General features: G+C 47.5%; 4 protein-coding genes, 1 long non-coding RNA gene and 1 pseudogene across 19 annotated transcripts; 3 read left to right on the top strand and 3 right to left on the bottom strand.

Annotated features, from left to right (window-relative positions):
• The first annotated feature begins 4,731 nt into the window (after positions 1-4,731).
• On the top strand, positions 4,732-10,524 carry PLA2G3 (phospholipase A2 group III). Its single transcript, XM_016165362.2, has 7 exons — positions 4,732-5,735; positions 6,670-6,802; positions 7,054-7,188; positions 7,458-7,765; positions 8,481-8,610; positions 8,705-8,821; positions 9,457-10,524. Exons 1-7 carry the CDS (start codon positions 5,222-5,224, stop codon positions 9,668-9,670), a joined length of 1,551 nt encoding a protein of 516 aa, XP_016020848.2. The 5' UTR covers positions 4,732-5,221; the 3' UTR covers positions 9,671-10,524.
• A 107-nt stretch (positions 10,525-10,631) lies between these two features.
• Positions 10,632-19,797, bottom strand: INPP5J (inositol polyphosphate-5-phosphatase J). Of its 7 annotated transcripts, none has more exons than XM_016165336.2 (13): positions 19,638-19,788; positions 16,878-17,506; positions 16,395-16,511; positions 16,168-16,276; positions 15,865-15,981; positions 15,372-15,547; positions 14,803-14,914; positions 14,553-14,662; positions 14,226-14,409; positions 12,055-12,192; positions 11,816-11,893; positions 11,586-11,690; positions 10,632-11,400 (listed from the first exon to the last, which is right to left on the bottom strand). In XM_016165336.2, the coding sequence occupies exons 1-13, from the start codon at positions 19,740-19,742 to the stop codon at positions 10,894-10,896; spliced, it is 2,487 nt and encodes an 828-aa protein (XP_016020822.2). In that variant the 5' UTR covers positions 19,743-19,788; the 3' UTR covers positions 10,632-10,893. The 7 variants fall into 7 exon arrangements, with proteins under 7 accessions (XP_016020822.2, XP_016020793.2, XP_016020831.1 ...); XM_016165307.2 differs by having other exon boundaries at positions 16,878-18,046; XM_016165345.2 differs by having other exon boundaries at positions 16,878-16,911; positions 19,638-19,714.
• A 6,826-nt stretch (positions 19,798-26,623) lies between these two features.
• On the top strand, positions 26,624-29,183 carry SELENOM (selenoprotein M). The gene is made up of 5 exons (XM_016165274.2): positions 26,624-26,840; positions 28,056-28,091; positions 28,297-28,331; positions 28,682-28,760; positions 28,841-29,183. The coding sequence occupies exons 1-5, from the start codon at positions 26,721-26,723 to the stop codon at positions 28,997-28,999; spliced, it is 429 nt and encodes a 142-aa protein (XP_016020760.1). The 5' UTR covers positions 26,624-26,720; the 3' UTR covers positions 29,000-29,183.
• Positions 29,184-29,345: 162 nt separating this feature from the next.
• Positions 29,346-51,627, bottom strand: SMTN (smoothelin). 6 transcript variants are annotated; one of them, XM_016165236.2, is made up of 21 exons: positions 51,216-51,359; positions 49,376-49,506; positions 44,725-44,873; positions 44,233-44,326; positions 44,062-44,140; positions 43,876-43,973; positions 42,640-42,960; positions 42,479-42,551; positions 41,810-41,881; positions 41,208-41,729; positions 40,855-41,024; positions 37,637-37,789; positions 37,477-37,552; positions 36,229-36,393; positions 36,077-36,139; positions 35,793-35,859; positions 34,717-34,890; positions 34,441-34,558; positions 33,722-33,873; positions 32,599-32,763; positions 29,346-29,634 (listed from the first exon to the last, which is right to left on the bottom strand). In XM_016165236.2, the coding sequence occupies exons 2-20, from the start codon at positions 49,424-49,426 to the stop codon at positions 32,619-32,621; spliced, it is 2,742 nt and encodes a 913-aa protein (XP_016020722.2). In that variant the 5' UTR covers positions 49,427-49,506; positions 51,216-51,359; the 3' UTR covers positions 29,346-29,634; positions 32,599-32,618. The 6 variants fall into 6 exon arrangements, with proteins under 6 accessions (XP_016020722.2, XP_016020747.2, XP_036076542.1 ...); XM_036220649.1 differs by lacking the exon at positions 51,216-51,359 and adding an exon at positions 51,489-51,627 and having other exon boundaries at positions 29,349-29,634; XM_036220650.1 differs by having other exon boundaries at positions 29,349-29,634; positions 34,441-34,555; positions 51,216-51,352.
• Positions 51,495-83,672, top strand: LOC107520979. 4 transcript variants are annotated; one of them, XR_004950835.1, is made up of 5 exons: positions 51,495-51,606; positions 52,653-52,841; positions 53,512-53,645; positions 81,619-81,736; positions 82,581-83,672. It is a non-coding gene; the product is annotated as an uncharacterized LOC107520979 (long non-coding RNA). The 4 variants fall into 4 exon arrangements; XR_004950834.1 differs by having other exon boundaries at positions 81,619-83,672; XR_004950833.1 differs by lacking the exons at positions 81,619-81,736; positions 82,581-83,672 and adding an exon at positions 58,516-70,187 and having other exon boundaries at positions 53,512-55,628.
• Positions 83,673-90,105: 6,433 nt separating this feature from the next.
• On the bottom strand, positions 90,106-90,224 carry LOC118603181 (annotated as a pseudogene).
• Positions 90,225-114,152: the final 23,928 nt, after the last annotated feature.

Raw genomic sequence — 114,152 nt, forward strand, 5'->3', positions numbered from 1 at the left:
TTCTTCCTTTCAAAATCTGACAATTTGTTTTTCTTGTTTTTGTATTATTGCGTTGGCTGGGGCTTTTAATAGCATTAATAGTAGGAACTCATGAGGTGTTTCTGAATGTTTCTGTGTTATGTAGTCCTGTGTAATAAATATTTCAAAACTTAATGTCAAAACAAACATTATCTCATAACTTCTGAAGGTTAGGAATTCAAGAGTAGTTTAGTTGAGTGGTTCTGGCTCAGGGTCTCACGAGGTTACAGTAAAGATGTCTGCCAGATTTCTTCAAAAAATATGCAGATGGACAATAAGTACATGAAAAGATGCTCAACATCATTAGCCAACAGAGAAATGCAAACAAAAACCACTTCAGACACACTAGGATGGCTGTGAGACAGACAATAACATGTTGGCAAGGATGTGGAGAAATCAGAATTCTCATGCACTGCTAGTGACAATATATAAACTGAGGCAGCCACTTTGGAAACAGTCTGGCAGTTCCTCAAATGGTTAAAGATAGAGGTACCACATGACCCAGCAATGCCACAACTAGGTATATGCCCAAGAGAAATAAAAAAATTTGTCTACACAAAAACTTTTACATGAATGTTCATAGAAGAATTATTCATAACAGCCCCAAAGTGAAAACAATCCAAATATCTAGTAGCTGATGAATGGATAAGCAAAATGTGGTGTATCCACACAATGGGATATTATCCAGTCCTAAAAAGGAATGAAGTACTGATACATGCTACAACACAGATGAACTTTGAAAACATTATGCTGAGTGAAAGAAGCTAGTCACAAAAGGCATATATTGCATGACTTCATTTATATGAAATGTGCACAATAACCAATGCTATGTAGACAAAAAATAGATTAGTGGCTTCTCAGAGTTAGGAGGAGAGAGGAAGGCAGAATGACTGTTACCGATTACAGAATTTCTTTTAGGAATGGTGAAAATGTTCTGGTGAAAGTAATGGTAATGGTTTTACAACTGTGAACATACTTAAAATTACTAAAGTGTGCACACTAAATGGGTGAATTTTGTGGCATATGAATTATATCTCAATAAAACTATCCCCCCAAAAAAGGTCAGGTGGTGCTGAAGGCTTGATTGGGCCTTAAAGCTCTGCTTCCAAGTGGCTAACTCATATGGCTGTTGACAGAAGGCCTCAGTCTCCTACCTGGAAATCTTCTGGGCATGGTCCTGTAGCCACAGATTTCTACTTCTTAGCCTTGGCATCTTCTGGAAAACGACGGCCTTCTGGGCTTCCTCCCCCAGTGGCAGACTACATTTGCCCCATCAGGTATCCTTCGTGGTCTGCAGTGCGGGCTGCCCCAGCCAAATGGGTGGCTAAGTTTCCAGGTGTCACAGCCATCAGCATCTGCAGCAGCCCTGAAACAGGTGCCACTCTCTTCCTGGGCAGCTCCCAACCAGTGACTAGGCTAAGCTGGGGCACTAGGGCCTGGTCACTTCTGCCCACTGGGGCTCTTCTGTGGGCAGTGTTTGTACCAGTGCTCCCTGTGGGCTGGCAGAGACTTCTTAGAGTGGCACTGCAGTCTCCCCATCCCTCCTTCCCTTCTCTCCCCCCATAGATGTCAGACCTGCAACACAGTCTGAAGGCTTTCTCTACCCACTCCTACTTCCTCCCTCTTTACCTTTCACAGACATTTTCTCCAATAAATCTCTTTCTTGTACTTCTAACTCAGTCTTGATGGTGGCTTCCTCGGGGACCCGACTGATACCCAGGCCCTGGCTCCTCTGTGCTGCCAGAACCCTTACCCCTAGGAGTTGTGTTCTTTCCCCGTTTCCTGTCTTGAGCATGCTCTGTCCCCCATCCCCTCCTCTCTCTGTCTAGGCCCTCGCCCTGTGCCTGGTACGTAGAAGACACTCAGTAACTATTTGTTTTCGAATGAACGCAGAATGTTCTGGAGCTAGGCACTGCTGGCACCAGTATCCTGGCACAGAGAGTTGTAGAGAGCCTTCCGAATGGGCCGAGAGGGCCAGTTCCAAGGGGCAGAGGGAGGGCACCCTCTATGCAGTGAGGTGGAAGGCCCTGGCGTAGGGAATCTGTGAGGAAGCCGAGAATCTCCCAGGGCCAAGGAAGGCCCCTGCCACATGCCAGAGCAAGTCCAATTCGGTTTCTCTCCTGATTCACTCTGTGACCCTTGGCAAGTCACTTTTCTTCTAGGGCCTTGCTATATCCATCTGGACCGTGGGATGAGAAGCCTTGCCCTGTCTGTCTCCCCAGGGAGAGGCAGGAGTTGTGAGAATCAAATGAGATCAAGGCTGGGAAAATGTGAACAGGAAGGGCGGAGCCAACTGGGTCCTGGGCCTTGGGTCAGGGTGTGGAAGGGTAGAAGAGAGGAGAATTAGATGAGGCAGACACACACGCACAACAGAAAAACAGGAGAGCTAGAGAGGAAATGAATAAGAGAGAGAGAGAGAGAGAGAGAGAGAGAGAGAGACCAAACACCAGAAAGAAATAGAGGAAACAATGAGAGAGAAGATGAGGGACAGAAGGAAAGAAGGAGGGAGGAAGAAAAATTAAGAAAGAAATGGGAAAAAGGGAAAGAGAGAGTGAGGAGAGCATAATGAGATACTCTTAAAGACAGGGGCAGAAAAAAATGGAGAGAAATAGTGGGGAGGGCAGAGAATAAAACACTAGGAGGGCCAGTGAAAAACTAAAGAGACAGGAGAGTTAAAGAGAATGATAAAGAAATGGAGGAGAAAATAGGATGGAGAGGTAGAGTCAAAGAGAGAAAGTTGGAGAGAGACAGAGGGATAGAAGAGATAGAAATAAATTATGAGAATCAGATTCAGAGAGGCAAAGAGACAAGGAGACAGAGAGGGATGAGAGAGAAGCCAAAAGGAGACAAAGAATTAGAAGAGAGATGGGGAGTAATGAAGGGAGATAGAGGTAAACAATCAGGCAGGGAGGGAGGAGGGACTGCCTTGTCCCTCAGGCCCCCACACCTCCCTCCCTACTGGCAACCACTGTGTACCCTGCCCCACCCAAGATGTGGGGACCCGGAGTAAAGCTTTGCCCCCTTTCTGTCTGCAGAGCCCAGCCTGCCCTGTCCTGTCTGGCTGGTTTGGCTCCTGTCACCCTCTGCTCCGAGGCCTCTGAGGGGCATCCTGGTGGAAGGCAGAGCCTGTCCTGTAGGCTGACTGACAAGGCTGCTGGGTGGAATCTGAAGGGAAAACCCAGTGACACCCTCCCTCGAGGCCTGCCTCCCTTTGATACTTAGATAGGAAGAGACCTCAAAGGTCAACTTCACTATACCCCTCACTGAACAGAGAAAGAAACAGGCCCAGAGAGGAGCAGGGACAAACCGGAAGTCACAGAGTCTAGCAAGACTAGCTATCATGGAGGCTGTGGCCTGAACACTTTGGGACTTGCTTTCTCCAGGATAAATTGCTTTCAGGCTGGGGGATCCTGAGGCTTTAATGACAGTGTTTTGGATCAAAGTCACTGTGTAGAGAGTCTTCTCCAACACCCCATGAAGTGGCTACTATGATTATGTCCATCGTACAAATGAGGAAACTGAAGCTCAGAGCAGTTAAGACTTGTAAGCCTAAGGTCACACAGTGTCGGGACCCAAGCTAGGTCTGTCTGACCTTGAAAGTTAGGTTCCTGCCATGGCACCTCCCAGCCTCCCTGAGTGATGGGCAGGGAAGGGCTCTACAACATGGAAAAGCGGGGCAGGCAGGCGGGGGGGCAGTTCCTACGACTGAGGAAAGTTACCGAACGATGGTTTCCAAACCTTGGCCTGCCTGTGCCTGCCTTTGGGAACTCCAGGTCTCCCTGCCCTTCCCAGCATCACTCGCTCTACTCTCTATCCTCTTTCCCAACCTCTGGAGAGAAGGAGCTTGGCTCTTGGACTACCTCCATCCTTCCTTCTCGTCATTGTCCCTAGCTGTGACCTTTTGGGCCAGAGGTCCGGGCTGGTTCTGAAGCCACAGAGATGGGCCTGCATACTCTGCAGCCTTCTTCTCCCTCCTCTGCATGGTGAATTCCCTTTCTCTAGCTCTGCCCCTGGCTCTGCCTCACCAGGGCTCATCCTCCTGGGAGAGACTTGGATGAAGGTTGTGGGGTATGTTGGTGTCTATACCAGCTGGCCCTGATCTCCCAGCAAAGTCCCTCGAGAGCGGCACTCTCCAGCTGGGGCCTGACTGTCACCTAAGGTTTCCACACGCTCACCAAGCTTCAGTTTCTTCATGTGCACTATGGGTAGAAGCACCGCCCCCGGTTTTGGGACATGGGAACATGTACGGGGTAAGCCCCTTCCTGATGGATAGGCCACCTCCGTCTCTTGGGGGACATGATGCCTGCCGTGTCCCCTGGGTGGCTGTAGTCCAGGGATGGTGGTAGCTGCAGATCTAGCCTCCTGGGCCGCAGTCTGCTCCTCTGGGGACCATAGTCCCTTCAAGTCCAGAGCATCAGCCCTGCTCCATGTTGCTCTCAAGCCCTGCTCCGGCCGTGTCTCCACCTATCATCTATCTATCAGAGCAGGAGGAGGGCTGCTGAACGGTCTGTGCTTGGAGTCCCAGGAAGTAGGGAGCTCTGAGGCAGTCTCCTGGGTATGCCAAGAGCCTTTCTAAGAACCAGGACTTGAGGGGAGCATTGTAGGTGGCCCAGGGATAGCCGCCCCCTTCCCAGAAGCCTTCCTTTCCTAGAAGCTCCTGGGGGGTGGAGTGGCTACACAGCCCCAGCCCCTGCCCTCACATCCTTTGCTCAGTCCTGGAGGAGGCCCACGGCCCCCTGCCAGCTTCATAGAGGGATATGTGGCAGTCACCACTGGAGCGGGAAGATAAGGACAAGTTCTGGGAGCCTCTCTGAGCCCCCAAACCCTCTTCCTTCACCAGGGAAATACAGACCCTCTTGGCCCCACTCCCAGGGCCCAGGGTTTTGGCTCTCATAGTCCCCAACCAGGCAGGACTGGCAGCAGGTGACTGGATGAGAAAGGCAGGGTGAGTGGGGGCGTGGGCCCCGGCAAGTGCACTCCTCAGCCAATCAGCAGCCTGCCCAGCCGGTGGATTGAGTTACAAGCCTGAGATCACCCCACCCTCCAGCCTCCTTCCTACTCCTCCTAAAGCTCCATTCATTGGCCCCAACGCTCACTGGGTCTACTGGATGCCGTTTCCACTCAGCCTCTGAGCTGCTGCCTCGTGGGCCACTAGGGGTAGGCAACCTGGGGGCTTTATCTGATTAGGTTGGGTCAGGAAGGAATGGGGGTTCTGGGAGTGCTGTTGGGGGTGCTGAGCCTCCTGGGAATGGTTCTGGGGGGTTCTCCTGCCTTCCCCTGGGACAGCACCTTTTGCCACTTGGCCAGGCCCATCCCTGGCAGCCCCTTGGGGTCCCTGAGCTTCTTGGGCAAGGACACCCAGAGACTGGCCTTGTTCCATGCCCACTGGGATGGGCACGGGAGGCTGCAAGCATGTAGCCAGCAGGATGAGCCAGAGCTCACTGCAGCCTTCAGTGCCCTCTGTGCTGGTGAGATCACCCGGGGCTCCTTCATCCACACCCCTGGGCCTGAGCTGCAGAGAGCCCTGGCCACCCTTCGGAGTCAGTGGGAGGCCTGCCAAGGGCCTGATGGGAATCCAGCAGGGGCAAGGAAGAAGCGAGCAGCAGGACAGAGTGGAGTACCTGGTGTAGGGCACAAGCGGGGGAAGAGAGGCTGGACCATGCCTGGCACGCTGTGGTGTGGAGTCGGGGACTCTGCTGGAAATTCCTCAGAGCTGGGTGAGCCATGTGGGTGTGGGCTTGGGGGCTGGGGTCTGGTCAGTGCAGGCTTTCCAGGCTTTGTGTCCTTGGCGGAGTGACTTAGCCACTCTGAACTTCGATACCCTTATATGTAAAATGTGGGTTACTGGAAGTCTCATCATAGGATGCTTAAATTAGGTCATAGATGGGAAAGGTCCTACCCACACCTGAGAGTCCTCATTAATCACCATCTGAGGAAGGGGCCAGGCTGGGGTAGATCCGGGGTTGGCTGAGCCAAAAAGCTATTACCCAAATGAAGTGGATGCTGAGACCCAAAGGCCTGGATTCGAATTCTAGTGTAGCACTGTTCACCTGGACAAGGGAAACGACACCTGCCTTGCAGGGCCACTGTGAGCTTGGGTGTGGAAAATGCCGAGCACTTAGAAAATGCTCAGTAAAAGGCTCTATTGCTCAAATGGTGACAAACGCGAATGGCTTTTTTTGCACTCTCAGCACAGCTGTCTGTGCATATGCGTGTAGGGTTGGGGAGGACTTGGCACCTGTGTTGGAGCAGGTTGGCATCCTAACAAGGCCTCATCATGTCAGAGAGAAAGGTTGCACCCTGCCCGTTTTGCCTTTCCATTCCACACACGTTCACGACCTCATGAATTTGGGTGTGAGCTTGGGTCCGCCTCCAGAGCTCCTCCCAGCCAAGCCTTTCTCTGGGCAAGGGCTCCTGGGTCAGCTGCACGGTACTTGCATTTGCCCAAAAGGGGTCATGCCTAGGTGCTCTCTTTAAGGTTTGAAACTGTGAGAGTCCCACGGAAGGAGAGCGACTGGCCTCAGGCCGCCCAGAGCATTTGTGTCAGGGCTTGGGCGAGAATCCGGTCTCTGCTCCCGACACCAGGTGGGCACAGCCAGTGCGTGGTGCTCAGGACCCTGATGAGCTGGTGCCCCCCTTTGCTCCCTGCAGGGCTCTTCCAGGGCCCGGATCTCTGCTGCCGGGAACATGATCTCTGCCCACAGAACATCTCGCCTTTCCAGTACAACTATGGCATCCGAAACTACCGGTTCCACACCATCTCCCACTGCGACTGTGATGCCAGGTTGGCAGGGCAGGGGGGCTGCAGGTGCAGGGGTGGGGTATTGTTACCCAGTTCCTAGGGGCAGAGACTAAGATTCCAGAGAATCCTAAAAAATCAGACAGCTTGGACCCCACTGTGCATGCATGAAAGCTGAGGCCTGAGAGAAGAAGGGACTTTTAGACCCCAAACCACCTGGCTAGTTGTGACTGGGTGGGTTGGGGAGGAGCCAGGTGGCCCTCTATGGTTCACCTCTGGTGCGGCCTCTGGGGCAGGTTCCAGCAATGCCTGCAGAACCAGCAGGACTCCATCTCCGACATCATTGGCATGGCTTTCTTCAATGTGCTGGAGATCCCCTGCTTTGTGCTGGAGGAGCAGGAGGCGTGTGTGGCATGGTACTGGTGGGGCGGGTATGTAGCTGCCTTCTTGGAGCCCATATCCAGCCAGAGGGGGAGCCCAGGCTCTAAGCCCAGAAAAGGAGGCCAGTCTGTGTGTCTTGTCCTCCCTGTCCTCCCCTCAGGGCGGGGACCAGGATGCAGAACCCCGCTGGGTGTCCCACACAACCCAGTGGAATAAGGGATGGGACTAACAGAGCCTTGGTCTCCATGGACCCAGGGGGCTTCTGGGTGGGGGTGGGGGGTTTATGGGTTACTAATTACTACCAATTGCCACCTCCCAGGTGTAGAATGTATGGCTTCATACCCCTCGCCCGCCTGCAGCCTAAGACCCTCTACAATGCCTCCTGGAGCTCCCCAGCCACTACCCTGACTCCTAGCCCCCAGAGCCCAGCCCCCAGCAAGCTGAGACAGAAGCAGCACCCTTGGAAGTGGCCACCACAGAGGGAAGCATCCCAGCACCCAAACAAAGCCAACGCCACAGCCCTTCAGGCCCCCATGGCCTCCCTCAGGTCTGATATGGACCCCACAGTCCATCTGGAGGTCACCCATCCAGGCCTCCAGGGGCCACGGGGTGGCCTAAACTACCAGGGTGAGATCAGAACCTAACCTTGGGGGGTTCCTGATGTGAGGAAATTTCCCTACCTCTGTGCATGCGGAAGGCTTGGGGGACTTGCATTGCTTCCTTTCCTACTCCAAACTCCTCCTGGGGTCTTTCAACCTTTTCCATCAAATCATGCTACAGCCGGAAGGATTTTTGTAAACCCCAAACTTGACCATGTCACTCCCCTCTGAGCCCCCACCATGGCCCCTCTTACCTCAGCTGATAATATCCCAACACCCAGGAACCCTTAGACACTGGCCCCACAGACCCTACTCCCCAGTCAAAACTCCAGTTTCACAAACATCATTTGGTTCCTCAGAGGCAACTTGTTCTCTCTTACCTCTGGGCCTTTGCACATTCTTTTCCTTTTGCCTGGAGCACTCCCTCTTCCTCTTCCTCTTCCTCTCAGCCTCAGTTTATCAGCCTGTGTCTCCAGGAAGCCTTTCCTGACCAGCCTTAGCACTCTGAGCCTCCACTACTGTAGCACTGCTGTGTGTGTGTTTGTGTTTGTGTATATGTGTGTGTGTGGGAGAGAGGGGGTGGGGGGAGAGAGAGATTGACTCTGTGAGCACAAAGGCATGAGATGGAAGGAGTCTGTGTGTATGTGTGACTGAGCACATGTGCCAGTGTTTCTTCTGGATGGCAGTGAGCATCAGGGCCTCCTGGGGGACTGAGCTCTGCTCACCACCAGCCCCACCCCCAGGCGTCCGCCAGGCCTGCCGCAGCTTCCGCCATCTAGACCAGTGTGAGCATCAGATCGGGCCCCAGGAGACCAAGTTCCAGCTACTCAATAGTGCCCCAGAGCCACTCTTCCATTGCGACTGCACACGCCGGTGAGGCCTGCTTGGACCCTTAGGGGTGGGCTGCGTGATGCCAGACACCTGGCTGTGAGGCTCTGTCCCAGCCTAAGCCTGCCTCTGCCCTCAGACTGGCACGCTTCCTGAGGCTCCACAGCCCACCTGTGGGCAGCAACATGCTTTGGCAGCTGCTGGGCACAACCTGCTTCAAGCTGGTTCCTCCATTGGGCTGTGCTGAGCACAAAGGGTAAGTAACCAGAGCCAGGAGGATTGGGGGATTTTCCCAAGGGGTAGACTTCCTATACCTGCCTCCACCTTTGTGCACCTGGGCCAAAGGGATGGGTGCAGGGGATGGGGGACCTTTCAGCTCCATTGTTATCATCTCCCTACCCCTGGTGCCCTGGGTTCAGCTCTGCAGTTGGCCCATGTGTATTGCATCTTGACACTGTCATTTGCTCCCTATGTGACCTTGCAATTTGAGTCACTTCTCCACACCTGTTTCCTTATCTGTAAAATGGTTGTATACACCAAGGAAATGGCATGTGTGGCACACATTGCCCAAGGCCTATGGACATGTAGTAAACTGCTTAACTCACAATCTCATTTCCATTTTGATTCTCAAAACCAGCTCCTTGTCCCTTATTACTTTTCCTATTTCACAGGTGAGGAAACAAGTCAGGCTGGCCCAGGTTTCTGCAGGCAGTCAGTGGCAGAATCCAGGCCTCTGGATGTCAGGACAGGTTTATTTTGCCTTCTTACAGGTGTAACCACCCTTCCCTGGCCCCAGCCCCTGCTCCTCATTAGGCCTCCATTCCCCTGTCTGCAGAGTGGTGTGGGATCATTGGCATCATGACTGCCTGCCCCACTTTTCTTTCCCCACAGCTGTTCCAGGGGCCCTAAGGCCATCAAGGTGTCAGCTAGGCACTTGTGGCGACTTCAGCAGAGGAGACTCCAGATCTGGGGTACAGGCACAGATGAGGAGCAGGCACGGCCTTCAGCGCACCCAAGGGCCCCCACGTCATTCTATGATTGGTGCCTGCAGCTGACCCAGGCAGCCCGAGAACCCAAAGAGCAGCAGAAATTCTGGAAACAGTGACTTCAGTTCCAGCTTTCTTAGGCACCAGATGACCTTGCCCCTGGCTTTTGCGGACAGCCAGAAGGCTGGATTGGGGAGAGGAGAGCCAAGGCCCAAATGCTGGAAAATATCTCCTGCTGTGCTGGGTGATCTCGGGCTGGCGATACAAACCCTCTGAGCTTGAACATGGTGCTCAGAAGGCTCATTCTGATGCCCTAGGCTTGTGCCTTGCCAGGGAACTTTATTCCAGATGGGAATAGGGAGGGGGTAACTAATTGTAGCGGGCCTAGGAAGTACCAGGAGAAGGTGTATTTTAAGTCCATGTTGCAAAGTGAATACATGTGTCAAGGTCATGCCCAGAGAAGGTCGAGTACCTGGGGCGGCAGGTAAGATAGGGAATGAGGGATGCCACAGAAGTGCCTGTGTCTAAATCCAGGATGGGGGGCACTAGAGAGGGACTTCACAATTCTCTTCCTCCCAGGGGGGATCCCTTCTCTTCTAACAGCTGCTGTGTCTTTCCTGGCCCAGCCTTGGCCTACTCTTTCTACCCTAAACCTAAATGTACAGCTCCCCCGTACCCCTGAGCAAGGACCATCCCTCCCCAACTCTAAGCCTTTTTTTTTTTCTCCTTACAAAAGGGAAATATAAACAGGACCTACCTCATAGGGTCCTTGAAGATTAAGTGAACCAATGCATGGATAGCTCTTAGGACCTAGTAAATATTCCCTCCCTCCAGCACACAGCCAAACTGTACTTAGGTGTCTGATTTTGAGAGGCTTATACAACCCTTTGGAGGCCTCAGTTTGCTTACCTGTGAGATGGAGCTAAGAACTACACTGAACTCAATACAGATTAAAGATGGCATGTGTAATGTATACAGTTGATGTCTGGTAAATTGTCAGATCTGTTGTCGTCTCTTTTAGTCCTTTACTCTGACTATCCCACCCCCTAGACTGCTAACAAGTTAAGAAAGAGTCAGGAGTGAGGCTGGAGAATTTAATTCCTAATCGATGACCTCCAGGATTGCCCCTCCCCCTATCCCAGATGGGGGTCTGGATAGGCCTTTGCTGATTGTCACAGTTGAGGTGCTAGGATGGAGTTTGGGGGACCCTAACTGGCCACCCCTGGCCAAGGCAGGATGGCAGGTGCAGATAAAGCTGGAGCAGCTGCAGGAGGGAGGCAGGTGGGCTTACAGAAGATTGGGGCAGAGTGAGAGCCACCAGGGCCCACCTGCCCACCCGCCTTCAGGGCCCCAGGCCCCCTTCTTCCAGCTTCTTCTGGCCCTGAGGGCTGGGAGACAGGCTGTCAGGGGTTGGGGCTTCCTGATCAGGTCCCCAGGAGCTGCCACCTCCAGGGTCTACGGTCTCCAGGCGCAAGGCAGGCAGCAAGCCCAGGCTTCGAGGCACAGATGGTGGGAAGACCCAGGGGTCAGGCAGCCCAGAGGGCCCCTCCTCACTACTGCCCCAGCTGCCACTATCACTGCCCCTGTAAGGGGCCATATGGGGTAGGCGGTGGCTCTGGGGTGAGGGGCTGCGGCTGGTGCCTCGGCGTTCTCGGGAGGAGGGCCGCAGAGCAAGGCCCGGGAAGCGGGCTAGGCCTGGGCTGCGGCTACGGTGACGCTTGGACTTGCCAGGGCTGGGACTGCGGGACTTGGGTGCGAGCAGCTCCAGAGTGCTGTCATCCTCGTCCTCTGAGCTGGCACCTGAGCTGTCTGTGCTGCTACTGGCCACCTCCGAGGTAGGCAGCGAGATCTGGAGGGAAAGTTGGTCTCTCAAGCACTCCGTTCCCCTGCTGGCCTCTTGGAACCACTCCAACACTCCCGGGTAGAGCCAGGAAGGTCAAATTACTTGCAGGAGGTCACAGAGAAGAATATGGAAGCTGTGGCATTTGAACAGGATCTTTTGGCACCCCTGACCTTGCAGTCTGGTCTACTCACCTGGAAAGGCTCAGTGACTCCAATGAGGATGCTATGGGTGTGGCTGTAATAGCCCAGGATGAAGTCTCCATGGCCTTTGGGTAGTGACTCCTCACTGAACGTCACCTGGTGGGCCCAGGGGTCTAGGCTCAGGTTGGGGTGAGGGAGGCAGCCACGGAACCCCCCAAGTTGAATCCTGAGCCCCCAAGGGTAATGGGCCTTTTCCCCCTTCCTCTCTTCCCCTTGAGTACCTGGTAGATATTCCTGTCCACATCCTCGTGTTTGGCCCAGACATAAGCCACGTAGTCCTTGCAGTGGCGGAAACCCACCTGGTGCAAGAGAAATCAGGGCTGTTACCCCTATGGCCTGATCTCAGCAGCCTCCTAATGTGGCATCAAACTCTTGAGAAGCCTGTGATCCCACCTGGGTACCTGGCTGTTCCTCCAGGCCCTTGTTTCCCCAAATCACTGATCACCCCTGCCCTTCTCACCCGGTACAAGCCGATCCAGTCCCAGGAGCTACGGGCGAACACTGTTTCCATGCGGTATCTCACCACAGCCTGCTCTGGCCGCACCCACTCATCTGCCACCTCCAGTCGCACCAGCGGCACGTCGTCCCTGAAGGCAAACTGCCCAGGGCAGGGGGCAATATCAGGGGAAACGCTCCAGTATTCCATGCACCTAGGGCCCTTGGGCCTCAGTCAGCACAAATAGGTTGAGATGAGGGCCTTTGAAGCCACTGCAGAGATAGGGAAACTGAGGCAGAACAGGTCTAGGATAAATGCCAGGCTTCTTGCCTCCCAGCCCAGGGTTCTTTCTGCCCATAGCCTTCTTAGATTTTGAGTGAGAACACAACTTTGAAGGTAGGAGACCATGGATTTGGCCTTGGCTCTGCCCCTGACAGGCTGTTTGATCTTGAATGAGCTTCTCAACCTTTCTGAATGCCAGGGCATTTGTCTGTAAATGTGGATCATCTTAGTTAACTCCTGGGATTGTGCTGCAGATTCAGTGAGATTCCATTTGTAAAGCATATTGTCTACTTTCAAGTACATAGTAGGTGCTTAGTAAATGATTTGCTTATTATGCTAGCAAGGGAAACATGAGGTACTGGATAATCTAGGGCAAGCTGAACAACCCTGAGTGGCAAGAAGAGCCCCGGGTAAAAGGCTGGAGACCTCAGTTCAATTCTAGGCTCTACTACTAACTTGCTTGTGTGACCTCAGGTAAGCCCCTAGCCAATTCAACATTCAGTTTCCCTACCCGTATTAAGGGGTGACTGTGACCTTGTCATCAGTTCCTGAAGACAAATAGCCAGGAGTACCTTCCTCCCAGGGTCATCCACGTGAGTGGGTTGCTAGGGTGACAGGTGGCCAGGTTATTAGCTCCACCTCTGTCCCTTAGGGAAGGACTCACGTGGTGCCAGCCTCAGGCTTTTGCCTTTTCCCTGTTTACCTGGTTTCAGGTTTCCTTCCTCAGATTCTGGGCCAAGCTGCTCTAGAAGAAACCAGCACATCTGCTACCTGCCCCTGGCTCCTAACAGTAGGTCTGGCCAGGGTGGGCTCTTGGAAATACCTTCCAGGGTCTTGCAGGGTCAAAACTCCCACTGAGCCCTATTCTGAATGTGTTGCTTTGGGTAAGAGGTTTAAGTTTTCTGAGTCATTCAAGGGGATGACATGTAAAGTGTACCATATAGGGCGTGGTATGTAGAGGTGCTCAACAGATAACTTTTTACAAAGGACAGAGTCCTGGATGAGGAAGGAAGGTCAGGGTAGGGTGCCCAAAAGGAGTGGTTCTCAACTTCATGCCCAAGACTTTTACCAAAGGTTATGGGAGGCCAGACATAGGCAGATATCCTTTCCCAGCTGAGGATGTTGGCCAATGTCCCACTGACTGACCAGGTGACAAAGCTACCAAGGAAAACATTCTCTGGCCTGCTGGGCTCCCTCTTATCAGATCAAGAGAAAGGAGAGTCCAGAGTTGAGTTTCCCAGGTGAAAAGATGGAATCTACACCACTCTGCTGCTGAGCCTGTGTGAGGCTTGGGGCACCTGCCTACTCCCCTGGAGGCCTCAGTTTTCCGATAGAAAACAGAGTTGGACTAAATAGTCTCTCAGGTCCGGTTCTGATGTTCTGACATTCTTGCAATCCCCTCACCCCCTTTTGGCAACTAGGGACCTCAATCCTAAACATGATGCTAAATTGCAACTAGAGTTTAGCTTTGTATTTTTTATATCTCTAGTCTCCCTTCCCATCATTACCTTGCTCTTACAGTGCTTGGCAAATGGTAAATAATAAACGAATATGAATGAATGCTGCATGGGGTTTAAGTAAACATTTTTTGTTTCCTGGCCTTATTATACATGCAAATTTTACCATAAGTTGCCCTAAACCTTTCATAGAAGAAGGGAGTTAGAGAGTAGTGGAAAAGACATGGGCTCTGAAATCAGGCCAGCTTGGGTTCAATTCCTAATTCTTCCCTTTACTCTGGGCAAGTGATGCTGTGTCTCTGAGCCTCAATTTCCTAATCCAAAAGTGGACATTATAACTCACTCCTACTCTGCTATGACAAATGGGTGCTGCTGAAGGCAGGTGCAAGGGGTAGGCTGTGGAATGCTGAGTTGGGCTTGGGGATGTCATTAGGGGAGGATTAGACCAGGACTCACTTGCAGGATGAACTGGGCAGCCACAGGCTTGTGGTCACTGACTGTGTATTCCATGTGGCTGCGGTAGCTGTGTTGGGTCACCTGGAGCCGGTGGCTCTCCTGTCCTGAGGGGCTGCGACCCCCACGTGGAGGCTTGACCTTCCACAAGATACGGTCTGTCCAGGCTGGCTTCCGCTTCTTGGCACTGTAGTGGGCGAAAGTAACCAGAGTTTCAGGGGCAGTGGATCAAGGCACAGCCCCTAGTCTTGCCTCCTGACCCTCTTCCCTCTCTCTATTGTCTAAAAAGCTTCAGCCCACATGCCCACTTCATCCCAGTGCTGAGCTCACCTGGTATCATATTTGTTAGTACCCACGTCAAACTTGAAGGTGGGCGCAAAGTTGAGGGGCCCCTCTTGGAAGCCCTTCAGGATGGGCCAGGTGTTCTTGGCCATGTTGAGCTGTGAGGGTCCACAAGGGCAGAATTGGACAACAGCTTGGGTAGGACGGATGAGGGCAAGGACCATAGCCTAGGGTACAGGTGTGTCCTGAGGCACGCTCTGTGGCTTGGGGGTTTGGGACGCAGACTGGGATTCCGCACCTGGTCCTTCTCCCAGAGCTGATGGAGCTGGTCGTTGTCAATGGCAAACTTGACGAAGTGCAGGTCATAGCTCTCGATGCGAAAGTTTAGGTCCCCGAACCAGAACACGAGGCTGTTCGAGGGTTGAGATCAGCGGGGTCCATGGGGTGGAAGAGCCCAACCCAGATCCTTCTCCACCCCCATCCAACCAGACAACACTGGCTGCCCCTAGCGATGATGCAGTGGGTCGGTGAGTGGCTGGTGAGTGGCGGCAGAGCCTCCAGCCCGCAAAGGAGCGGCAGTGGGGTGCGGATCTAGAGGAAAGTTAGGTTCAGACCCTCAGTAAGGCCCTGCCCCTCAGCAAAGTACCACTCTTCAGGCTCCGCCCCCCATCAAACTTACCCAGCATTCGTGTTCCTAGATGTAATTTGGGTGGTGACCCACTTCCATAGACCCCGCCTCTCCCCACAAGGTCCGCCCAGGCAGGTACTCAGGTTTCTTTTTGCAAGTTAGTGGACGCTCACCTCTGAGACTCACCCCTCCTTCACTAGCCCCGCCCAAGCTCCATTTGGCCCCTCCCTGGCCCGTACTCATGATCCAGGATGCCTTGTGCCCCGGGCCCCTGGAACTGCTGGAGGCTGAGGATGGTCTGGAAGTTGTCCTTGCGCTGCTCTGCCTTGTCCATGTGCGCTGGCAGGTGGCAGTTCAGAAAGCAGAGCATGTGCCCGAAGGCCGCCAGCCGCACGCTCACTCCTCCCTTGTTGCCCTTGAGAGGCAAGATTGGGTGGGTTGTGGGCGGGGCCGGGTGAAGCAGTGAGAGGGGTGTATGGAGGGGCGGGGCCAGCCAGCCCGTGGAGAAGACTTGGAGAGGAGGAATGGGTTCTAGAGAAAGAGACAGAACACTGGGACCCAGCCAGGACAAAAAGGGCTGGTGTCTAGAAAACGGAATGGGGTAGTGGGCGATTGGGGAGAGGCAGGTCTCAGAGTAAGGGGAAGAGCGTGGGGAGGGGACTTGCTGCCAGTGCAGGGGGTCTGGGGACTAATCTACAGTCTCCTTAGGTCCCTGGCCACTCCCGTGCTCACCCAATAGCCACCCAGGCCAGTGCGCGTGCAGTCGGTTTGCACGTCTCTCAGGAAGGGCAGGTGGTAGTACTTAGCGAACAGCAGCAGGATGACGCCCTGCATCCGCACAGTACTCACCTATGGCGGGAGACGACTTGGCAGAGGACAGGACATAACCCCAACTTCCCGGCCCTCACCTTTTCCTGTCCTTCAGATCTGCTGCTCCATCCTCCCATTTCACAGACCCAGCAACAGAGGCCCAGGCAGATCTAAAGCCAGGAATGCAGGGGTTTCCGCTCATCCAGGAGCTGAGGGAGGCGTTACCAGCACGAAGTTGAAGGGGGCCAGCGCATCCATGAAGAGCTCACTCCATTGGTCTGTGAAGAGTGCGTCCTTGAGCCTCTTGTTGATCATGGAGTTTACTTCCTGCAGCCTGGGAGATGGGGTGCGGCGATTGTGGGGATGGGGGCACTCTAGGAATCCCTCCCATGGGCAAGGGTCCCAGAGGCACAAGAGTTTGGGGAGGGGGTCCACGTGCCCTGCCCCCTCACCCTATGGCGATCATGTCTGCCCTGTCACTGTCATCGCCGCCACTGCCCAGGTGGAGGAGGGACATGACGTCATCAGGGGGCATGGCGGTGCCCACGTTCCATGTGACCACAGTGATCCTGGGGGTGCCAGTATAGGAGGGGTTACTGCTGGGCACCCCTCCCTCATCCTCAATCTCCCTCCCACAGGTCTCTTTCTAGGGAAATAAACTGAGGCAGGTGTGGGCGTAAGCCCTCAGAAGGACCCACAGTGAGCCTAGTAACCCTCCTACCAGACTCTCCCAGGGGAGATCAATTGAGGCAGGGGCGGGCATGTCCCTTAGGAAGGGATGCTGTCTGTCTTCTGGGGGTCCCAGAGTGGGCTCAGCACTCCCAAGGACTTCCTTAGGGAGGTAAACTAAAATAGTGTAGGGCAAGCTACCCAGAAGGATGGCTAGTCTCAGAGCTCAAACCCCAACAATCTTGCTTGAGAGAGGGGCCCCTCACCAGAAGCCGGGGTCGCTCTTGCAGGTAGGTTGAGCTGACCAAGAAGAGGATGATGACGAGGTGGATGTAGAAAGGGAGGTGGTGACTGGGGCTGGGATTTCTTGGGGCCGAAGGCTGGGGCTTAGGCGCCCACCAGGCTCTGCACCCTTGGTGCCAGGCCTGGGGGGGGCCATCTCAGGGGCTGGAGGGACACAGGGGGAGCGGTTGGGAGAGCGACTGGGGGAGCGGCTGGGAGACCGGGGTGGCTTGGGCAGAGGTGGCACGGCCTGGGTTGAGGGGACCCCTGGCCTAAAGGTGGGGGACAGAAGTCCTGGGGAACGAGTGCCAGGCTCTGGAGGGCCCTGGCCCATATCCAAGGGCAGGGTCTGGGGTGGCCGGGGCAGGACAGGATCCTCAGGGCTGCTTCTGGGGGCCTCAGGCCGGGCTCTGAAGGAGGGAGAGATCCGGGGGTCTGGGGGAGCTTGGATCAAGGATGGGGTGCCTGCAGGACTGGGTGCCTGAACCAGAGGCTGGAAATGCCCTTCAGAAGAGGGGAGAGGTCTAGGGGCTGGGGCATCCCTCTCTTTAGCTGGTGTTCGTCCCACAGAGGCCGGGGCTGATGCCATGGATGCTGGAGCCAGGGTCTGTTCCTGAGAGGGCGACAGAACCGGACTGGGCACTGGAGAAGAGTTGGAGGGAGGCTGTGGGGGCTTCTCCTCAGAAACCAGGGCCAGGTTCAGGCCTGAAGTGGCCAGTACTGGCTTGGGTCCCACGGAGGCAGGTGGCACCTGCTTCTGGTCCCTGGATGTTGGAGCTGGCCTGGGCCCCAGGGTCGCTGGGGGCAGCCTTGGCCTGGCTGAGGCTGGCATCACCAGCTGCTCCAGAGATGTCAGAGCCAGGACTGAACCTGAAGTTGTTGGAGGAGGCTTCGGCCCAGCAGAGGCAGACATCACCAACTGGCCCACAGAAGTTGGAGCCAGGCTGGAGCTGCAGCAGGCGGGAGCTGTTTTCTGCCCTCCAGGGGTAGACAGTGAAGCCCGGATGGATTGAGGAGACTCCAGAGCCAGCCTTGGCCCTTTTGAGGAAGGTGGCATAATGGCTCGTGGCCCCAAAGGTACCGGAGCCAGCCTTGATTCCAAGGGTACTGGGGATGCATTCTCCTTGGCTGGGAGCTGAAAACTTGGGTCCACCTTGTAGAGGACAAGTTAAAGACACAGGGTAACCCTAACCAGGGGCTTGGGCCCCAACTTCCATGTAGACCCCAGCAGACTCCATCTAGCTAAGAAACGTACATCTTTCCAAAGAAGTCCTTCCTAATTTCTCACCTAGATCCATTCTGCTGCAAATCAGCTTCTCTTTTGGGGGAAACAGGACCCAGAACCCTATCCCCTTTCTCAAGTCTGATACCTCCTTTAGAGGCAGGGAATCTAAAGTCCCCGACCCAACTGAGGCAGAGTGTGAGCCTGAACCTTGCTGGCTGGCAACCTCACTTTGGCCACCCTGGAGTGTTGGGTGGCTGGAGTCAGCTTCCCTGGGCAAACTCCCTGCAGTCTTTGCTGCTCCCTTGGTCAAGGGATACTGACCCGACACCCCACATCTGCCCACTCTGAACACCCTAGGTCCAGCCTGTTCAATACCCCTCCCTTTCTCCACTGTTTCCAAGCCCTCTCTGTCCTCATCCATTCCCAGAGCTCCATGAGGGAGCAAGAACCTGGGGATAAGAATGGCCACAGCTATTCTAAATCTAGCTCTGTGTGACCTTAGGCAAGCACTTCTCTGTCCAGGGCCTCAGTTTCCCTGTCTGTAAAACAAAGGATCCTGATGAAGGGTCCCTGGCCACACCCAGTTCCTGGGAAACTTTGGTTTCATATTTTCTGCAATTTATGAGTGTAACATTTGCTGGGATTTAATTTGAGCCTTATGGAATAGTCTGTCCTCACCAAGTATGATTCTAACATTCAGAGCAATTCCAGATTCTGTGGATTCTGGCGTCACACCTCTCTGTGCCTAGATTATACCCTTTTACCCTCTTCGCCCTCTCCCCAACATATAAGAACAGATAAGCAGGAATCCTTTTTGTCTAGTAGATGGACTTGGGGGCATAGGACCTCCTCACCCTTTCCCATCTGTCCCTTGTTTCTGATACCCCTGTCTCCAGAAGACAAGATAAAGTGTCCTTTGCCAAGAAGGGCAGAAGAAGGTTTACACTTGCCCTGGGGCGGCCCCATCCCTGCCTCCAGAGATGCAGTCTGTCTGCATCCCGTGTCCTTCTCGCTTCAGAGAACCTGAAACTGCCTCCATTTCTCTCCCCAAACTCAGCTCTTTAAGGCTTCATTTTGGGCATCTTCCTTGGTTCCAAGTGTCCCACTCTGCATCCCCCCACACCAACCACCATACCGCCTCCAGCACTGACAACTTAGACATCCAAGATGTCACAGTTTTAGTCTTCAGGGACAAGCCTCCCCATTTTGCATTGGCTCAGAGAAGACAAGCAACTTGCCCAAGGTCACACAGCAAAGCTGGAGCCCAGCTGGGTCCCCTAACACCCAGTTCAGTCCTCTCCTGGGGTCTCTTGGAGATAGCTAACTCCATTTCTCTCTGAGAGTCCCATCACTGCCCCCTCAGGCCTCAGGGTGCCCTGTTCTCCCAGCCCTGCTTGATGATGAGTTCCAGCCCCTCAGGCAGGGGCACCAAGGTGCCTGTAGTTTGGTGGTGGTGGTGGGGGGGGGGGGGTTGGGACCAACGATCAGAAATGGGGATGCTAGGTTTTAGGGCTCTTACCTTGGAGGGTACTCCAGCTTGGGAAACCCTGTGGGGCATAGGCAGGGGGCCCAGGCCAGCCCGGGTCCCTGGCCTTTTGCTGCTACTGCTGCTGTGGCTCTCCATGTCTGCAGCCCCCAGCAGCCAGGGCTCCCTCGGGCTCTGGCTCCAGCTCCTCCGCTCCCGGGAACCAGTGATGTCATCAGCCGTTTCAACCTGCTGAGAATTTAAAGGCACAGGCACCCATGTTCCAACCTAGAGGTGGCCAGGGCAAGGTGGCCTACCCCTAGGAACACTTCAAGCTGGGTTCTGAGGCTGAAATAGCCATGGAAGTGTGGGGAAGTGTGCCTATCAGCTTGTCCTGGGTCCCGACTGGCAGCGTGGAAAGCTGTCTGTCTGCACTGCCCCCCAACCCAGCAGGCCTGGCTGGCCCTTGCTCAAGGGTGGGGCATTGACACACCTGAGGGTAAGGTAGAGACAAGCAGCTCAGAGGTCAACACCCTCTTTAGGGCCTCAGGGACACCTGAGTCCCTGTCCTGATCCTGTGACCTTCCTGATGCCTTGCCAGCTCAGGACTTGCCTTGGCCCCCACCCTTGCCCCATTTTCAGGCCTTGGTGCCCTCCTGCTGCCTGGCTCTATACTTCCCAAACAGGAGCCAGACACTCAGGTTCCAGATACTGGAGTCCTTTCCCATCTCGTCCCCAGCACTGGCCCCTCCTCTTCTGCAAGACACTTCCCTGCCTGCCCTAGGATGTCCCCACAACCAGACCCATCCCAGCCCAAGTCTTCTCAGCTTTCCTTTCTCCTGTACTCAGTGGGTGCAGTTTGGGTGGGGGACATGTTCAAGGTCACCTGGTAAGCTGGGGAGGTCCCTGAGTTTCCATGAAGAGATAGAGTGCCCTTAGTGACCAAAGACTAGTAGGAGCTAATCGAGGTATTTGGAAGAAGGGAACTGGGGTGGAGAAGGACCAACAGTTGGAGAACAGACTAGCAGGAAGGTCAAAAACAGGCCTGGGAGCTCCTTTGGCCAAGACCCAGCACCAGACCTGATCTCTAGTAGGCAGGCCTAAGGCAGTGTTTGTTGAATGAATGAATGAATGAGAAGAGTAAATGAGTGAAAAGTTTCAGGGATGGCAATAGATCCAGACTTGCTGGATTGCTTAGAGTAATCTTACTTAGTTTAGGTAGAAAATATTGTGAGTTTTGTGCCCAGAGATACCTGTTGGTCAACAGTCACCTTGTAGTCCCGTGTGGTCTGCAACATGTAAGTCATGTAGACAGATGCCTCGTTCACCTCCTCTGGATGGACTTCTCATCTCTGCTTGATTCTCTCTGGGTCTCGTCTGTGTTTCTGGGCCATTAACTCTGTGAGGCTGGCATATGCAGAAGGGGAGACCCATATCATACTAGGGTCCTGAGATAGAAAGGGTTTTGGATGGTGATGATGGAGGTGATGACAGTGGTGATGGGGGAGGTGATCGTAGTGGTGGAGATAATGATGTATGTAATTATGATGATGGGAGTTCAGGGCTGACGGCAATGGAGGAGGTAGTAGAGGTGAAGGTGATGGCAACAGAAGAGGTGATAACAAAAGTGCAGATGTCGGTGGTGGTAGAGGTAGTAGAACGAAGTAATAGTGATGAGGGTGATAGTAAAAGTGGAGGAGAGATGAGGCAGAAGAGATGGTGAGGTGTAATGTTGGTGGAAGAAGAGGTGGTGGTGGAGTTGGTGGTGAAGGTCGGGATGACAGTGAAGGAGGAGGCGAGAGATGTGGTAGCGGCGTGCATACCACCAGAGAGGAAAGAAAAATCTGAACTTACCCTGTCCAGTCCCATGAGTCCTTTTTCACAGATGAGAAAACCGAGACACCTCCCCGCCCCGCCAGAGTACCTGGCTTCTGGTGCAATCCTGGAAGAGGTGCGGGGCAGATCCAGGTCCCTGGGACCAGTCCATCGGAGCTGGGACAAGGGAATCAATACCCTTTGGAAGCCAGGCAAATGTCATGCAAATGAGTGTGCAGAGGGCCCTGGTGCCCCAGTGGGCAGCCCAGGATCTCTAATCATCTCCTCTTGCTGAGCTCAAACCCTGCAGGGAACTTTGTTTTGGGGCCTGCCACTGAGTTCCTGATTTGTATAAGGGAGATAAAAACAGTAGATACCTCTTAAGGTTGCTGTGAAGATTCAACAAGATAATACACATGGAGTGTTCAGCACAGAGTCTGGTACAAGTAAGTTCTCAGTAATGGTAGCTGCTCTAGAGTTCTCATAATTAATATCATCATCATCACCATCATCGTTATCTCCAGCCTGCCCATTTGGTGGATACTGAAACTGAGGCCCAGTGTAGTTGTATTCCTGAGGGGGAGGGGAAGGGGCTATGAGCCCTAGACATGGCCTTACCAGGGGAAGGGGGTGGGGGGCGGACTCTAGCTGAGAAAGGAGTGGGTTAAGAGCTATATTTGAGCTCCTGGTGTGATGACTAAGGAGGTTGATAACAGGCTCTGGGGCTCAGGGCGGCAGGCCGGGGGCAGCTGCCAGGGAGAACCGCCCCCCTGCTGGCTCCCTCCCTTCCCTCACCCCAGGGGTTGGGACAGATACTAAGGCACAGGATACAGCTTATCCAGCCCCCTTCTGGAAACTCAATGCTACCCTTCAAGCTGTTTGGGTCAGGAATAGGAAAGGACGGAGCTGGGGGTTGGCAGGTTCTCTGTTACTCTCCATAGTAACCCTGGAAGGTTGGTAGTAAGATCCCCATTTGGCAGAGGAAGACACTGAGGCCTAGAGATTACACAGCCAGGAGGGGACAGAATGGGGTTCCCAGGGAGATAGTGGATAATTTTTCTACACAGAGGTGACCCCTGAACCTTTCCTTTGAAGGAGAGTCTGTTGCCAAATTGAAAAGAGGATAAATGCCTTGAGAAGCAGAGAGAGCAGCAGGTGCAAAGGTATGGAGTGTGGAAGGTTCCAGCTGTGAAAGGATAAACAACTTGCACATACGCCCTCATGGGCCTTTGACTCAGAGTAATACAACATGAGCTGGTATATATACCTTCCTCTTTCCTCACCTTCTTCTTCGATCTGCCTCCCGGGGGCTCCTGCAAATGGTAATGGTAAAGAAGGGTCTGTCCTTTCTTTTGCTCCCCAGTCACCCTGACCCAGGTCCACCATGAGGGAAGTCACACTGTGGCCACTATCTGAGAAATGTCTCGAGATGTAGATGCCACAGGTATTGGGGAAAGAGGAAAAGGTAAGCATTAGGGAAGGCTTCCCAGAGGAGAAAATATACAGGGCATGCAGGAGCATTTCTCCTCCCAAGATTTCACCTCATGGTTCCTTATGGGTACCATGTTATATCACCGTCCTTTTGTTCTCATCCTCTGGGGCATGAATCATCTTTACTTTCCATTTTGTCCCTCAGGAAATGGGCTCAAGGAGGAGGAGTGACTTTCTCAAGGTCACACAGCTGGGGCTGTGCTCAGGCATACCCCCTCCCTCTCCTCAGCTCCCCCTCCTCCCAGGCATCCTGGCACCCGCTGTCAGCTGCTCTGAAGTGAGTGGCTATTTTTATTCTGGTGCGAGGGGATCTCGGGCAGCAGAGCCATGTAGGTTAGAAGGCTCTAGGACACATGGCTTCAGCAGGCAAGGAGAGGCTTACTGCAGGGACCTAAGCTTGCCTGGGGGCTTTCGTTTCTTCCAGGTCGACCTGCCCTGGGCTCCCATGTCTTAAGAAATTTTTTTTTGGAGCTCAGAACAGAGCATAGAGCCAGACTAAACCCTGGCCCTGATCCCAGATACAATTTAAGCCTAAATCTTGGTGTTAACTGAGCCCTGATCCCATGCCAAAACAGCCTCTACCCCAGCTATAGATTGGACCTGACCATGACCTTAGATTGAGCCCTGACGCTAGTTACCAATGAGCCTGATCCAAGCCTTCCTAAGGCTGATCCCAATTTGAGGCCTCAATTCTGGACCTAGATTGAGCCCCAATAGTAGCCTAATACTGAGTCATAGTCACAGACTGAACTCTAATCCTAGTTTAGACAAACCTTTGATTTTATATTGAGCCCCAACTCCAAGTTTAGACTGAGCTCCAAGTCTAGTCATTAACTAAACCTTGAATCTGGTGACAGACTGAGCCCTGAGCCTAATCCATTGACTGAAACCTGACTTCAAACTGAGCTCTGACCCTGGGTCACACAGCTCTGGTCAAACACTGACCCCTCACTTCAGACTACATTAAACCTGGTCGAAGGCTGAGCCCTGAGCAGTCATCTACTGAGCCTTGATCCTGAGTCCTGAGCCCAATCATTGACTGAGCCCCGACTCCAGCCCAAGACTCAGTTCTAACATTGACCTTAAGCTAATGGCTAATCCTGACCCTGTCTGAGCCTGACCCCGTCATGGACTAAACTCCAAACTCAGCCCCACCTGAAGAAACCTGCTGGCCTAGATTACAAACTGCCACATAAGAGAATGGATTATGAGCAAAGATTGTTCTGGGAGGTCCTGGGCCTCCCATGGCTGCTGATGCCAGAATGTTCCCGGTAGTGTTGTGGCTAGTGTCTCTACTGCTGGTTCCACTGGCTGGCTAGTCAACCCTCAGCAGCCCAGGTTGTGGCCCCTCCAGGCCGCAGCGTCCAGGTTAATGCAATGAGAGTGGTTTGGTGGCATCTATCCAGTGAACAACGTGGGCCCATAGGGCTCTGAGGTTTTGTTCTGTCAGCAGAAAAACCACAAGCTCCATGGGGCCTCTGGCTTCAGCCACTCTGAGGCCCTCGCTGTGTGGGGGGTAGGGTAGAGGGAGCCCATGGCATATGTCCAGTTGTTTATGTAAACAAAGTTTACTATCTGTGTTTAAGTAATAGACGTTTATTACAGAAAATACAGAAAAAGCATAAAAAAGAAAAACATTCACCTATAATTTTATCTACCAAGAAATTAACATTTTGACTTCTTTGGTTATTTCCTTCTAGATTTGGTTTTTGGTCTAGGCATATATATTTACATATACATATTTTATAAAATCAGTTGCAGCCCATATCCTTGACAGGCTTCAGGAATGAGTCCCAATTAGTTAAGCCAATAAATAATTCCCATTCTTCTAGCCACATGACTGGACAAGTGAGATATAAGGAGGGTTTTGCTGAGAGCTTTTGGGAAACAAAGCTTTTTTTTCTCTCATGAGGAGGTTACCAATAAAGATGATTTCCCCTTGATTAAATGTGAATGAAGAAGTCTGCGGTCCTGGTTAATGCTGGCAGCTGTCTTGACACCAAGTAGGTAACCAACCTAATGATAAGCTGACACTATGGAAAAAAAATGGAGAGATCAGGTAACTTTGTCACCTGGATCAAACCTCACCTAAAGCCCTCCCTGCCATTGGACTTTTTGTTATTTGAGCCAACAGATTCCCTTTATTGTTTAAGTCAGTTTAACTTGGGGTTTCTGTGACTCGAAGCCCAGAGCATCACAACTCCCAATTGATATTACTGTTTCATAGCATTTTGTTTTTGTATTTTATACCACAACGATGAACATTCTCCACGTCATTCAACACTATGCTACATCATTTTAAATAATTGCATGGTTTTTTATCCTATGAAGGTATCATTTATTTGATTCACCCCCCCCCCCCCGGACATATTTAGGTTGTATCTTCAGTTTTTCACCATGATAAACAAGCTTGACCTAACAACTGGTTGGTCCCCTCTCTAATAATGATTAGTTTGGGTCAAGTTCTGAAAAGCAGAATGACTGGATCAAATAAATGTTTTTAGGATTTTGATGTATCGAGTCAAAATTGCCCTTTAGAAAGCTTGGATGAATTCACACTCCCACAGCAGTAAAGAGAGTGTTAGACTTAGCCTACTGTGTCAATAGTCTGGACAGGAACAATTATATTTACAGTGTCCTCCTGTATTTGTAAAGAATGGATATTAAATAACAGCTCTAAGCCTATTATTACTCTATCTTTATGATCAAGTCAGTGAATGGAAGGTAGCAGGGTATGAGCAAGGGCTCAGTGCAGATCTAATATTCATTAGGCTCAGTGTCTAGGGCCCATAATACTTTTAAGGGTTCACAAAAATGTTTTAATTTTAATTTATTTTGAAATCAGAAGAAAAAATAAATACATAATAATGAATTCAACTTGGATTACACGTTTTTTTTTTTTTAAATCGAAGTAGTTGTAAAATCCAACTTTTAATACATTTCCTTAAGGGAGGAAGGGGCCTAGAAAGGCAAAAAACGCCTAGAGTCCATGAAAGTCACAATGCAACCTTGGTTTGATATTGAGAAGAATTCTGAGCTCCAGTCCAGATTTAGTGGTAAAGAACACCGTGTACCATGATTAATTTACTTAGTCTGTTTGGGCTTGAACAGGGAAGATGGCATCCTTACCTTGTCATCTTTGGTTTCATGAGAGACCTTTCAAATTCCAGATTCACAACTTAAATATTTTTTACCTTTCTGGCCTGTTTCCTAACCTGAAAAATGGAGTTCATAGGGCCCTTATGAAGTAAGGAATGAAATAATGAAAACTTAATACTATGTATGCCAGATACTGTGCTAAGACACTTTATGGGTATTAACCCTTTTATCCTCCCAGCTCCTATGGAGTACGTAATATTCCTATTGCCACAATGTGTGCTCCAAGGAATTAAAACCCAAATCGAAATTTCATCCAGAGAGATTAAGAAACATAAATAAGAATTCCCCAGGTCTGTTTCTCCATCTTGCAGTGGAGTGTCTGGCCCAGAAACTCCCGTGTCCGTCTGCATCCCTCCAGCGCCCCCTGCAGGAGTGAGGTGGCACTGTCTGGCCTCGTAGTGTCGGAGCGTTCACGCTCTTAGTAGAGGAAGAGTGTACCCTCACGGGACTGGGAAAGTAAGGGCCTGAGGTCCAGAAAAGGTCCCGAATCCCGCTGGAAGCTAGCGGATGGCATCTCCTCTGCAAGCCCTTGGGCGGAGACAAGGAGCTGGGGGCGTGGTCCCAGGCCGGGTGGGGCCTCGCACGGGGGCGGGGCCAGCCTGCGGGCCCAGACGTGGCGCAGAGGCCGGGTGCTTCAGTTCTAGCTTGCGGATCTTTCGCGTCCCGGTTCCGATGCGCCTGTCGCTGCCTCCACCACTCCTGCTGCTGCTTTTCGCGGCACTCGCGGCCACTACCACCACCTTCCGGCCCGACTGGAACCGTCTGCACCGCCTGGCCCGAGGCCGGGTAGAGGTGAGTGCGCTGGCCCTTTAGCCCGGGGACCACCGTCCCCGAGCCCTGCGGCCCCTTAGCTGGAACCAGAGCCCGCTCTGGCCCCAAGACGCTCCTGACTTCCAAGTCTCCATCGGCTTCGGGACCATCCTTCCTACGCCTCAGCCACAGGAAGCACCCACCATAGAAGTTCGAGACGCTTGATCTTGCGGCCTAGAAATCCGAACTCCTCTCCAGCTCCCATCTGATCCTACAGCCCCCAGACACATTGACCCTGTTCCCTAAATCTCCTGGCCTATGACTCTCCCAAACCTACCCTCTGGAGCCCAGCTTCCCATCCCCCCATTGCTTCACTTCTTCCTGGAATTCCTCCCCAACCCCAGTTCCAAATGGTCTCTCTCCCTTTACCTGGGGGATGACTTTCTGGGTGCCACCCCCACCATACAGGAGCCAGGGGGGAAGGGGACTGGGAACTGCATTACCAATACTTAATCCACAGCAGCCCACAACCCATTCTCACTCCCCTCCTGGAGGAATTTCCTGCCAGAGTCCCTGTCTTGCTGTGTAATTTGGATCATCACAGCCGGTCCCTGGGCCTTAGTTGGCTGTCTGACAAAAGGGAAGCAGGAGGAGAAGGGAGGACTAGAATGAGTGGTTCCAGGGTCTGGATTCCTGCTGGGAGGTGCCTCTCTCTCCTCAGGGAGTGCAAGGAGGGCCCTTCCATCCTCCTATATCCGGGAAGCAACCAGATGGTCTGTAGGGCTGGGCCACTGGTGGCAAGGAGGGCCAGCTCCGCGTGGGGCAGGATAGGGACCAGATGGCAAATGGGTAGTTCTGAGCTGTTTTCTTATGTTCTGCTCCACTCTGAGGCTCTAGGGGCCAAAGGCGAGGTCCAAGTCTCTACTGCCTGAGAGAAGGGTGATCATTTTTCTTGGACATTGGAAGTGAGTCAACAGTTAGTAAAGTTTGCAGGCAAGAGCCCTAAGGTCAGTGAGTGCCCTTTGAGTCTCTGGCCTTGCTCTTCTTTTCACTTGGTATCCCTAGGCCTGTTTTCCCATCTGTACAGAGTTCCCCCTTCTGCCTACAAGGGGCCTCCATCTTCACACCTTGGGAACAGCTGTTCTAGGGATAATCCACAGCCTGACCCAACTAGGTGATGAGGGTGTGAAATGGCCTTGGGGTGTGTTTGGGGCAGGTGTGAGGGACTTCTGACCTATCCCATTTTTGTCCTACCAGACCTGTGGGGGATGACAGCTGAACCGCCTGAAAGAGGTGAGTTTGAAGGAAGGGGTCCCCAGCTCTGTCTCCCTTGAGCCTCTTAGGGGATGGGCAACATGGTTCAAATGATTCAGTGAGGGAGAATCTTTGGGCTGGGGGTCAGGAGCTTGCACCTGACTTGCTGTGTGACCTCATTGGGCTTCAATTTTCCATCAGTACCTGGAGGGGTTTGGGGTCTGATGCTCTGGTTCCTCCCCAGGTGAAGGCCTTTGTCACCCAGGACATCCCATTGTAGTATCCTTCTTCTGTGTTCTGGGGGAGGGAGAATGGGGAGGGAATCTGAGAGAATCTTCCACTTAACTTCACGAAGAGATAGGATGACAAATGGAAATGATTGGTAGTGGCTGCTCAGAGAATTACGAGGTGGTCTCTAAGTTGAGTAGGCAATGAAATTGACTCATGAGGACTGCCACAGACATAGGAATGGAGAAGGCCCTTTACTTCTTTGGACCCTAATTTCCTTATGTGTAAATGGGCATCTCTGCCCTACCTCGGCAAACGAGGCTGTACTGTTCATATCAGCAAGGTCCCGAGAGCTCCCACCTGCCTCTGCCCACCACTACCCTCCTTAACACCTTCTCCAGCCACAATCTGGTAATGAAACATCTCCCGGGGGCCGACCCAGAGCTCGTGCTGCTGGGGCACCGCTACGAGGAGTTGGAGGTGAGGCCTTGGGAAGTGGACAGGGGGCCGTGGCTAGAGACAGCGCCTGGCGGGCTGACCCCGATCTTTCTTCCCTTCAGCGAATCCCACTCAGCGAAATGACCCGCAAGGAGATCAACGCACTGGTGCAGGAGCTCGGCTTCTACCGCAAGGCGGCGCCCGACGAGCCTGTGCCCCCCGAATACCTGCGGGCACCCGCTAGGCCCGCCGAGGGCGCTCCGGACCACGCTGACCTGTAGGTCCGGGAGCGCGGCATCCCCCTGCCTAAGCCCCGGGGACAGAATGAAGCGCTCAGCGTCCCGGGAACACCTCCCTCGCTGAGGGCCGACGCACCGTCTCTGAGCCGGCAGGGTTGGAGTTGGGAGTTTCTCTCAACCCCCCTTATTTCCTCCCCACCAACACTAAATCATTTTTCGTCTTAAATGAGACTCGCCTCCTTCCTTGCTGCGGGCAGGTGGAGAATAGGAGCCCCCCTCTCCAGTACCACCGGATACCCAACTTCCTGGCTTTCGGAGGGGAGACCCGGGCATACATTGCAGAATTGCTTTCCATTCAATCCCCCGAAGAGAGGCAGAGGAGTCAGAGTCATTGAAAACCAATAATTTATCAAAACGCTGTGTGTTTGCGAGGCAGGGTGTCGCGACAGACAGGGCAGCGGTGGGCGGGGAGCGTGCCTAGATGGTGGGAGCAGCTTGCGGCGAGCAGGCGGTGCGGGCGGGGAGTCTAGACATTCTTGCCGCGCAGGCGCAGCTCGTGGCGCCGCAGGTGGTTGTAGAGCGACTGCACATAGGTGAAGACGCACTTGGGGTCGGGCTTCTTGCCCATGATCATCATGTCCTCCACCTCCACCAGGGGCACGCAGTCCACCAGCATCCTGCGGGGAGGGGGCATGGGGGTGGTTGTCAGCGCCGGCCCCGCCTCTCACGGTGACCCTCTACCTGGAGGTCTTTTCACTGACGAAGCCTGCTGGTCTTCCATAAATTCCACACTCTGGATGGACTAAAGGTGGTGGCGATGGGCAGTCTTCCAGAAAGGCAGGAAGCCCCAAGCTCCATCCATCCAAGCCCGGAGGCACAATTGTGACGAGCAAGGCCAGGCAGGTGGAGGTGGAGATGGAGGGAGAGCTGCCAGGGCAGGGTACTGGTCTCTATCCCTAGCCCTGGGCAGGTCCCAACTCCAGACTCCACCCACTTCTCTGGAGGGCCATCATCTGCTCACCCTTAATGGCACACTCCAGCTGGCACAAGTCTCTCAGTTGGGCCACTGCACCTCAGGGCTGGGTCTTACCTCCAGCAAATCTTCTCTGCAGCCAGGACCTGCCCCAGTGAACCTCTGGACCCCAGATTGTCTGCTAACTCTCTAGCCTGGTGCCTTCTGTTGAGAGCATCCTCCCTCCCCCCCCCCCCCATCACACACACACAGAATCTGTCCTTGTCCAGGGGACAACCCTGCTTTGTCAAATGGCCAGGGAGGTGTGCGGCTGTGTGGGGGTGGGGGAAAGGGGCAGCTCTTTAACCCTTATTTTCCCTCTTGGGTGGAGCAGGGGAGGCAGATGAGGGTCCCAGTCAATACAGATGGGACCATCGACATCATGCTCAGCAGGACTACCCTTCTGTCTATCTTCCAGAGGGCTAGATGTACTTTACAGATAGGGAAACTGAGTCACAAAGCAGAGGGATCATTTGTTTCAAGCCTCACAGCTTATTATGTCCAGGGCTGAGCCTGATGGGCCCCAGGCCTCCAGCCCTGGGTGTTGGCACCTGCCTGGAGCCCCCTCTTTCCTACTATAGGAACTCTTTCCCCACTCTGGGGTGAGTGAGCTACTAAGCAACTGACAATTCCAGAGCTCTCAAGCTTGATTTCGCTCCCTGGTTCCATTTCCCCTGCTTTCCCAGAGCAAGAACTCTTCTGCCTTGTTCCCTCTCATCTTCCACACCTGGCATATAGTAAACACTCAGTGTTGTATGGTGTGTTTCCTTTGGAAGGGAAGGCATAAAGGGCAGGAATTGCTCCTGTTCCTAAGACACCTAATGACCCAGAACTACCTCCCATATTGACCTGCCTTCAAGGTCAAACCTGGGACCATGGTAGGGCTGGGGCATACTCCCAGCTCATTGGACTCCTTCAGGAAAGAAGCCTGAGAGAAAGGAGACCTCTGTTTCAGTCCAGGATCTATCCCTGACCAGCTGTCAATGCTAGATACATTCCTTCCCTGTTCTGTGACTCAGTTCCCCATCTTTATGACAATGGTATAGTTATTCTTTGCCTCATTTGAGACCTTGGAAGCTCTTAAGATGGCCGAGGGGTTCCTGACTCTGTTGCTGATGTGCTATGTGCCCTTGGGGTCATCCCTGCCTGCCTGGGCTTGTTTTCCCAGCTGTACTATGGTGGTGAGGCAGCCTCTCTCTGCAGCTTCTTCCAGCTGTGGATAACTCCCCAGGGATCCCAGCCTCCCTCCCCCAATGTGGAACTCCCTCCCAACCCTGGTGTCTTCCCTGGAAACCTTATAAAGCCATTGTTTACTCTGGGGCTCACGGCTCAGGGATCCAGCTGTCCCAGTGACAGGCCAAACAACCATGCAATTCGAGCAACAGCACAGCTGAGTCACACTTTCCAACTGGATCAGGGCCGGGTTGGGCCCTCTCCCTCCAGGCCAGCCTGCTGGGCAGCAGCTCCTAAGTCCATATATGACCTGGAGATAGCACTAAGCCCATCCTCCCCTCACCTGCACAGCTTCTCTGAGTATATGTGTGCACATGTGGGCTGCTCCCTACAATGGCTCCAGGCCCTGAGGGGCATCTGAGTGCATCTCTAGCTTTGTCTCTGACTCACGTTACTTAGATCAATCCCCTTGCTCCCTCTGGGACTCTGTTTTTTCTTCTCTACAAAATCGGTGGGAAAAGTAATAGGGCAATGAAAAGAGTCACTAAGTGTGGGAGTCTAGAGTTCCAATTTCTAGCCCTAGCTCTGACCTAACCCCTCTAGGACACGGAGCCTACCTCTCCTCCTCTGAGCTGCTTGTCTGGAATGGGCAGTTAGCTCAAGATCTGAATTCTATACTGTGGCCCTGAGGTGAGGTGACTAGACAGGAAACACTACAGCTGGCTTGAGGATCCAGGACCCCAACCAGAAACATCTTCCTGTTAAACTAGCCTTGCTCCTGAGCTTCCATGCTCCATTACGGAGCAAGGCACCACCAATTTCTCAGTGCCTGAACTTGAGGCCTGGGAGGTTTCCTTGACCCTCTTTCTCTCTCCTCAACTGGATTCATCAGGAAGCCTCTCCTTTTACTTCTTATTAAGCTTCTCAAGCTATCTAGTCCACCCCCTTGCTTCCCATCCCTCATCCAAAGATTGTTCTAGAATGCTAACCAGACTAAGTACATCCCTCCTCTGTTTGGAAACCTTTCATGATTCTTGTTATCCTCAGGAGGAAGTTCAAACCCCTGACTGAGGCCCTTGCCTCCTCCTCACACACAGATTAAACTTCTTTCCATTCCTGGGGGTGCCAAGCTCTCCATATCTCAACCCCCAGCCCTGGGCACAAGCTCATCCCTCTGCCTGGGACTCCCTCTCCCTCCTTTAGCCTGAACTTTGTCATTCAGTTGCAAGCTTAGTTTGCACTTTTGTCCTGGACCTAAAGGCTGGGTCAGGTGCCTTCCTTAAGGTCCCCCCTGGGCTTCCTTCATCTCAGTCCTGCTCACCTGGGTCATCATTTAAGAGAATGGCCTTGCCAATTAGGCTCCTTCTGGCTCTCCTCCTGCTTCCCCCACCCACCTCCCAGGCCTCTTTCTGTGTCCCGCTGAGCAGATTCTGACAAGTGAGGCATCATTTCTCACCGTGGGGCCCCAAGCAGGGGTTAGGACTTTTTGGTTTTTACCAGCCCCTTCTGGACCAGACAGCGGTAGAACTCCTGGATGTACGTGTACACGCACTTCCAGTCAGGCTCTCGAAGCCGCACCATGTCCTCTGTATCCAGGAGCTGCGGGCAGTCCGCATGGGTCCTGGGGAGGGTAGGGGACCGGGAAGGGGCAGGGAGGTGGGGCCCGGGCGGGGAAGAGGAGGGGAAGAGGCAGAGAAGAGAGAGGGGAGGAGAACAGAGAGACACACACATACACACACACAGAGACATGAGTTCAGTTACGTTCTCAGTGCTGCAGTCTGCCAGCCTCCCGCATGCCCCCTCCCCATTGTGGACGTGCCGCTCACTACCCATCACTAATGGTGTGCAATGCAGACAAGGGTGGGGGGCCAGACCAGTCACAGGTGCAGAGAACTCTTGGGGCAAGCGGGAACGCGGGGTGGGGGGCAATGGCATTGGCGCCCAGGTTGGAAAGGAGGGCTGTGCCCCAGGGAGGGGAGGTGAGGGAGGCGTGAGAGGAGGTGGAGGGAGGAAGGAGAGGAAGAAATCTGGGAGGACCAGGAAGAGAATGACAGAAAAGAAAGACAGATGAAGAGGGTGCTGAGGGTGAGGTGAGCAGACGGGGCAATGATTCCAAAGTGGAGGGCTTGCTGATGTCCTATATAAGCCTCTGGCGACACCTATATAGGCTGGGCGGGCACGGTGCCCGGGCCAGGAGCCTCCTTTTGGAATCTCCAGCCGGGATCCCGTGGGAGCAGGAAGCTCTGGTGATAGTGGGAGGAGAGCAGGACAGAGAAAGGGAGAGAGAGAGGGAGAGGGGTACAGAGAGAGGATGGAGGGGATATGGACAGGGCCACCTGGTGGGCCTTGGCCTGGGCTGTAGGCGGGCCTGTGGCTCCTTCGTTCCGGCAGGCACCTGGCACACTCAGCATCAGGTGGGTAGGATGGAGGAGGACAGGGGCTTTCTGGGGAAGGGGGTTTCAGCCACTGTCTGACAGTGCAGCTGGCCAGCTCCAGGGGGCCTCGGGCAGCTGGGCCTGACCCAGATGCCCAGCCCCAGATGTCCAGCTGACACCAGCAGGGCTGGGGACCTCACTTACTCGGCAGATGAGAAGGCCACCTCGAAATTCTGTCGTCGGTTCTGTGGGCTAAGCTGCCCATAGTCAAAGGCCTCGGGGAAGAAGTTGTGCACCAGGGCACAGAAGGCCATCCCATCACTCCAACTCGAGGAGAAGTTCTGGATGTCCACGTGCTATTGGTGGTGGGAAGACTGGTCAGTTCCTCTATGCCTTCTGCCCTCCAGCATTTTGACATTTCAGGGCAACTGGGCTAAGAGAAGCCCGGTAGCTCGCCCAGGGTTGCACGGCAGGTGAGCAATAGGAACATGAGCCTCCTGCAACTTAGTCTGTCAACTCCTAAGTCTGCTACTTACAGGGATGGAACAACCAAGAGGCCCAGCACCACCTAGCTAAGGCCATGGCCATACCCCCATCGCTCCTTCCCTTACTTATGGAAATTTACTCAGTGTCCCCCAGATCAGTGAAGAGGGGACACCAAGGGTGGGGTCTGGCTGTGAACTATGCCCACCATCCAAGGGGCCCTCATTAGGCCCTGCCACATAATCACTTATTCTGGAATCTAGGGCATGTTATGTCCTCTTTGAGCCTGTTTCCTCATCCCATTAGAGGGCTTCCCATCTTTCCTGCCATGCATAGTGGCTGTGAAGGGTGCATGGGGATGAGAAAGAGTTCTGCCAAGAGGGAGGTGTGGAGTTGCAGTCTGGGGGGACCACCGGCTGTCTGGCCTCATAAGAGCTCACCTCGTAGCCACGCGTCTTGGCTCGGCACCAATCTAGTAACATTTGCTTTATGCTGTTGGCATTGGGGACTCCAAAGCTGGTGGAGCGCTGCACAGTTTGGCGGGGTCCGCCAGGGCTGCTGTAGGGAGTGTTATGGGAAGCCAAGTCACAACACTATAGGTTGGCCCACCCAGTGAACCTCTCCCCAGCTTTCCCTGACCTTCAGGTGCCGCTACCCACCACAGCTCCAGCTGTGCCCTTTCTATTTCTGGCCCTGCTCCGCCTGCTGCAGCTTACCCCACAGTGCCCTCCTTTTCTAGCTTCTCAATCATGGCCTTGCGTGCTTGAGAGGCTGAGGTCTTGGGCAGGCTCTGTGACTTCATCAGCTCTTTCTTCTTCTCTGCCTGGCATTTCTCCAGTGCTGCCAGGCTGCCAGCTCGCGGGCTGGCCTCGTCCTCACGGTCGAAGATACTGGAGGATGGGGAGGCAACTGTTAGACTGTTCCTGAAGCTCAAACCCCGCTCACCAAGGGAGGGGTCTTGTCATACTCCGCGGCCTTGCGGTATCTCCTCTAGCAATGCCAGCCAGCAAGGGAGGCTTCCTCGTCATACCCATTTTACAGAGGAGTACAGTGAGGCTTAAATGAAAAGAAGATGGGAGCCAAGCTCTTTTCAACAGACTTGACTCCTGAGAAGTTCTCTGAGAAAGCTCATTGTATTATCAAGTTATAGGTGAGTTCATCTTTTGGATACTATGAACTAATAATGATCAGCATAATAATAGCAATGGTAATAAAAATATTAGCTCATGTCTATTCTTTTCCTCTGTGCCATTTAAAACTTCACGAGAGGATGAAGAGATCCTTATCCACACTAACAATGGGGAAACTGAGGCCTCTGTCTCAGATTTCAGATGGCACAGGGAGAGCACAGGAACTTTATTGCAGGTCTCTCTCAGAGTCCTTGGACCCCTCTGGTTCCCAGCCTGAATTCTGATCCTATCCCTGCTTTCTACTAGCCCTGACATCTCTGTAACATAGAGGGGTGTACCCCTCCCTCATGGGTCCAAGGTATAAAGGTGCTCTGTGAAGTGGGATGTGGTCTGCAGACATTGGGAAGTGGTAGTGCCACCAGGCAGCTCAGTGTGGCAGATAAGCCTCTTTAAGTGTTCGATACGACCGTTGCCACTCGGAGCTGTGAGACCCAGAATCTCTGGCCTTCCTCATGGTATGGTTGAGGATTAGGTGAGAACTCTGGCTGTATGCCGATTACCTCCCAGCACCTCAGTCTAAACCTCTCTGTAGAATGGGTGTGCAGTGAGGTCCCCTGTGGCACTGATTACTCTGTGGTCTGGGGGTGGGTACCTGTGCTCACCTGCCCATCTTCTTGGACGATGAGGAGGAGAAGGTCTTGGTTTGCACCATGGTGCTGCCACCACCATCTGCAAGAAAGGGGAAGAGGAGCAGGGTGAAGGCCTGGGCTGGACATCAGGAAAGAGGGTGGAGGCTATGGGAGGGATGGTGGTAGCCACACGCAGAGAACAGAATGTGACAACTGGACAGAGAGATATACAGATGAAAGTATGGAGAGAGAGTTCGAGGAAGAGCCTGAGGAGGCAGGCAGGCAGGTAGGCACAGGGCGACGCCAGGCAGCCTTACTCTCGGAGCGCCTCACGAAACTCGATTCCACAGTAGTGGTGCGGGCCGTCCGTGTGCCATCATCTGGAGGAGCAGATGAGAGGAAGGGCGTGAGAGGCATGAGGGCCAGTGTGGTGGACGTGTCCCCACCCTGAGCCTGCTTAGTTCCTTACTGGAGTGGACGAGCCGCTCAGTCTTGGTGACAGTGCTGACAGCTGAGCCGTCGGCTGCCCGCTGGCTGTGCCTTGTGGTGGTCTCGGTGGCCATGTTGCCACGGCCCTCTCCTGGCCGGGCCCGTGCCTCTTGAAGCCGCCGTTCCCGTTCCTTGTCCCGCTGGTCTGGGCAGGGGATGCCCCATGCATGCCCGGAAGGGCCACCCATTACCCACACAGCACATATGCATGGGCGCACAGGGCACACAAGATGGGGTTGAGGGCAACTTGTTAGACATACTCAAGACACAGGGTAGAAGGGCCTCTAGGAGTAGCTGGGGATGAGGTGATAACCATAACTTGGCAGGGAGTCAGGGGTGGTGGTGATGGGCTCAAGAAGAAACTAGAGAATCTGGAATAGCTGAACTCAAAGTGGGAGTATTTGGATTCAAAAAGGGAGTTTCTAAGGAAATGGGTAGCCGAGTGGAGGGGGTATTTAGACGTAGGGAGAGAGTAGTCAAGTCTAGGGAAAGAGAAGCTGGGTGAGGGTAGTGGTTGAGTCGGCCTTAGAGGGGAGAAGAGCAGCTAGAAGAAATATCTAGATCTGGGGAGAGATAAATTGGAAGTACCTGAAAAGCAGTTTGATCCAGGGAAAGAGTAGTTGGGAAAGAAGATAGCAAAAGGGATAGCTGAGCCTAAAGGAGGTGGGTGGAGACAGAGGCTGGGCGCCCATCTGTGGGCTCTGGAGGAAGCAGCTAGATTTAGATAGGGAGTAACTGTGAGTATCTGGAGGAGCAAATGAATCTAGAATCTGTAAGAGAGAATAGCTAGGTTCACAGAGGAAGTAGCTATGTCCAGGGAAGGAGAAGCTGGGTGGGGCAGAGACTAAGGTGATCATCAATGGACCTCAAAGACAGAGAAGCAGCTGGAAGAATGAGTATCTGAATTCAGGAAAGGAGTAGTCGACAGGACTTGGAGAAGCAATTGGATCCAAGGAGGAGTAGCTGGGAGAGAGAGTAACTCGGTCTAGGAAGGAGAAGAGAAGCTGGTTGGGAAACAGTAACTTGGGTGGCTAGGGGAGAGAAGCAGCTAGGGAAGGGAACAGCTGGATCCAGGGAGAAGGAGGCAAGGGAATAGCTGAGTCTAGAGAAGGAGAAGCTGGCTAGGGCAGTAGCTGAGCTGGTAAGTCCGTACATGGACCCCAGAGTGAGGGGAGCAGCGGTGGGATGGAGCAGCTAGATTTAGGGTGGTGCAACTGGCTCTCTCTACCTCTCTTCCTTTGTCTGAGCTCACGTAGTGCAGCCCGAATGAGCTTCCGCTCCTCGAAGTCTGTAGTCTGATCCAGCTGCAGATAGAGCACCTGTTATTGCCTACCTGGTGTCTGCTCATCCGACCCTGACAACCCCCTGCACACTAGATCCAGCTATACCATCTTGTCCAGGATGCCCTCATCTTCAATGGCCATCAGCTCCTCGGCACTCAGCGGGCTCCGCCTCTCTGGTGCTTTGTCCACCCGGGTCTGCTCAGCACCATTGGCCACTTCCACTGTTGCAGATGGGGGCTCTGCTAGCTCTGGTTCCATCTGTGGGACGAGAAGAAGGCATGGACTTTAAGCAGGGATCTAAACGAAACCAATCATGCCCCCAGTGGGCAGGGTACCAGATCCTAGGGGTGCTGGCACAGCCTTAAAAATAACCACTAACTAGCCAGACTGACTGCCGAAGGATGGCCATGCGGTGTCAGGCTCAGGGAAGAGGGACTGAGAGCCTTGTTGGTTTCCCATGTACCCAGGATTGTGTTAACACAACGAATAGTGGCAATAATGGTAATTGCTATTCATTAGTAAGCTCTGTATAAACACTGAGGATTTTACTGTTCCTACATAAGAGAATGGAAAACTGAGGCTTAGGGAAGCTGAATAATTTGCCTACAGTCCTATAAGTATGATGCAGCCCTGACTCTGAGCTGAAGCTACCATAACTCCTGAACGTGAGTTTTTTCTATTGCTTCATTTCCAGCCTCCTCCCAGGCAGGCTGTGCTCTGTCCTGCCAGCTCCTAAGGCCTGGGCCTTCCTGGACCACTGCCCAGGCAGCACAAGGCCCTCCTCCAATACACACACCCAGGAGGCTGGGTAAGGACCCATAGGCTCCTGACCAGGTGTCTGACTGGGGCTGCCCAGAGCCAAGTCCTCTCTGAAACTCACTCCTATCCCCTGCATTCCACTGGGAATTACCCTCTAAGGGGCCTCCCCCCCAAGGTTATCTCCTCAGCCACTTGTGGACAAGCCCCCCGCCCAATTATCATGGCCCCTCCCCTCCTGGCAGGGCCTCTCTGTCTGCTGTAAGGGTAAGGAGAGCCGAGGTGGCAGCTGCTTCAGGGAGGCTCAGCCTGGCTGAGGCAGGGGATGGGGGTAGGGATGGGGGCTGGGCCCCAGCCAGGAGCTGCCAGGGCAGCCGCCACGCGTGCCTCAGGGCCAGGAGCCTGGCACCCTCTGGCCTCAGTCTTGGAGTATTAGCACCCCAGTCCCTGTACAGATAGGTAAATTGAGTCTCAGAGATGGTGGTGGCACACCTAAGGTTACTCAGCAGAGGCAGAGCCTGACTCAGAACAAACTCCTCCCCCCAGCCCATAGGGACTTACGAGACTGCTGCTGTGGGCAAGGCCAGCAGAGGAGCGGCGGCGGGTGCTGAAGGCAGGTGGGTGGGCTACGGGGGTCCCAGCATCCTCGGCTGCCTGGAAGAGGGCCTCGGGGTCGGCAGCTGCCAGGAGCAACTCACTAGGCTCCAGCTCAGGCTCAAGGTCGGACACAAGTGGGACCCCCAGCCGCAGGCTCAGCATCTCCACCTGCCTGCCTAGTGCATCCAGCCGCCGGCTCAGTGCTGCTGTCTCCGCCCGCAGCTCTTCAGTTGCCCGGGCCACTGGCTCCATGGTCAAGGCAGCTGCCTCGGCTGCCTGGGTCACTGCTGCTCGGCCTGCCTCAGCCACTGCCCGCAACTCCTCCAGTGCCCGGCCCAGTCGCTCCTCAAGGGCTGCAGCTAGCTCAGACTCAGGCCCCGGTACCCCCGGCATGGTGCTGGTGGGGGCTCTATGGTGGGGTGACGATGGGGACAGTGGTAGGGACTGCTGCCTCTAGCTGGTAGTGTCAGAGTCTTTGCAGCTGGCCTGAGGGCGAAGGCAAGGGCAGTGGGGCTGCCCCTCCCCTGCTGGCCTCCCTGTCAGCCATCCGCCAGCTGGGGCTGCAGCCCAAATAGAAACCTATTCTGGGATCCTTGTGGAGGGGGCTGTGGGGGAGGGGAAGCTTGCCTAAGCAGGCGGACCGCCAGGCCTGGCCCTGGTCCTGCAGAGATCACAGACCCTGCAGCACAGCAAGGTTTGGGAGGATTACTGAGTCCAGGGCCCCATGCCTCATGGGTGGGGAAACTGAGGCAGGGAGCAAGGACTGGGCCTGCCTGGGCCACCATGTGCATTAGCTGTGAAGAGCCAGTCTGCCAGACTCTAGGGCCTGTACTCCTTTGTCCTCATGCCATGTTATTTTATAAAGCCTTGGGGGAAATTGAGGCACAGGGAGGTGGGACATTGAGCAATCTACTGTGATAAGTGTCTCATCCCTGAGATAAATGTCTTCTGGCCTGTCTAGGGTGCCTGGATCCAACCACTGACTTTGAACGAATGCATCATAGGCATGTTATCTGCTTCCTCTTGGTTCTAGATGGGGAAACTGAGGTGAACTGATGCTTTCGGACCAAAAACTCACTGTAACACTTTCTGCTCACCTCAAGGGCCTTAACTACCCCTCCTCACTCTCCTGGCAGAGAGCAGTTAGGTCTTGCTCTGTAGGGGGAAGGGTGCTTTCTTGCCCCCATCCTCTCCCTGTCACCCCTGAGAAGGCCTTAAGCTGGCTTTGGCCATCTCACCTTGGCCAAAGTCCCATTCAGTCCCTGGTGCAGCACAGAGGGCATCACCTGGGCAGCCGGGCAGCCTGCTGGGGATCCCTTCCCTGGCTGAGCTCCCAGCCAGACGATCCCAGACTCGGGAATGAATAATGGAAGGATGCAGTGTATTCAGTTCCCGTGCCACCTGTTAGACTACTGCCTCAGCCCGACTGGTGCCCTGCTGCCTGCTGTCCCCCATCAGTGCTTCTGCCCGGCATACCCTCCCCCACAAGATGTTGACACAGATGCTAATCTCCAATTTTCTAATAGGCCAGGCTGATCTTGGATGAACAGATGATCAGCTCTATACCTCAGGGCTGAGGTCCAGTGTGGGGTAGGAGCAGGGGAGCTGGGGCTACCACAGGAAGAGGGGTACAAGCCCTTACCACTCTCTCTGAGCCTCAGTTTTCCTATCTGTTCATTAGGAATGAGCCAACCACTTTTGGAGGAAAGATCAGAGATCAGCAGGTGGAAAGCTTAAGGCCAACACAGAGTAAGTTTCTGATATGTCTAGTGGCTGATGAGCTAGGGTTTGGCCTTAGGCTCTTCCACCAACTTACTGGCTGAGGACCGTGGGCAGCCACCTCCTCTCTTTGGACCTCAGTTTCCCCATGTATGCAGTGGGGAAGGAGTGGAGGAACCCGGCCAGCTCTACACCCTGGAGCAGTCTATAAGAGGTGGATGGTAAGGTTGGTGGGGTGAGAAGGGGCTCACCTTAATGCTGCAGCCTCCTCGGCCACCAGGGGAGGCATGGCTGAAGCTGGTGATATGAGTGACACTGCCCAGCCGGGCTGGTGTCCCAGGGCCGCTGATATGGGTGATGCTGCTCTTGGCCCCACTGCTGGTGCTAAGGGTTGGGGGTGCCCGCAGCCCCAGCATCAGTTCTGGAAGTGGAGAGAAGCTACTGTCAAGATCAGGTGGGGTGAGGACAGTGCCAGCCAAAGCTGATGATGCCCCTCGCTCCCAACACACCCTTCGGAGACACCCTGAGCTCTGGCCGCAGCACCTGTCTTATGTGCAGAGCTGGGTAGCTACAGGTACTCATCTCCAGAAGTGGGGAGGCCTACCTGCCCTCTGGTTGCCTGTGGGCAGCAGCACCCGGCCTGTGGGGGCCTGGCCACGGCCATCCTTGATCTCGATGGTAAATGTGGTCTTCATATTGGCCCCAGGCTCGGCAGTGCCGACAGCCACGGGCAGCAGGGCACTGGGCTCCTCTGAGCCGGCTTCGCGCCCCCCTGCTCCGTTTTCAAGGGGCCTGGCAGCCAAGCCCCGCCCCCTGGGGCCCTCCTCCCGGGGGCAGCTCTGAAGCTGGGCCAGGGGCCGGGCTGTTCTTTGCTGCTCCTTGCTGAACTGGGAGGAGGTATTACTGGGGCCCCGTGAGGAGGAGCGGCTGGAGGAGGAGGCAGGGGTGGTGCTGACTTGAGAGGGGCCCAAGAGCCTTGCAGGGGTCGAGGGACCAAGGGCTGCCCGGGGTGGGCCATCCTGGAGCCCAGCAGCCATAGGAGAATCAGATGTGAACTTGCGCATGCGGTCCCGGACGGAGCAGGCCCGCTGGAAAGGGGAAGGTCCACTGGCAAGGGGGTTGGGCTCTAGAAGGGACAGGAAGGCTGTCAGTGGCTAGGTGGGAAAGGGACTGCCCAGAGCCTGGGGTAGTGGAAATAGGCAATACCTTGGTTCTGGGCCGGCTGGCGGGGGCTGAGCACGGACAGAGAGCGTTGGCAGGGACGGTGTCCAGCTAGGTCTGGCAGTATGGGGAGGTGGTAGCAGCCATGTGGGGGAAGAGAAAGGAGAATGGTCCTTTCATGTCCTCTCCTCCACACTTCCTCAGCCTTTAACCCCTTCCTGCACCCCAACCTCCTTAGCCTCCCCAGCCCATCCTATACTTCCCATAACACCTGGCGTCCCCACTTAGTTGCACCTCTTACGGGCCCCTCTTTTCCCTCCTGCACTGACCCCAGGATGACTTGGACACTCCTGGGGGCTGGCACTAGGCTTGGGCTGGAGGAAGGGTGCCCATATCCTCCCTGCCAGTGGAGATGCGGGACACCCCCCCTGTCTAGCACTGCCCACAGCTCCAGCTGGGAGATGGGCGCACTCCCTTATTGGGGAAAAGAATGTGCCTGAGGCCTGTTGCCTTTCAAGGCTGCGGGGAGGCCTCTGGCCATAGTTGGGGGTGGCGGGGGGGACACCTCAGGGGCAGTGGGAGGAGTGTCAGGGACTGCCTGGACCTGAGCAGGCTAGAGCTCTCTAGGCACAAGATCCCATTTTCCAGGAAAGGAAAAGGAGGCCGGGGGAAGGGAAGGTAGATGCCTGTAGCTACCCTTGCTGGGACTCTCACCTGCTCTCTTTGTGTTGGAGGGACCTCTGGTGGGGTCTTGGGCAGCAGGGGGCTCTATGGGGCCAGGCAGGAGCTGCAGGGGAGACATGGTATGGGCAGGGCCTGACTCCCAGACCAAGGAGCTCATCTGCTTGGTATCACCCCCCATCATCCAGACTCACCTTGTGTACCTCTGGCCCCTCAGTGCTAGAGGATGATGGAGGCTCTTGGGGCTCAGGGCTGGCTGCCCTGGGCGGACTGGGGGGTGGCTTAGGGCTGCCCAGAGCCTCGGAAGCAGGGCACTGGGCCTTGGCAGACTCCAGTGGAGGCTCAGGAGAAGCAGTGGTGGGTGAACTGTTAGGTGAGGCAGGCGAGCTGGATGTGCCCTCAGGTGGGGCCTGCAGCAGGAACGTCACTGTGGTTACATCCCGACTGGTGACCTCAGGGGTTGGGGTTGGCTCTGGGACCTCTGTCTGCTGCTCTTGTCTCTCTGGCTCCAGCACCTGTGGGGTACTGAGGATTTGGCCAAGGCTCCCCAGGCTGGCAGGTGCTCAGGGCAGGGCATGCAAAGCAGAGAGCCTGGGCATGGCTTCCCGTGGGCACACCTGTACAAGCATGGGCACTGGCGTGCCATGAGTAGTCTCTGAGGCTCACTTCCTAACCTTTTGGTACCACCTAGTCAAGGCCAGTTCAGAGAGGACCAGATCCTAATGCCAGAGGCTGGGGACAGCAGGGGACCTGCTGGGGACTCCCAGACTTAATAGATCCCTAGAGGAGAGGACACTGATCCTTGCAAGGAGAGTGGGTATCCTGCCGGGGACTCAGCGGCCTCTGCTGGCTGCTTAGGGGACCTGCACAGCCTGACCTTTCACCTACATTCCTAGGAGAACAGTCTACTTACTCTATGAACAGTGTTCGGCAAGTCAGCTGGGCCTGACGTACAGGCTCCGTAAGCCAAGATAAGGATGTGGGCTCTCTGGAGGGTGAGAGGCAGCTGCAAGATGAGTTTTAGCTGGGGAGGTACCAGGGTCAGATTTGCATTTCAGGGAGATCCCCATTCGCTGAGTGGAGACTTGACAATGGTGTGGAGATGGAAGGTAGGCATGGAGGTGGGGAGGCCAGCAGGGACCTCAACAAGGGTGGTGATGGGAGAGGGACAGGAACCTGGGTGCAGTATAGACAGGCTGGCTTTGAGGGGAAGGCTTTGGTATAGATACCTCTGATGTGGGGGACGTCTGACCAGAGGTTGCTTGGGAGAGTGGGCAGGGGCCTGCGATAGAGCCCAAGTATCCCCCAAATACAGCTGGAGAGGCCCTTCTGAGTAAAGTACCAGTCTAATAAAAACAGGCACTCTGTGCTGCTGACATCCATGGGCAGAGGACACTGGGCCATTCTTTCACCTTGTCCACACCTCTTACCTCATACCGTTCCAGCCTGTGTGCTGCCCGCCCCTTGCTGTCCTCTCTTGAGCCACTGTTGGGATGCCCACTGCACAACTTTCCAGCCAAGGTGGCAGCTGAAAGGGAAGGGAAAAGTGCCAGGTGAGTGGCTGGGAGGTGCTATGGGCAACATGGGCAGGGATGGGGCCAGGGCAGAGCACATACCCTCAATCTCCTGGGCCCGTACACGGCGGATGGCGGCCCGGATCAGCTTGCGTTCCTCATACTCACCAGCACCACGCAGCTGTGGGTGAGAGACAGGCCACGGGTATTGGGCTGTGGAGTCTAGGTCTTCACCTGCCCTACCCCCATCCCCTGCCCTGGCGTGGGCCTCACCAGTGAGGTCAGTTCCTCCACATCACTCATGGACTCCAGCTGCCCCGCCAGCCGTGCCAGAGCAGCCCGCTGCTCGGCCTCCCGTTGCTGTGAGCTGCAGGGACATTATACCTATAATCCCCACTGCCATGGCCAGGTCACAGATGTGGGCTGAGGGCAGGGGCCAGGAAAGGGTACCCAGAACCTTAGCATGGGGGCATGTACCTGTGCGCACCCTCTGGCTACACACTGGTACATGCATGCCCATGGATGTCAGCACTAACACCACACTCTCAGACATGCTGTCCACACGGGTGTGGCCAGGACACCACGACTGGCATGTGGTCTGTGCCCGCAAACATCTCTGTGCATTCCAAATGCGTGCCTGTACTGCCATTTGCACACCCAAGTGGGCAGCAGACACACCTGTGCTTGTTCCTGCCTGCACAAAGTGAGCTGAACCCTGGCAATACTCTCCTCACCGGCATGTCCACCCCTCTGCCGTGCACTCACTGCAGCCAGTTCTCCTTGTTGTCCTGCCGCTCAGCGCGGAAGCGCTTGGATGCCAGGGTCTCCTCCTCCCGCTCCAGCTCCTGCCGCTGCAACTCCCGGATGGCGGAGCGAATGCGTCGCCGCTCTGCCAGATCTGCTGTGACCTCCAACTGTGGGGTAGGTGGGTTGGTCATTTTGGCTGCCGGCAGCAGAGGGCGGGCACCAGCTGCCCACAGCTCAGCCTGTGGCACAATGAATGGTCTGTCTCCACTCCCCCTGCCCTCAGCCCATCATGTGCCTGCTCGCCCACCCACCCAGAGTCTCAGGGGGAGACCCAGCTCATGCCGACAGGGCTTCTGGATAGTCCACTGTGGTTCACAGAGTGGGCAGCCACCAAGTGCCAACCTGTGCCAGGTGCCAAATGCCAAGCCAGGCACTCCTTCCTTTGATTTGGCTCCTGCCTCTCTGAGCCCTTTATCAAATCTCTGAAAGCCAGGGACTCATGGGAGGAGGAGGAGAAGGGAGGCCATCCTATGGACTTCTAACAGTGTCCCTGGGGAGGGAAGGGTGATTCGGGCAGCTAGAGTCCACCCTGTGAGCAAGGGAGACTCCCATGGTCTAGTCCCAAAGCACCACAGCCCTGCTGGGGGTTGGCAGCCTTACACATATTGGATATATGGGGAAACTGAGGCCAGGGCAGGTGCTCAGGAGTGCTAGCTCCCCTCCTGGTTGGGGGTTATCGTTTCCCTTGCACTGGCCCAGCCCTAGCCACTATCAAAAGGGTGAAGGGCCCAGGGCCCAGGGTGGGAGGGCTAATCCCCCAGATGGATAAGGTGGCTACACTAAGGTTCGCCATGGGTATTTACGGGGGACAAGTGCTCCCACAGACTTCTTAGCCCCTTGGGGTGGCTGATTTAACCAGGTCAAGGAAAGAAAACCTTCTTTGGGCTGAATCAGCCAATCTTGTTGCTTCCCCTACACCTCCATCCCCCGGCACCTCTGTGGCTCATGGGAGAGAGGACTACTCCAGGGATCCCAGGAAAATAATGGCAGAGATAAGCCTCCGGTGTGGGTCTGAGCCCCACCCCCCAAATCATTTAGGGGTAGTGCCCCTTCCTTGTTAGCCTCCTCCCCTTCATTCCTTCCTGCTCTGTGGGGGAGCCAGGTAGGGGGTGAGGGATAGGTTTCAACAGGGAGTGTGGGCTGGCCCAAATCCACCATGAGTTCACTTGTTCTAGTCTGAAGAGAGTAGGGAGGGCCCTGGGGGACAGAGTGTTTTCAGGTCCCTTCAGGGTCCACATTTTTGGGGGCCTATGGGAAGGTCTAGTCTAGACCTGGCTGGGTGGTCAGAAGCATGTCTTTAACCTCCCTGTGTCTTGGTTTGCTCATTTGCCAGATTGGGACAATGACCCCCACCTCAGGTCAGTGGGTAGGGATGGGGCCAGTGACTTAGGTGTTATCCCTTGGCCCCACTACATAGCTGTGACTGCAGTAAGCATCACTCTCCTATTTATTCCAGCTACTCAGGAGGAGGGACAGAGAGGCAAGGGCAAATGAGTACAAGATATGGAGGCACCAGTAACATTTATTGAGAATCTGTATGCCAGATCCTGTGCTAAGCTTCCCACTTGTCCTAACGTCACAGGAACTCTGTGACTTTAATACTCCCATTTGACAGATAAGAAAATAGGCTCAGGGAAGAGAAGGGATTTGCTCATGGTCAAATGACCCAAGCCTAGATTTGAACCAGGTCTCTCTGATTCCAGGGTCTGCACTGGGCCGAGGATAGCTCTGTTGCTGGGGTCTGTCTACACTGGTGGGTACCTCAAGAACTTTGGCACTGTGGTGGGTACCCCATCTAGCCTGGACAAGAAATACCTATAAAAGGCGTAAGGGGGGCCTAATATAGCCGAGGCAGGGAGAATGAGGCTCACTTTCCCACCTCCTAGTCCTAGCCTTGCCTTAGGCCCAGAGCCCTCTGTGATACACTAGGAGATAGGGGGCCTAGAGGACAGCTAGCCCAGCCCTCCCTGTGCAGAGGTAAAGAGGCTCAGACATGTAGTAACTAGCTCTTTGTCTTCTGGGTCACCTTTTCCAATGCCCTGAGCTTGAGAGATGGGGTCTTTATCCCTGAAAAAAGCCTAATGTGGGAACTTGGCCACCTCGCAACCCATGGGAGTCTAAGTACCCCCATCTGAAAAATGGGAGCCACTGATTCTCCCCAAAGTAGGTGGGGCGGGGCTGGGGGATGGAGAATCTCATTCCACTGGTCACCCTCCACCATGACCCTTCTCTTGGGCATGGAGGCAAAGATCGCCCACAGGGTCCCTGCTGTGTATCCTGTGTTCCCTGCCCTATCAGGTCCCATCGCTATGTGTGGAGGGGGCTGTGGGAGGGAGGGAAGGAAGTACAAAGAGCCATTGTCCACCAGGGGGAAGGGGAAAGGGATGGGGCGGTTTCCGAAACTGACCAGTGAAATTCTCTCGGGAGGAAAGAGGGTGCTTCCGCCTCTTAAGGGCCTGGCCTCCGGTTACTTTCTGTTCTTGTTGCTGGGGGCATCTGACAGGCACTGGCATCTCTCTGGGCCTCAGTCTCCCCACCAACAAAACGCTAAGTCTCAGCTCCTCCAGTTAAGTATAGGAGACCGGCTGACAGTGGAGCGAGGCCTCGCCAGGGGGCGCCGAAGGCCCGCAGGCTCTGGAACCGCCGACCCTTCCAAGGCCTCGCAGAGGCAGCTCCACGCTAGGCGCCAGTGAGGGGCTGGGGGTGCCAGACCAGAAGCCCTGGGCTACATCCTGCTTTAAAAGCCCGGGCTACAGAGAGCAAACCGAGGTTCATAGAACTGAAGCAGCTTTTGAAGGTCGCCCAGCTAGAGAGTGTCAGAATTTGAACCCTAATTTGAACCCGGAAAAGAGGCGACGAGGCACGCGGTGTGCATGTCCGCAGGTGCCCCATCCCACACTGCCCCCACCGGTCCTCAGGAATGTGCGAGAGCCGAGGCCGGAAGCGGCTACCCGGATCCCCGAATCGGCGCGATGGTGGGGCGCGGACCAGCTTTCCCTTATAAGGCCCAGCCCCAACAGGGAGGAGCCTGGCTTGGGACGCCCCCCGTTTCTGCCACGAGGCCGGCCGGCACGCAGGACAAGATTCTTGGCAGTGCCTGGGTCAAGTAATGGCCGAGACCAGGTGGTGGAGGAGCCGGGCCAGGATGGGAAGGACCTCGTGCAGTTTATATGGTCCCGGGGCGAGAGGCGGGGTCTTTTTAATCCTTTCCCAGGGAGCGGGGTGGGGGTGGGCAGACTACAACTACGGCTCAGGCTTCTCTGAAAACCCTCTCCTATTGCCCAAATTCTTCCTTGGGTTGGGAGTGATGGCTGGAGAACTGTGAGCCTCAGAGGGAACCCTAGAGATGGGCATGCATGGGGACCTGGCTTTCTCTCTGGAATACTCTGCTTCTGTTACCCGTTAGGATTTTGACTTACTGAGCAGAGGTCGAGCTGACCTTAGAAACCCAACCCATCCCCTCCAGGCTGCACATGGCCAGTTATGGCGGAGGCAGACACTCAGAGAGTCTAAGGTGCTGGTCTAAGGACATACAGGCCAGGTGCCTCGGTGGTAGGTTATGGCAGTGGCTGGGCACTGCCCAGTGACTGGGCTGGGCTGGGCTGGTTGGCTCCAGCTCCTGCTTCTGGAGGAATGGTGAGGGGGTGGGGTGTTTCACTTGCTTTCTCCTAGGGAAGGTAAATTTTTAATTCCTTCCCCTGGACAAGGGTCAGGAGCTAGAGCTCTGGTCCTTCATCTAGTTCAGCTGCTCCCTGCCCTTGCCTGTCCTGTGGTGTTGCCCCTAGCTGCTTTGTACATGGGAGGGAGGTGGGGGGGGGGGCTAAATGTTAGATAGGGCACTCAAGAAGAAGCTGGGGAAAGGGTACAGATTGTGCTTGTCCTTCCACCTCAAGATCTGGGTCCATGCCTCATTCCATCTCCATGCCAACTCTAGGACCTAGATATTAGGTTTACACACATCCCCCCTCCCATTTTACAGGTAAAGAAACAGGCTCAGAATGGAAAACAGACTATAAGTCACAGAGTTTATGAGGGCTCTTCTGGCCCTGACTTACTCAGGACTCTTGGTTCTCCATGGCCCCCTTTGGGGTTTGTTTGGATCCTGGCACACGCTCCTTAGCTGGGGGCCCTTGGGCAGGTGATTTCACCTATCTGAGGCACAGTGTCCTTCTGGCTCTCGGAGGTGCTGTGATCATTTTGTGAGATGGTGTGCCCAGCACCCAGTCTTCACCATTCTGTGCCTAGTATTATTTAATCATTAGGCCAGCCTCCAGGGGTGGGTACTGCCCAGCCTGTTGCTTGGGAGAGGCACATCTAGTCTCCCCACACCTGCAGCTGCACATGGGTGAGATTTTAGCAGTTACTGTTTAAACAGGTGGTGGCAGTGGGGGGTTGGGAGGGATCAGAATTCCGTACCCGGAATGGACAGGCATATGCCACTGGGGCCTCTGCATCAGCCATGCAGAACAGGCCTAGCCCTGTTGCCCTAAGCCTTCCTCCTGCACCCTCCCCCATTACCTCTTCTTGTCAGCTGAGAGGTGGCCTAGAAGACCCTGCCTCTCTGGCCTGGCTTGCCTGTCATTACAGTGGGGGTGATGGGGCTACTTACCAGCTTCCGCAGGGCTCCCTCGTCCAGACCAGCTAAGGCCTCGTCCGCCATCTCCCTGGCCCCTAGCTCCGTTGGTCCCCTCCTGGTGAGATCCCCAGTGCTCGTGGCACCTAACACCAGCTCAAGGAATTCTGCAGGGGACAGACATGAGTCAGGCCTGCCAAGGCCTCTAGAAACCCCTGGCACTTGGGCTCTGTGCCTCAGTTTCCCCCTCTAACCCATGGTCATTCATTGATGTTCCATCTTTGCTACCTGTGATGTGGTTGCCCTCTACTCTAGGGTAATGTACTGAAATACAAACCAAGAGTCCTTGGTTCTAGCCCAGACCATTCAACTGCAAGACTGCTGTGTGGCCTAAATTGGGCCCTTGCCCTGTCTAAGCCTCAAATAGGGAGGGTAGGAACCTGGATTGAGAAGCTGGGCCCCAGCAAGGCCCACCCAAGCTGTGCTCACCACCAGGGGGTGCCCATCAGATTCCACAGCTTCTTGCCCCACCCACCTATACTGGAGGGCCAGCCCAGCCCCACCCACCCTGAAAGCTCAGCCTTTAGCTTTAGGCTGAGCCCATATCAAAGTCCTTGCAGCCACTGCCACTCTTGTTCCCCCAGGTGATGTATGTCTTGGAGGTTAATACCCCGTCTTCCAATTCTTGAGAACAGCCCTCTGTACACATCCCTCTCCACTCCTCCCCTTTCTGCCTTCCCCTTGATGCCAACTGCCCTGACCCCATGAAGCAAGGTGTCCAGGAACCCAGCTCCTTTTGCCAATTCACACATTGAGAATTCAATTCCCGAGCTAGAAGGGTCTTCAGAAGCTGACCCATCCAACCTGTGGACTTAGGCAAACAGGGTTGGAGAGGATCAGAGATATGTCATAGGGGGAAGGAGGATCCCAAAGACCCAGAAGGCAGAGATGGATTTAATAAAAATCTTAGCCACCTCTGGCTTCTGAAGTCCCCTATAAAATTACCCCCCCCCCAGGGGCTCAGGAGAGTCCCTCTTGCCCCATTAGTACCCATCAAAATGGCCCCCTTAAACCTGGCCCAGCCTCTCAGTGCAGCTCTTTCCTTCCTTCTGCAGCTCTCATGTCCTTGAATTCGAGGGCCCACAGCCTGACATGCCATAAGTGTTCAATTACTATATGGTGACTGAAATGCCCCAGGATTACCCCGTTCTTGTTGATTCATCCCTCAGTCATCCCTTCCCCCTCCCCAGAACAATCACTTGTTGAGTCACCCGGTCTGGTGAATGGGTCTGGGGGAATCCTAATTCAAACAGTTGGGTTTCATTGGACCCTGCCTGTCGAAGTTGCTGCTTGCTTTTCCCATCCCTGTAGTCCCAGTTGTTAACTTCCCAACCTCCCTCTGTAGGGTTTCTTGCTTCTGATCTACCTGCGTTGGGGAAACACCCCCAAGAGTGTAACTCAACAATCACCCAACTTAGGTTCTGTGGACACTGAGTTTCTCCATGTCTTCTGAGGGGCAAGGGTCCCTAATCCATAATCTAAAACCTCCAGCGGACGGTAAGAAGTTTCTTTTCCCCCATTCCCGCCGCTGCCCGACTCCATCTCCTGGCTCCCTGTCACAGTCTTGGTTTCCCCGAGATTGTGGGAGGCCTCAGGAGGAATATGGGAACTTCCCCAGGGTATCTGCCCCAACATACTAGAACCCCTGGGGGTTGTGGAGCCTCCAGGTCTCAGAACCTTATCTCATGGTTTAGAGCCCTGGTGGATGAGTGGGGGCTCCCAGGTCTAGGAGTCCCAGAATCCTTGCCAAGATATCCGGGTTCCACTCCCGGACCCGTCTAGGGTTCTGGTGCCGCCCGGAGGCCCACACACCCACCTCTCAGTCTGGCCCGCCGTCGCGCGTGGCCTCAGGTTAGGTCGCTTGGAATCCGACAGGACTACGAACGGTCAGGCAGAAGGTGCGGTGACCGGGATACCAGACTGTCTCAGCAACCGTCCCCGGGATTCTGGAAGCACCGCCCGTCCAGCCGCGCCAGCAGCTCCACCGACCCCTCCCCTCACCGCCACGCCAGCCAATCCCCGGGAGGGTCCCACCCACTCTCGTGCCCCATTGGGAAAATTCAATTTGACGGCCTCGCCCCTCGCGGACCTGGGTTGTAGGGGATTGTAGTCCTGGGACTACTGCTTCAGTGTCCTTGGCTGTTCGGGTGGCGTCGGCAGGAGGACGCAGATTTGCACCAAAGTCCAGGAGAGCGTCCAAAGCCGGGGTAAGTGGCCCGGGATCGTCGGAGTCTTGGAGTCTTCCGGATAGCCCCTCTCCGCCCTCCTCTTTGTTCGTGAGACCGTGTCCCCTCCCCCGACTCCGCCCCCTCATCGCCTCTGGCGGGTTTGGCGGCCGTTCCCAGGCTGCTTTCGGGCACACCTGGTCTGTGCCACCTCAGGGCAGAGACTACGTGCCGGGCAGTACCTTGACCCTATGTTGGAGCATCTCAGGGACCATCTCAGATGGAGCTGCATCAGTCACCCGACACACGTTCCTCAGCCGACACACCTTTGCGCAAACATTGCCCTCATCTATCATGCTTCTCCCTTCCAAGACCCTCAGGGCCAGCCTCTTGGAGAGCCGGAGTCCTAAAATGGGAATACAGAGTCCAGACTTACTGGAGAAAGACACTCCATCTTTCCTGCTTGAGGGCGGGAGCTTCCCATAGGTCTCCATGGAGACCAAAGGGAGTTGGAACCTGGGAGGTGGGTTCTGGAGTCCTGTCTGTCAAATAAAAATAATATCAACTCATTTATTTTGTACTTGCCAAGTAGCAGGCATATAATTCCTATAGTGACCATTTGAGCCCAGGGTTACTGTCCCGTTTTACAGTTAAGGACAACAGCTAATAGGTAGTGGAACTGTGATTCATACCAGCACCTTCTGAGTCCAGAATCTGTACTTTTAACCACTATGATGGGTTATGGGGAAGTGGTTTCAGCCTGTTGCTCCCAGCAAAGCCCTTCAGCCCCACCGTCCATATTCTCTGTGGCCACCCCCCTATCCCCTCACCTTACCCCCAACTAGAGAGAGAGCCAGGAGTGTATCTTTTAAAGGTATCATCTTATTTCATTCCTATCTCCGTAAGAGGTGGTCCCATTTTACATAAGGAAAATCAAGGCACAGAAAGGGAAGAGACTAACTTGTTAAAGTCACACGGGAGGAGGAGCAAACAGCCCAATTTTGAGGCTATATTTCGAGGTCCCCTTCCCCTGGGCAGGCGCCACCTAGGAACTCTTTATAAGACCTAGATGCCATCTTATTCTTCAGAACGAGAGTCAGCTACCCACAAGGTCAAGTTGCTCCAGCTTCAAACTTCGCGCGTCCTTGGAACAGCCGGTTGGGGAGGGGCACACCTAGGCCTCCTGGGATTCTTGGGACCTGTCTGAGTGGCGGCTCCCGGCGCCAATGAATGGCCTGCTTCATTCTAGCTCCGCCCCCTCAGGCGGAACCGCTCAGGTGAGTTTGTGCACGCCGATTTGACGTGTCGCACGCTCGCTGAAGAGTTCTTGGCTGTACCCAAGAGATACGTGGGTCCCTCCCCGCTGCAAGCCCTCAGGACTAGGGGCCTCCTATTTGCCTACCTCTTACCTTTCCTCCCAGCAAGAGGTGGGGCGGGATAGTGGTAGTGGTGGTGACCACGCAAAGATCAAAGACAGCCCCTGGTGCTGAAGATTGGGAAGGGAGTGACTCTTCAGTGAAGGAAACTTGGAGGCAAGTGGGCCCCAGGAAGGAGACCTTAAGGGTCCTGAGACACGCACTAAACTATGATGAATCCCAGGAGACTAGCGTCAGGACAAAGGAGAGGGTTCTGGATGGGCCAGCCTGGATCTCTTGTGACTTCCGGGGGGTGTTTTCTGATGCCTGTGGGGAGCTTCCAGCCATAGCCCAGGAGTGCGTAAACATTCCATGAGGGGGGTCCTGCCCTATTGAGCACCCGTTGAATGTCAGACACACGTTTTGTCCTATTGCAAGTTGACCACCTTGCAAGGTAAGTATTACTGGACTTCTTTATGGGAGGAAGCTGAAGCTCTGGAAGGTGAAGGCACTTGGGTCTGGTAATGGCATTCAAACCTGAGTGGGATTTTGCTCATGTTAAAGCCCCTTCCCTCCGCCTTGCTGCCTCTAGGCTGGAGGAAATCCTGGAAGATTCCTCAAAGGTGGTGATATGTGAACTGATCCTTGAGGAAGAGTGAAAAGAAATTCACCCTCACAGAAAAGAGGAGGAAAGGCATGGAAAGGCATTCAAGGCAGAGGAACAGTGTGAGTAGAGGCTGAGAGGTTTGTAAATGGGAAAAGGAGGAGAGATAGGGTGTGGATGGAGCAGGAAATGGAGGTAGGGGTGGTCCCATCTGTGAAGCCCCCTGAATGACAGATGAGGAGGGTGAACAGATATTGTGGACACTAGAGAGGCCTGGGTCTGTCCATCTGTAAAAGAAGGGGATTGGATTGGATTAGCTCACTTCAGGTCCTCCCAAGGCAAGGCGCTGTAATAGGAAGGGTCCAGATTCCTCCAGGTCCAACCCTGGACTTGGCAGAGTGGGGAGCGGCTGGAACAGCTCAGGGGCCAAGGGTAATATTTGGCTCCAGTGCCTGAGTCTGAGAATAAATATTGTATCAAGCTGGCAGTGCCAGATCCCTGAATCACCCTGCTTCCCCTCCCCCAGCCAGGATCCTGAAGAAAAAGCCCAGGCCGGGGGTTGGGATGAAAGAGGGGTAAAGGGTCTTAGCTCTGGTTCCACCTCAGGCCAAATTTTGGTCCTCTTGGAACCTCGGTTTCATCATCTGCACAATGGGGAAATTGTGGCTTGAGCTCATTAAGCCCTCTCCCTCCAAGACTATCAGGGAAACTACCCTTTTGGGATGTCCTCACAAGTGGCTGTGAGGCCAGCCAAGGTCAAGACTTTGGGCCTGTGAGGGAGTCCAGAGGCTGCTGAGCACTGGGAGGGATGGAAAGGTTAGAGATGGGTCCGAGTTGGGCCTGCTGTTGGGGTCTCATAGCATAGTGGGCGTAGGAGGAGAGACAGAGTCTGTATTCTAAAAGTTGTCGATGACAAAGCCTTCACTTGCTGTTTGGCATGCTGAGGGAATGCGGAAAGACAGCCTGGAGGGGGGACGGCATAAGCAAAGGAAGGGAGGTAGAACTGTGAAGACTTTGTTGGAGAAAAGTCAGGTAGGTAAGGCTAGAAGAGCATGGGGTCTCTAGAGGAGAACTGGTCCTTGTTGGGATTGACTAGATACATGGGCTGTGACTCTTCTTGTCTTGGGCAGAAGTGGTCATGATCAGCAGCTCCAGGAGTGGGGTTGGGGACCTATTTGGAAAACCAGTGTGGCAAGGCTGTCTCCATGTTGTCACCCAGCTGCTACGTTCTCTGAGTGACAGTGCCAGATAAACTTCTGGCCTTGGAGGAGAAGATGGCCTAGCCCCTAGTGCTGAAGATTGAGAAGGGAGTGACTCTTCAGTGAAGGAAACTTGGAGGCAAGTGGGCCCCAGGAAGGAGACCTTAAGGGTCCTGAGACACACACTAAACTATGACGAATCCCAGGAGACCAGCCTCAGGACAAAGGAGAGGGTTCTGGATGGGCCAGCCTGGATCTCTTGTGACTCATGGGGGGTTTTCTGATGCCTGATGTGGTCTAGGTTCATGGCAGGGGCCCCATGTAATTGCTGTCCAATGGGTTGGAGCCTGGCTCCAGATCACCCTTACAAAACATGAGTGGCAATTTTGTTATTACCATGATCCTCACAGCTTGAATTCTATGAGGTAGAATCATCACTGTAAATATGAGGAGACAGTCTCAGTGAGACCAAGCCATGCCAGCAACCCACACAAAATTTGAACCTAGAACCGTTGGTCTTAATCACAGTTCCCTGCCATCTGCCATTTGGGATCTCTGTCATATTTCTTAACCACTTGTGTGTATAGGAGCTGAACCTTGGCATCATAAAGTCCTAGTTGCCCACCTCGTGGTCCTCATAGGTAATCTGAGTTCCAGAGAAGGCAAGGGACAGGCTCGGGTCACATCGCAAATTTGGGGTGGCATCACTCTGCACCCCAGATCCCCAGTTTTCCAAATCCCTTGTTTCCCCTTCAGGGCCTGGCATGTCCAAGCGTAAAGGGACTGTAACTAGCATATATTGAATGCCTGCTATGTGCCATTTACTCATTTACTCATCACCGCAGCCCTAGGGAAGATGGTGCTAAGAGTATATCCATTTTACAGATAAACTGACGCTCAGAGAGGGTAAGTCACTCGTCCAAGTTGACACAACATGTTGGTGGTAGGGCTGGGACTTGAACCGAGTTATGTGGGCCCTTTCCCCTTGGTGGACACAGGAGGCCTCGTCAGAGGCATTAAGACCTCTAGACAAGAGAGTGCATGGCCTCTTTGCAGGCTCCAAAGACAAGCAGTGTCCAGTTTATAGTTTCTATGCAGGCCTGGCCTCCCTGGGGCAGAAAGAAAAGTGCTGAGGCTGTGGAAATGCTCTAAACCTTCCCAGAGGAGGCGGCCACAGTGGGAGGGAGTGCTCCGTGCAGACCTCAGAGCCAAGTGTAGACGTGGCGGCTTGGACCCGCTGCAGGCGAGGGAGGGCAGGCAGGGTGGAGCCCAATCCCGAAAGGGCCTTCCAGCAGTATTCCCAGCCATCCTCCAGCCCGGGCTGGCCCTGCCCGCCCTTCTAGCTCCCCATCTGGATTTAAGATGAGGATACTGCACCTAATAATAGCTGAATGGCGGCAAAGGCAATGCCTGGAGCTGCAGCCAGTGGTGGGGCTGGGGTCCCCTATCATCTCATGCTGGCTTAGAACAAGTTTAAGGATTTTAAAAATAATAGCAAATGCTTATAAAGTGCATGCATGTACTAAGTGTTGGCATTGTTCTAAGTCTTAGCCCATAGTAATTCATTTATTCCTCAAACTACCCCCAATGAGATGAGATTATTATTAGCCCTATTTGAAGGATAAAGAAATTCAGGTACAGAGAATTAAGCAGCTTGTCTCTAATGATTATGGCTCAGGATAGATCTAGATTTGTTCAGATTTGGGTGCAAATCTCAGCTCTGTCCTTTCCTTACTGTGTGACATTAGGCAAGTTTCTTGGGTTCGGTTTTCTCATCCACAAAATGAGGAAAAGAATAGTTCCAACCTCCTAGGACTGGGTAAGCATTCATGAGCTTGTGTATGTCTAGATCATGGTGACTGGGACTTGCTTAATAAATGTGAGCCACCTGGGCAGATATGATGCTATTTCTGATCTTGCCAAGGTCAACCAATTTATTGTTTTGTGCCAATCCTGTCCCTTCTCCCTACCTCTTGTGGTGCAAATGGTTTTATTTACTTGGTTAAGAGAAGGAAAAATTTCCCCGGTTGGATATTAGTCACTCAACAAACGTTTATAAGCACAAAGTCTGAAAACACCCATGGCTATTCTGACAGAGGTCTGAAATGCCTCCATTATTGTTTCCTTTAGACTAAAGCTTGGCTCTGTGAAATGGATCCCCTTCCCAACACACCTCTAGGATTGTCCCGTCTCTGGGAAGAGGGCAGGGTGAGAGCGTCTGGAGCTAATGGGCTCCAGCTGGGGAAGGTCCAGGATCAGAGCAGACCCTGCTAGGTGTGTGGTCTGGGCAGAAAATTTCTGCCCACCCTGAAGGAAATGTCCAAGGTAGGTGAGAGGTGGCTTCCTCTCCTTTCTTTCCTGTTTAACTCATCTCACAGCCTCCCCTCGAAGCCAGACAGAGGTTCGTGAGCATCCGCTGACACTCGGTAGGCTTTGTGGGGCTCAGTCTGGAGGGGGAGACAGACTCATCAAATAGAGCCCCATATAAAATTATTAGATTAGGTGAGCTCTATGAAGGAGGAGCTACATGGCATTATGAGGGCACATGCTGGGGTTTTATCTTTATTTTTAAAGTTTTGTTTTGAATCTATTATACTTCTGGGGTGGGGGATCAGAGAAGGTGTATCTCATAAGATAATGTAAGATCTGGAGGATAAGAAGAAATTTAATGAACAAAGAACTGAGTTGGTCTTGGGGTAAGGAGTGGTGGTTTCAAGCAGGGGAACAGGCCATGCAAATGCCCTGAGACAGGAACAACCTCCAGAAACTGATGGAGGACCAATGTGACTGAAGTTGGAAAGGTAGGAGGAGCAGGGTGTGAATGAGAAGGGAGAGGGAGCAGGGTACAGACCAAAGGGTCCTGTGGACAGGACTGGCTTCATATTTTGTGGGTCTTGGCGCAAAATGAAAATATGAGGCCCCTTGTTAAAAAACTATTATGAATTTTAAGATGACAATGGTAGAGCCAATCAAGCACCAGGCCCGGTGCAACTGTACAAGTTATATACTCTCTCTGAGGGTTGTAGGGAGCCACGGAAGGCTTTTAAGCTAGGGGCGGTAAGGTCTGATTTGCATAAACCTTAGTTTCTGTCTCACTATACCACACCTGGATGATATGTGACCCTCTCCTCTGCACAGGTGGCCTGATTCATTTTCCTAAAATATTTTACTCAGAATGTCACTCCCTGCTCAAGAAACTGCAGTGGCTCCTTTCCCCTAATTAGATCTAGCTCAGACTTCCTACCCAGACCCTCAAGGCTCTTCATAATCTGTCCTCACTTGCTTTGATTAACTTAATGTCAACATAGGCTGTGTGCTGAATCCCAGAGCTGATGAACTAACAACCCAAGGATACACAGCAATCACGGGGGGGGGGGGGGGGAGGGGAGGGCAATCCAGCACTGGAACTTAGGTTTCCTGCAGTCGGCCCACCCCTGCCCTGGATGAGGGTACAGCTTTGCGGTTGCTTTGTATCCACCAACCTGCTACAGAACCTTGCACACAGTAGATGCTCAATATGTTCCTGTGGTAGTGAGTTCCTCCTGGGGCACATTTTTGCCAGGGCAAGTATATTCCAGGATGTAGTTAGATTCCTTCCTGATTCTCTTTATCACTCCTACCTCTAGGCATTCCCCAAGGCCCACCACACCCCAGGGTGCCCAGGGGGCTAGGCCTTGCCCATAGACATGTTGTGTCTGGCCTGCATAGCTTTTAAAAAGCTTCTTGAATTTGTTGTTTTCATTTAAAAATCAGGAAATTTCACAATGCAATCTGTATTCTTATTTATTTGCAGTCTCAAGCCTGGGTCAGGATTCCGCTGGGGCAGCCACTCCCTCTGAAGTGGACCCTCCAAGGGGTTCTGCTCTAAACCTCCCGTGGGCCCATATGGTTTGGGACCTAGAGGAAAGAGCACCCAATTTACCACCCAGGACCATTCACGATCCTGGAATCTGACCAATCAGATGAATAACTCCTCTTGAAGGCAGGGCCAGGAGGAATAAAACCCACTCCCAATCTCTGCCAACTTGGGTGAGGTGGGAAGTTTTGCTCTAATTCTTACAACCAACCTGATGACTGGCTTCTGGATCCCTAAGGGCTGAATGGATACAATGAGTGCTCCTCAGAGAGGCCACGCTGGCCCTTCCCATCCCACCTTTGCCTTCTCTCTGCTTAGACTCTTCTTCTTCCTCATCTTCACTCTGGCCAGATCCTGATTACCATTCAGGTCTCAACTAAAATGTCACCTCCACAGAAAGACCTTCCCAGCACACCTATCTGAAGCTCCAGCCATTACTTGGTACATTATTCCCTTTTTTATTTTTAATTTTTTGCCATGCCAGTTATCTGAAATGATTCATTTGTTGCTGTTTGGCTCCTGAGATGTGAGCTCTATGAAGGCAAGGACCGACTCTCTCATCCACCAACGAATCCCCAGTGCCTAGACTAAGACCTGACACCAAAGAAGAGGTTCAACACACATTTGTGCAACAAGTGAACAACGAGGCTCACAAAAGACCTTTCCATGGAGGATGCACATGACAGCCTGTGTGGGTGGGAACTTGTAATGGGTCCTCTGGTTCACAATTAAGGAGCAATTAGTCACCAGTTAACTGATGCACAAGACAGCTGAGGGGCTGGGAGGAGCCTAAGGGACTGACAGAAAGGAGTCTCGGGTCTCTTTTTGGGAAAATATTGAGAGTGGACGATAAGAAATCCCCAGGATAATGTTTGAAAACTCTCTTGTTGAAAGAGATTTAAGTGGTTGGAAGCACCCCGTACAAAAGGGAGTAGGTCCCCTTAAAAAACAGATGGGTCTAACTAGGCTAGGGTGGCTGAGGCTGGAAGAACTGGCTGGGAAGGTAAGGGTGGGACTGAGGTAGAGTCACCCTTTCTTCCTTTTGAGAACAAAATACTTTTAGGCATTAAGAAAAATTCTTTTGTTTACAAATACTAGGAACCTCCCTGGATTACCTTGAGCAAAGGAGGACTTTATTGGAAGGCCATCAGATGTGTTATCAAGCTTATACAAATTTCAAGGTGCAAAGAGGGGGCTCTCAAACTTCTAGTTTTAGTTCATTAAAAATTGTTTTCTGGTTTCCACACCTCCTTTTGATCAGCCTGTTATTTAGAGCCTTGCTTTTGAAGTGAGGACTGTGGACCAGCAGCTTTGGCATCATCTAGGAGCTTGTTGGAAATGCAGTCTCAGGCTTCACCCCAGACCTACTGAATTACGATTTGTATTTTAACAAGATTCTCAGTGGAATTTATGTACACATTATAGTTTGGGTTTATGGCCACAAGAATCAATTGGGTGATGGGGGGAGGTTGTCTTTTAAACCTGAAGGTTCCTAGACCATCCAGGAGAGCTGCTTGGTAGTCTCCAGGGAATAGGTTTTTCTCAGGGTCCACTAAGGTCAAATGGTCTTGAGCTGCTGCCGTCAATCCATGCTCAGTTGCAAGTGGGGCAGGAATTCAGCCCTTAGCCACCTGCTGCTCAGGCAGGAGGTGGGCCTGAGAAACCCAGGCCTGTCACTCACCAAGGAGGAAACTACTCAGGACCCTGGAGGGAATGCAGGCTTCTGTCTGTAGTCACTAGCCACTTCTGGGTCTCTACTTAGGGGGCTCTGTTTCCAGGGATTCACCTGCTTGGATGAAAGAAGGCAGAGGATAGCCTGAGCTGATGTCAGAGTTGGGGACTTTCAACCTGCCTGCTTTGCTCATGCAAGGCGTTCCTAAAAACTGCCCTTGGGGCAATGGGTAGGAACAGCAATATAGACTTGACCCTATAGGACTTCCAACGTGCCTTCACCCTTTATCATATTTTATCTTCTTAACGATCTCCTATAAAGAAACAGCCAAACATGGAAAGCGCCTGCCTCTAAAAAAGGTCGAATTCAACCTCAGGAGTTAAGTTTAGTGAGCACTGCTCCTTGTTCCTCCCCCTTGGTCCATTAAATTAGAACTGCTGTAGAGTTAGGTTTGGTCAAGGGTGAGCTCATCCTTTCACATTCTGAAGTTATTCATTTAAGGTGTGCCCATGGTAGATCTCTCAGTAAGACACAATTATCCATCCAGGATTGTTAGTACTCTCTGGGGCTCAAGAATTTGCTTTTTAGGGCCAAATCATTATTGGAGGAAGGCAATGCCTACTTATTCCAGTTATTTCTGCTATGGGAGAAAGGTTCTCCTGCCTGCCACCCACAGGGTCCAGGCATCGTTTAGCACCTCAGGGCAGCTCCCAAAATTGCCAACAGAAGCTTGAGAAGGAAATTGTCAGTTGCTAAAAGGCTTGTCTTGTGTCTCCCAAACTTATTCAATGACATCACAATGAAGGCTTGGCAAATAGGATGAGGGAGTCTGGCTAGTGACTACAGACAAAAGCCTGCAGGCGTGGATGAAGGCAGGACGGAAATGAGACAGCTAATAGGTAGTAGGTAAAGGTGAAGACAGAACTGAGTGCCTCAGAAGGAGAATGAACAACCCAATTAGCATTATGGGACACTTTCACAAGCACGGCCCTCTTATCCTCAGCTACCCTGAATGGTAAGATATAATTATCCTCATTTTACAGATAAGATCCAGCAAAGTCCTGAAGCTACACATAATCAAACCATGTTTCTTAGGCCAGTGCTTGGCATGTAGTGGGTGAACAGCTGATGTTTGTGGAATGAAAGCAGAAAGTATGCATTTGGTAGTGCTTTTAAAAACTGTAAATGATGCGAAATTTACATTTCCATAGTCTTAAGTATCTCTCCACAAAATACTTACTAATTACAAAATACCTACTAAACACTAACCCTTTACAATAGAGAAGTCCAACAGACACCTCCTTAATCAAGTGATTAATGTTAATATTATCAACAAATCGTACTGACAAAATAAATCCCTGTGTGAAACACTCAAAAGGGCACACCATCATTGCTGTGGTATTCTCGCCCAAAATGTATAACCTTGATCTTAATAGTGAGAAAATATCGAACATCCACATCAAGGGATATTCTATAAATTGACTGACTAAGTACTCTTCAATGTCAAGGTCATAAGCGAAAATGAATACTGAGGAACTGTCACAGATTAGAGGAGATTAAGAAGACTCAACAACTAAATGCAATGTGGGATCCTATTTTAGATCAAAAGGAAAACTGGCAAATTCAAATAAGGTCTATAGGTTAGTTAATAGCATTGTATTAGTGTTCCTTTCCTGGTTCTGGTAATTGTACTAAGATTAGGTAAGATGTTAATATTAGATGAAGCTAGGTGAGTGGTTTAGGAGGTAAAGAGTTTAGGAGAACCCTCTGACCTATTTTCCAACTTTTCTGTAAGCCTAAAATTATTTCATAATTAAACTTTTAGAAACTATACAATTTTATGGCATATGAATTATATCTAAATTTTAAAAAAAACTAAAAATCTTGACAAAGGCATTAAGATATGGCTCCTTTGGATGATACTTTGTCCCCTACTAGCACTCATTTTGCTCTTCTAATTTGAGATGGCATTTAGAATCTCTAATTGTTCCTGACATTCTCAGCTCAAATATCATGTCTTCCAAGAAGCTCTACTTGATCTCCACAGCGATCAGTGTGTCTTCCTCCCCTGAACTCCCACGACGCTTTATCTGCACTCGTTAGGTCGTTTGTCATCTCCACAGTGGACATCTATCATACCGTCAACCTAGTACCCCTGCCCAACTCTTCTGCTCTCTCGACTCCAGCCATGATGTTCTCACAGGAACTGCCATGTTGTTACCCCATCCTAAGCCACAATTGATTAGTCCAGGGGTAGACATCTGACCCGTTTGGTCCAATTAGACAATTTCACCACCACCCCCGCCCCGCCCATTTTTCTCCTATTCCGGAACTGAGAAATTAATTTGTCTGTCTGTGGTTGCTGGAACCATGAGATGTGAAACTTGTAATCTATTAGCTGTCATGCTTCTGCCACAAGGAGGAAACCCGTCGGCCACTAGAGAGAGAAAACAGCTAACACACACACACACACACACACACACACACACACACACACACAGGAGAGGGAGTGGAGAGAGAGAGGGAGATCCATTTGTTCTGGAAGTTTTCTGTCCTTACCAAGAGAGGTCTACTACATAACCCCCAGAATCCAATTTCCCAATAAAATCTTCTTTCAATAAATCTTTATTAATGTAGCCAGAATAGTTTTATGTGTCTCTCAATCCAAAGACACTCAATGAATATAGTTACTCTGAGTTATTTGCATAAACGTTTTTCTTCTCATTCATCTGGAGATTGCCAAATGCCCATTTCAGCTACAGTTCTCATTGGCCAGAGGCTAGTGAGAAAACTAGGACAATGTGGTGAGTTACTTATAAAGGTAATTTTTTAAAACTGGTAAGTGCTGAGATTAGTCCTTCTTATTAAATTTTGTGATGACAGTAGAAAGTAGTACTTTATTTTCCTTCTCTTTAATATACTTTGACAAATAACAAAATGTTGGCAATTGTATATCCCATTGGAAAGAACACTATACTAGGATGTGAAATCCCAGAGTCTGGGAAGCGCTGGTCAGGTAATTATTCCTCTGGGGAAGGGCCCTGGCCTGGCTCCTGCACAGCTCCTGGCTCCTGGTAGGGCAGGAGGTGCCTCCCAAATGAGTGAGATGAGCTAATGGGTTTAGAGAGCTGTTCTGGTCTCCTGCCTGTCATGTGGAGACAATCCGATTTAGAACTGTTACAGCTTATTCAATCACTTTATTCTTTTATGATTTTCAAAGGAGGCCTAATTTTGTTGTTTGCAAGATGCTCCTCTAGTCCTGCTTATGTCTACTTCAAAGTGGACCTCAGATTCATTTTCTGTTTTATCCTCATATCTGTCTAGGGTGGCTTGGCTGAAATCTCCTTTCCTTCTCAGAAAAATGGAGGGTCCGCTCACTATGGTGGGGAGAGAATACTGGAATGAGAGTCAGACAGCACTGCTGTCCAACTCTGGCTTCCTCTCTGGCTGGTTGCAAGGTCTCAGGCAACTTGCTTCATTTCTCTGAGCGTCAGTTTCCCCATCTATGAAATGGGGATAATATCTAGCCTGCTTTCTTCACAAGGCTGTTATGAGGGGCTGAATACAGCTGGGAAGCAACTTGGAAACTGGAAGGGAGGAGCGACAGGTGCCAGGTGTTACTTTACAGATGCTGTTGGGGGTATTTGAGGGGAAAATGATTAGATCATAGAATTGGGAAGTAGGGAAATGTAGAGAAGTTGCTAAGGACTTCCTAGCTATTCCTAGCTCTGTCTCTTACTTGCATGTGACCTCACCTCTTTGTGCCTTAAGTTTCTCATCTGGAAATCCAGGTCCCACAGTCAGGAAGTAACTCTTCCTGATATCTCACACTGGGTACTGAAGTACGCATAGAACTGGTTAGAGAGTGAGCCATTCCAGTGGAGGGGACTGCATGGGCAAAGGCTTGGAGTTAGGAATTATCCCGGCATGGATGAGAAACACTGGTCTCATGCGTTTTGTTTAATGAGAACAGCAATAATATTTATCGTGATGAGAATTAAATAAGGTAATGCAGTTAGAGGCTTAGCACAGACTGACACATAGTAAATTCAGTAATGGTGCTTGATCTTACTGCTTTTGTTTTGCTAGTAGTCGAATGAGATTTGAACTCATGTCTTCTTGACTCTAGATGCCAGGCTCTGAACAACTGTTATAGTCACCCCATTGTGAGGCTTCTGCTCGTGATCCCAGACTCAGCAACTGTGGGTGGCCTCACTCCTGTGCGTGGGCAGCAGAGCCAGCAAGAAGCTTCTGTTCCTCGAAAACCAAATATGGCCAGACTAGGCCCTCTGAGGCTTGACCCCCAGGCTGGGCTTGCTTCTGCCTGCTCATCTGGGCTTGGGGCCCTATCCTCTAAACGACCTCCTGTCTCTGCCCCAGAGGACCCTGGGAGGGCTTCCATTCAGGTCTCCCTCCTCACAGAATCTTGTCAAGCAAGTTACTGCAAGAGAACTTGTGAGATCAGTGTCTATTCATTTCACAATTCCTAACCCTAGCCCTTGCTCATGTAGTCCCATCCTCCTGGAGCGCCTCTCTCTCTCTAACCAACTGTTATGTATCCTTCAGTGCCTATCATACGTTATCAGGAAAAGTTACTTCCTGATTCTGTGGCCTGGAATAAGTCACTCATTCCATGCATCCATGCATCCACGCACCCATACACACATCTATACATCCTGTGTGCACCTACCTGTGGCAGGCACTTTATAGACAGTTTCTTCTTCTAAACTATAAGCCCCTCAAGGATTGCAGATCAGGTACCAGAAGATAATTGTTCAACCAATATCTATGGGCCAAGGCTTGTCCTTACTATAATCCTGGTGATGCTTTTATCATTATCATCCCCATTTTACAGTTGGGAATACTGACACTCTGAGAAAGAAAGTCCAAAGGACACACAGCAGAGATGAATGGAGCTGAGACTTGAACCCTGATGTGTCAGACTCTGGAGGCCTAGTTCTTAACCACTGGGCAATGCTGCCCATTGTGTAATAGACAGAGGGACTATGGTGAGAGTCAGGTCCTGGGGGAGGGCTGGAACTGCTTCTTCAGTTATTGGCTTCTGAGTAATTCCTTTAACCTTTTCCAGGCAGCTGTCCTCACTTCCCTTCCCTACCCTAGCCCTTCTGTGACCAGAGCTAGTCTGACACTTGTCAGGGTGGCTGGGAGAGGATCTGTTCTTTCTCTTGTCTCCCCCAACAGACTTTGAGAATGCCTGTCCTATTTAAGAGCCTACAGAGTCCTTTTCAAGGTCACTGACATCCTCACCTTAGCCTTGTGGGGAGGCAGGACAAGGAGAAGCTTCCCCATGGTTCAGATGGGGAAACTGAGGCCCTTGCACTGGTCATAAGTCACATCCAGAGGTGGTCCAGCTGGGCCTGGGATCTCTTGCTTCAAGGAACTGAGCAGGAATTGGCTGCTAGATCTTTCTTGAAGCCATGGTATGAGGTACTCAGAGTCAGGCAAATCCTGGTTCTGCCATTCTAGCTGTGCAGCCTTTGGTGAGTCACTTCACCTCTCTTTTTGAACCTCAGCCTTCTCCTCTAAAAAATAGGGAAAATGCTTATACTCATTTGAGAGATTTGGGGAGGATGAAATAAAGTAATAGTGGTGAAGCACTTAGCACACTGCTTAGAACATAGTGGGTGCTCAGACAATGAGGTTATTGTTGTATTAAGTACCTAACATAGCACATCAGATCCGGAGGGTTATCCGGGCCAAAGGTAATTGTATCTAACATTCCTTTATCACTACTATGTGCCAGGTGTGTTCATCAGGACAACATCCCTTTAACTCAATGCCATTTTGCAGATGAGGCAACTGAGGCTCAAAGAGGGAAAGTGACTTTCCCTAACTCCCTGCCTAGCGAGAGGAAGATTCTGGGCCTGGATTTAAGTCTTTGTCCCTAACCTCAGCTCTGCTCCACTGTGCTGGATTTTCCAACTCTCTCGTGTTAAGACCGAGAGAGGGTAGGGAGTTACTCGGGGCCCCACAGCAGTCGAGGGTAGGTCTCACTGCAGTCAGGAGGCCTTTCCTGTCCTGGCAGCTCTGCATGGGTTTGGATAATTCTCCAGCCCTCTGTTTAAGGCAGGCCTGATTGACACATTCACAGTCTTTTGAAAGGACCTGGAATTTGATCCACAATCTCAGCCACTAGATCCCATCTTCCCCAGGTACCCCTCCATCCTGACTCTACCCTGTGACCACCCTTCTCCACCCCCAGCTTTCTGCAGGCTCCCCTTTTAATCAGCTGAACCTTCTGCCAAGGAAAACTCAATGATGCCCGCAAACCAGCCAGCCGGGGAGGAAGCTGCCCTGGAATGCTGTAGGGGGGTCACCAAGCTGTTTGTGAGCAGGCCAGCAGAGAAATGTGAGCAGCTACCTTTTTAGGGGAAAGTCAGAATTCCCTCTGTGGGAAAAGATCTAGGCCAGGCCAGTTCAGAGGCTCAGGCCTTAGTTTCCCCATAATTACCCTCGTGGCATTTATGGGATATGAATAACTCCAGCTGTTAATTCAATAACTATTGGTTGGATGCCTGCGGTATGCCAAGCATTGAGCTGGCTGCTTGGGGCACAGCAGGGACAGAGCTGAGCCCTGTCTTCAAGGACAGACTCTCCAGCAGAAAACAGTTTGTCAGTAAGTCTTACAACAAGCTAGAGGCAGGTGCCCCAGGCCTACAATCCCTGATCAGCTCTCTGGAGCTGGATGGGTTTCAGAATCCCAAATTCAGAATTTTGGGAGGTTCTAAAAGGTTTTCCGGTGGAGGCTGTTGCCTCCCATCGCCATTGAACATATGAATTTTGCTGTAGTGAGAAGGGTGAGTATTGCCTCTAAGTGGGTTAAGGGTTCTACCTGCCTCAGTCCACTCAGGTCAGGTTTTGCCTCCAAATGTGTTTTCTTGAGTATACAGAAAAGCCTTTTAAATTGTCTAGGCTTTCTGGACTGTAGAGTTGAAGATAAAGGACCGAGGATCTGACCCCTTTCCCCATTGTATGGATGAGAAAACTGAAATAGAGGAATCAAATATACCCAAGGCTCTAGAGCAAGGAAAATGTGCAGGTGATGGGAACACAAATCTCAGTGACTCCAATCTCAGGAGGCCCAGAGATGGGAGGACCTCGCTTGAGATCACACAGCGAGGCTCCAAGTTCCCACACCCCTCATGACCAAGGACCCTGCTTGGGAGAGAAGCAGGGGCTGAGTAGAGAAGGCTCCTTGGCCAAACCTCAGTGACCCACCAACTAGTTCTGCCAGGAAAGAGTTAAGCGCAAGCTGGGCTCCTGCCAGGCCTCGCAGGGCCTGCCTGTCTGGGGCCTGTTTACCAGGCCGTGCTTGCATCACCAGCTTCAACGTGCTGTGCAAACACACTCACATTCTTGGGTCATGAGAAATGTACAATTGTGGTGACATCATGCCCAGAGAGGAGGTTTTCGCCAGCCTCCCTCCTGCCCGCAGTCAAAGCTGTTTAATTAGCACCCTTAACTGGAACTCTTGTCTTCTTGTAAAAACCAACTGGAGAAACTCTTATGGGTGGGGGGGATGGGGGTTGGAGTGTGTGTGTGTCTTAAAGGATAAAAATAGCCTATCTGGGACTCCTTTTGGGGTATTTGTAAGTATTAATGCACCACTGTTTATATTAAATCTATGTCACACTGGACATTTTCGTGGAGTTTGGCTTGGAGACGGGACAAGAGAAACCACCCATGTCTTTTTGTTCCCTCTAGTTTTTCCTTTTGGGAGGAAGACACGTAGGCCAAGTAAAAGGGTCCTTGGAGATGCTCAATCCCTCATTATATAGCCAAGGAAAGGGAGGCCCAGAGAGGGGAAGGCCTTGCCTGAGGTCACGCAGAGAGGCTCCACATTCCCACACCTCTCACATGCGTTTTACGGTACTGCCCTTAGCCCCCACTTAGACTTTGTGAGTTGGTTTTTTTCAGTAGGTTTTTCCTCTTATGGAAAAAGAGGTGCTTCTGGCTACAGCCTCCTGGCTTTTTTGAGATCAGAGTGGAGGTTACGATAGTAGTGGTGGTGGTGGTGGTGGTGGAGGATGCGGAGTTGGGGTGGGAGCAGAATAGAGCAATTGGGACCATAAGAGACCTCAACCTCACCCACCTCACCTCTCCAGAAAGCTTACTCTAGTCTTTGAAACATTTGTTCCTTTCCCAGACAACCCCAGGCCTCCTTTCGCTTCCCCTTCCCAAGAAACACCACCCCCTCACTGGCCTCTTTTCATCACTATTGAAGACTATTTCCTACCGAGGGGTGGTTGGTTTTTAGCAAATGAAAATAGAAGACACCTCGACTTTCGGATAAACAACACATAATGGTTTAGTACAAATATATCCTATCCCATGCGATATTGAGACACAGAGTTATCTGGCAGCTCTATTCCTCTTCATCTTTATTGTCACCATTGTGCCGACACTCTTGACTGTTTCTCCATCAGCCTTCCTTCTCCTTCCTCATTAACTGAACTCTGATTTTGTATGGGTGGCTTTGTGTCCCAGGTGGTGAATCATGAGTAGTTTAAACTAGTCATGACAATCTTGTTCTTTGCTTTCCCCAGACTTTCTTGCAGTCGGGTGGTTTTAAAACATGCAAATTTTCTGATGCCCCATCCCCTTTCAAAAGGTGGAAATTCACCTTCTCTCCTTGAATGTAAGCTGGACTTACTCATTTCGAAGAGTGACTTCCAAGGCTAGATCATAAAAAGCATTGTTGCTTTTGTCTTACTCTTGTAGATAACTCACTCTGGGAGAAGTTAGCCGGCATGTTGTGAGAATGCTCAACAGCCCTGTGGAGAGGCACATGTGGGAGGGTGTAAGTTCTTTCTTTTACAATTAGTGCCGACATGCCAGGCATGTGGGCGAGCCAACTAGGAAGTGGTTCTAGCCCCAGTAAAGCCTTAGGATGACTGCAGCATGGGCCAGAGAGATCCTTATATTAATCATATTTTTTATATTCTATATTTTATAATGTTTTTACATTTTTAGGGAGCCTTGTGGCTAGGAAGAGACTACCCTCCCAAAGCTAGCTAATTCCTTGAGATAGAAAACAACCCGTCAGTGAGCCTGCCTTTCATATACAAACCAATCCTGAGTCCATACCCCCGACCACCTCTTTATGTAACTCTGCCACAAATCAACCCAGAACTAGATATTGAACAACTAGCGACAGCCTCTAAACTCCAGAGCCCACTGGAATTATCCAAACTAGCTGATCCTAAGCTGTTTACCCTGCCCTACCTGTTTTTCCCATGGAAACCCTAATAAAGTTTGTGGCCTTGGCCTTCTCTTGCTTCTTTCTGCCTCTTGACCAGCACTGGCATGCTGTGCCTCTTGTTTCTAGGGAAACTGTGAGTAACACTAAACTTTTCTTTCAATGGCACTGACCTCTCCATGTTGTCACACAGTACCCTTTATAAATTGAGACTCAGGCACGGATCACCCCTGAGACTTTGATCTAGAACCATCTAACTAAGCCATCCCTGAGTTCTTGACTCAGAAACTTAGAGAGGACAGTAAATGTTCATTGCAGCAACTAGATTTTGGGAAATTTATTTTACAGCAATGGACAACTAATTCAGATGGTCACTCACATAACCTGGATCTGGCTAACGAGACAGAATGGAAAGTATGTTGCGGTGCTTCTAAAAAGCTCTCCTGATTTAAAAAAAAAAAAAAAAAAACACAGAAGGATGAGGAGAGCTCAGGGGATCACCCCCTGTGAACAAGGATGATGCTTATAGAAATGACAGTCATCCTGGGACCATGAGACATTGAAATGAAAGGATAGAAGAGTAAAAAAATAGGAATGACCTGCAGTGAAAAAGTAGGAATGACCCATGCCTTTTATAACATCATAAAATGGTGGACCAACTTTGTGACCACCTGCATCCAGATTTGTACACAAACAATAAATGTCCTTATGGTTTAAGCCACTGTATCCTGTAACTTAACAGCTTAATGCATCCTTAACTGATATAATCAGCATGCGCTATAGCATCTCACTTTACTGCAGTAAACTCATGCAATACTTTTGCTTATCTAGGATCTGAAATGAAGCTAAAAGGGCAACTGGACACCGAAACCACAATGTCCCTACTAAGCACCCTTACTCTTAGGTAAGCTTTCCCAGCCTCACTCATAGCCTTTTTACTTTTACAACACAATTCTAATAAGCTTTCCTGTGACCTCTTCCCAGGCCACAGTAGTTTGGATATCAGTTTCAATCCAATAATCAATCATCTGCTATGTGCAAAGCACTGTAGGAGGCCTGGTGCCCTGCTGGGCACTGGTTATCCAGAGATGAGTTTTAAGCAGGAGAGCAACGTGATCTGATTGGCCTAGTCACTTGGGCTGCAGTGTAGAGATAGGAGCAAGCTTGGAAAGAGGAAAAGAGAAAAGTTGCTAGTGAGTGCCAGTTTATTAAGAAAATATTTAAAATGATGTTTCCATGGAAAATTCCATCTACAGGACAAACCGCTCTAACTCTTCCTAATAGTTGCTAATACTGGCTTCCAAAATATCCCAAACACTTTTCTGCTTTGACTTCTTAAATCCCTTATAAGTTTTCACGAGTGAAACAGTGTGCCTGGCCTGGATCTGAGTTCTGAGGAGATGCAAAGTGTACCAATTCTAAAATATCCCGAAGCACAATTATTCCACCTCTATACTTAATGGATGGGATCTAAGGCCCAGGGAGGGAAGGAACAGCTTGAGTGATACAGTAACCTAGTGGTGGAGTGAGAACTCGAACCCAGAACTCTAAACTTTCTCTTTCTCCAAGCCGTGGGGAAGGCAAGCTGATTCTGTTAAATAGCCCAAACATTTCCTCTCTTGAGGAGCAGAGTCTTGAAGGAGTGCTGTGAACTCAACCCTCCCCCGCCTTCCCGCCCCCCTGGACAGGAAGCTCTGCCTGCCCAGGATTTCCTGTGTGTGGGAAAGAAACAGGATGAGCAGATAAATCTTCCAAGGCTTATTTTCAAGTGTGTGAGGTCTTCTCCTTGGTAAGTGTGCAGCAGCCCTGGTCAAGATGACCAACTCATTAACATATTTTTTGTTTCTAAAAAAAGATGACTGCACCCATGAAGCACAACATTGGATGTGGTATGGGAGAAGAACATGCATCACTGTCCTTGTCCTTAGGGAGCTCTGCCTTGGTTTGGGTCCTCTCAGAAGAAGACCCTAAGACAAGACTTTAAGTGCAGATAGATAACCCATCTAGGAGGTGATCCCAGGGAACCTGTGCAGGGGAGGTAGGGCAGTGAGACAGGAAAGGGGAGGCAGCCAGTAAAGAAAGCATTGTCAAAGCAGTTGCCACGGTGGGATAACAGAGCTCAACCCTACTAGGGGACTCTCAGAGACAGTGTAGAGCATGCCTCAGTTATCCCAACCAAGGGGAGAGGGGGCTGGGGAATCTATCCACTAATTCGCCATCTTGTTGGTTGAGGACTGCTTCTGGACGTGCTAATTCTTGGCACGTCTTGTTTGCCTGCATTTAAGCAGAAGCATGCTCCTGAGGCCAGGACAATGCCATCAGCTACAGTGTTACGAGCATTTGCAATAAGCAGCCTTTGGTGGGTAGAAGTGATTGTCGGGGGGATATGGGTAGTGTCTGCTCCAGGGGCTGACCACTAGTTGGTTTTACATTCACAGGAAGAGGAGAACACAGGCCCAGGAGACATGTCTTCCCCTCCCTCTTGGGTGAGGATGCAAAGGGCATGTGCATTTTAATAGTGGGGTTTTTGCCTGTTCGGGCCCCTATAACTCCTCCTTTTCATATCAGGAAATCATGTTGCCCTCTGTGGCAGAGTTAGCTAGTATGTACAAATATCCGTATCTTCCTCTTCGACACTCAGCTAGACCACATTTCCCAGCCTCCCTTGCAGTTAGGAGGGGGCATGTGAGAGATTCCAGCCAATGAAACGTGAGCAGAAGGGATGTGTGCCTCTTCCAGGCTTGGGTCGCAAATACCTCCCACTCTCTGTCCTTTTCCTCTCTTCCCTGTTCCCTGGTGACCTTGGAGGCCACTTATTGCAGATGGTGCAATGGCTTCAAAGGTGTGGAGGAAGATAGCATCACGAAAATCACTACACATCACTATTGTTAGTTGCAGTTAGCTGTAAGAAGGAAAAAGTTAAGGTGACATGAGTATGCTGCTTTGTGATCCAGGAGTAGGGAATAGTATGGGTAAAGGTCCTAAGGCAGGAAGAAGGAACCCAAAGTAAGCCAGTGTGACTAGGAGGTAATGAGCAAGGGAGAGTGGCATGAGAGAAAGGTTCATGATCCTGATACAAGATTCATAGGTGTGTGGAAGGAAAGAGACGGGTATGGGCTAGACACTTCCCTGGCACCCTTCCTCCTCTCCCTGTAGATAGAGCACCAGTTTAAGAAACCAAATTGTAACCAGGAGGGGCTGAACCTAGAATTTCAGATTTTGAGTGTATTCGTGTGGCTTGGCTAGCTGTGGAGTTCAGTGGTACCTTTGCCTGGAGTCCTCTGCCTCAGGGTTAGGGGCCCCTGCCTTGGTCTTTGGTAAGCTTTTCTGTCTTCCACTCACAGCCCATCCTCACCTCAAAGGATCATTCCCAGACACCCAGCCTGCCTTTGGTGAGCCATGAAATCAAGTGACTCAGACCCTCTCTTAAGCTGAGTTTCTCTCATCTTAGAAGAACAACTCTCCAATATCAGTACTATAGGCTCTTTTTGTGGGCTAGCCTGGGAACCTCACCACATTGTTTTGTTAAACCTCAAGTAACTGGCTTAAAAATGAACTGTTGGGCCAGAGCTGCTTGCCTGACTTCTGGGGCTGCCTTTCGCCTGCCCTGCCCCCTCCCCCAGAGCAGTGTCCTCTCGGGAAATGCAGCCGATCCAGCTGCATCCGTGGGAAGGCCTGGACCCCACACCTCACCCTCCTGGCCCTGCTGAGGCCACAGGAAATGACCCTCTTTGCAGCCACGAGCTGCTGTGATCTAGATGACAATGACAGAGAGACAGAAGTCTGTTTGTCTCAGCTAACTTGTCCCCTTGGGTGGATGCCAGCTGCTGGAAACATAAAACTGAAGATCCAGTGGGAATATATATTTTTAAAAAACAAACAAACAATCTTATGGGCTTTAGCCAACTTCTGAGGCTCTGTGGGGCTTTGTTTTCTTTCTTTGTGTGTATGTGTTTAAAACATAGGCAAGGCTCAGAGAACCAAAGAATCTAAGGTTTGGAAGGTCAGCCGTCCCACCCAAGCAGCAGGCCCCCCTGTGGTGTCTTTCTTCACGTGGCTGGGCCCCACCTCTCCACACCACTGTTAATTATTGTCACTTGGCTCTGGCCCCTGAACCCATCCCATCTCCAATCACCACCTAAAAGCTGGAGAGCTCCTCTAAAACCCAAAGATCACCCTTTCTGGGGTCCTACGGGCCAGCTCTGTCATATGCTTTAGTTCTCAGCTCAAATGCCACCTCTGCCAAAGGGCTTTCAAACCACTCTCTATGAAATAGCACCTCTCCGTCATTCTCTCTTATAGCTCCCAATACACTTAACCATATGTGGAGTGATCTGGTTTCTTCACACATGCCTGGTGTATAGTAGGTGCTCAATAAGTGTTTGTTGACTGAATGTTTTTCAGTGGTCGTGACATTCAGATCAGAGCTAGATCAGAGAATTCAGATTTCATTGTATTTCAACAAACATTATTGGTTACAAAGTGCGTGCCTGGGCCAGGAAGCAAGTCAGTCAATCGAGAATTCCACTCATTCATTCTTTCATTTATTTACTTGGAAGGTAGAGCCCTGAGTAGATAGTGACTCTGTCTGAGGAAACCCAAGGCTTCATGGAAGAGGGGATTTGAGGTGGTTTTCTATCAAAAGAGAAGCTGGTGGAGTTGGGGAGGACTGTTCAGCTTGAGGGAATTGCCTGAGCAAAAGTTTGGAAGTGTGACTGTATGCATTTGGTAAGAGAAGTATGGAGTGTGGGATTTAATTGATTCCCACTTTGGACCCTCAGGGAAGGCTGAGACCTGGTTTTATCTGGGGCTGTAAGGAGGACACTCCACCTTGTCTGCTGAAGCAATGGAAGGATGGATGCGAATGGGTGGGGTGGGGGGAGAAGCTGTTCTGTTGCCGTGGAGGCCTTGAATGCCATGCTAAGCAGTTTGGGTTTTCATCTATAAATAACAGTGTCTAATAAAAATAATGATTTTGAGAAGCCCTTTTAAAGAGCCTGGATGTCATTGACTTCGGAATTCCAGTTCTCTAGTGATACGGACTACCCCCAGGATGTTTCTGGTAAATACAGTTGCCTGTGCCCCATCCTGTAAGAGCCCGATTCTCTCTAAGCTGGAGTTGGGACTGGTCATCTGCCTTTTCACAACCTTTCCACATGTTCTCATCATTCACCAGGTTCGTTGACTATGGAGGCTCAGAGAGGTGAAGGCATTTGCTCAAGGTCATAGCCAGACAGTTGCAAAGAGGCATTAAGATGGGGCCCGTCTGGTTTGCCTATATCATCTGCAGACTCCCTCTGGACTAGCTCCTTTCTGCAGTTTTATTTTCCCCTGGATGCAAGAATCTAGGCTATGGCTGGGTCTGCCCGCTCTGTCCTCCCTTCCCCTCCCCATCCCCAGCCTCAAAGGTCAGGTACCTCCCAGCCTCTCTCGGGCATGTCCATTTATGGCTCTGTTGTTCCAAAATGTGGCCAAATTTATAAACTCCCCTTTCCTGGAGACTCGAAACAATTTGTGCAGAGTGCAGTGCGGGGGTAGAGCTGGGAGCTTCGACCCAGGCCTGGACTTCAGCCCGGGCCCAGGCCCAATGAGCTCTGGCATTGGACAGGCCCCAGCCCTTCCCTGGGCCTCAGTTTCTCCAATTACAGAGCATAGAAAATGGACTAGATTGCTTCCTAAGTTCTTCCCAAGTATAGAGACATCCAGTTTACTGCTTTCAAATGCTAATTCCTTAACCATGGGCCCAATGATTGTAAAAGAAGGTGCTGGAGGATGGACTGTAGCCTCTAGCTTCTCTCCTTTGCATGACTTTCTTTTCTTTCTTTTTTCTTTCTTCGTGGGGAGGGCGGGCTGGTTGGGTGCTGCGTGCGGGGGTGGGGTGGAGGGAGGGCGGGGGTGGAATAAAACACAGTCAAATCACCTCAATCATACCTCAGGTCGTCCTTCTTCCTTCTTCCTTCCTTCCTTCCTTCCTTCCTTCCTTCCTTCCTTCCTCTTTTCTTTCTTTTTGCTTGATTTTTTTTTAATTAAAAAAATTACCCAAGGAATCCACTTTTGATGTAAAGTAATAGGCCCCTTCTCCAGTCCCCCATACCTGCCTTCCTGCCAGAAGTAACGCTTGTCAAAACTGCGGATGAAGCTTTTAAGACGGGCTTCTCTGTATATATTTATGCACATATTTGTGTTCATACGGGAGGGTTTTCATTTCACTTTTTTTTTTTTTTAACATAAATGGAATTGTATATTTTGTTTGGCATCTTACTTTTTTAACCTAATGTTTCATCTGGTTTTACATATCAACCTCATCTTTAAAAAAAGTTTCAGATAAAATTTACATGTTATAAAATTCACCCACTGTGAGTGTATAGTTAAGTGATTTTTAGTAGATTTGCGGAGCTGTGCAACCATCATCACGAACCAGTTTTAGTACATTTCTAGCCCCCAACAATTACCTCTACGCCTGTTTTAGAGTTGTTCTCTGCTCTGACTTCCAGCTCTAGGCAACCACTGAACTTTTCTATAGGTTTGCCTTTTCTGGACATTTCATATAAATGGAACCATACAGTGTGTGGTTTTCTTTTTGTATCTGACTTCTTTTATTAGCGTAACTATTTGATGGTTCATCTGTAGGGTGTCATCTTTTCTTATTGCTAATATATATGTACAGATAGATATACTACATTTTACTTATCCATTTACCAGTTGGTGGATTCTTGGAGTGTTCCCCATTTGGGGATATTATGAATAATATTGCTAAAAACACTTGCATACAAGTCTTTGTTTGGGCATGCGTTCGCGTTTCTCTTGGGTGGACACCTCAGTCCTAACTGCTGGGGCATCCTCCATTGTCATAACCAGTCCCCTATCAATGGACACTTAGTGTTTCCAAGGTTTCACCGTCACAAACCCCACCACTCTGGGCTTCTCCACCCATCCGCCTTGGGCATGTGTGCAAGGAGAGAGATGGCCGGGTCACAGGATATGTATATTTTATATTTGTTGAATTGCTGCCAAATGACAACATGACAGTCTCGCCTCCTCTTCAAAGGAACAGGGAATGGTGGCAGAGAAAGTGCAAGGGAGATGAAGAGAGAGAGAATGAATCCATTATAAATATATCACCACCATCCCACCCCGCCCGCTGAACTTGAGGGACTGGATAAGAAGGGTCGTTTCTGGGGAAAAGTACCCAGGGTGAAGAGTGGGGCAGTCATAGGATGGCTGAGTCCAGGAAGGAGAAAGAAGAGGCTGGGATAGGAACTAGAACCCATCCTCCCAAGCTTTTGCTTTGCAAGCTTGTTCGATAATGAGCTCGCTGTCACTGGAGGTATGCAAGTAGAGGCTGGCAAGCCGTTTGGCAGGGGCTGTAAAGGAGCTCTCAGAATCTATAGAAAACTATAGATGGACTCTGAAGCAGCAATATGGCTAAGGAATTAAGAACATGGGCTTCACTGGGACGGGCCCTTGGTTCAAACCCTAGCTCTGTCATTTCCTAGCTTTGCGATGCTGGGAGAGTAAATTCAGCACCCCTAGCCTCAATTCTCTCAGCTTTAAGGATGGGACTCTACTTCCCATAGACTCTGGGGGGAGGGGGTGGGGTTTCAATGACATCATGTGGATGGGGCTCAATTGTAGAACCTATAATTATGACTCCCTTTTCCTGCGACTATGGGCTATGATATCTGGGGACTCCAGGGAAATGAGCATGAGAGGACAGTGATGTGTGCCCAGTGGTCTCTGGAAAAAAGAACGCATTCAAGAACCCTCACAGCCTGGGATTCACATCGAGGCTCTCTCTAGTTCCAGACATGTGACTTTGGCCATGTGACTCAATGTTCTCATCTGTACAACAGTAAGACTCCTAACCTCATACAGCTATTGGGCAGGGAGAATAGGTTAAACCTCATGTGACAGAAAACCTCAAAATAATAGTAGCTTATCCAAGAAAGTCATTTATTGCTTACACGTAAAGGAAATCTAGAGGTGAGCAAGAGAACAGTCCAGGACTGGTGGGACAGCTTCACGGGGTATTTAGGGATCTAGTTCCCAGCTCTTTCAACCTTAGTGTGTGGGCCTAGTCCTGATGATCTAATAGAGAAGTCTGAGATCCAGCCATCATATCTATATTCAGAGAATAAGATGGAGGAAGAAGGGATAAGGGGTCCAGAGCATGAACTAGTCCTTATAAGAAGGTTTTCCCAACTGTCACCTGACAGTTCCACTTAGCTCTCATTGACTAGAACTTTATCAAGTGGCTGTACTAGCTGTAAGGGGAGGGAAACAGATATTGAGTAGATAGGGAACAGCTTTGTCTGTTTCTTCCCCCAAATAACCACTAGCTTAACTCCTATTACCATAGATTCCGCTTGCTGATTCTAGAACGTTAGACAAACGTTATTGCATAAAACATTCTCTTGTATATAGCTTATTTCATTCAACATTCATCAATGTTAGGTCTCTTATTAATTTCTTCCATCATTGAGTCATCCACTCAACAAATATTTCTTGAGCTACTACTGTGTGGCGAAGGCTGGCCTAACAGTCACCCATGGCAAAGACTGGTGAACTCTGAGTCTCCCAGGATGTTCTCTGATCCAAAACTCTTTTGGTTCCAAATTACTACAATAACAGCCCTGTTCTGAACTCCCCCAGCCCCAGGTAGAATCCCTGGTAGACAAAGGCCACACAGCCACCAGCGGTGAGGATCTCAGGCTCCGGGACCCACAGATGGGTACTTAGCAGATGCTTAGTAAACAGTGGCTGCAACTATTTCCAAGATTTAGGAAGTATTGTAAGGAGCAGAGCCCTCATCTTTTCTAATCCTTCACAGAACCTATAAAGTAGGTACTATTACAATCTACATTTTACCACTAAGGTAAGAAAATGTGGTAACTCTCCCAAGATTGCACAGTGGGGGAGTGGCTGAGTTGGGATCAAACCTGAGCCTATGGAGTATCTAGTGTGAGCTTTCACCTCCCCGCTCTTGGAATCACTTTATACTCCCTCACCCTTCCTTTAAGCCTTGAACTTCTCAAGGGAGAACCCCAAATCGTTATGGAAAAAGCCTGTGTGTTCTGCTTCGCCATTTCTTGTTGTTTTTCTCCTTCTTTGGAGAGATGTTTTCCTGGCTTTGGATCTTGTCTGTTTAAGCTTAAAATCATATTGGTGGGGAAAGGCATGACTCTCCAGCAACATCACCCCATCCCTGTCCAATGCCCTGGGCTTGGGTTCTAAATGATTTCACTGCAACTTGAACCCCCTCCACATTCTGCTTCCTGGGGCCTGTCCACCTCAGATCCCTTCAGAGCCCTCACTCCAATCTTTTATTAAGTGGCCTCAAACAGCAACCTTTTCCTAAACGACATTTTTTTTTTAAGTGCTAGATATGAGAATACACATCTAGACCAGTTGTTTCCAACACCCTGACTCACCCAGCTCATTCCTGTGAGTGAATGAGCTTTTCATTTTAACGGCTGGCTTTGAAAGGGCCCATGTATCTGTTCTTTTGACCACATAAAATCTATTAGAGAGAAGGAAAATGTGGTTTAAAGAAATAGTTTAGTTTTCTTCATGGCAACAAATTTTCCAGGGGAGAAAATATGTTGACCTTATGATATAATTGAGTGGCTATCAAAAAAAATTTTTTTTTCAGCACATGAACCCTTTTGTAGAGGCTACTTAAGTGTATAAATAGTAAACATGTTGCTTCTGTGATGGAAGGAGGAGGGGTGGGGTTGCTGAGTGATACAGCTTTTCTCTTGCTCTCTAGCTACCCACTCCTCTATGAAATCTGCCACTGGTATGGAACCCAGTCTGAGAACCTTCGAGCGCACCCTGGCCCAGGTATCAAAACACTGGGCCCGAGTCCCAGGGTCATCCTTTCCTGGTGTGTGACCTCAGGAAAAGGAGTGGGCTTCTCTGCACTCGGGTTTCCCATGTGGGAAATGGCATGGCTGTCCTAAATATTTCCTAAGCTTCTTTCCAATTCTAAGATTCAGTTTGAAGCAATGAACTGTTAGAAATACAGACTTTTTGAACAGACAAACAGAGTTCACTTGTTTGAGGAGATCCAGTAACAAGCCAACTGCTACAAAAGTGTTTTCAAAGTAGAAGTGCTGTGGGCCTCCCTGCAGGAATTGATAGAAAATGACCAACAATTTTGGTTATTTCATTATTCAAAAGTAGGTTAAGTCAAATCATTATGCCTTAAACTTACATAGTGCTGTATGTCAATTATATCTCAATAAAACTGGGAAAAATATTAAAATTTAAAAAAGAAAACACTACCCAAGAAATATCACTCCCATAAGTCAATGAAAAAAAGTCACTAATGTATTACCATATCTGGTAAAGGGAATCTTCCAGGAAAAAAAAAAAAGTAAGCTAAAGATGTCCCCCGCTCTCTTATCTGTATAATTAATTCATCAGTAACCCTTCCCTCATGCTCAGCATATAAACTAAACAAAGTAATGAGAAGTGCTGAGTAATGAAAAGTCAAATAGAACATTAATATGGACAGTTTTTTAAAAATCAAACATACACATACAGCTAGAATAACCACTTGTTCCACTTTGCTCAGGCTGAGGGGGTTTTTGGGACACAGGCCTTTCAGTGCTAAAATCAGTAAAGTCCCAGGCAAACTGGCATGAATTTGACACCCACCCTTTATACAGCAGTTACTATGTACCAGACACTATTCCAAACTCTTTGAATTTGCATCACAACCCTATATGGTAGGTGCTATTATTATCTTCATTTTACAGCTCCTCAGGGGAAACTAAAGCTCAGAGAGGTTAAATGGCTTTTCCAAGGACACACAGCTGGCTGAAGGCAGAGCCAGGGTGAAAACCTACCCAATATGGCCCTGGTGCTTGCAACTGCTGCATCACATCAGCTTGCTCCTAAATTGTGTCTTTGGCAAAATACAGCACTGTGGCCAGTCCATGACCAAGGCCAGCTAGGCACTCAGAAGACCCAGGCCTGGTTCTATGTGATACTGAGGATCCCCCAGCTTCTCTGGGTTCTGGCTTTCAACTCAGTGAAATAAGGGTACTTGTCTGTTACAGTGGATTCCCCAGATTTTTTAAGTTGTAAAGCTGTTCAGACAATTGGGATCCCAATAAATAAAACAGATCATAGTCACAAAATTTACATCTTCAGCATTTAGATGAAAATTTTTCATTGTGTATAGAATTCTTGAAACTCTGCCCCACAGCCTGAGGCTTCCAGAAGCAGAGTGTAAAAACTTGTGGTTCAATTGCTCTCTAAGGACCTTTGGGCTTTAAAATGAAATCCAACCTTTTAATTTGAACATTTCATTCGTTCATGCTGCAAAAATGTTTCAGCTGCGTGAGATTTGCCAGGCTCCGGTTCAGGCACTGTGGCCTCAGAGATCAATTAGACCAGGGTTTCTATACCGTGGCACGACTGTCATTTGGGGCTGGAAAATTCTTTGTTTTGTCCTTTGCATTGTAGAATGTTGGCAGTATTCCTGGCATCTACTCACTAGATGCCAATAGCACCTGCCCAGTTGTGACAGCCCAGAATGTCTCCACATGTTGCCAAATGTCCCCTGGGGGTAAAAATCAACCCTGGTTATGAATTAAGTTCCCTGGGGGAGAGGCAGATAACAAACATATTTTTTTAAAAAAAGAAATTATCAGAGAATGATAAATGTATGCTAAACCAAAAATGGGGTGATATGATATGTTACTGGGAGGCTTCTTCAGGTTGGGTGGGCAGCAGTATCTCTAAGAAGGTGATATTTTATCTGAAACCTGAATGTCTGGTGAGAAAGAGCCCGTCACGCAAAAATCTGAAGGAAGAGAGCTTTGGTTAGAGGAAGCGGTGCGAGCCAAGACTGAGAGGCTGGACGAAACTTGGCTTGATTACGGAACAGAATGAAAGCCAGTGTGCTAGGATCACTGAGGACCATGGGCAGAAGGGGAGAGGAGAGCTGAGGGATGAGTGGAGGGGAGGTAGAAATGGGGAGGATTAGGTCACGGGAAGGCCTCATAGGCCAGGGAAGGTTTGATTTTATTTTTAAACATGAGCATCTGCTATGTGCTCCTGGACTGGGTGTTGAGGTCACAAATGTGAATAAGATACTTGTGAACTCACAGAAGATGAGGCAACTACTTCTTTCTAGAGTGAATCTGAGAAGGTTCTATGGTGGAGATGATATTGGAGTTCCCTTGAAGCAAGAACAAGGATTCACCATGTGACAAAAGAGGGGCAGCAGAATTTGCTTCCCACGCCTCATGCAAGTGATTTTATCTGTGCAAGTTCTTAAATTGCTGACTCCTGGTCCCTATCCCCAGAGGTGCTGGGGCCCAGGAATCTGTATTGAGCCAGCATTGTAATTATTCTGACACAGGTGGGGAGACTTCACTTTGAGAATGATTCTCCGTGGCTTTCATGCCACTTCTAGTGCTCAGTGGAGTATGAATGTCTTGACATGTCTTATTCCAGTTGAAAAGCATTCAGTGGTCTACTGTGTACCATGACCCAGGGATAGAAGAGAAAGGCAAAAGGACCCAGTCTCTGCCTCTCTATGTCTCAGTTACCTCTTCTCTAGTACAGCAGTTCCTCGAATAATGTTGTTTTGTTAAACGTCATTTCATTATAATGTTGGCGAGAAAAAAAAAATTGATTCCCAGCCAGGGCCACTGTTTGTGTGGCGTTTGCCTCATGTCTGTGTGGGTTTTCTTCAAGTACCCCAGTTTCCTCCTACATCCCAAATACGTGCACATGAGGTGAACTGGCATGTTTAATTGTCCCAGGATAAGTGAGTGGGGGTGTGGGTGTGTGTGAGTGTGCCCTGCAATGGGTGTCCTACCCAGGGCGGGGTCCCACCTTGTGCTCTGAGCTGCCAGAATAGGCTCTGGTTCTAAACAGGTTAGAAAATAATAATCTTGTTTTTATTCATTTTTCTAAAATGTATGTACAGCTCACATTTATTTTAATGTTTAATATTTGAAATGTTTGGGGTCTTTATTTAGAAGTTTAGTAATGTTTTGGGGACTAGAAAGATACCGTAGGAACTTAACTCTTATTTATACCAATTAGCCTATGAGAAAATTGCGTTTCATTATATATCATTCACTTCAGTGTTCAAGGACCTACCTAGTATGTTAAGTGAAGACTTACTATATGAAGAAACAGAGTCTCATTGGGGATGAGTGATGTCCTAAGTTCACACAGCTGAGAAAAGGCCCATCTGGACGTTGAATTCAGGCCTCCGGACTCCCAATCCAGTGATCTTCCTCCCCACCAGCCACGCTCAGGGTGTTCTTCCCTGGAAGAGATCCTTGCATATGCCGTCCGTGAAGCCAGCATCCACTGATTTGAAAATCAGCTCTGACTCACACCAGAGGGAGCTGCATGAAGCTAGGACAGTTGCCAAAAGGCTGGGGAGGAGAATATATATACAAAGGACACTACACATAAGGCCGTGAATGCGTAAGTGCCTCAATTGCTGGTTGTTTTTCTTCCAACTTGACACACATGGAGATGAAGGGGAAAAAATCTCACAAAAATGTTCAGACCACAGGAAATATGTTGGCAACTGTCAGAGGTGTAGACAGAGGCTCTTGCTAGAACAGGCTGGCATGAAGCAGATGCCAGGGTGGAGAGCAGGACTGACTGCTGGGAGCATGCATGACTAAAAGCCTTCTTTCTCTGAAATCCAACTCCATTTCTTGTTAAACTGGGTGTCTTTGCAGCTGGAACCCCACCAAATCTAGAGCTGGAACTGTATAAGTGGGTCATAAGCATATAACTGTGTAAGCTTGTAATCATATAAGTATGTAATTGTGTCAGCTTGGATAAGTAAGTGTGTAATTGTATAAGTGACTAAGCAGGTAAAAGGGTAAACATGGAGGAGGGTAAGTAGATGGTCAAGTAAGTGTGTAATTGTGTTAGCTCGTGAGAGTGTAAGCATGTATAAGGCACGTATGCCAGGAAGTAAACACGTAAAGAGGTAAATGTAAGCAGGTTATGTGTAAACATATAATTGAGTAATTAGGTCAGGGAGTAAGTATGTAATTGTGTGGGTAGAAAGTTTATGAGTAAACGAGTAAACATATAAGCAGTCAATCATATAAATGGGTCAGTATATAAGCAGGTAAATGCCCAGGCGTGTGAGCATTTGGTCTGCTGCTTGATGCAAGATATGTAGCTTCCACACACTGCACTGACATATACCAAGGCTGTTTTCAGAATTACAATCTGATCATGGTTTTGGTCTGTTATAGAGTGAGGTGACAACATCCAAGACCTGTTCTAGAATGTTTTCAGCACCAAATGGCCTTAGGTCATTTGGGAGATTATTTCTACTCATTGGACCATCAGGCAGGGCCGAGAACTCCATTATGTCAATGTGCTTGCAGGGCTGCTTCCCCAAAGTGGCCTTAGGTGTCATGGAATTATTCCAAGTGGTAGGGAATAAACTTTTTTTTTTTTTCTATTAATCATTGAAATGTCTTAGAAGAAAATTTAAAACTACCCTCCAAACTCATGATTTGATCATGGTCATTGTTCCTTAGGTTGAGTTAAAATTGGTAATTTAGTCATGTGCCACTTAAGAATGGGGATACGTTGTAAGAAATGTGTTGTTAAGTGATTTCATCATTCTGTGAACATCATAGAGTGTACTTACACAAACCTAGATGGTATAGCCTACTACTGTGAATGAACGTGCTAACTTTTATACAACTGGCCGCACAGGTTTGTTTACATCAACATCACCACAGACATGTGAATAATACATTGTGCTATGATGTTATGACAGCTATGACATCACTAGGTGATAGGACCTTTTCAGCTCCATTATAATCTTATGGGACCACTATTGTATATTTGGTATGTCATTGACCAAACATCGTTATGTGGCTCATGACTGCATATGTATTCGAGTTTCAAAAAGTGAGTTGACCCCATTCCACAACTGGGGCCCCTATGGGCAGTCTGATTTGACAGCAGCAGTGGCAGTAGCAAATTTCCAGGCCATCATAGCATCCATTCCACCACCAGGGCACTGGTGGGTGATCCCATCTGTTCGTAGTGGAAAAAGCTAAGTCCTATGTTTCTCTGCATTCCTCCCAGTGGCACAGGAGACCTGAGCTCAGCGGCTTCTGTCCACCCCTATACCAATCTGCCAGAGGTCTCAGTGACATCAGGTGACCCAGAATAGCACTTCTCTCACATATAGCATCAACAGGGATTGAACAGGAGCCTCAGGATCAGTAGAAACAGATCATAATAGCATTGCAAAAGCTCAGAAAATTAAGCTGTCATTGGAATTAAATCTCACAGCAGAGGGCAAGAACTTACACCTAAACAGAGTGATTACTAATATACAATTTCAATAGGCTTAAGAGTCTCCTAACATAATAACCAAAATGTCCAGAAATCAGTAAAAAATAATCTATTATACCAAGAACTAAGAAAATTACAATCTGAACGAGACAAGAAAATCAACAGATGCTAATAGCAAGATGAAGTACATAATGAAATTATCTGACAACAATTTTAAAGCAGTCCTTATAAAAATGCTTCAGCAAAAGTTACAAATTCTTTTGAAAGAAATGCAAAGACAGAAAAACTCAACAAAGAAAGAGAAGTTATAAAAAGAACCAAATAGCTTTTATAGAATTGAAAAAATACAATAACCAAAATAAATATCTTGCGATGACAGAGAATAGAATTAGTGAACTGGAAGTTCAATAGAATTTATTCAATCCGCACAACAAAGAGAAAAGAGATTGAAAATATATGCAAAAAACACATCTGATAAAGGACGCATCCAAAATATACAAAGAACCCTTAAAACTCAACAACTAAAAAAAAAAAAACCTGATTAAAAAATGGGCCAAAGACTTTGACACCTCATCAGATAATATATTAACATGGCAAATAAGCATATGAAAAGATGCTCCATATTATACGTCCACATTTAATGCAAATTAAAACAACAATTAGATGCCACTGTACACCTATTAGAATGTCCAAAATCCAGAACAACACCAAATGCTGGTGAGGATGCGAAACAACAGAAACTCTCATTCATTGCTTCTGGAATGTAACATGGTACAGCCACCTTGGAAGACAGATTGGCAGTTTCTTAGAAAACTAAATATACTCTTACCACACAACCCAGCAATCATGCTCCTAGGTATTTACCTAAAGGAGTTGAAGAGGTGTGTCCACTCAAAAACCTACACATAGTTTTATTTTTTAAATAAATAGTAGCCAAAACTTGGATAAAACCAAGATGTCCTTTAGTATGCAATAGATAAATACTGTGGTACATCCAGACAATGTAATATTATTTACTAGAAATGGAAATGAGCTATTAAGTCATGAAAAGAAATGGAGGAAACTTAAATGCATAATATTAAAACAAAATTAGAGGTCAATCTGAAAAGGCTACATATTGTATGTTTCCAACTATATGACCTTCCGGAAAAGGTAAAACTGTGGAGACAGGAAAAAGATCAGTGTTTGTCAGGAGTCGGGTATATGGAGGGGTGAACAGGCAGAGTTCAAAGAATTTTTACAGCAGCAAAAATATGCCATGTGATACTACAATATTGGATACATGTTATTATACATTTCCTCAACCATAGAAAATACAAAATCAAGAGTGAACCCTAAGGTAACTATAGACTTTGGGTGATTTTGATGTGTTAATGTAGGTTCATCATTTGTAACAAATGCACCACTCTGGTGAGGGATGTTGATAAAGGGAGAAACTGTATGTGTCGGGGTATGGGGTGTATAGGAAATCTCTGTATTTTCATCGCAGTTTTGCTTTGAACCTACAACTGCTTAAAAAAAAAAAAGGACTAAGAAAATTTGAACAAAGCCTCATGGATCTGTGGGACAATAGCAAAGGATCTAAGTTTTGTATCATTGGAGTTCTAGAAGTGGAGGAGAAAGATTGTGAAACTGAAAAGTAAAAGATATAAACATGTAAATATAAGAAGCTTCATGATTCCCAAATAGGATAAATGCAAAAAGATCCACAACAAGGTACATCTTAATTAAATTTCTAAAAATCAAAAACAAAGAAAAAATATTAAAAGCAGCCAGAGAGAAATTATATATTACCTATAAAGGAATACCACTTTCAACGACAGCAGATTTCTTATCTGATATCATGGAGACAACAGGGAACTGGCATAACATTTTTTCAAATACCGAAGTAAATAAAAGACTCTCAACCTCAAATTCTATATCCAGTGAAAAAACCTTTCAAGAATGAAGGGAGAGATAAAGAAATCCTCAAATGAATGAAAACTAAGAAATTTGTTGCTAGCCGACTTGACACTAAAAGATGTTCTCTTGTCAAAAAGAAAATAATAACAGAAGACTGAGGCCATTAGAAACAAAAAAATAATGGAATGGGTAAAAATAGAAGTAATCTATCCTTTACCTCATGATTTTTCATTATATTTTATGGTTGAAGCAAAATTTATAATCCCATCTGATATGGTGTACAATGTACATAGAGGAAATACTTGACAATTATATTGAAAATGTGGGAGAGGAAAAGGATCTCAATGAAAAGTAGAATTTCTATACTTCACTCAATGTGGTCTATATCAATACCAGTTGGCTGTGATGAATTTCATAATTATATGGTAATACATAATACAATTACTAGGAAAACATATACATCTTTATATGGTATGCAATATACTAAAAATTATAAATAAATGAAGTTGGAACTCTAAAAATGTTATCTAAATGTTTAAGTAACTCACATGAAGGCAGTAAAAAGCAACAGAGGAAGAGAGAAAGAATAGAAAATATAATAAAATGACAGACTTAAACTTTAACATATCAATAGCTACTTCAAAAGTAAATGGTGTAAATATACCAATTAAAAGACAGAGATTGGCAGAATAGACAAAAATTATGATCCAACTATATGTTGCCTATAGGCAATTCATTTTAAACACAATTACAGAATTAGGTTGAAAACAAAAGAATGGAAAAAGATACATCATGCAAACATAAATTTTAAAAAGCAGGAATTGGCTATATTAATAATTGACAAAATAGACTTCAGAGCAAAGAAAATTGCTAGGGAGAAAGAGGGCTAATACATAATGGTAAAGGATTAATTCACCAAGAAGATATACCAATCCTAAATGTATATGCACCAAAAACCAGAGCTTCAAAGTAAGCAAAATTGACAAAACTAAAAAGAGGAATAGCCAAATCCACAATTACAGTTGGAAGTTTTAACATATAATTCTCAGCAATTGATAGAACTATTTGGCAGAAAAATCAGAAGGAATATAGAAGAATTGAACAAGACTATTAACCAAAAGGATCTAATGAACATTTGTAGAACACTCCACCTAAGAACATAATATATATACTTTTCAAGTGCCCAAGGAAAATTCACCAAGGTAAACCATATCCTGGGTCATAAAACAAACCTCAACACATTTTAAAAAATGAAGTCATATAGTGACCTTGCTCTGACCAGAATGTAATCAAACTAGAAACCAAGAACAAAAAGACAACAGGAAAAACTCCAAACTCTTAGAAATTAAACAACATAATTTAAAAGAACCCATGGATTAAAGAAGAAATAGCAAAGAAAATATTTTTAAAATATGTAACCGAATGAAAATGCAAATACACATATCAAAATTTTTGGGATGCAGCTAAAGCAGTGCTGAGAAGAAAATTCACAGCACTAAATGTTTATACTAAAAAATAGTAAAGATATGAAATTACTAATTTAAGTTCCCATTTCAAGCAACTAGTAAAATGAAATTAAAGCAAAAAGAATTAAAAAATAAAAAGAGTAGAGATCAATGAAATTCAAAATAGAAAAAATAGAGAAAATTAATAAAACAAAAAGCCATTTTATTTGGAGAAAAATCAATAATTTGACAAACCTCTAACAAGACTGACAAAAAAGTTATCACTATTCAGATAAAATGGGGGATATCATAACAAATCATGCAGCTGTTAAAAGGATAATAAGGAAATATTGCAAACAACTTTACACTATTGGATTTAGAAGAGATCAACCAATTTTTTGAAAACCACAGACTACCAATCCTCAGTCAAAGTGAAGTATATAACCCTATTAATCTTATAACTATTAAAGAAATTGAATTTGTAATTTAAAACTCCTCAGAAAAATAGATGGTTTCAATGAAGAATTTTACCTAACATTCAAAAAATCAACACCAAGTTTACACAATCTCTTCTAGAATATAGAAAAGGAAATTTCACTTCTTAACTCATTTTATGAAGTTAGTATTATCCTCGTACCAAACATAGACAGACATCTCATAAAGAAAAAGAATACAGAACAATATATCTCATAAATTTAGACATAAAAATCCTCAAAAAAAAATTTTTTAGCAAATAGAATACAATAATGTATGAAAAAAATAATACACCATGACCAAGTAGAATTTATTCAAAGTATACAGGACTGGTTCATTATTTGAAAAATCAATTAATGTAATCTACCATTACATTTTAAAAATATATACTTAGATTTAAGTGTAAGCACAATATGAATATGATTTATCTAATGAAAATTATAAAATTCTGACAATAGAAATAAAAGAAGCCCTAAATATATTGATAAATATACCATGTTCATGTATTAAAAGACTCAATGTAGTAGAAATGTCAATTCTCCCTAAATTCATCTGTAGGTTTACAAAATTTCTATAAAAATCTCAGCAAATTTTTTGTAGGCAGAGACAAGCTTATTCTAAAATTTATATGGCAATGAAAGGATAACCAAAAACAATTTTAAAAAGAATAAAGTGGGAGGGGTCACTTTTTCCAATATTAAGTCTTACTATATAGCTATAGGAACTGATAGAGGAATAAACACATAGATCAATGGAACAGAATAGATAATCCAGAAATAGATCTACACAAATATCCCCAATTAATTTTTGGCAAAGGAGCAAATGCAATCCAATGAAGGAGGCATAGCTTTTTCAGTAAAAGGTACTGAAATGGCAAAAAAAAAAAAAAAAAAAAAAAAAAAAAAAAAGAAGAAAAGAAAACCTCCCATTATAAAAATTAACTAAAAATAGATCATGGACTAAAATGTAAACACAAAACTATAAAACATATGCATAAAAATAACAAAACATAGGAGAATATATTAGGAACCTAGGACTGGGCAAAAGGTTTTAGATTTGATATCAAAAGCATGGTCCATACATCATTATGTTAACTCTTTTCCCATTTAGGAAAAATGCAGTTCGCTGCCAGTATTTGTTTAACATCACGTGTAGGAACGCTATGTTTTCCAGGATTTGACATTTTCACTACTGAAAACAGAATGCTATAAATAGAATGATGTCATTTGTTTCTAAAGACTATTGATATACTAGAGCAATGTGAAAATAATAATAAAAGTGAGATATGTCATGGCAAACTTTGGGGTTAAAGTTAGGACTGTAATCCGTGAGTTATTGTGGGGTAAATGCTGCAGCTGCAAGCATCTCTGGAGAGTATTCTCAAGGCAAATGGGATAAGGATTAAATGAAATAAGCCAAACACAGAAAGAAAAAATCCTGCATAATCTCACTTATATGTGGAATCTAAAAAAGTCAGATTCTTTTTTTTTTTTTTACACCTACAGCACCTGGTCTTCTAAGGTGTTTTTCTGTCCAAGTACTAACCAGGCCCAATCTTGCTTAGCTTCTGAGATCAGACGGGATCAGGCTTGTTCAGGGTAGCATGGCTATAGACTAAAAAAGTCAAATTATTGAAGCGGAGAGTAAAACAGTAGTTATCGGACTGGGGTGGGAATGGGGTAAATGGGGAAGATATTGGTCAATCTGTACCAAGTTGCAGTTATATAGGTAAAATAAGTCTAGAGAGCTAATATAAAAGATGACGACTATATCAAATACTGAAAGTTTGCTAAGAGAGTAGATTTCAGGTGTTCTCCTCACCAAAAAATATGGTAATTAGGTGAGGAGATGGCATGTTAATTACCTTTACTATAGTAATAATTTCATTGTATATGTACATCAAATCCTCATGTTGTGCACCTTAAATATATACAATTTTAAGTTAAAAACTATGGTTCATAAAATGAAAAATTGATAAACGAGACCTCACCAAAATTAAAAAAATTTCACTCTATGGAAGACTGATAAGAGGATGAAAAGACAAATTGCAAGGTTGAGAAAAAATATTTGCAAACCACGTATCTGACAATAGTATCTAGACTATATAAAGAACTCTAAAAACTGCATATTAAGAAAAGCAAACAACTCAATTAAGAAATGGGCAAAAGACATGCAAAAACATTTTCCTGAGGAAGATATACACAGATAGCAAATAAGCACATGAAAAGATGTTCAGGGAGTGCTTCAAAATGGTGTAGATAATAGAGGCTCTGGTCATCCCTCTGGTGACCAAATCAAGGTTGTGACGGAAACAAGGAGCAGCAACAAAGAAAAATCGCCTGGGATCTAGATGAACAAGCCATATAACTAGGGAGAAATCCAGGAAAGCACTCTGCAACGGCAGAAGGTAGGACAGGGAGATGTAGGGAGCCCCAGTTCCTAGTGGCTGAATGAGACAGAGGCTGTGACAGCAGCAGCAGCAGCAGCAGATGCCTCTTAAAGGGGCCACATCTGTGAGCGGATTTTCGTGGCGAGGGACCTGCTCACTCTGAGCACTAGCACTGGACTGGCTGCTCTGGGGAGACAAGGGAGTTACAGGGGTACACTGAGTTGTTGGAGTAAGGGCCAGAGGCGAGGCTCACTTGGTACAGAAGCACACGCGGTATCCATTGTTCCCTGTTGAGCCCTCCCCACTCCCAGTGCGCAGACACAGTGCCACCATAGCTGTGATGTTATCAAACTGGATAACAGAGGTCGCTCCACCCAGAGGAGTCCCTGAAACCCCACGCCCCCAACCCGAGCCCCACCTAAGCAACATCCGGGTATATCCTAAGTGAATAAGATGAACTTTACTGAGCAGTGCCCAGACTCACACTGGAGGCAGCTAACCTCGGTTTCTGGTGTGGCCTTTTGAGGCAACTATAAGCACAGCATCTGTGGATTGCTTGCTGAATCTTGACAGGTAGCCCCAGAGGGGTAGAGGCTTGGGCTAAACTTGGTCTGCAGCTGAACCCCTCTCATGACTGTACCCCTGGACGCCTACATCACAAATCTGCACTAATAAGACCAGGAGACGTAGGAGCTTTGCTTAGTATGTAGAAACAGACACAGAAAGACAGCCAAAATGGGAAGACAAAGAAGCAGAAACCATATGACAGAACAGAACAGAGATCCAGACATAATGGAGTCAAATAATTTAACAGATGCAGAGTTCAAAACACTGGTTATAAAGATGCTCAATGAACTTTTGGGAAAAGTAGAGAACTCCAACAAAGAGATAAAAATGGAGATGGAGATTATAAGGGAACCAGTCTGAAATGGAGAACATATGATCTGAGATGAGAAGTATATTAAATGGAGTAAACAAAGGAATAAACAAAGTGAATAAAGAAGAGGATCACATGCCCTATCTAGAGGACAAGAAAGCCAATCAGGACGCTCAAACAGAATGTCAAGAAAAAAGAGGCCAAGACTGTAAAGATGATTTAAGGAAGATAGGGGACACTATTAAGGCTCCAAATATCCATGTGATTGGTATAAGTGAAGAAAATCAAGATGTTGAACAGCTGTTTGAAAAAATAATGATGGAAAATTTCTCTAACCTGGTGAAGGAAATGGACATAAAACCCCAGGAAGCTCAGAGGATTCCAAAAATCAAGAATCCAAAGAGACCCACAACAAGACACATCATAATTAAAAGGTTAAATACAAAAAAAAATTAAAAGCAGCAAGAGAAAAACAAATAATTACATATAAAAGAACACCCACACAACTGGCAGCCGATTTCTCAAGAGAGACTATGCAGGACAGAAGGGATTGGCAAAAAATTTTCGAAAGAATGAAGACCCAGGATCTACAACCAAGAATACTTTATCCAGCAAAGCTATCATTTAGAGTTGAAGGACAAATAAGAGCTTCCCAGACAAAAATAAGCTAAAGGAAGTTATCACTACCAAGCCAATATTATAGGAAATTTTGGAGAGACTTTTTAAAGAAGAAAAAACATGTATCCAAACCATGAATAAAGAATGGTAACAACTACATTCCTATCAATAAGTACCTTAAATGGAAAAAATTAAGTGCTCCAACCAAAAGATAGAGGGGCTAAAAGGATAAGAAAACAAGATCCCTACATATGAAAAGGAAGGGGATGGAAAAAGGTATTGCTTTGATGGACCTAGAAGGTATTTAAGTCAGACAGAGAACGATAAACTTAATATAATTTCACTTACATGTGGAATCTAAGAAATAAAAAGAACAAACTAATCAAAAACAAACTCACAAATGTAGTGGACAATTTGGTGTCCGACAGAGGGAAGGGGGCTTTGGGGGGCTGAGAGAATGAGGTAAAGGGCTAAAGAAGTACAAATTAATAGCTGATGGATGGTCGTGGGGATGGGGAGCACAGCACAAGGAATGCAGTTAGCATTAATATGTTGGCTAGGTGGCGGGTCAGGGGAGGAAGGGTGCAATTGGGGGGGGATTGTTTTATGAACTATTTAGATGTGTAACCAATGTACTGTATACTTGAAAAGAAATAAAAAATAAATAAAATTTAAAAATATGCAAAAGAATGAGTTTACAACCTTACCTCATGCCATGTAGTAAAATGAACTGAAAATGGATCACAGGCCTAAATTTAAGAACTACAACTATAAAACTTCTAGAAAAAAACACAGAAGAAAACCTGTGTGATCTTGGGTCAGGTGAAGTGTTCTTAGAGGTGACCATAAAATGATGAACCACAAAAGAAAAAAATGATAAATCGAGCTTCAACAAAATGAAAATCTTTTGTTTTGTGAGGGACACATTTCTAGGAAGATAAAAAGACAAATTATGAGCTGGGAAAAAATTTTCTAAAATATATATTTGATAAAGAACTTACATCCATAATATATAAATAATTCTTACAACTCTATAATAAGACAATACAATTTAAAAAATGGACTAGAATCCAACAACATATAATAAGAATTACATACCATGACCAAGTAGGATTTATCCCTGGAATACAATGTTGTTTAGCATCCAATAATTAATGTCGATAGGATAAAAAAACAAAACATACATAATTATCTCAAAAAACATTTGACAAAATCTCAACAGTTTTTCATGACAAAAACACAACAAAATAGGAATAAAAGGGAATTTTGTCAGCCAGGTAAAAGATATCTCTGAAAAACCTTCAGCTAACATAGTACTTAATGATGAAAATGTAGATGCTTTCCACCTGAGATCAGAAACAAATCAAGATGTCCACCCTTGCCACTCTATTCAACATTGTATTAGAGGTTCTAAAAGGAAAATTAGGCAAGAAAAAGAATTGAGTTGGAAATGAAAAAGTAAAACTATTTGCAGATGTCATAGTTTGTATACAGAAAACCCATACACCAAAAAAGCCGATAGTAATAATAAATGAGTTCAGCAAGATAGTGGGATACAAGATAAATATATACATAATTCTAGATTGTATTTTCTACACACTTGCAATGAACAATCTTAAAATGAAATTAAGAATGCAATTCTATTTACAATAGCATCAAAAAGAATAAAATAATTAGGAATTATTTAACAAAAGATGTGCAAAACATACTCTGAAAACTACAAAACATTGTGAAAGAAATGAAGAAAGACCTAAGTATGTAGGAAAAGATGATTGTTCATGGAAAGACTTACTGACAATACTCTCCAAATTGATTTACAGATTCAACAACCCACCCTCTATCAGAATCCCAACTGGTTTCTTTGTAGAAATTGACAAGGTGATTCTAGATTCCACATGAAATTGCAAAGGACCCAGGATAAAAAAAAAATCTTGAAAAAGAACAAAATTAAAGAACTTACATTTCTTAATTTCAAAATGTACTACAAAGCAACAATAATCAAGATTGTGTTACTGGAATAAGGAAGAACGTATAGATCAATGAAAGAGAATTTAGAGTCCAGAAGTAAACCCATGTGTCTATATAGGCTCAACTGAGTTTTGACAAGGGTGTCAAGATTATTCCTTGGGAAAATAAGTCTTCAATAGATAGTGCTGGGAAAATTGGATAGCTACATGCAAAATAATGAATTTGGACTTTTAACCTCTCACCTTATATTAAAATCAGTGAAAAAGAGATAAAAGACCTAAATGTAAAAGTTAAAAGTTTAAAACTCTTAGAAAAAAATATAGAGTTATATCTTCATGATCTCAGATTTGGCAATGGATTCTTACACATGACACCAAAAGCATGAGGAACAAAAGAAAAATAGATAAATAGCATTTCATTAAAATTAAAAACTTGTGTGCTTCAAAGGATAGCCTCAAGGAAATGAAATGACAACCCACAAAATAGAAGAAAATATCATCAAAACTTTATCTGATAAGGGACTGATATCTAAAATAAATAAAGCACTTTTATAACTCAATAATAAAGACCAATAGCCCAATTAAAGAATGAGCAATGGACTTGAATAGGCATTTCTTCAAACAAGATAAACAAATAGTTAATAAGCTTGTGAAAAGATGCTCAAATTTATTAGTCATCAAGGAAATGCACATCAAAATCATGAGATACTATCTCACACTCACTAGAGTGGCTATAATAAAAAAGTCAAATAATAACAAGTGTTGGTGAAGATGAGAAGAAATCAGAAACCTCACACACTGCTGACGAGACTGTAAAAAAATGCAACCATTTGAAAAAGAGTAAGCACAAAACATAGAATTACCACATGACCCAACAATTACACTCCTAGGTAAAGACTCAACAGAAATGAAGACATATGACTACATAAAAACTTATATGTTAATGTTCATAGTAGCATTATACATAATAGCTCCAAACTAGAAACAGTCCAAATGGATTACCAAAATATGGTAACAATGGAATATTACTTAGTGTGAAATATTATTCACCAATAAAAAGTAATGAAGTCCTGATATAAGCTACAACATGAATGAACCTCGAAAACATTGTAAGTGAAAGTAGCCAGATACAAATGGTCACATATTGTATGATTCCACTTATGAAATGTCCAGAAAAGTCATATTTATAGAGACGAAAAGCAGATTAATATTTTCCTGGGGCTGTGGTTGGGAGTGGTGATGACTTCAAATGGTCACAAGAGAGCTGGTTAGAATATGAAAATATTCTAAAATAATTGTGGTGATAGTTGCATAACTCTATATATAGTAACTAAAAATCACTCACAGAGTCCTTGTTTGGGTGAACTACTTCTGCTGGTTAAATTTGATTCTCACTAACAATGAGAATAAAAGTTTTTAAAGCACCTATTATGTATCAAACACCAAGAAAAGCATTTTATAGGCTCTATTTCACTTAATCATCATGAGTTAGGGATTTTTATGACATATGAGAAATTGAGGCAAAAGAGTTTGCTTGTGCTCTCTCTATTTCACCATAACTCATGAATTGTTTTGAAAGGTCTATATCAACTGGTCAAGAGAATGGACCCTGGAATCAGATAGACCTGGATTCAAGACTCAGCTCTCAAGTTAAACACTGTGGGCAAGATATTTAAAGCCTCTGAGCCTTGGTCTCCTTGTGTGTAAAACAAGGATGTTATCGTTGCTTAATTCATTGCTTACTTCATATGACTATTGAAGGAATAAATGAGACAATATATGTACAATGCTTAGCTTGGATCTTGAAAATGCAATTAGGGACAAGTAGATGCAAGCTATCATTAGTATTTTTAAATACTATTTCTAGGTGCAATGATTTATTTCCTTAACTACTGCTCTCTGGTACATTCAAAATCACGGATTATAAAAATTTGACCAATACCAAACATTCTGGAAAATCCCCCTGTGAAAAAATTTTTTTTTAAAAAATTTAATCTAATCATTGCCATGGATACAAATAGCACACATACTCTATAAATTGCCATGTTGCTGTCCTTGCTGGGGAACATTTATTACCAGAAACAGGATTCCCTCCCCTCCATTCTATGCTAGGGCAGGAACTCTCTGTCCGAAGATTCCTGGTGTTTTGACTGTTTCTTCCTGTCTATCCAGTATGTGACAGCAGATACCCACTGGGGTTTTCCTTCCAGTTTAATTCAGTAGGACTGACAAGAGAATAAGCAAATCCCAGAACAGAATCTGATTGGCTCATCTGGCATTTGATGTCCACCCCTGGGCCAATCAGCTGTGGTCTGGGAGGGTCTTCTCAGCAGGAAGTGATTGAGCACTGACTATCTGAGAATCAGGGGCATGAGTCACAAGTGGCTAATAGAGCCATCCTGCTCATGCAGCCAGACAAGAGTTTCTAGGATGTACCTGGCATTTCAGGTTCATGCCAGAGATGACAACCATGGAGGATTGGGCACATCACTGGGAGATATTATTAATAATTTTCTTTTTCAAGTATGTACCAAATATATTAATGTACTTGTACCAAATATAGTAATAGATATATTAATCACTTCTAAGAATTAGGGCTTCAGGACGAAAGAGAAAGATCTTTACTTTCTACACCTCTACATTGTTTAAAATTTTTTCTTTTTAATTTTTGGAAATGTTCAGATTTATAGAAAAATCGCAAAATAATACCGAGTTCCTCTATATCCCATATCCAATTTCCCTATTATCAACATCTTACATTAGCATGTGTTAAAATAAAAAGCAAATGGAGACAAGCTTTGAAGTTTCCCTGGGCAGACAAACCAGTTTAGTCATTAATTGCTGTGAAAACACTGCTTTCTCATTATATAAGCTGCTTTCAATGGGGTACTCCTGAACCTCATTCCATGTTTTGGTTTGAGTGCTCCAGGTTTGCAAAACCGTCTTTTGGTATGTGCATAATAAAGTTTTACCAACTTCAGTGATTCACTGGTTTTACTTTGGCTACTTCTGAACCTTTGACATTTCATGGCACCTAACATGGAACCCAAAGAAAACAACCCCCTGCAACTGCTAGGCTGGTGAGCAAACCAGGTGCCAGTACCCACAGAGCCTTTTGCACTCATTGATTTTGTACTAACCATGGAATTCTTAGGCAGTCTTTCTTGGATCTGAGCTCTCCAGCTTTATTGTGTACATTTGTTTTCTGTTTCTGTTTTGTTTTTCCAGTATGGATTTCTGTTTGTTGAAGCTTCTTGGTAAGTCACCATTCTGTTCAAAAGGAGGTGGAAAACACATGTTTCCCAGTCTTTTGAACAGCTATTGGAAAACAGGGCCCCTCATAGTTAAAATATTCTGGGAATCCAAAGGCAAGATAGGTTCCACCTAGTCTTTGGACCATGATCTTGTACCTTCCTGGAAAAATGAATGAACTTTTGGATAATTTAGAATTATAATGGTCATTCTGGGGAAACTTTTTTTTCGATAAGTCTACCTTAAAAAGCACCCTTGAAAAGATAAGCTCTCAAACCTCTTGGAGACAATAGAATACATTATTATAGTGTATGCAAAAGCTTCTTGAAGAAAAAAAAAAGGACTACAAAAATGGCTCTGGAAAGGATCCATACAGCATACAAATAAAAAATTTTTAGTAAAAGATTAGCCATCTGAACAGGTAACCTTAACTTAGTCCATATGATAAAAACACAATTTGGATCCAACTTTTTTTTTTTTAGTTTTTTACCTGAGCCATGGCTAAAATTTTAAAAAGATCTATATTTATATCTGTGTGAATGTTCATGTATGTCTATGTATGTATGTTATAGATATGTGATATTTTTCTACCTCTGGATGGTATTAATGGTATTACTAAAATTAATTTGTAAAGAATTCTATCCAGCTGGCTTAAAGACAAACAAGCACTATAAAAATTGAGTATACTCTTAGAAATATAGCAGACTCACATGATCTGAGATAATCTTTGATAAATAAAAGCCAGTTTAAGTTTCTTGGTTTAAAAAAAACAAGCATTTCTTTAGAGTTGTCCATATTGAATATAATGCAAACATGCAACTATTTCTACCTGGGTTTACTGATGTTACAAAATTTGCCAATATATTCTTCTCTATAAGTTCACAGTTACCTATGATCCTATTTGACCAAGTGTCCAAACCTTTTGATATTTCAGACAAATGTCCCCAAATCAAATTCTAAATGACACGGGAAGCATTGTCAAATAAGTAATGCTAAGCCTTCTTTATGTTCTATCTGTATAGGTGTATAAGTGTTTCAGAAATGACGTAAAATTTCTGGAAATCTAAAATATCTTAATATAATGTTAACTTTGACAAGTAGAGTTTTCTGATAACTTTAAGATCATAAAATTGAATTGGGTAAGAATTTCCAGAAATGACAGAAAAACTGGATTCAAACAGAAGGGGAATTAATAAAATGGAACTGAATGAACTGATGGGGATGTTTATAATTTTTATGACTTTTGTTTAAAACATTGCTGGTTCTTTTATGTTCCAGATATAAGGAAACCTTTCCTCCTAAGCTATGATTTATAGCAATCTGGTAAATTATAGCTATGTAAGTAGAATTGAAAGAATTACTTTTTCTCCAGAATTACTTGATCCCTCCAGAATTTGGAAACTTAGTATTTTTATGGCAATATAGTTACTTGCATAAATTTAATAAGAATCTGTTCTTGAAAAGGAAACATTTGTTATATCACCAAGACTTTGGCTAAAATGTCATATTGTTACCACATGACAGGCCTGCAGGCTCTGTCCGGATCTCTCCTGGTCTCTAACTTCCCTCTAAGAACAGAAAAGCTTGTGGTCAGCAGTTAAGAACTTGTCAGAACTAGCTGAAACCAGTCGGAACCAAGATGACTGTCTAAATGATCTCCAAAAAATTTTCAAGTTCATTATAATATAATCTTCACACTAAATAACACACCTACCAGCATCATAACAGTTGACAATCACCATGACAATGGCCAGAAGAGAGCATAAATGAATAAAAAGAAGGTGGAACCCTCCCTGATCTGGAGAAAACTCCTTTTCCTGGAAAATCCTGGGAATAAATATTCCTCCTATATATTTCCCAAAACCTCCCCTACATTTCTACTGATCTGATTTAGACAACCTCTCAGCCGCTCTGGGGCAAGAAATTGATTTGAGAACTGAGCTCCAGCTTCTCCATTTTCTGGCTGTAGGATAAAAGCTTGTGCTGGTAACGTTCACTTTTGGTCTGCTTGGGTGAAAAAAAAATGGCGTAGTTGATAGAGGCTCTGTTCATCCCTCTGGCAATCAAATCAAGGTTGTGAGAGAAACAAGGAACAAACAGCAAGGAAAAATTGCCTGGGATCTAGATGAATAAGAAACCACAGTGCAATGGCAGAAGGTAGGACAGGGTGAAGACGCAAAGCTGCCCTGTCCTTAGTGGCTGAATGGGACAGAGGCTGCGGCAGTATAGTGGCAGCCAGCAGCTGGAGATGGCTCTTAAAGGGGCCAGTTCTGCGAGAGGACTTTCATGCTGACGGACTTGCTCGTTCTGAGCACCAGTGCTGGGTTGGCTGCTCGGGAAGGTGCCAGGGACTTAAAGGGGGACGCTGAGTTGTCAGAGTGAGGGCCTGAGGAGAGGAACTCTTCTGACACAAGTGCTAGCTGTATCTGCTGTTTCTTTGTTGAGCCCTCCCCACTCCCAAGGCACGGACCCAGCACCGCCATAGCCAAGACATCATCAAACTGGATAACAGAGATTCCTCCACCCAGGGGAGTCCCTGAAATCCTGTCTCCCCCAATCCAGAGATCCCCCCCCCCAAGCCACATCTAGGTGTGTCCTTGCTTAGTCAGGTGCCCCTTGCTGAGCAGTGCTTGGACTCACACGGGTGGCAGCTGGCCTCAGTTTCTGGTGTGGCTTTTTGAGGCAACTATAAACATAGCATCTTTGGATTACTTGCTGAATCTTAATAGATGGCCCCAGAGGGGCACAGGCTGGGGCTAAATTTGGCCTGCAGCTTGACCCCTCTCAAGACTGTGCCACTGGACCACCTGCCACACAAAGCCGCACTAAGACGACTGGGAAACTTAAGAGCCTTGCTTAGTACATAGAAAGAGACACAGAAAGGCAGCCAAAATGGGAAGACAAAGAAGCTGAAACCATATGAGAGAAGAGAACAGAGATCCATAAATAATGGAGTCAAGCAATCTAACAGATGCAGAGTTCAAAACACTGGTTATAAAGATGCTCAATGAACTTAAGGGAAGTGTAGATGAATTCAGTGATGACTTCAACAAAGAGATAAAAAAACAAAAATGGAAAAGGAAATTATAAAAGGGAAACCAGTCAGAAATGAATAACACATTATCTGAGATGAGAAGGTTATTAAATGGAATAAACAAAGGAATAAACATAGTGAATAAAGAAGTGGATCAAATGACCTATCTAGAGGATAGGAAAGCCAAGGACACTCATTCAGAATGGCAAGAAAAAAGAAGCCAAGACTATAATAATAATTTAAGGAGTCTATAATTTAAGGGGCATATAAGGGATATTAAGGTAAAAATATTTGTGCCATAGGGGTACCTGAAGGAAAACAAGATGTTGAAGAACAATTCGAAGAAAGAATGATGGAAAACTTCCTTGACCTGGTGAAGGAAATAGATATAAAACCTCAGGAAGCTCAGAGAGTCCCCCAAACCAGGAACCCAAAGAGGCTCACACCAAGACACATCATAATTAAAATGCTGAAGGTTAAATACAAAGACGGAATCTTAAAAGCAGCAAGAGAAAAGCAGTTAGTTACCTACAAGGGTGTACCCATAAGACTGGCAGCCGATTTCTCAAGAGAGACTATGCAGAACAGAAGGGCTTGGCACAAAATATTCGACGTGATGAAAACCCAGGATCTACAACCAAGAATACTTTATCCGGCAAAGCTATCATTTAGAGCTGAAGGACAAATAAAGAGCTTCCCAGATAAAAATAAGCTAAAGGAAGTTATTACCACCAAGCCAATATTACAGGAAATGTTGGAGAGACTTTTTAAAGAAGAAAAAACATGTATCAAAAACAATAATAAAGAGGAGAGGCTCCACAGTGTAATGGTTAGCACATCTGCTTTACACACAGAAGGTTCTGGGTTTGCACCCCAGGTGGAGCCACAGACCATACCCCGGGTGTGCCAGTCCCCAGGTGTGCCAGGCCTCCCGAGTGTGCCAGGGGTGTCAGGCCCTGGGTGCGCACTGTGAGTGCATTGAGGGAGACACACTGCCTTCAGAGATCCTGTTCTTAAAAAAGGCAGATGGCAACATCTGTAGGTCAGGGGTGGAAGTGGTGGGGGGCGGGGGGGGGGGGGGAGAGGAATTAAAGAGGGGGAAAATATGAATAAAGAATAGTAATAACTACATTACTATCAACAAGTACCTCAAATGGAAAAGAACTAAGTGCTCCAACCAAAAGACAGATTGGCTGAATGGATAAGAAAACACGACCCCTACATATGCTGCCTACAAGAGACTCACTTCAGATTAAAAGACACACAGACTAAAAGGAAGGGGATGGAAAAAGATATTGCTTTAATGGACCCAGAGGGTATTGTGCTGAAGGAAATGAGTCAGATAGAGAAAGCCAAATATCACATGATTTCACGTACATGTGGAATCTAAAGAACAAAATCAACAACGACAACAACAAAAGTGGAAATAAACTCATAGATACAGAGAATATTTAGAGGGATACTATATGGGAGGGTTTTGGGGGGCCAAAAAAAAGCAAAGAGATTAAGAGGTATAAATGGATAGTTATAGTATAGACACGGAGGTGTAGAGTGTAGCATGGAGAAGATGGTTAATAATGTAATAAATATGTAAGGGGAGGAAGGGTACTAGATTTAGTGGGGTGATCACTTTGTGAGTTATGTGGATCTCTGATCACTGTTACACAACTGAAACTGGTATATTATTGTATGCCAACTGTAATTGAAAGAAAAAAACCCTCATTGAATTGTACAATGTAAATACAAGCAACTAATTGTCTATTTCAATACTGTATACTTGAAACTAATTAAAATAAATAAATTTTTAAAAAAGAACCCTGCTTGGGGTCCCCGAAAAGGGGAATTTCATCTCTTGGTAATAATATTTGAAAGATGTACATAGACTCGGATATGAACAGACAGCTTTAAGAAACAGAAGTTGAATTTAGGAAGCCAATAAAGCCTCTCAGAAATACCAGCCTGGTACTTTGCTTACAGGGTTCCCAGTAGTTTTGCCAGGTGAGTAAGGAAGGTCTCTTGGTGGCAGGCTCAGGAACCTCAGGATATTTTGGGGAGGTTGAGAAGAATTCACCCAAATCTATATGTATTACAGGCAAAGTCTGATGCCAAGTCCTTGGCTTGGCTTTCTTGCTTCCAGAGGCTTTTAAAAGTTCAGTCTGAGGGCATGGTGTCAGTAGAGTTATGTTCCCTCTGAGGAGTCTGAGAAGAATCCTTCCTTGTCTTATCTAGCTTCTGGTGCCTCAGGCATTACTTGATTTAGGGCAGCATAATTCCAATTTCTGCCTCCACCTTCACACGGCCCTCTGTCCTGTGTATATGTATATATGTTTTTCTAACCCATGTATGTATACATATCTATAAATTTCTATATGTAACCATGTAAATCTATATTAAGTTGAATATGAGCTCAAGGTGTTGTATCCAACTTTAATCCATTACAACATGGATCATTCTAGCATCTTCCCCTTACTTATCTGTAAACTCCCATTCCAACAGTAAGAAACCTGGCTCCCATTATCTGGCATTCGTTTATTTATGTCATTCCAATTTACATGTATAGCAGTATAAGAATTGTTAACCCGCATAGGAAGCAATGTTATCAGCCAGAGTATAGTGCTTCTGTGCAGGTCTTTTTGCCTTTAGTCTTATAGACCCCACTTATTCCAAAGATATACTTAGATCAGCAACCCCATCTCCTTCAGTGTAGTTGTTTCAAATATTCATACATTCATCTAATTAAGTTCTTTTATCACAGTCTGCATTCCCTCCTAGGATCCCCCAATCTCCTAAATAATTTTTTAAAATTTGCTTACCTTAAGGTTCATACAGTTCTAGGAGTTTTGAGAAATGCAATAATAAATTGTATCATACAGAATTTTGAATACTGTATCTTACAGTATCATACAGAATTTTATTGCCTGAAAATCCTTTGTGTTTCATTATTCATCCCTCTCCCTGAATCCCTGATCTAATGTATGTGTACTTTTTCCAATACCACCAAGCAGTTAACTCAATTCTGACACTCTACCTAGAGATAACATCGGATCCCACATATTAAGGGATCTTAATCAGTCCTACAAGATTGCCCCAACCTCAGATGCCAATGACAAGTCTAGCCTATCATCGCTTCTGAACGACTGCCTATGGGGCCATGATCCCATCTTCAGGTTCATTTAATTTGATAAAGAGGCTCACAGAACTCAGAGAAATATTTTACTTACTACTTCGCTGGTTTATTATAAAAGGATATAACTCAAAAACAGTCAGATAGGAGAGATGCATAGGGCAAGGTGTGTGGGAAAAGGCCCAGAGCTTCCAGGCCCTTCGGGTGCTCCAATCTTCCTTTTCTTCTATGTGTTCACCAACCCAAAAGCTCTCCAAACCCTGTCCTTTTGGGGTTTTATGGAGCCTTCATTATATGGGTATGGTTGATTAAATCACTGGCCATTGGTGATTGAACTCAATCTCTAGCCCCTCACTCCTCTTCAGAGGTGGGGGTGGGGTGGGCTAAAATTTCCAATCCTTTAAGCAACATTGGTTGCTTTGGCAACCAGTCCCCTATTCTTAGGTTACTTAGGGGCTTTCCAAAAGTCACTATTAACATAACGAAAGACGGGGTTTATTCTCTCATCACTTAGGAAATTCCAAGTGTTTTAGGAGCTCTGTGCCAGAACAGGGATGAAGGCCAAATATACGATTCTTATTATAAATCACAATATCCCACCTGGCATCCACTGATTATTTTACTGTCTGTATAGTTTTGTGTTTTCCAGTTGGAATTGTGGGGGAGAAAGAAACGTTCTACCATTCTATTTTTTTTTCCAGCTAGTCTAATAGTTAAATATACATGAAATGGATTACATTAACAAGAGAAAATAACCAAATTTAATTATATACCTACATATGAAAACCCCACATACATGAAAGATTCAGAGACAGAAAGGGAAAATGCGGGTATACGTGGCATACTGAACTAAGGATGAGGTAAGGAATCTTGGGGCTTCAGTGGGGAGGAAGGTCGTTTGAAGAACAATAAGAACAACAGAGGTTCAGTAATTAGATGTTTGCCCCACCCTATAGATAGGTCATAAAAAGTTATCTCTGGCAATAATTCTTATGGGCAAGGCCACAAATTTAAATTAAGGGAGAGATAAAAGTTTCTCGTGTGCCTGCAGGGTCTCTCTCCATTACCTCCAGCTCAAAGTAATTCACATGCCAATGTGGCATATCTTAGGGCGGCCTGTTCTGAACCCCTTCAGAATTATATAGTATATAACATTTTCAAACTGGCTTCTTTCACTTTGCAGTATGCATTTAAGAATCTTCCATGTCTTTTCATGGCTTGATAGCTTTTTTTTATATTGCTGAATAATAGTCAATTGTTCGGATGTATCAGTTTGTTTAACCATTCATCTATTGAAAGACATCTTGATTGCTTTCATTTTGAGGCAATTATGAATAAAGCTGCTATAAATATTTCCATGTGGGTTTTTGTGTGAGATGTGGTTGATAATTTTGGGGAGCATTGGGATCCTGGTTCTGACTCCTGAAGATCCATGTTTTCAGATGTAGTGTGAAAAACATCATTGACAGGTTTACAGCTTTGTAGTGGTGGTTCTGAGGTTTGCAGAAAGACTATCCCTCTGACTTGAAAAATCCTTCTCCATTCCTAGCCCATGCCTTTGACTGCCCAACATACTGACAACTTGCAACTGTGCCAGCCTTCCCACAGAGTGCTCCACTAATGCCCCACTGTTCCATTCTCCAACTTGTGAATCTCCAACTGAACTCATTACCTTCTCCTCAAACCCACACCAGATTCTTTATTCGTTCATTTGGTGAGGACACCCTACCCCTATCATCTATGCCCTCCTCTACTTCCTCCCACACCCGGTTAATCATTCCACCTGTGGATTCACCCTGAGGTCTCTTCCTCTTTTGTTTCATCACCACTGATGCTCCTTAGGCTCCTCATCTTATCCTCACCCTTTGAACTTGGTTCTTCAGACAAATCAGGCCATTTCATGCCTCTGTACCTCTGCCAAGGTATACCCTTTTCCTCACTAACTGGAGAATTCATACTCATTTTTCAAAACTCTGTTCAGGCATCTGGAAAGCTTTGTTTAATCTTGTATTTATACACTTGCTACTCAAAGTGTGATTTGCAAATGACCACACTTTTGGCATCCCCTGGTAAGTGGTAGAAATGCAGAATCCCAGGTTCTATCCCAGACCTATTGAATCAGGATCTGCATTTTAAAAGATCCCCAGATGATTTGCGTGCACATTAAAGTTTGAGAAGTGCTCTATACCACTTCTGACACTGCATTTCGGCTGTAACACAAGTTGCATAGTTTTATAATTATTCGTGTCTGTTTTCCCCTCAAGAGTGTGAGTTCCCTGAGGTCAGGGTCCACACCCCATTCATAGATAAGCCCAGGCTGTGGCAACTGAAATGGAGCACAGATGTTTGTTTAATCCTCAGAGTTCTTTAGACTTGAGTCCAAGCCCAGTGCCAAGGAGAAGAATTATAGAACATTTTCAAACATTATTTTACTTTATCCTTATAAAGATATTGTTAAACAATGCATACCCCCTTTTTTCTCCTTAGGATGAATTCATAGAAGAATCAAATAGAAAAATGAACAAAGAGTTTATGTATAAGAATGTTTATAATTATAAAAATTAGAGAAGACTTAAATGTTCAGCTATATGCAGCTATTAAAAAGCATTATATGAATAAATACAGAAAGAAAATAGGCAACATATACTTATAAATCTTTATAATTTTTTTCAAATGATAATTTTGTATAAATTTAACAAATCCAAATAATATAGAACTGTATATGTGTAAGCTTTAAAAGTAACAGTCTGCCCCTCAAGCATCTGTTAACTGATGGGCCTTCATCCTCCTGGAATTTCTGGACCACGTATGAAGAGTGAAGTAATGTCTTATGTGGTGTGAGGTGATGGCTTCTAACGTCAGCTCATAATGTAAAGTTTTATTATTGTCAAAATTACCCTTAAAAATATTTCATGTTTCATACAGTTCAATATATGTGGTTTTAATATATATTGTACTTTCTTTAGTAAGTCCACCAAGTTTTCCAACATCAGGAAACAGATCACTTTTCAAAGTAAAGTATTAGTTCGTATTTAGAGGTCAAGTCAAAATATATATACACATACATATACACACATACCTCTCTCTTTCTCTCTCATCCTCAAGCCCTTTGAGCTATATTTGGGTAAATTAAATTGAGCTCTTCCCCCCCACCCCAACTCACCCCTCGTACAAATGAGAGCATATTTTTTCTGCAATTTGCTTTCCTTAATATTTTTCCAAGTCCTTTCATATAAGACTACCTTAATCTTTTCCAAAGCTCATTGTTTTTAGGGTACCATGATTTAACTACTCCATTCCTTGTTGACAGATATTTCAGTTCTTGCCAATTTTTTTGTTATTATGAACAATGTTGTTATGAATATCCTTTTACATATATATTTGGTTTCCTTTTATAAAATAACATTTTATGTTTCAAAAATAATCCATATTTGTGATTAAATTTTAAAGAAAATTATAGAAAAGCATATAATACATGAAGATGAAAATAAAAAAATAAAAAAAATCATCCTTAATTCCATCACCATGACCTACTGAGTGTCAGCTTTTCAAAATAAAATATTTATTTTACTAAAATTTAATAAAAAAGGGTGAAGTGAAACCAAATTCTCCCTTCACCTCAAAAACTTTTCTATATTTAAAAAGAGATTGTAAATAGTAGGAGATTGAGAACATTGTATTTTTGGTTAAACTGTTTTTCTTAATAGGTATAGCTTTAAATTTCCATGTAATAAAACTTTGCTACTTGCCAAATGAAAATCAGAAGACAAGTATGATGGCTAAATAGACAATAAACACATACATACATATTTAAAAAACTTATTGAAACAAAGTTTAAAATCTGAACCTACTAGAAAAAAGTAATTGAAGAAGGCTGATCTCCAAGAAAATATCCAATAAAAGTGATAAATTGCTTATAGGAAAAAAAGAAAGGACATCTTGGGAAAACACACCTGCTATCCATTATAAACCCAACAAAATTAATTACTCCTCCCTCAATATTTTTGTCCAATAGGTGTTGGGCATTGTTTCATACTTGTTTTAAAAAAAAAATTTGCTAAGCTTTAAACATGCATATTCAAGCATCTCTGCTGAATGACCTAGTCCCAGCGGAATCTTTTGTAACATATCTTGGACCCGCTTGAAATCATGTTCATGTCAGTGACAGAGAAGTTAAAGGTGGCCACTTGCAAAGATGACTTGACATCTGCTTTGCGAGCCAACTAGAGACCATAATTCAGAATTTGCCTTATTTGGTGTACTTCCTTCCCTCCTTCAAATCCCATTTATCTACTTACTTGAATTTTTGCTCAGAGAGACTTCTGGAACTTGTGTTTAAGTGACATGGCTCTCTCTTGCCAGGAAGATAATAAAATCAGCTTTGTTTTAAACTGCTATTTGGTGGTGTTTCTTACTGTTTAAATCACTATCAGTTGTCCCAAATCATGCGAATTTTAGCTTGACCATGATTTTCCAGCACAACTTATCTTTCTGCAGAGTTTCTAACTGCACTCTCTGGTAGTCAAAGAGTCTTTTGTCTTCACTTTATCTTTACGAACTTCCAGATTTTCATTTAGTCAATTTGTGCAATGACATCTATTTTGTTCTTGACATTTTGTCCTAGAGACCTCTAACTTCCAATTCTAGTTCTGAAAGATTTTATTTTAGGTCTGCTGCATAGCTATCAGGTTGGGATTTTTTCAAAACTTCTCTTACTTTAGTTTCACTGTTTCTTGCTTCCCAAGTCTTTTTCCTGGACTCCTTTATCAGTCAGTTTGTTGGAGTACATCCTTAGGCAATTTTTTTTTTTTTCCAGAGATGGTACACGAGAAAAAGTTTCAGAGTCCCTACTTGTCATCAATATCTTCTTTTGCTTTCACATTTGCTTGACAGTATGGCCGGATATGGACTTTTCATTTAAAATAATTTTCTCTACATAAATCTTTGTGTAAAAAAATAGAAATTTCATTATTTTAACAAGTGGCACCAGAATTCATTTAGGGGAAGGGACTAAAAGGGATGTGAAAAATAGCTGATAAACTCTTATGGGTAGAAGATAAGGGAAGGAGTATTTGGGAGAGACCAAGAGAGAAAGGAAATCAGCTACACTGCTCCTTATGAGACAAGGGAGTGGAAAAAATACTAGTTCTGAGAGAGCAGAGAATTGGAGGGTATGTCTAATGCCCAATGTGAGGTCAAATATAATGCTGTTCTGGTGCTTTGGATACAATATGACCACAAATTCTTCAATACTTCTCTTTTCAAGAGAGAGCTTAATTCCCTTTCTCCAGAGTGTGGCCTAGACTTGGTGACCTGCTTCTAATGAATTGAAAAAAAAAAAAGGAGAAGTAATGTGTGACTTTGAAGCCTACATCACAAAAAGGCACTGTGGCTTCTGTCTTGATTGCCTTTAAAAGGACTGGCAGTTTTCACTTCCTTTCTTGGAATTATTGTTCTGGGGGAAGCCAGCTGATGTGTAGAAGTCTATCTTGAGACTGCCATGCTGAGAGGAAGCCCAAGCTAGCCATGTGGAAAGGAAGCATCACAGAAAGATGACCCGCTCATCTACTGATCTCCAACTCTTCCCAGCCCAGGTGCCAGACATGGAAGTGAAGGAGCCATTTTGGACACATTATAATGAAGAACTTCCCAGAAGACACATCATAGAGAAGAACTGAGGTCCTAGACACATGGCCCAAGTTGAGCTCTCCCTGCCACCTTCAACCATCCTAGGCACTCCAGGTGTCCCAAAATGATTATTGTTTTATGCTTCAAAGTTTTGGGGTGGTTTGTTATATAATAATAAATAATTGGAACACAATTTATAAATGTTAAAGAAATTCCAGCATTCTTTAAAAAAATCTTTACTAAACATTTTTTCATTGCAAAAGTAACACCTGTTCATTGTATCATAAACACAGAAATATTGTTTAGAGATGGGACTTTATCATGCTTATCTCCATAGCTCCAGTTCCTAGCATAGGGCCTAGACTTCTAGAGGCTTTATAAAGCTTATTGAATGAATGATTCATACCTTTATTTCCCTTCATCTCCTTCTTTTCTACCTTCCCACTCACATTTAAAAAAAAAGCCAAACCCTAAAATTCTGGAGAGATGCTCACATTTCAGCTGCACTGGGGGCCAGGGAAGAATCAGGTCTCATGAGTGGTGGGCTGGCCAGATCTCAGGCAGAGGGGTGCTGCTTCTCCCTATTTTAAGCCCCTCTGATCACCCCCTCTTGATTAGGGATAAAGCTATGGCTTATGGGAAATGAATTCTGGCAATAATTCCAAGGGTAATAGCTTTGGGGATATAGTAGCTCAACTACAATGTCTTTAGGAATCTGGAGGGGGAGAAACTTCTGGGTGATGACAGGCTATCTGGCTTGAGTATGGCCTCCCCTCTCTGGTCTCAGTTTCCTCTTTATGAATCTCCTTTGCTAAATAAAGCCCTGCCTGAGAAAACCTGAGGTCATCAAAAGTGGGGTCTGGCAGCATTCCAATATGCTAGGAACAAATTCACCCTTCTGATACTTCAAATTTTTCAGAAAATGTGGGCTGACATGTGGAGAGGACAAGTTACAAAACAGTCTGTACAGAGCGTTCTCTGTTTGTAACTTTATCTAGCCTCTCTACACAGGACCAAGTTGGGGAAAGCTGTTTGCCACCGTGTTATCTGTGGTTATCTGAGCGGTGGGAGGAGAGTATTTCTGGTAACTAAAATTTTCTTTTTTGATGTACTTCCAAATTTTCTACAATGAACATCTGTTACTTTTCATAATTAAGAAATTAAACATTTTTAAAAGGCAGTTAGGCACATGCCCTTCGTCATCCTCAGTAAGTATAGGACTTGCTTCTATGTAGAAGTAAAAAAAAAGAGGAATCATCCGTGCAGCCTTCCTTGTAAGCTGATCTTGTGGGGTTTCTTAATGTATTCGTTTTCCATTGCTGTGTAACAAATGACCACTGACTTAGTGGCTTAGAGTAACTCACATTTATTATCCATTTCTATGGGTTGGGAGTCCAGGCATTGCTTAGCTGAGTCCTCTTCTCAGAGACTCACAATATTACTATTAAGGTGTTGGTCGGGCTGTGTTCTTATCTAGAGGCATGAATGGGGCAGAATCTGTTTCCAAGGTCACTCAGGTTGGCAGAATTCAGTTCCCTGTGGCTACAGGACTGAGGGCCCCAGCTTCTTGCTGACCTTTGGTTGAAAGCCATCCTCAGCTCCTAGAAGTGGCCCAGTTTCTTGGCATGTAGACTTTCCCAATGAACCAGCAAGGAGACTCTCTATAGCAAGTTTGGGAGCAAGATGAAGTCTTATGTAATGTAATGACAGTGACAACAAATGACCTTTGCTAGATGCTATTGGTTAGAAATAATCTCGCATGTACCACCTCAGAAGGAAGCCCAGCTCAAGGAGAAGGGATTACACAGAGGTGTTGTTATGGACTCAGTTCGTGACCAACCCCCACCCCAAATTCATATTGAAGCCCTAACTTCTCGTATGGTTGTATTTGGAGATGGGTCTTCTAAGGAAGTAATTACAGTTAAATGAAGTCATAAAGATGGAGCCCTGATCTGATAGGATTAGTGTCATTGTAAGAGACACCAGATAGGTCACTCTTTCTCCTCACACATGCTCTGAGGAATGGCCATGTGAAGACAGAACAAGAAGGTAGGAAGAGAGCCCTCATTAGAAACCAAATCGACTGGTCACCTTTATATCAGACTTCCAGATTCCAGAACTGTGAGAGAATGAATTGTTCGAGTCATCCAGTCTGTGGTATTCTGCTATGGCAGCCCAAACAAAGACAGGTGTGAATGCCAGGAGGCACTGATCTTGGCAGGGATACCATAGAGTCTATCTGCCACTCTAAGTATTGTGAGGTTGGCTGGAATTTCAAATATAAATTCTACATAGAAATTCTAGAAGCTTCTAGGTTATATGTGGAATATTAAAAAACTGCAGCTTTTCCCTAGAGATTTTCATTGTCAGCCGGTGAAGTTTCTTTTTTCCCCTCTTTAATATCTCTCGCTTCCACCTCTGACCTATGGATGTTGCCGTTTCCTCTTAAGAATTGGATCTCTGAAGGCGGGACGTCTCCTCCGACAAGCTCACAGCAGACACCCAGAGACTGGTACACCTGGGATATGGTCTAGTGGCTCCACCTGAGGTGTGAACCCAGGACCTTCTGCATGTAAAGTAGACGTGCTAACCACTACACTATGGAGCCACCCGCCAGGGAAGTTTCAATGAGCTCCTGGGAATTTTCAATGAGCTTTCCCAAAGCGATTCTAAGGCTGGACAGGTGGCCCAGGTTTGAGGGTTTAAAGCCTGATGGCTTCAAATTCCAGCCACTTCCTAGTTATAGGACTTTAGACCAGTGACTCCTCCTTCCAGCCAAAGTTTCTTCATCTGATGTAACCTGGCAAGTTATTTAAAGAAAAACAAAAACAAACAAACAAACACCCCACTGGTGTTAGCTGCTCCTCTCCCCAGCCCAGCTATAACAAAAGGAGGCTGCAACTACTACCTCATCTCTCTATCTCCATGCCCTTAGGGTTTGGTGTTTCAAAGCCATGGAAAAGTTTAAAATCAGAAAGGTGTTTGGGGGATGTTTAAATATGGAGGTGACTTGAGTCTTGCTTGTCTTTACAGATCCTTCTGGGAAATGCTGAAATAAAGCACCAGGGCAGGAGAAAGTGAGGGTCCAGGTGTAGATCTGAGATTAGGTCAGATTTGAAGTTAGGGCCAATGTCCCTAGACACCAGAAGAAAAAGCAGTCTTTGGCTATGATGTCCATGAGCAGACAGAGCAGCGGCCATGTGGTGACAGCTGTGGAGGTGCCTCAGTTTTCTGGCAACACAGAGTCCATGGCTGGGTGGGGAGGGAAGGCTCTGTTTGGGCAAGTTGACTCAGGGCAGTATTAAATGACCTATAGAGTGTGGGATACTACTTGCACTAGGGCTATGGAATAAAAAAATTCACATCAGAATGTGTCAAATGATGCATATAAATTGCAGAGCATAGTGCCTGGCACATACTAAATGTTTGATAAACAAAAGTTGTTATTCTATCATGTCAGAATCTCCTAGTTTGATAAACAAAAGTTGTTATTCTATCATGTCAGAATCTCCTAGTTTAAGTGCCTATAATATCTCTGGTTCTTATTTAATCACCATTGAGAGTCCTGTTGTTTTTCAGCCTGAAATAGATCCATGCTTTGGAGTATGAGACTTTGGTGAGAAGTCTGGGTAGAAGACCACCTATAAGCTGAGGGACCCTGGTTTTCCTTCTGTAGTGACTGAAGTGTTATGAGTATTAACTGAGTTAATACGGGAAGAGGGCTTAGCTTCATTCCTAGCCCTACTGATAAGTTATCATCATATATTAAAATGATTCTGAATGCTGCCCAGAACTGGGAGACTAGGTAGCATGGACATGTTTTAGAGGTACTGGAATATACCAAGGCCAGATTCTTGGGCAGAAGACCAGTGTAGTCACACAGGGCCTCATACTTAGAAGGGTCACGTGATCAGGAAATGGGCTGTCACCATCCTGAAATTCTCAATTTTTGAACAAGGCCCCTGCATTTTCATTTTGCACTGGACCCCTCAAATTATGTACCCGGTTCTGTAATACCACCATATCTTGACTAGTCTTAGTAGCAATCTACATGTCATTTCCAAATTTCTTATAGTTTTTTTCATCTTGTGTGAGTCTTAATATATGTTGGGTGCCTTCTTCCATATGAAATTTCACAAGGCAGACGTAGGAGAAGGCGAACACTACAGGATTAGAAAAAAATGGAGCCAGAGCTGGAGGAAATGTATGAGGATCCCTTCTATATAGACCTGGTAACTACAGATGTGTAAAAGGAAGTAGTTTCCTGTAAGTGCCATGTATGAAGCACATGAAAGCTTGACTTAACTTTTCTTAGTGGAAGAAAGACCAGGGAATGAAAGAAGGAAGGGAACAAGCAGGTTCTGCCTCTTCTTCTTAGGCTGTTAGGTCCAAGGACAAGTACAGAAAGTGAAGCCAAGAGTATCTAGTTATCATGAAACAGGTTCACATAGGCAAGGCCAGGCTCTGGGGGACAGAATGCTATTAAAGCAAGGTTCTTTTCCTTAAAAGAGGAAACTGGGAGAGGTATCCAGGCAAAGAGTTATAAACACAGCCTAAGTCCTTGTTCCCTTTTTGGGTGCCTCAGGCACAAGGAAACAGCAATCCATTTGGCGAAGTGCTAAGAACAACTTTGTATCAATTTGCTTTTCAGCTG

Source organism: Rousettus aegyptiacus, unplaced genomic scaffold (assembly GCF_014176215.1).
Source record: "Rousettus aegyptiacus isolate mRouAeg1 unplaced genomic scaffold, mRouAeg1.p scaffold_m13_p_5, whole genome shotgun sequence".
NCBI classification, from domain to species: Eukaryota; Metazoa; Chordata; class Mammalia; order Chiroptera; family Pteropodidae; genus Rousettus; species Rousettus aegyptiacus.

What these genes read in the sequence shown, in the direction of transcription:
- PLA2G3 (XM_016165362.2), top strand. Translation starts at nt 5,222, where the DNA reads ATGGGGGTTCTGGGAGTGCTGTTGGGGGTGCTGAGCCTCCTGGGAATG. An exon ending in CATTGCGACTGCACACGCCG is followed by an intron (nt 8,611 to 8,704) that starts GTGAGGCCTGCT and finishes CTCTGCCCTCAG; the next exon opens with ACTGGCACGCTTCCTGAGGC. An exon ending in GGCTGTGCTGAGCACAAAGG is followed by an intron (nt 8,822 to 9,456) that starts GTAAGTAACCAG and finishes CTTTCCCCACAG; the next exon opens with CTGTTCCAGGGGCCCTAAGG.
- INPP5J (XM_016165307.2), bottom strand. Translation starts at nt 19,742, where the DNA reads ATGGAGAGCCACAGCAGCAGTAGCAGCAAAAGGCCAGGGACCCGGGCT. An exon ending in CCCCCTTCAACTTCGTGCTG is followed by an intron (nt 15,982 to 16,167) that starts GTAACGCCTCCC and finishes CTCCCGCCATAG; the next exon opens with GTGAGTACTGTGCGGATGCA. An exon ending in CAAGGCATCCTGGATCATGA is followed by an intron (nt 14,915 to 15,371) that starts GTACGGGCCAGG and finishes ACCCTCGAACAG; the next exon opens with CCTCGTGTTCTGGTTCGGGG.
- SMTN (XM_016165261.2), bottom strand. Translation starts at nt 49,426, where the DNA reads ATGGCGGACGAGGCCTTAGCTGGTCTGGACGAGGGAGCCCTGCGGAAG. An exon ending in ACGGGCCCAGGAGATTGAGG is followed by an intron (nt 43,974 to 44,061) that starts GTATGTGCTCTG and finishes CTTCCCTTTCAG; the next exon opens with CTGCCACCTTGGCTGGAAAG. An exon ending in GTGGCCTTCTCATCTGCCGA is followed by an intron (nt 29,635 to 33,721) that starts GTAAGTGAGGTC and finishes CCCTCCCCGCAG; the next exon opens with GATGCTGGTGGACTGCGTGC.